The sequence below is a fragment of the Antedon mediterranea genome, chromosome 9 (genome assembly GCF_964355755.1).
Source record: "Antedon mediterranea chromosome 9, ecAntMedi1.1, whole genome shotgun sequence".
In the NCBI taxonomy this organism is placed as follows: domain Eukaryota; kingdom Metazoa; phylum Echinodermata; class Crinoidea; order Comatulida; family Antedonidae; genus Antedon; species Antedon mediterranea.
The window spans coordinates 11,848,416-11,992,594 of NC_092678.1; the positions used below are offsets into that span (position 1 = coordinate 11,848,416).

The following is a 144,179-nucleotide window of genomic DNA, read 5'->3' on the forward strand; positions in this document are numbered from 1 at the left end:
GAGAGGGTAGGTTTAGTAAGACATCTACAAGTTGCTAGGGTAGGTTTAGTAAGACATCTACAAGTTGCTAGTGAGAGAGGGTAGGTTTAGTAAGACATCTACAAGTTGCTAGTGAAAGAGGGTAGGTTTAGTAAGACATCTACAAGTTGCTAGTGAGAGAGGGTAGGTTTAGTAAGACATCTACAAGTTGCTAGTGAGAGAGGGTAGGTTTAATAAGACATCTACAAGTTGCTAGTGAGAGAGGGTAGGATTAGTAAGACATCTACAAGTTTCTAGTGAGAGAGGGTAGGTTTAGTAAGACATCTACAAGTTGCTAGTGAGGGTAGGTTTAGTAAGACATCTACAAGTTGCTAGTGAGAGAGGGTAGGTTGTATAAGACATCTACAAGTTGATAGTGAGAGAGGGTAGGTTTAGTAAGACATCTACAAGTTGCTAGTGAGAGAGGGTAGGTTTAATAAGACATCTACAAGTTGCTAGTGAGAAAGGGTAGGTTGAGTAAGACATCTACAAGTTGCTAGTGAGAGAGAGGGTTGGTTTAGTAGGACATCTAAAAGTTGCTAGACTAGTGAGAGAGGGTAGGTTTAGTAACACATCTACAAGTTGCTAGTGAGAGAGGGTAGGTTTAATAAGACATCTACAAGTTGCTAGTGAGATAGGGCAAGTTTAGTAAGACATCTACAAGTTGCTAGTGAGAGAGGACAGATTTAGTAAGACATCTACAAGTTGCTAGTGAGAGAAGGTAAGTTTAGTAAGACATCTACAAGTTGCTAGTGAGAGAGGGTAGGTTTAGTAAGACATCTACAAGTTGCTAGTGAGAGAGGTTAGATTTACCTGGAACTACTACAACTTGTCCAAAAACTTGTTTGATGCTAGTAGATATTAACTGGTAACCGAATGCCGATTCATCGTATGGTGATTGACGAGAGGGTTCAAATGATTCTCCTAAAATGTTGAACTTGATTCGCTTGTCGTTTACTATCTTTTTATCAAGCTCCAAAATCTAAAATAAGGGAGATTTGAGATAAAAAAATTCAAGACAATCCAAAAATGTACATAATAGAAATTTTAAATGGTCACACATGGGATGATTTATAGGTCTCTGATTCTACTCGTCTACACCGATGAGATGCCTTCATACCATGGGATGATTACTAACCTCTTGTACACTTTGTAAGGGGTGAATCCGATGATTAACAATAGCTTTGGCATTCGGAGCAATCACGTTTGTCTTTAAAAAAAATGTTTTCACATGTGATATTAAATATTTCTCATTTAAAAAAATGTCTTAAAGATGTCAATGTACCGTTAAATTAATATTGATACACAAATTGTAGAAAACTGCAATATACCTTGATGCCACCATTAAACATCGTCACTGCTGTTGTTGTTCGAATCAATGAATCAGTTTCAGGATTCCGAGATATAAACCTTTAAAACAAAGAATTTGCAGAATTTTAGGTGCTATGACATTCCACTGATTTTTAATTAAAATAATTAAAATAAATTTATTTATTTATTTGGTGACAATTTACCTTTAAATTGGTGGCACTGAAAATATGCGGTGCGGTTCGTTAAAAAACAAAACAGAAAATGTTGCAAAAGAAAACATAAATACAATGAACAAAACTATTTACAAATAACAATAAATGCAATGTAATATGGTATGGCACAATATTAGAATAAAAACTATTAGAGATGTTTATGTTGTTTAATTTTTTAAACAGGGGAGTAAGATGTTAACAATTTAATTTAGCTGTCAAAGGGGGAAAAGTGTGTGTGCTCCTGGAATTGGTTCGTTCAAATATTTTTAAGCACTACTGCTTCAATGTGCAATTTCTAATCACTTTCCAAGATATTCTGGTGATAGAAATAATAGTATCTTCAACATTTATACTGCAATTTTATTTATACAGTAGATATTTAAAAACTTATAAAAAATGTTAACAAACAATACATACCAACTCAAAAGAGGGCCAAACAACCATAGATTTGTTACAAAAAAACGGACTGCAACGGGCATCTAAAATAATGAATACAGTATCAATTAAGATTTTCTTTTGTTCACTGTTGAACTTTGTAGATACCTTTTAGGTTATTTTTAGCCACACGCCCCAAATGGGCATTTGAAAAGTGAATAGTAATTGTAAACAAACACCTTGATTAACAACACTACAGCTTGTGTCAGTTTGAACATAGCTTTGTAAAATATTTATAAACAATTATTGATACTTTGACACTTATACTTACTTCAACACTGAGTGTTTGGTACATGGCTTTATCTACATCTGATCCAAACTGTGATGGTAATGGACAGCCCTCTAACCTGAGAATGAGTAAATTAACAGATTTAATTGATTAATTTCATTCTGCATTGCCACAAAAACAAAAAACTTTTCTATAAATAATTTTCAATCTCACTAGATATTGAGATTTTGACACTAGCATAATTGTAAGGTTAAATAATATGCCTGATTTCATTCGACATGAATCAAGTTTGCTTATTCTTTACTCTTTACCTGAAAAAATTCTAGTAGTAGTATGTCTGAGGAAGTCTTACACCGTTAAACTTAACACTTACTGACAGTGAAAATGGAGTGAAATGTTGTGTTAAACGTTGGTATATTGTGTATTCCCACTCCTGATCATGAATGCTGACTTGTTGTACCATCTGATCTCTATCAGTGGTAATTTAATGCTAAACTTACTGTTTGTTTATGATTGTTTTTAATGAATTTGTTCATTCTCTTTACATTCATAAAACAGAAGTAAAATTAATGTACCATGATCTTGGTAAATCTTATGGAATAATCATGGCAAGTTTAATTGTGGCAGATCCGGGAAAACTTGTAAATTGGACCTTTGAAATATTCTTACCTACAAATTGCTCTTGCAAGTGCACCGATATTTGTTTCCTTTGGAGGGATACTTGAATGTCCTGTAGGAGCTGAATCCATTGTCAACTCTACAGTCACTGATCCTTTTTCTGCTATTGAAACCCTAAAATACAATATAGTTTTATTGTTTATTTTGTGTAAATTTATTTCGTTTTGTCGACAGCCACCTTCAGCAACATATATTTTTGTAATTCAAAAGATATGCATTCAAATTAATTAATAAGTAAAGTTTAAATAAACAGCAAGTATTATTAACACATTTTCTATTTACAAGTAAAGTTTAAATAAAATTAAGCAGGTAGATCGAAGAGAAAAAAAAAATGAAAGATTTCAAACACAAATTTTTAAATCCTGTCCCGCAGTAATGGATCAAAATAAAATGATGTTTTGAAATTCTGACCCTAATGTCACACCTTGGGCCCTTTATTTATGGAAACACCCATATATATATATATATATATATATATATATTTTTTATATTTAGTATTTTCAAATGTACTACATTTTATATTTAAACCTGTTAGTGACAGTAATTATTCTAATTTTTAAAAAAACAATAACAAATCTGCCTTAATAAAAATGCTGAAAAGCGTATTTCAAATAGTGATTTTCATTTCAATAATTGTTTAAGTGACAATAAACACTACTACATTCTTCTCTTCATTTAAAGCTTATCATGCATTACATGATGGAAGGCTACAAGGTCTGCATGTGCACATCACAATTGTATTATTACATCAGTGCTGTACATTTGTGACTATTTTTATTCAAAAACTCTACATTGCTGTCAGGTTTTTTTTGGTCATTTTTTAAATTCGATGAAAAAATGATTATTAGAAATAGAAAAAGCTTTTTCAGAATGGCAGAGACTAAGTACTTACATAGCAACTGGCTTGTTAAGAAATGGTACAATACCATGTAATATCATCGTTCCCTCATCTAAAAGAAATTCTACTTCAGTAACTCCTTTTTGCTTCAAGTGTTCAGCTATGTAGTGTGCACCTTTGTTCCCTCCAATCTGTAAAAAGCATAGCAAGCAAAGCAAATTATTAACATTATTTGAGCTAGTATGAAATACCATGCTTGAATATAGATGTAATATAATGTGTTGGATTGAAGGGTATCTCCACACACACCACCCATAAAATAATCAATTTTCACACAAATAATTGTCAATGATAGATCTTCTTCAATCAATCAATCAATCAATCAAATAAACATTTAATTTCTTTCATATTCATATTTGAGTAAAACATTATAATTTCTGATATTTTATATATAAATATTTTTTTTAGACATATAATACAGTAAATCATAATTTAAATGTAAATTTTAATTGTTTATCATTTTACCATGCTCTGTTTATGTTAAATTTCAGGATCTTCCAGCCACATTTTTTTCTGAACAGAATGGTCAATGCTCTTTAATATTTTTGTCATTTCATTTATTTTGTCTCCATAAAAATACAATATAAAAAACGTGGACAAAGAACAAGAAAACATCACACAAAACCAGACAGAGACAGGATTCCTAAAAAGCGAACTTAATCACTATCTAGTAGTCTCCTATTGAACTGATTGTATAAAAAATATATTCAAACATTCATAATTCTTGATATAATTTTCAAAGTATCAGTAATAAAATGACTGTTGATTATGTTGATGCATTACAATTTATTTGCATATATCAGTACCTCCTCATCATGACCAAATGCAATGTAAAGTGAACGCTTAGGAAGATCCTTTTGTTTTAATCTGAACTCTAATGCCTCCAGGATACCCTGCAATAACAAAATTTAATAAAAAATGCAGTAATTCCTATAAAATATATACTTTAAAAACAAATAATAAGTAGGCAATTTTCTTGAAAGCAAGCCAGACACATAATCCACACATCAGGGGCCGATCCAGAGAGTAGAACTTGAGGGCGCACACGCTTTGTTATGACAGAGCCGGGTCATTCTTCAGTAAGTGTCTAAAATCATGTCCCGATACTTTGGTGGGATAGAGACTGAAAATTCATCATTCAAAAATAAAAATTCTTGACTTATATCATAATCAACATTATTGTAAATATAATTAATTACATAAACCAAAGATAATAACATTGATATTGTTAATTTTTATAAGAATATTTCAGGCAACCCCCTAAAACACCATGTCCCGATCGTACATCTTCAATTTTATGATCGCCGTATATATTTCATAACAGGACTTTTGTTATTGAAAATATTGTAAAAAGTTAGTTAATCATGATATCATGCGATTTTATTCTTCAAAATACATCTCTACATACATTAAATCTCAAACTTTTAAGTTTTTGTTTGGAAAAAGCTTGTCCCGCACTTTTGTGTCATATCCGTCACATAATTCAAATGTGCCGTCTACAGTTTAATAAACGGCGGGGAAAAAAATTGATTGTGCGTTATATATATTGAAGATATTGAAATAAAACTAGTCGCACATCATTTTCAATAAAAGAGGGAAAAAGGTAATAAAACAAGGTTTTAGAAAAATTACAGTTGCGTACCTTTATTCAATATCATATCCGAACGGTATAGAACTCATTAAATAATTATAATTTCTGATTTTTTTTCAACTGGAAGTACAATTTATTCACGGTATCTAGAAGTATGTACTCCGTCTCCGCTGTCAGACATGCCTACGGGGTGATCTTGGGCTGCTCTAAGCTAAATACATCATCTCCGTCACGGTCAGCTCCGTCACATTTCTTAATGTTTCGTTGTGACGGAGATGACGGCCAGTGACGGATATGACTTTTTGTTATTGCCAGGGCCTTTTTTTGTTGTACATTTTGTTTTGTTTATCTTTATTATGTTATTACAGTACATTCTTTTTCTATGTGATTCTGGTCAATAAACATATTCAAATCATATCTTAAAGTCATTTCCGTCACATGATTTTTTAGGTTCGTCATATCCGTCACGGTTTCATCTCCGTCAGATGGATATTTTATCCTTTTAAATTCTAAAATATTTCAGTAATGAACGCAATTATGTGGTATAATTGAAATATAAACCATATTCTTCAACTATGTCAATGGTTAGAAATATTAGTTCAACAGAATTTCGTAAAACATCACTGACAGTCATACTATTTTCTGAAATTTATTATTTTTTGGAATAGTAAATGGTTTTGAACGTATAACATCATACTAATAAATGTTAAAACAATCATTTTTTTATTAATCGATAAAAAAATACTGTATGGAAATAATTTTATAATTCCAACCCGTTATTTTTTCTATTTTTGTATATTCCATAAATGTGACGGATATGACAGCAACATGGAACCATGTATTTATAAATGCGAATAAAATACGAAATATATAATAAAGATTGCGCCAAACATACGCTTGCCATGTAATAAATGTTCATTTATCTGAATAAACTTTAAAAATTAAAAAAATTCAAGTTTTAAAAACGATTTTTTTATAAACCTGAAATTAGACACTTACTGAAGAATCACCCAGCCATGTATTTAAAGAATTACAACTTTGAATGGATTAGAAGCCATTTTTATGTCCAAAAGTAGTTGGACACAAAGATGGCTGATAGTGTCCCACGTGACTTTCTAAAACAATGAACAGGAGGTTGCAACTCTCTTATTAAGAAGGATTAATCAATGAGGCTAGCCTGGTAAAAATTATGATGACTGCTAGTCTTGCCTGTGGGTTCAGCTGGAAGGGTTACCCTCTCTAAATAAAGTGGAAATGAAATGACAGAAAATAATTTAGTGTTTCAAACCTACCAGGACACTTTGTTTATCATCCATTGTTCCTCTTCCATAAATAAATCCATCATCTTCAATTCCTTGGAAAGGGGGAACCGACCACATCGATTCTTCCACTGGGACAACGTCCAGATGAGCACATAACAGATATGGTGTTAATTGAGAGGATGACCCCTTCACAGTATATAAAAGACTGTATTCATTGATTACTTCTAGGCTCACAAGGACAGATGAGTGGATCAAAGGATACTCTACAAAATCAAACAATTTACATCTCTTTTGTATGTTTTGCATTCTGTAATGAATATTCAATAATTTTGATGGTTTTTTGTTGTTGCAATAATTCCATTTTAAAAAGAACTTCCTGTTTAAAAGAAAAATCCACTTACTTATTTTTTAAAGAATATCAAGGAAATCCCCTCCTAAAACGCTAATCGTCGTTAGACATTGCGCGTCTTACTTGTGTTCGCCACTCAGTACGTTTTTGAGCTAGCATGTGTATAGGTCCGCGTGTGAAAAGTTCTGTTTCCTTTTTTATGTTTGCCATCCATGTTGTTTTTGGTCTTCCTTTTGGTTTTTTGGTCTTTCTCTGAGCCTCTCCGAGTGCGATCTTAGCTGGTGTGTTTTCATTTAAACGGAGCAGGTGACCATACTATGTCAGCCTTCTTTTCTTTATGTTCTTACTCCACTCATTTTCTCCTGTTCTTTTGTACAAATCTTCATTTTTTATTTTCTCCGGCCACCTTATACCTATTATTCTCTTTAGGAATTTTCTTTGAAAGACATCGATTTCGCTTTTTAGTGATGCTGTCATTGTCCACAGTTCACAATTATACAGAAAGATGCTTGTAATGTATACGTTGAAGACTCTCATTTTCAGGTTTATTGTTATTTTTCTATTTTGGAGTATGTGATTTATCTTGCTGAAAGCTGCTAATGCGAGACGTTTTCTGTTATTAACATCCTCTCTGGTTCCCAATTTACTTCCAAGGAATTTGCAGTTTCGCCAGTCTTCATTTCCTTTCCTTTTTATTTTAAAATCTTCGGTTTTTGACGGGTTAACTTTTAGATTATAGTCTTGTAGATACCGTGGAATGTCTGTATTTATTTCATTTATATATTCTTGTGAGGTAGATACAAAAGATATGTCATCTGCATATTGAATGTTTAATGTAAATTCAGGTGTATATTGTTTTTGTTGACGTTGCTCTTGTTCATATTTTTGTAGGATATGTGCTAGATATGTAATGAAAAGGATGGGACTAAGACAGTCTCCCTGTGGTACTCCTATGTTTGATTTAATTGGGTCGCCTATTTCCTTTCCAATCCTTACTCTAAGATCTACTTGTTCTATGAGAATTTTGATAATATTTAGCTCTTCTGGTTCAAGGATGTGAGATATTATATCAATTAATTTTTTCCTGTCTACAGTATCAAAAGCACTGCTCATGTCTAACATGAGTACATTTATTTCGTAGTCTGATGATGTGATTGCTTTTTCTGCTAGTGTTCGGAGAGTAAACACATGTTCAGTGACACTCCTTCCTTTACAGTATGCTGCCAGTGAGGGTGGTATAATGGTCTCAAGCTTATCATCAATTCTATTTATAAGGCAAATGGCCAAAACTTTTCTAATGATATTTAGGAGGACAACTGGTCTAAGGTTCTTTACGATACCCTTTTGTTTGCCTGGTTTATGTAATGGAACTATGATACCTTCTGTGATATCATGGGGCGCCTTTCCTGTCATAACCATATCATTAAACATAGTTGCAATACTACTGAAAATGTTGTCAGGTGCATATTTTATAAGTTCAGAGTGAACCTCATCTGGCCCTGGGCTCTTCCCATTTTTCAGTTTCTTGGCAGCTAATTTAATTTCTTCTATCTTAAATGGATGTTTCATCCTTATCTTATCAATTCCTAGGTTCTTCTCAACTCCTTTCTTCTCATAGACTTCTCTGAAATAACTTGTTACAATTTTTACTTGTTCTGTTTCATTGGTAATTATGCTATTTCTACAGTCGTATACAAAACTTTTATCCGTTTTTTCTGTTCTTTTTAGATGTCTTATTGCTTGAAACATTTTATTTGGTTCATCTTTTATTTTCTCAAGTTCTTCAATTTGTCTACTTATTGTTTTTTCTTCCTCATATTTTATCCTACTATGAATTTCCTTAAGTACTATATTTCGTTGTTTTTTCATTTTAATCCTATCATCATTTTGTTTGCATGCATTTATTTCTAGCCTAAGTTTCTTTTGTTTCTGAGAAAGTTTCTTAATTTCATCATTTTGTATTTTATTTGCTCTTCGAGTTTCTTTAAATCCTACTACTGTACATTTATTGCTGCATCTTTACAGACGTCTGCAATAAGCCCCCATCGTTTAAAAGTGTCAACGTTAGTTAGCTTATCTGTATCTAAAGACTCTTTCACTTTATTCTGGTATTTTTCTTGATTAGTCCTTTCATTTAATTTTTCTACGTCAATTACTCTACACTTCTTTTTTTGTTTCATCTTAAAATATTGCAACCTAAGTTGTGTTTTTACTATTCTATGATCAGTTTCTACATCAATTCCGCTGTAAGATCTAGAGTTAGTGACAAAATTAAAATTTCTCTTCCTAATCATAATGTAATCTACTTGATTTCTATAGGGATTTCTACGTGGCGTACCGTCCTTGTCATTATGTGGTTTAACCCTGACTGGCATAACCCATGTCATTCTATGTGACATTTTGTGTTCGAACATAGTATTCATGAGTAGGAGTTTATGTCTCATTGCCATCTCCAAAAGTGCTATTCCATTGCTGTTTAGTGTTCCTTTACTATGTTGGCCCATGCATTGTGCAAACCCCTGATGGTACCCAGATCCGGTCTTAGCATTCATGTCCCCCGCAATGATTAGTAGGTTTCTATTGCTAACAGTAACACTGTTTATAATGCTCTCGAGTTCGTCATAATATTGCTCCCTAATTGCTGGATGCTTTTCACTTACACTTAGCGTGTGCGCATATGTTGAAATAAAATTTACATACCTCTGTTTTCTTGAATTTTCTCCCTTTATCCTAAAAATAGCCATACACGTTCTATCAGAGAATCGTTTAAATTTAGCACACAAACCCTTCTGTATACCTACACCGTGATGCGCATTCTTTTCCGATCCCGTATGGAAAAGCTCATATTTATCTTCTCCTATGCCAGGCAGGTCAATAACACCTGTTCCATGCAGGTGAGTCTCTTGCACGCCGAGTACTTGTACATTGTATCGTAGTAGGTCTGAGGCTAGGTCCTTCTTCTTTTTGTGAGGTCTAATTCCTGTAACATTCAGGCTTCCAAAAGCTAGATTTTCACATATACGGCGACTAATACACATATTGCTTGCTTTTCAAAACGCACGGAGGGCGAAAATACTGTGAGATTTAGACGTTTTTGATGTTATTATTCTTAGTGTTTCTAAGCTAGTGCGGCGTCACCCAACACTTCCCCAAGGAAATAATCAAGCAAAATTGTATTCTAACCATAATGAAATAGATATTCAATATGGTGGATTAGAGTTGTTTTGGTGTCATTTATTGTGATAAAACTTGACATTTTATGATAGAAATACTATATATACTGTAAAAATAAAAGATGCCCAAGGTCAGCATTAATGTTGTTTTTGTGCATGATTGATTCTACACACTGATTGGCCAGAAGTTATACCAGCTCTTCATAATATAATGGATAACAAATGCAACAGCTTTATGACACACAAATAAATTTCCTGCTTATGAAAATAAGTAACAGGTCTAAGACATCTAGACTCAACTCTTGGGAAGACGGAGAAACAAAGGTTTACCTACCTTCTTGAGGATCAAAAACAAAGGCTAGGCTAGACCATACATGAGTGAGGTGACCCATAAACTAAATGTATACTGACGACGTAGGCTAGGCCTAGGCCGGATAGGCCTACGTACGAGGCCTGGGAAGAGTGAAACTCTGCCCTCTTAAACTAAGCACTGGATCTTACTACTTTAAACTTGCCTTTTGAAAGGAATTCTCGAAATCTGATGAGCTCTGATTTGTTAGATCTTGAATAATCTGTATATGAAATTGTTTGAAATTGAACAGCATTTTGCAGGCGGCCAATGAGATGGTCGTCAGCTTGAATAAAGTCCGTGTTTATCGATGGCACTTGTTGAACATGCTGGGGTTGCTCTGTACTTAGAATAACCATTCTAAGTAGGCAAATCGTAAATAAACAACCTAATATTACTAGTAATGCCTTTCCAATAATGTGTATGATACTCGCCATTTCAAGGCTTCCTCCGTCCGTTGCGTCTTGTTGTAGGGCTAACAGAGTTGTTGCAACCTATGAACTCATTATCACAAATAAATGAACGTGATCCAGGGACGCAAATAGGCGGCGTTTGTCACAGAAATCGGTATATCAAAGGATTTTTTGTTTATACTGTACTGGTACCTATGAATTTGTTGTGCAATAGTCTAGCTAGTTCACATTACCTTGTATGAAAAACCACAAACACATTTTAATACCACCTGTAATTAATATGCTTGTAATATGATTTTTAATGATATATTGTCCCTCAAAAAAATAATTTGTACATATTTTTTATTTGGGAAATGCCATTTGAATGACATTATTAATAGTTTCACTTTGACAAAAAATTGGATCGAAAATGATTTACCTGTAATTTTAAGCAAAAAAAATAGTATTTAATAGTAGACAATGGTTTTGGTTAAATTTAATCATTTATTTTGTCTTTTTGAAAGCGAGTGAAATCACTGTCACCAAAATGGCCTATTCAAAGTCTGATTTTATTAATCTTAATTTAACTGTTCTAAATCTACAAAAACAATTTATTTTGTTTATATTGTTGTAATATTATCAATACAAGAAATACAGGCCTACCAATTTTTGTCTTAGTCTTAGCGCAAAATATAAACTGAGTGGCATAGCTGGGGCAGAATTGTTATTGCTGAGTAGGTATGTGAATCCAGAAAAATAAAGATTATTTAATACACACACAGTGAATTTGTTTATATTGTATACAAAATTCAAAACACCAGATGCCATAGGGGAAATCTTACAGAATATTCATTACTACTGTACTACTACTACTACTACTACTTAGTCACTAATTATTATTGTCCTCCCAAAACATGAAAAACAAAGATTAATAAAATCAGAATTTGAATAGTCTGTTTAAATCAATCACTTTCGTAGGAAAGAAAAGAGCCAAGGGCAGCCAATTTGACTATTTTAATTTAGGGTAACAATTTTTTGGTGTTAAAAGTGACTAACTATTATGTAACATCTCTGCAAGTTCCTTATGTATGTACATACAACAAAGACAACACATTTGAGATCAAGCTTATTTTATTATGCAAACTCTTCAGTAAATAAGTCAACTTTATGTTTTGCATTTAAACATTTATTTACCTACAATGTCATGGTAACAAAATAAAAGGTGATACATATGTTATTCTTATATATCAGTTGAAAATATATATAAGCAAAAAAGTTATAAGTTACTACTCTTCTAATAAATATAAAAGCTGTATAAAAAATATAAACATCTTTATTAGACATAATTATTAAATGAAAGAATACTAAAGTCTATATTCTGAAAAATATCAAGGTAAGTATTTCAAGATGTAATTTATATTGCAATTTTGTATTGTAATTTTTATTCCTTGAAGTAAAAAATAAATGTATGCTTTCAATAGCATATTTAAAATGTGCGCAATTACACACATCAATCTAATACTACCGCATAAGAAAGTTGACCAGATGTGGTTGGTTATGGTAGAAATACAAGCCTCTTTATTGCAGTGTTTTAAGTCGGTGTAAACCGATTTGAAAAAATACAAAATCGCATAATCTATTCTGAACTATATATAGCTAGATTGCTGGGCTTGCGGAGTTTGCTAATGGCTGGAGGTATTCAGTATATAAAACACAAATTAATGGCAGTTGTATTGTGAAATGATTCAGGTAGCCCATAGGTTTCTTGAGACTATACTGTATATCCCTCCACTAAGCATGTCATGTCATAGTTCAACCTCAAAGGCTTGGGCTAATATTATGACAACCCAGTCAATAATTCCACAAACCACAAGTAACATTGATGTGAAATATATGTTGTGTTTCCATAAAGATAAACCAATGTTTAGCCTTAATATTATATTTACACTCTAGCTTGACAGATACAGTATAATAATAAAAATGAAAATTAAATACTATGCAGTTAGTGTCATGGAATGGAAGACCTTTTTAATACCCTTGATACAATATTGTTATAAACATTAGAATTAAACTATGGAGAAAAATGAGAGCATTGGAAGTGTAGCTTTCTTCTAAAATGTTCAACATATTCTCAGTATGTTACTATGTACGAGTCTTGATTGTCAACCTGCAGGCTGGTTAAATGCAGTCATCATCATTCAACATAATGCATTGTTTCTGTAAGATAAAAAATAATTATATTAATAGTAAGCATTCCTAAAAACCTAGATAGATTACAGTTTGTTATGAGCTTTGGGATTAGTACCATTTAGTAGTGTCTTTGAGATTGATAGACATGGTACCATTTAGTAGTGTCTTTGAGATTGGTAGACATGGTAACATTTAGTAGTGCCTTTGAGATTGGTAGACATGGTACCATTCAGTAGTGTCTTTGAGATTGATAGACATGGTACCATTTAGTAGTGTCTTTGAGATTGATAGACATAGTACCATTTAGTAGTGCCTTTGAGATTGGTAGACATGGTACCATTTAGTAGTGTCTTTGAGATTGGTAGACATGGTACCATTTAGTAGTGTCTTTGAGATTGGTAGACATGGTACCATTTAGTAGTGTCTTTGAGATTGGTAGACATAGTACCATTTAGTAGTGTCTTTGAGATTGGTAGACATGGTACCATTCAGTAGTGTCTTTGAGATTGGTAGACATAGTACCATTCAGTAGTGCCTTTGAGATTGGTAGACATGGTACCATTTAGTAGTGTCTTTGAGATTGATAGACATAGTACCATTTAGTAGTGTCTTTGAGATTGATAGACATGGTACCATTAGTAGTGCCTTTGAGATTGGTAGACATGGTACCATTTAGTAGTGCCTTTGAGATTGGTAGACATGGTACCATTCAGTAGTGTCTTTGAGATTGGTAGACATGGTACCATTCAGTAGTGCCTTTGAGATTGGTAGACATGGTACCATTTAGTAGTGCCTTTGAGATTGGTAGACATGGTACCATTCAGTAGTGTCTTTGAGATTGGTAGACATGGTACCATTTAGTAGTGCCTTTGAGATTGGTAGACATGGTACCATTTAGTAGTGCCTTTGAGATTGGTAGACATGGTACCATTTAGTAGTGTCTTTGAGATTGGTAGACATGGTACCATTTAGCAGTGCCTTTGAGATTGGTAGACATGGTACCATTCAGTAGTGCCTTTGAGATTGGTAGACATGGTACCATTTAGTGTGGTCCTTAAGGCTGTGTGCATGGTCCAGTAGGTAATGAAGCATAGGGATTGATAGACACAGTGTAGTTCCTATAAACTGGGGTCTAATAGATGGGTAGACATAGAAAGTACATTATTGTAATATAATGTGTTGCGTTGTTGAGGTACTAATGAAGACTCTGACTCGCTTGACTGTCGTAACACATTGTTTATTCAGTATAATACTTCAGTACAATATACAACTATAAGTATAGATAAGGAACGGACGATCAATGATGCTGTCAGTGAGGTGTGAGGTGCGTAGGTCTGCTTCTGGAGAAGTGGCTGTAAGGTGTGTGCTCCGTGAGGTGGCTGTAAGGTGTGTCTGGGCCCTTCTGAAACTTGGGAGTATATTGGCTCAGTTCATTTGCATAATGTCACTACGTAATCTGTGAGGGTAACGATTGGTCCTAAGTTGATCCAGGGGTGTTTAAGTGGGAGTGATTAACGGTATAATAAGGTATTTCTGTGATGGATGACACTGTCAAATCTGTACTTAAATAGTGTCGATCACTCCTGGTTTAACGATGGGAAAAGTCACAAAATTAAGCTAAGTGTTTTCTTTAGGGATTCTATTATAAACTAAATGGTCATTAAAACATCTGGACAAACTCTCCTTTGGACTTTCTGGGTCAAGTTTGTGAACCTATTTGAATTCCGATACAAAGGTCAATTTCTTAAATATAAAAGTATATCATTGTATTACATCCCTCTGTTTCCCTTTTTTTCTAATCTATTTAACATATAAAATGGTTATAATAGTGGCATGCAAAATTAAAGTTATATAAAAGAAAAAAAACATTATTATACATATATGCAAAATTGAGTTAGCCAAAACCATTGACTCTGAAGTGTAACCTTATCACTTTCACTCTCTCTCTTCTCTCTCTTTAAAAAAATGAAATTAAAAATGAATTTGGTATAAAATTTGCGTAAATCAAACATAAATCAGTTAAAAATAAAAATACAAAACTTAAAAATAGTATGTTACATTGAACATACACTCATCGCGTTCTAGTGGCCTTCAAACATAAATCATCAAATTAAAACATAAAACTCAAGAAAACTGTGGCTGATTAGCCTAAAATCAAAATATCAAACTTAATCACTTAAAACTTTAAAGAAACAAATGTGTGTGTCCCGTTGACACAAACTTATCCACAATATATCGTTATCGTCACAACTTTATCGATTTAAGCATCTATATTTACAGGTAATTACGATTTCAATCGGTCGACAAATTCGACTTTTGTACTCAATGTCAAAAAAATTACAATTAAAAGTACTAAGAAAATCTCCTGTTATTGTATATCAATTAATTAATGCTTGAGATTAACGACTCAAAGGTTAAACAAAATATTTGTTACAAAATGATTGTCGTTCTTTTTAATATCTCAATATATCGATCATTCAAAATTCAAAATTAATCATTATCAAACTCGTTACAAAATCAATACTTAAACATAATTTTAATTCTCTTTTAACTGAAATCACATCATTACTAAACAAATCTCATCAAATACGTAGACTATGCTATCAATAATTTAGCAAATGTCGTAATTTAAAAAATAATCTTGCAAAAAAAATTAAATCAGTAATTCGTTGCATTATACAAACGTTTTATGAATCGTTTTGGCGATCCACTTATCGGTATCTGTTTATCATTAATGATCTCTTTAATTAATTTATCTGTATCGTTATATCTGTCAATATTCCACCAAAATTTGCGATCATTAGATTCGTGTTTTGTTTTATCGGTGTTGCGTTTAGCTGAAGTCGGTTTTGAATATGAAACTAAAACTTGGAAATGTCCTGCTTTAAATCTACCTCGGTTTAATGTCATATTTGAATCATTAGGTGCTGTCATAATTAGATTAGTTTGTTCCTTGATTTGTTGTTCTTTCATTTGGAATGGGGCTGCTAATCCCATGTTATTCTCTACACAGTCAATGTAAGGTTGCAAGTTAAGGGGTTCTATCTTAGTTGGAGGTATAACTATTGATGGAGAAATGCTTACAGACCTTCGTTTTGCGGATGACGTGGCATTGATTTCAACATCAGTTGCAGATATGAAAAACCAACTCTCAAGTCTGAATAAGGAGAGTAAATCAATCGGACTAACTATGCACAAAGACAAAACAAAATACATGACTAACTTTGACACACAGGAAGACATTGAAATAGAGGGCCGGAAACTAGAAAAAGTGGAAGAATATAAATATCTAGGACAAACACTGAAAATGGAAGACACCACGAAGGAAGAAGTTATGTTAAGAATAAAAGCAGGATGGATGAATTTTGGCAGACACAAACACATGTTGACTGACAAGAGTATACCAATGTCACTGAGAAAGAAATTATTTAACCAATGTGTGCTATCAAGTATGACATATGGTTCAGAGACATGGGCAATAACAAAGGAACTTGAACAGAAACTTACAACTACTCAAAGAGCAATGGAAAGGAAGATGATGAACTTATCGCTTCGAGACAGGGTAAATCATACAATCATAAGAAAAAAGACAGGTGTTACAGATATAATGGAGAAAGTAAGACAATCAAAATGGAGATGGGCTGGGCATGTGGCGAGATTTCAAGATAATAGATGGACATACAGATTAACAGAATGGCAACCAAGGGTAGGAAAGAGGAAAAGAGGAAGACAAAAAAGAAGGTGGAGAGATGATCTAACAACATACATTGGAACGGCTGCATGGACTAGGACAGCAAGAATTAGACAGAAATGGAAATGTTATGAGGAGGGCTTCATTCAACAATGGATGAACTAATTGCCTAGATAGATAGATAGATCTTAGTTGGATGTGTAAGGGTATCTGATTGCAATTGGGCGGGTGTCCTATCATGTTCGTCTACAAATTCAACATTGATTTCGTCATTTACTACATTAATGGTGTTTTGGATTTTATCGTTATTATCATCAGTGGGTTCATTCAACAATTGTTTAAGTTTTTGTAGATGTGTAACATTTTTGCGTTCTTTGGGTGTTCTCATAAAACAGGGTTTCAGTCTGTTATAATTGAATACGTCGCGAAGTATTTATCCTTTAATCGTCGCTAGGATGTAGTGTGTTCTGTCTAGTACTTCATGAATCACTAATGGTCCGACCCATTCTGCGGCGATTTTCTTTTAATTTGCCGTTAGTGATGATGATGTTGGCTTGTATAAATATACGAGTTGTCCTACTGAGTAAATTGGACTTTTTTCTAAGCGTTGGGAAATTTTTGAGTTTTGGACGTTTTGTTGTGTTCGCTGTAATTGTAGCATTGTCTGTGAAATGTTTTGAAATTTCTTCTTGAGGTGTTCAAAGTATTCTTCATAGGAATGAGACAATCCTGAAATAGGGTTAAATGCTAATGAGGTCAAACTTGGAGGTTGGCGGCCAAAAACTAATTCGTAAGGGGAGTGGTTTCCTAAATGTGGGGATGAAAACGAGTTATAAGCATAACATGTTGTTGATACAAATCTAACCCAATCTGTTCCGAATTGGTTAAGGTTGACCTTTAACAGGTCCGATACAGTGCGGATATGACGTTCAACTTGTAAACTACCGTGATTGTGGACGCTGATGATTTTCCTATCAATATTAAGGGTGTTACATAATAGTGTTAATAATTTTCCTGTAAGGGAGGTTGCTGCATCTGAAATAAGACGAGATGGGGGTCCAAAAATACTGATGACCTTTTGAATTAGTGCTTCACAAATTGTTTCGGCATCAATGGATTTCAAAGGTACACAAATCAAAAATCTAGTTATCTCATCACATACTACCATAATATGTTTAAAACCTGAAGGCGATGTTGGCATACTCTTAAAATCTAGGCTGAGTGTATGAAAGGGACGGTAAGTTGCTGGTACTCGATCGTGTAAAGGACGTAATTTATCGGTTTTGGGACGAAATTGTTGACATCTAAGACACGCTTGGGTATAATTGTTGACTTTCTCGAACATAAGAGGCATGTAAAATAATTTCCTAATAGTAAGGTAAGTACGCATCGTACCTTGGTGGCTACTTAACAAATTGTCGTGATACTGAGAAATAACAGTCTCTGCTAAGTTTTCAGGAACAGCTAATTGCAATACAAATTCTCCACCTTTATCTTGGAAAAATAAACGGAATAGTAAACCGTTGCACAATATGTACTGCTCTGACTTATTCTGAACTGCACGAGCTGCTTTCTTATCAGCTGGAAGGATATCATGAACTAAATAATCGTAAACTGGCTTAAAAAATGGTGAAGTTTCTTGTTCAACACGTAATTGTTTAACATCTACTGGGAGGTTATAATCTCTAATTATCTTTCTTTGAATAACATCCATTAATCTATCTAAGTCTTGTTGTTTTGGGATGTGTGCTGACTTAAATTCAGTTATGTTGGGTACTAGTGGTTTGGGCGATGTATACAATTCAACTGGTACATTTCGATGTGTAGTGTCTTTGCTTTGTTTATTTTTGTCTACTAGTCGTTCCTCTGGAGGTTGTCGAATGTTTACATTACGTATTGGGGGTGGTGTTACGATGGGTGGCGTTGTGATGGGCGGTGATCGATGTGCGTTTGTTTGTTGTCTCGTGATTATTTGCGGTGTAGCGGTAGGTTGAGGTGTAGGTCGCGTGTTTGTTGTCACTGGGTTTTGATTAATGACGGGCGTTTGTACTGGTTTGGGTTTATGTAGGTCAGGTATATTTATTCCCATTTTCTTGGCGTATGACCTTGTTACTGGTCTGCAAGTAGATGTGTTTGTAATCGGGTTAAGAGATTCAGTCTCTGTAATATTAAATGCAATGGGTACAACTTGATCAATTTCGGAATCGTCGTCACGAGGGGCTCGGGAGAGAAAATCTGCTAAAACTAATTCAGTTCCTTTCTTATAACCAATTTGGAAAATGTATCCGGACAATCGTAATATTAGTTTCTGTAAACGGGGTGTACATGGCTGATCTTTTGAATTCCAAATTTGTACAATTGCTGAGTGGTCTACGAATGCATCAAATTCGCAACCCTTTAGTAAATGTCGAAATGCTGAAACGTTAATGTAAAGTCCAAATAACTCTAATTCTGTGACGCTATATCGTTGACAGGCTTGTGGTAAGATTTTGGAATAATAACCTATTATGTGTTCTTTACCGTTTACTGTTTGTGTTAAATATGAACCTGTTGCGGTTCTTGAAGTGTCGCTATATAGCGTAAATCTACCTTCTTTTCTAGGCATTTGAAGAGTTGGTGGTTTAACCATTAATTGTTTAATTTCGTCAAATGCTTTCTGGTGGTCAGTAGACCAAACAAATTTTCGGCGTTTACTCGCGAGTGTATGTAACGGACGTAAAATTGATTGTATTTGAGGGAAAAAATGGGATACATAATTTACTGCACCAATAAATCGTTTAGTTTCTTTATGGGTTCGTGGGACTGGCAAATTTCGGATAGCTGCACACCTGTCGCCTAATGGTGTGATACATGCGTGTCCTGAAGAATTAATCAGGATGGTGTGTCCCATATATTGCACTTTTATTCTTGAATAACTTACATTTCTTTGGACAAATTCTAAAACCATTTAATTGTAGGGCTTGTAAAACGGAAACAAGGTGCTGCTTATGAGCAAATTTGTCTTGGCTAAATAAAATAATATCATCATGATGGGCGATACAGAATTCTCTAGAATTTGGGATTTCATTTAAAATTTGGTCAATCTTTGCTTGAAATATACCTGGCGAAACGTTTAATCCTTGTGCTAATCTCTTATAATAATAATGCTTTCCACCATGATATGAAGCTATACCTGTGTATTGTTGGGCATGTTCGGCTAATGGTACACAGTGGAACGCTGATTTCAAATCAATTACGCTAAGAATCTGTGCATTAGCGTTACCTATTGTTTTCAAAGTTTCGGCTAATAATGGGAATGGGTGATTAATACGTTTTATCCTGGAATTTAGATAGCGAAAGTCTGTGACAACTCTTTTGTCTTTTGAATTTTTCTTTGAAACAAGAAGGACAGGGGAAGTATACGATTGGTGTCCTACTGCTAAGATTCCTAGTTTGACTAATTTGTTCAATTCGGCCTCAATAACATTTTTGTCTTTGTCTGTCGCGAAGTATGGTCGAATAAAAAATGGTTCATCGTTAGAGAGGTGTATGTCAGCTTTGAAGTTTTGGCAGCTAGATAGTCCACCATAAAGTGAAAATGCGTTTCTGTTTTGTTGTAAGGTTTTATACAAATCTTCTTTTTCTCTATGTGTTAAAACGCTGTCTGTTAAATCAACTTGTTTTCTAATTATTTCTTCCTCGGTTAAAGTTAGCAATGGGTCTGTACGTTCTAAATGTGGGTACTTGTTTGCGTTGTCATTGGTCAACTTTATTCTATCAATTGGTAGGTCGTTAGTAACTGTTACAAGGTTGGTTAAGTGAAGGCTCGCGATAGGTTGATGTGTATTTAGAGATACGTTTCTGTTTGTGTTGTTAGTGATATCAATGTTGGTTTCTCCTCTATGTAATTTTACTAACATATCTGATGGACAAAGTTTTGAAATATGGGTGGTTGCATGTAGAACAACATCAGAATTGCGTACAAAGGCGGGAACCCTTCCTTTTAATTTAACTGTTCTAGTATCACCGGGTTTAAGAAAAATCTTGTGGACGGGACGAAAGCTAAAAATCTTTGGTCTAATGCGAAAGGTGTTTTCCTTAAAATTTAAAGTACCGTCGAGTTCAGACAATGTTTCGGTTCCAAGTATCAGGTCAATACCTGTCAAATTTTTAACAATTAACGCTGAAATTTTAAATTTGTGTCCTTGGATAAATAATTCAAATTGCACTAAGTGGTTGGCATATAAGAAGTCACCGTTACCTAATCGAAATTTAGTTGTGTTCACTTTAACTGGCTTTAAACGCGATAAATAAAGTGAGGAATTAACGTACGATTGTGAGATTATAGTTCTAGTTGAACCACTGTCAAATAAAGTTAAAACATTTCTACCATCTGGTAAATTTCCTTTAACGTAATTTCTGTCGTTAAGTAACAAATCAATATTATCTGAATTCCCTAAGTATTTTGCCTTAAAATTGTCGTATTTAGTATGGGGGGCCAGATTATAGGCGGCATCTAGTCCCCTTTTTAAAAATCCTGCTGGTGGCTAGGGTAGTAATTGTTTGACTGTTGGTATGGGTATGGCGGGGGATAATTTCCGTAAGAGGGGTTTTGTTGTCGGCAGTGCCTTGCTATGTGGCCTGGTTTCCCGCAGTAATAACAGGTTGGGGGAGGTTGTCTATATCTTGGGGTCGGTGGGGTCTGGAATCGGGGTTTGTATGGGCTTGGGCTTCGGTTTCGTCTTGGGATATAATTTCGGGTGGGGGAACGTGAGCGTCGAGTATCATCATTAAGGGATCGTTTTGTTGTGGCTATATCTAACTTAAGAGAATTTATCTCATGTTGGAGCGATTCGAGACTATTATCTGTTTCCTTATTGATATTGAATGAAACTTCCCGTGTGGAATCATCTACGGAAAGGTCAAGGTAATTTTGTGTGCTATTTACGATATTGTCAATAGTGGCATCGATTGGGGTGGACATGGCTACAGCTGCTCTACATTTTGGTGGAAGGGTCGAAATAAATTTATTCTTTATCTGCTGGTCAGCGTATCCAATTCTGTCTGCGGCTTGTTTGATTTTGGTTAAGTGCTTTTCGGCGTTGTCGCCAGTGGTGTATGTAATTGAATCGTATTCTCTTATGTGCGCATAGATTGATTTGTTTTTACTAAACCTGTTGATGAATTGGGTTTTTAAGGATTCTAGTGAATCGAACTGCTTTCCCTCAATCCAGAGTCTAGCTTGGCCCTGAAGGCTACGTTTGAAAATACTTATTACATTAATTAATTGGGCATTGTTTACAGGGTTTTCTAAAGTGTGGGCTTCAAGGTAGTCGGTAAACGATAAGTAGTGTGCACTACATTGGTCGTGATCGGTTATGGAACCGTCATATCTTTTGGGAAGGAAATCGGTTTGTCTTAGGTGGGGCACGGGATGAGGATTGACGGGCTCATTTAAAATTACTTCGTTATCAACAACGTCGACCATACTTTATAATATTAATTATTAATCAAATATCAAAAACAATTTAGTGTATATATATGTGTAAACTCTCACTTTTTCAATCAAGGTTACAAATCAAAATCAAAATGGTTTTGACTTACCCCAAATGCTTCGGATCCAATTAAAAATGAATTAAAGGAATGCAAAAAGTGTTCAAAGTGTTTAAATGTTCAAACAATGAATTAAAAAAATGTTAAAAGTGTTCATCAATGTTCAAATTTTCAAACAACGAATTCAAAAAAATGCGAAAGGTGTTCATCAATGTTCAAAATGGTAAAAAAAAATAAATGTTAAAAAAAAACGATCGAAAAAAAACGGCGTGAAGTTGAAAGTGTCCAAACGAAACGGTTCTTGTCTGCTTGCTTCTGTTTTGATTCTTCTTGGGTCTTCCTCGATTATCTTCTTTGTCTTCATCCAATGGTTATAATTTGATAAAATTTCTGCTTGTCTCGATCTCATTCAAATATAATTTCAGCTTGTCTCGATCTCATTCAAATATAATTTCAGCTTGTCTCGATCTCATTCAAATATAATTTCTGCTTGTCTCGATCTCATTCAAATATAATTTCAGCTTGTCTTTTGTGTAAAGTAAATTTCTGGTTTTCTCCTTTCAAACAAATATGGTTATTTTTGTCTTCGTCTTCGTCTTCGTGTCTTGTTAAGTGTTTATTTCTTGTTTTCTCACTCCGTTCCTTATGAAATTTGGGTCTTCCACCATGTAATATAATGTGTTGCGTTGTTGAGGTACTAATGAAGACTCTGACTCGCTTGACTGTCGTAACACATTGTTTATTCAGTATAATACTTCAGTACAATATACAACTATAAGTATAGATAAGGAACGGACGATCAATGATGCTGTCAGTGAGGTGTGAGGTGCGTAGGTCTGCTTCTGGAGAAGTGGCTGTAAGGTGTGTGCTCCGTGAGGTGGCTGTAAGGTGTGTCTGGGCCCTTCTGAAACTTGGGAGTATATTGGCTCAGTTCATTTGCATAATGTCACTACGTAATCTGTGAGGGTAACGATTGGTCCTAAGTTGATCCAGGGGTGTTTAAGTGGGAGTGATTAACGGTATAATAAGGTATTTCTGTGATGGATGACACTGTCAAATCTGTACTTAAATAGTGTCGATCACTCCTGGTTTAACGATGGGAAAAGTCACAAAATTAAGCTAAGTGTTTTCTTTAGGGATTCTATTATAAACTAAATGGTCATTAAAACATCTGGACAAACTCTCCTTTGGACTTTCTGGGTCAAGTTTGTGAACCTATTTGAATTCCGATACAAAGGTCAATTTCTTAAATATAAAAGTATATCATTGTATTACATTATGCTGAACTTGTTATTGGTGGACACAGCAGAAAATACCAATCAAGCTTATTTTTTGTCTACAAATCACTATTATTTATACTGACAATGTAATATTAGTTTTCAAGTACTATTAGATTTAAAGCTATCATGGTGTGTGGCAGTACAATATTACAATGTCACTACCACCAACTTACATAACCCAATACCAGATATATTAAAGTTGGTTCCAAATAAAATGTATTATAAAACAAAAACAGTAATTGCACAAAAAGGATTTCCAATTTGTGCAAAAAGGAAAAGATCGCTTAAATTAGAAGGAAAAGAATTCCGTAGTATACATAGATTGAAAGATAATGATACATAAGCAAAAGGTGCAACATACAAAATACCAACAACCAAAAGTCAATGTGAAGTCAATGAATCATAATAAACAAATCAAATATATATATATACATATACATATCAGGCAATGAACATTAATTCTAAACCACCCGGTGATATACTGAAATTTAATTAATTAATTTGAAACGATAAAGATGAGGAAATCTGTGAGAATGAGAAAAAGTCGCCCCAACCGAGACTCGAACTCGGACCGCCTGCTTGATATGCAGATGTCCTAACCATTAGACCACTGGGGCTTTCATGGTATTGTTTAAACTCGATTGGATAACGACTCTTTAACATTCTCGGCGTGGTACGGTGGAACAGCACTAGTCCTCAGTTGTACGCACGCGCACCAGAGATCAAATTGATACGCCCTCATCTTTCAGTATTTTTATTCACAAGGTGGGATCATATAAGTGTATATGTAATATTTAAGAAGTATTAACTTTTTTTTGTATAATACCAGGATTGGAAGTTTTAATTCTTGTAATTTTAAGATTTAACATTTTATGCTTTTGATATATGTATAGCGCTTTGAAAGGGCGCCTTATAAGTATTATTAAAAATTGATAAATAAACATTGTGTGTGCATAAACTTCAGATAAAGGAATTTAACATTTTGAGATAAACTATAGAAAGGTACAGGGTATACACAGTTTTGTTCATACACAGTGAAAGGGTTATAAAAGCTTCACACATTGGTTGGTTGTTTGGTTAGAAACACTCTATCCTACCTAATAGGTAATGACTTTCTTGTGTCTAGGCATCTGACACTGTACCTAAAGACTGATTTTATTGATGAAAAAAAAGAACAATATAATAATAATAATAAAATAAAACATAGCAAGATTTAAATATAAGCATATACAGTATATTGTATTTTTAATTACTTGTGCACATCTATACAGTGATAATCAATTTTGCAATCAATGACCAGTATTTATTGTTTTATATTCTGCAACATTTCCCATTGTTTCCAATATGTAGAAAAAGGAGTGAAAATAAAAGATGATATGCTCACTTTGCCAAAATTTAACGACTCTTCGCCAACTTCTGAGAAGGATGGGTTAACAAAAGCATTGTCCTCAGCACTCCTTGTATTAGAAAAATACACTACACCTCCATCAGCATTATTTTTCTATTGATAAAAAAAACGTTCATTAAGTATAATAAATTCACTTAATATTTGATCTTTTTCTGGTTACTATAGATGGTCATCAGAAAGTCCATGATGCTGACAGTGAATATCAACACAGTGGGCGGTAATGCTGACAGTGAATATCAACACAGTGGGCGGTAATCCTTTCATTCAGTTATATTCTTTATGTGACACAAAAGTAGTTGAATGGTATAGAGCAGCTGATCACATTAAGGTGGCCTGGTTTGTGGTCTTGGCTGAAGTTGCTGATCACATTAAGGTGGGCTGGTTTGCGACCTTGGCTGAAGTTGCTGATCACATTAAGGTGGGCTGGTTTGTGACCTTGGCTGAAGTTGCTGATCACATTAAGGTGGCCTGGTTTGCGACCTTGGCTGAAGTTGCTGATCACATTAAGGTGGGCTGGTTTGTGGTCTTGGCTGAAGTTGCTGATCACATTAAGGTGGCCTGGTTTGCGACCTTGGCTGAAGTTGCTGATCACATTAAGGTGGGCTGGTTTGTGACCTTGGCTGAAGTTGCTGATCACATTAAGGTGGGCTGGTTTGTGACCTTGGCTGAAGTTGCTGATCACATTAAGGTGGGCTGGTTTGTGGTCTTGGCTGAAGTTGCTGATCACATTAAGGTGGCTGGTTTGCGACCTTGGCTGAAGTTGCTGATCACATTAAGGTGGGCTGGTTTGTGACCTTGGCTGAAGTTGCTGATCACATTAAGGTGGGCTGGTTTGTGACCTTGGCTGAAGTTGCTGATCACATTAAGGATATGTTCAGACTCACGGAGTTACGGTGGAGTTATCTACGCAAGGCGTACGGTAATCCGTGGCGTTAAAAGTCAAGATGTTCAGACACAACGATTAGCATTCCAAACGTCTTGCGTTTAAAGCGGAAGTTCCGTCATACCGAAACGGCCGATGGCCAACAGAGCTGAACAACAGAGCTGAGAGTGACACGCGCGAAAGTTTACAACACTAGCTAGGCCTAGCAATATAATACAATGGTACCTTCAAATGTAATGGTTTTTTTGCCGATTTTTTTGCAAATCCTTACAGAAGATAGTAATTTCGAACATAATTATTACACGGACAATGACTTTGCCATTATTTGTATGATTTTAATTAATTTTGTGAAATCATGTCGCCGACGCCAACTTCGTCAGGAAGAATTTTGCAGTTTAGATGCAATTTCTTTAAAAACAGCCATCTTGTTGCCGGCGCTAGCTTTCCAATTTCTATCTTGTCTATAAATTCAGGGCTGCCCCATTATGAAATCAAATCAGCCACTTCTGTACTTTTCCATGTAACACGTTTCATTTTAATTCGAATGTTGCTGTTGATCTACTAGCTCGAGGAACAGGCTATATTGTTTTGCTATTAAAAAAAACCTCGCGAATAGACTGCTGCTAATTGCGGTCGTGTCTTTTCATTGGCTGACGTTGACCGGAGATTGAAATCACTGATGCATCAATGGATTAGCCTTATGAAATCTACCCTCTCCCGCTGGAGTTATTAACGCCACTGGTGCGGAGTAACAGCTCCCTAACGCTAATCCGCGGCATGGTTCAGACACAAAAATATGTACGCCGCGTACATAACTCCACCGTAACTCCGTGAGTCTGAACATACCCTTAGGTGGCCTGGTTTGTGGCCTTGGCTGAAGTTGCTGATCACATTAAGGTGGCCTGGTTTGTGGCCTTGGCTGAAGTTGCTGCATAAGTGTTTGCATAAAATTACATGGAATATGTGCTCCCTGATGGGACAATTCACACCAAATTTAAATTTGGCAAAATGTTTAGTCTTTTATTTTCTTCAATATCCTGATATTCACAAGAAACAATAACAAAATTCAATATTAATATTTTTTTATGATTTATTTAAAAAGTGTGTTTACTAAAAATGTTTGCTCTTTGCCTATTACAAGATGCCTGATAATATAAACAACAAAGCAGAAATATAACAATATAAAATATCATTTATACAAAATATATAGTGTACCAACAGAGCATGCATAAGCATAGTATAGACATTACATAGCAAACAATGCTCTTAAAAGAACTTAGGATTTGAAAAATCCATTTTTGGTATAATAAATGACAATATATATATATTAAATGACACAAACCTTTTTAAATTTACTGACAGTAAAACCGCCATCTACTTTTTTAAGATGGTTGTATCGCATTACAAGCAGAGATGTGATTCCAATCACGCAGATGACGGTAAATGAAATGAGGATGCCAGCAAACAAACGACTACTACTCATGCTGCCGTCAGTCACGCTCTATCAAAAATCCAAATAAATATAACAGTTAATATAAAAAACCAATTGTGAATCAATTGTAGACCTATCTTTTATTGTGATTTAGGCAATCTGATTCAAATGACAGGAATCTATTTAGATGTTATATAAAACAAATAATGAATGTTTTATATTCGTGTAACGGTACAAACAATGGCATTTGGTGATGATGAAAGGTTATATTTCAACACGGCTGTGCTTCGTATAACCTTTTTATTTATAACCTTTCATCATTCTTTGTTGCCATTATTTGTACCATTACACTCATAAACATTCTTTGTATAATAACACACCCACTATTTTTAAACTTTTATTCAGTTAATCCGCTGCCGTCGTTTTTAATCAATGCTCAAATCTAGACCATTTAAAAAGGCACCACTTTGATTTTGGCAGTGGAGTACAATTTAAAATAGATGGTGCAAAATATTTCCAAAAAGCTGCCATGTAATAGAACTATTAGGTAAAACTTTTACTGTGTAATAAAAGTAATATTAAACTAGATTTAATTCGTCACTATGACGAATTATAGGTTATATGCATTGATTTAAATAAAGATAATTGATTTTTAAAAGATATATTGATTGATTGATTTTCTCAGAATCTTTAATTATTTATAATATATGATAGGACCTTGCTAACGCGAACACCATAGCCGGTATCACAATCCGATCAAAGATCCATATGCGTATAATGTCATAAACCACATTTGTTGTTACATAATAATAAAGACATAAGTTAATTTTTATCTAGATTTCATTATAAATCATGTGTATAATCTATACACTAAGAAATAAATTTGAACAAACAATACGGATAATAAAAAAAAAAAATCTTATTTCGTTTCCCAAGGTGAGACTCGATCTCGGTACCTTGAATGCCATAGACACGAGCACAGACCACCGAGCCGTACACAACTGACTAAAAGTTGTAGAAAAATTCCTCCGTGTATTTACTATGCAGTAACCACTTTGATGCAAATAGATTATTACATACCGAAATGAATTATAATTTTTTACTATGATGACATCTTTAAAATGTATACAAATGATGCACTGTCAAACTACATACTTTTAACTTTAATATATGAATTTTTGAAGGAAGAAAGTTAATGTTAAGTTTGTTATTTTGGCCTAAGAAAATGTCATAATTTGTTTGATTGTCGAAATTATGTTTTTTTAATTTAATATGCAATTAATGATGACTTAATCAACTTTTGTTCTCTTAATTTGATAATAAATCATACATATGATACATACACTTCAAGAAAATGAAATAAAAAATAGGTGTTCCCCTGCATTCTGACGATATATATTAATTTTAAAATTTAGCATATTTTCACCATTTTGTTAACTTATACGTGCGTAGCCCGTCACTTTTGACGTGCTCGTATAACGCAATTTCGAGTTGAAACCTGAATCAAATATGATGATATTATTAAAGAAAGGTTATACAACAGTAATCGGACACAAACAGTGTGCATTAACGTTTGATGCGCAGTGCGCGTGCAAAAATCTGCGCACTCATGGCAATTTTTTAAACGCCTAAAATTGCCTGAAACGTACTCTAATTTCATCGAAAATAAATTCTGACAATTTTCAACATTTTAAGCGCGCGTACGCATGCGTTATATGCGCTACGCACGTAATTGTATTGCCATATTATGAAATATGACCTGAAATTTATGAGTACCAAATTTTGTTTAATTGTGATTCATGCTTGTGAAGATATGATTACAAACGTGATTTCGTAAAATCGCGCGTAGACCGCGTAATTTTTGATTACGCATCGTGAAAATATAACCACATCGATTCCTGGCCATAAGGAATATACTCTGAAAACTTGACTTAGCTAGATAAAACTGATGCCAAGATAATGCATGGACAAAATAGTGCTAAGGAAAGAATAAATAAATAAATAAATAAATAAATAAAGATTTTGACAGAATCAAGAGGTTATATGCATATCATGCATATAACCTAATTAACTAAGGAAATTGGAAAGATATACACAGGTGTGTCATACATATACACAGGTGTGTCATACATATACACAGGTGTGTCATACATATACACAGGTGTGTCATACATATACACAGGTGTGTCATACATATACACAGGTGTGTCATGCATATACACAGGTGTGACATGCATATACACAGGTGTGTCATACATATACACAGGTGTGTCATACATATACACAGGTGTGTCATACATATACACAGGTGTGACATACATATACACAGGTGTGACATGCATATACACAGGTGTGTCATACATATACACAGGTGTGTCATACATATACACAGGTGTGTCATACATATACACAGGTGTGTCATACATATACACAGGTGTGTCATACATATACACAGGTGTGTCATACATATACACAGGTGTGTCATACATATACACAGGTGTGTCATACATATACACAGGTGTGTCATACATATCAATAAATAACAAATACAAAAAATAACAAATACAAAAAATCATTTTTTTTGTTTTATAAAACCACTACTTTTATTCAATTTATCCATCATAAATGCTAGGCCAGGAAGCTAGACCATTTAAAAGGCAGATTAGAGCAGTTTATAGACAGCACACATAATAATGTGATGTTCAAACGTGATCAGACAAACATTCTAAACATTTTTACAGAAAGATAAAGTGCATTAGAGCTAGTTATATATCAATTTTCTGTTAGGTTGGTCCAATTCCAAATGACATGTGATGCGTGTGCTGTTTGGAAACCATTACTGTGACTTTTATGATACTTTGAGCTACATACCGTTTCTGGGTAAGCCTGCGTTGTTGTTTTAACAGATGTTGTTAGTGGGAGCATTAACACATGCAAGACACCATTTGTTGCTGGAATATCAACCTCTTTTACAATAACATTGTTCACAGTTTTCTCATCCTAAAAAAAAAATCAATATTTTTTTTTTAAATTTCCTATTCATAAAGATATAAATAAAAATTTTTAACTGTCTTGTTGATTATCAATATATCATAACTACTAATAAGATTCTAATACACACAAAATGAAGCTGTATTGCTAAGTCAATACAACTCAAAAACCTCAAATAACAAATAATTACTGTAAATTTTCATACAAAGCAAAATGGGTAGACCTACTGTTTTAAAGTTGATATTTAATGTTAGGCCAGAGTATGCATTGACAGTCTGTGTGGCAGCTAGAAGGTCAGAGGTCAATAAGATGCCAGACACAACATGATTACCATCGTTCAGCTGCTCCTAAAAATGTATTATATCAGTTTTAGAGATTAATAAATGTGTCTCTACTGAAACAACTTAACAACCATCACAATGATATTTTATTCAAGAATTTATGCAACTTACTGATTAGTCTAGTTACACAAATATTGAATATGCTTAAGAGCTGAATTGAAAAAATGTGTTCTCGAATTGAAAGATTTATTGTTAAATAAAAAAATCAATCTTTTAAAAAATGGATACAAAACCTCCATTGTTTGTTTTATAACACACATGACTTTTGTAAATTTTATTCACTTAATCTACCGTTTAAATCTTGAATTGATTGTCAAATGCTAACTAAGCAAAATGTTGGACCAGAGCAGAGAAGTTATAAACAGCGTAGTTTACATAATGTTCATGTTAAAGCATGGAGCTAAAAAATTAGTAGCTCCATGGTTAAAGCATTGCACAACAATCTCAAAATTGTTACATGAAGCTTGCATCAAGTAATTTGACCAATCACAGCGTAATGAGTCACCCAAACTCTCTCTTGTGATTGGTTAACTCAATTGCATTGCACCAACATCAAGTATGAAAAAAGCTTGACTGTTGAAATGGGAGGAAATAATTATTAGCAGTTTGTGATATAAAATCAATGCCATAGAAATTGAGTATTTTATATGAGCTTATAATTGGTGCATTAAAATCATTTGGATTAGAACGTTAATGTTTGGTACTGAGAACCTCTTATTTCCCTTTCCTTGTTTTTGAAACAAAGTGGTTCATCCCCTCTATCCCAACCAATTTACACTGATACAAAATCAAAGTATTGGTCTTACCGAAGAAAATGAATCAGAGTTGATTGGTACAAAAACAGTGACTTTACTTTGAGGGTTCACCAGTAGTTGTTGCACATGCATGCCATAATCAACAACAGCCTTAAACAAATTTAAAAACACAATACATATGAAGCACTATATGAGCATCGAAGAATGTATATGGACCATTTTAACTATATTTGAACTTTCTGACCCTTAGGTCCAGACTATTAATAATGTCAACAGGTGACATTTAGAATCAGTCTCATCACAGGTGACATTTAGAATCAGTCTCATCACAGGTGACATTTAGAATCAGTCTCATCACAGGTGAAATTTAGAATCAGTCTCATCACAGCTGACATTTAGAATCAGTCTCATCACAGCTGACATTTAGAATCAGTCTCATCACAGATGACATTTAGAATCAGTCTCATCCCAGGGTGACATTTAGAATCAGTCTCATCACAGGTGACATTTAGAATCAGTCTCATCACAGGTGAAATTTAGAATCAGTCTCATCACAGCTGACATTTAGAATCAGTCTCATCACAGCTGACATTTAGAATCAGTCTCATCACAGATGACATTTAGAATCAGTCTCATCCCAGGGTGACATTTAGAATCAGTCTCATCACAGATGACATTTAGAATCAGTCTCATCCCAGGTGACATTTAGAATCAGTCTCATCACAGCTGACATTTAGAATCAGTCTCATCACAGCTGACATTTAGAATCAGTCTCATCACAGCTGACATTTAGAATCAGTCTTATCACAGCTGACATTTAGAATCAGTCTCATCACAGATGACATTTAGAATCAGTCTCATCCCAGGTGACATTTAGAATCAGTCTCATCACAGGTGACATTTAGAATCAGTCTATTCACAGCTGACATTTAGAATCAGTCTCATCACAGCTGACATTTAGAATCAGTCTCATCACAGCTGACATTTAGAATCAGTCTCATCACAGCTGACATTTAGAATCAGTCTCATCACAGATGACATTTAGAATCAGTCTCATCCCAGGTGACATTTAGAATCAGTCTCATCACAGGTGACATTTAGAATCAGTCTATTCACAGCTGACATTTAGAATCAGTCTCATCACAGCTGACATTTAGAATCAGTCTCATCACAGCTGACATTTAGAATCAGTCTCATCACAGCTGACATTTAGAATCAGTCTTATCACAGCTGACATTTAGAATCAGTCTCATCACAGATGACATTTAGAATCAGTCTCATCACAGGTGACATTTAGAATCAGTCTCATCACAGCTGACATTTAGAATCAGTCTCATCACAGGTGACATTTAGAATCAGTCTCATCACAGATGACATTTAGAATCAGTCTCATCACAGATGACATTTAGAATCAGTCTCATCACAGGTGACATTTAGAATCAGTCTCATCACAGGTGACATTTAGAATCAGTCTCATCACAGATGCTTCTACATTTAGAATCAGTCTCATCACAGATGACATTTAGAATCAGTCTCATCACAGCTGACATTTAGAATCAGTCTCATCACAGATGCTTCTACATTTAGAATCAGTCTCATCACAGATGACATTTAGAATCAGTCTCATCACAGGTGACATTTAGAATCAGTCTCATCACAGATGCTTCTACATTTAGAATCAGTCTCATCACAGCTGACATTTAGAATCAGTCTTATCACAGATGCTTCTACATTTAGAATCAGTCTCATCACAGATGACATTTAGAATCAGTCTCATCACAGGTGACATTTAGAATCAGTCTCATCACAGATGCTTCTACATTTAGAATCAGTCTCATCACAGATGACATTTAGAATCAGTCTCATCACAGGTGACATTTAGAATCAGTCTCATCAGAGGTGACATTTAGAATCAGTCTCATCACAGATGCTTCTACATTTAGAATCAGTCATCAGTCTCATCACAGATGCTTCTACATTTAGAATCAGTCTCATCACAGATGACATTTAGAATCAGTCTCATCACAGGTGACATTTAGAATCAGTCTCATCACAGATGCTTCTACATTTAGAATCAGTCTCATCACAGATGCTTCTACATTTAGAATCAGTCTCATCACAGATGACATTTAGAATCAGTCTCATCACAGATGACATTTAGAATCAGTCTCATCACAGATGCTTCTACATTTAGAATCAGTCTCACCACAGATGACATTTAGAATCAGTCTCATCACAGATGCTTCTACATTTAGAATCAGTCTCATCACAGATGACATTTAGAATCAGTCTCATCACAGGTGACATTTAGAATCAGTCTCATCACAGGTGACATTTAGAATCAGTCTCATCACAGATGCTTCTACATTTAGAATCAGTCTCATCACAGATGCTTCTACATTTAGAATCAGTCTCATCACAGGTGACATTTAGAATCAGTCTCATCACAGATGCTTCTACATTTAGAATCAGTCTCATCACAGATGCTTCTACATTTAGAATCAGTCTCATCACAGGTGACATTTAGAATCAGTCTCATCACAGATGCTTCTACATTTAGAATCAGTCTCATCACAGATGCTTCTAAATTTTGTAGACTTACTAACTTACCCGATAGAACTGAGAGAATTCTGGGATAGTTGCTAATGTGTCGTACACGTTTCCATTACAAAGTGTACCATTACCAACATAACCATCTCGACATATACACTGCCTACTGCCATATGGATTGCTTTCTATAAAACATAATATATATTTAACAATAAAAAAAACTATTATGAGAAATAACAGATATATTTGGACCGTCAAAATGAAGATATGAGCATGCTGATATCTGTAAGATAAGTGTTAGGGTCTTTCTATGAACGTGCTACTGTCTTCATTTTATTGGTCACAGTATATCTTGAATTAAACAAATTAATTGGCATGCCAAGCCTTACTCCTAAGTGTAATCATTTACTATAAAAAAAATAACCCGGCTGTATGAGCCAATAAATATATCAAACAAAGCCCAGTTTATTATAAATATAAATACAGTTTGAGGAATCATACATGTCCTCCCTCTAAAAAAAAACCAATCAAACAAAATTCATGACATGTGCAATTGTAACAAACCTGTTGGTGGAATTTCATGGCAATCAGCATTTTCGGAGCATCCTCCATTATCACTAGAACACCGCCCTCTGTTTGACGGTGTACTTGTAGGTATTTCACAAATGAAACCATCACCAAGATACGGTAAGATACAGGAACAAGTTCGCTGATTCTGAAAACCAAATTTGAGTAATAAGAACGCATTTGCACACGACTCTCCTAAAGCTTTAGGATGTAATTAATATTGTGATTGTAAAATGTAATGATACAGTAATTTAATTTTGTTATTTAACAACTTACAGAGATAAGATAAGAGTTGTTCGTACTCCAATAAAAGACACAAAAACTACCAACTACCAACTACTATCTCTAACGCCTTAAGTTGCTGGGTGCTAAAAAAGGTATTTGTCCTGAATGAGTTGTACTACAGGGGGTACAGTAGTTGCCAGATATGTGCTGGACTTGTGACTTACCGGAGCTGTGTGTGTGCATTGAGCCTCTTTGTGGCAGCCACCATTATCAGTTGAACACGAATTGACAGGATTACATGTCCATCCATTGCCTTCATAGTTTGCTACACATGTACAAACAACTTGTCCTTCACTCTGTAAACATGTTGCAAAGGAACTACACCCTCCATTCAAATATGAACATGTATCTTTTTCTGTAAACAATTTAAATATTAAAACAATAAAGATAAACCATGGAGATTACATAATACACTAGAGGGTGTACTAAAGCAAAATTACAACACTCATTCTTTGTTTATGGCCATGTTCAATACAATCATGAAATTTATAATCAACTTTCTACACATTTTATGTCATTTTAAGCATGTAAAAATTCCCATGCGTGTGCAAAATTGTTAGGCACGTGGTGCACACATAGCATTAAAAACATAATTTTTTCGCGTGACCTAACTTGTCCGTCACCTAACTTGTCCGTAGTGACGAGTTCAAATTTAGTTAATTATAATTTAATTTATACTGAATACTGAAATGCATTGTTTTTAAATTGTATACACTTTTCTGCAGCCTGCTCCAATTTTGTTAATAGTAAGTAAGTATAGTTTTGTATGTTTACCTGTACACTCTCTTCCATTACCATCATATTGTGGCAAACAGTCACATTTGTCCTCATAACGACAAACTGCATAGTTATGGCACGGAGGGTTACAGACAGGTGAAGGTTGCAGTTGTTCATTACAAATGGTACCTGTCCATCCTTCCAGACAAAAACAGCTTCCAGAACCAAGTATTCCATCTTCACAAATACCATGAGCTGAACATGCACACACTGCAATTATAAATAAATCATGCTAACTGACATTTTCTTTTCTTCATTTTTTTTTATGAATAACTGTGGAATTATAGATGTTAATTGTTGATATTTCTACAATTGTTCATCTTTTAAAATGTTGGCAAAACTTTTCCAAGAAAATGTTAAAAAAGACAAATAGCAGAAGTAGACACTTGACAAGGCAACAGGTTTTGGGAGGTCGTTACTTCTCAACGTACCTGTGCATTGTGGGCCATAGTGTTCTGGCTGACATGATTGACAGGCATCACCGCGGTAGTTGTCATAGCAATTGCATGTTCCATTGCTTTCAATACCATCATTACATTCTCCATGGTTGTTGCATGGTGTACTGCCACCTGGACAACCTACAGTACAACAAAACAGCATTTATAATGCAAACATGCATGCTTTGAAACAAATATATAATAACTTCGATTGAATAAAGATTAAGCACAACATAAACAGAGATGCACATTAAAAATGCCTACCATGGCATAAACTGTATGACCTAAACCAAGATACATACAATGCATAAACTAGAGGTGCGCAGATATCACGATACTGATCAGATTTCACATGCTTTGAAATTGTGATATTATATATATATATATTGGATTTAGTCCAGAAGCCCAGATTGGTTAAATTAGCATTGTGAGTGGGGAAGAGAAGAGTGGGGTATTTGACTCTTAATTTTTGAATTGAATTCAATATAAGAGATAGAAGAAACATGACTTGTACTATTACATAACACAGTAGATTCTTGTCATTTGTTGGATGATTGTGGGTCACATTTTCTTGTACTATTACATAACACAGTAGATAACACATTTTCACATGATATTAAAAAACTGCTCCATTGAACCCATATGTGATCAATCATACAATTTTGGTATATGTCCATTGAATTTTGTTATATTGTGCATTCATTCTTGCTACAATGAGTATCAACCATGCACAACACAAGGCTGTTGAATGGCAGCATGTGTTGTCAACCTGTAGTTGAAAAAAAAAATGGAGCGCTGTCTTTTTTAATGGTTTTAACTTTGGCCTAGGTTCTTGTATAAAGGTAGAAAAATAATGAATGTTTTGTATTCGTGGAATGGAACAAGTAATTTAATTTGGTGAAAGATGTTCAATATTTGTATACAGTATTATCACCAGGCAGTTTAGCTTTCTCTATGCTTATACAAGTATATATACTGTACATAAATGTAAACGATCTACACAATAGAGTGGAAACAGCACAAATCTTCAGATTTGGTAGAAAAATAATGAATGTTTTGTATTCGTGGAATGGAACAAGTAATTTAATTTGGTGAAAGATGTTCAATATTTGTATACAGTATTATCACCAGGCAGTTTAGCTTTCTCTATGCTTATACAAGTATATATACTGTACATAAATGTAAACGATCTACACAATAGAGTATTATCACCAGGCAGTTTAGCTTTCTCTATGCTTATACAAGTATATATACTGTACATAAATGTAAACGATCTACACAATAGAGTGGAAACAGCACAAATCTTCAGATTAGGTAGAAAAATAATGAATGTTTTGTATTCGTGGAATGGAACAAGTAATTTAATTTGGTGAAAGATGTTCAATATTTGTATACAGTATTATCACCAGGCAGTTTAGCTTTCTCTATGCTTATACAAGTATATATACTGTACATAAATGTAAACGATCTACACAATAGAGTGGAAACAGCACAAATCTTCAGATATCAAACTTCAGATGGTATACCATGGATAGTAGAACTGGCATTGTTATTATATCATGAGAAGTTAGTCTTGTTATTGTTATCTGCTGTAACAAGAAACATTTTAACAAGTAACAAAATCGTAGTGGACTCAATAAATGTATATTTTGGCAGTATGTATGTCAACAAACTAATAAAGAATAAATATCTTCTTATATAGGGGAAACAACTACAGAACTTTACTGACCAACCAAAAATATAAGACATTCAGAAAATAATCATGTATTTTGGGTAGGTAAATTTTCATACTATTTTAGATGAGTATTCTGTATATTTTATCTTTCCAGTCATTGCTGTTAATTCTTATCTCCATGATGCATATCATCACCTTGATTCAAAAAGAAATTATGTACGGTCTATATTTTTCGATTTCTCCAGTGCTTTTAATACTATTTTACCACATGTTTTAATTGATAGATTATTAAGTTTTAATGTCTCACCTCAGCTCGCCAAAGTTATATATAGTTTTTTGATTAATAGACCGCAGATGGTTAAGTGCAATGGTATCCTATCCAACAAAGAATCCACCAGTGTTGGAGCTCCTCAAGGATGTGTTATCTCTCCAATTTTGTTCTCTTTTTATTCTAGTAGTTTTAATATTTTAAGTAAAGATTGCAATATTGTAAAATACGCTGACGATACTGTAATTAGTGGTTTTCTTTGCGATAGTAAGCATAATGTAAATGAATTTGTTAATGAAGTTGGAAGATTTGTTAATTGGTGTGAAGATATGAACTTAATACTTAATATTACTAAAACCAAAGAGATGATAATAGATTTTCGTAAAACCGCAGTTGAACATAATGTAATAACTATTAAAGAAACCGAGGTTGAAAGAGTAACTCAATACAAATACTTAGGTACTATAATTGACAACAAATTAAAATGGGAGTCAAACTCTCTCATGATTTCCAAGAAGGCATCTCAAAGGCTCTACTTTCTCAGAAAACTCAAGCAAATTAGAGTTGATAACACTATTTTAATTCTATTTTATCAAAGTATTATTCAAAGTATTTTATCTTTTAGCATTGGATGTTTTTATGGTAACTTTACTGAAAATGATAAGAAAAATATTGAGAGACCACGTAAAATTGCACAACGTATTATTAAAGCTGATCTAACGCCTTGTTCATTTATCTATGAAAAGAGTATTCTAAAAAAAGTTAACAATATTATGAAAGACCCCACTCATCCGTTACATTACTGTTATAACTTAAATAGATCAGGCATTAGGCTACGACCTCCAAGAGCAAATCATTGTAGAACTAGAAAATCCTTCGTTGTAAATAGCATTCATATTTTTAATTCTAATGTAAGACGTTAATGCAATTTTTAATAGTTTTACATTTTTAACAGTATTTTTAACTTTTTATCTTGTATTTTTAATCTGTTATAATACTGCACGTTTTTAAATTGTTGCAATACTGTTGTTTTAATCTACCAAGCAAAGTGAATTTCCATTTTATGGACAAATAAAATTTCTTGAATCTTGAATCTTGAATTATCCCTGTACTGTGAATACCGAAGTTAATTTCTTTTTATGTAATGGCTTAGTATCTTGGATTATATCTTTATTCCATGTTGGTGGCATGCTGTATTTGCAAATCATTTTCATATTTTGCCTTGCATGTGTAATAAATGATAATACATTTTACATTTACAATGTTATACCTGGTGTGTAATTGCGCAAATCAAGCAGAAGACTAAGATGCATATGTATATATCAACATAACATTCTGATTCAAACATACTGTAATTCAAATTGTAGTCTTCAATCTAGCTTTTAAAAAAAAATTAATTTCTGCAGTAAAGTTTATAGCGATTCAAAATACAAATACAAAAATTGTATAATGGTTTTGAGGAAGAGGGGTGGGGGGGGGGGGGGAGAGAGCAAGCGAGAGAGAGGGTAAAGAAAGAGGTGAGGGTAAAAAAGAGAGGTGAGGGTAAAAAAAGAGAGGTGAGGGTAAATAAAGAGAGGTGAGGGTAAAGAAAGAGAGGTGAGGGTAAAAAAAGAGAGGTGAGGGTAAATAAAGAGAGGTGAGGGTAAATAAAGAGAGGTGAGGGTAAATAAAGAGAGGTGAGGGTAAAGAAAGAGAGGTGAGGGTAAAGAAAGAGAGGTGAGAGTAAAGAGAGGTGAGGGTAAAGAAAGAGAGGTGAGGGTAAAGAAAGAGAGGTGAGGGTAAAGAAAGAGAGGTGAGAGTAAAGCGAGGTGAGGGTAAAGAGAGAGAGAGGTGAGGGTAAAGAACGAGAGGTGAGGGTAAAAAACGAGAGGTGAGGGTAAAGAACGAGAGGTGAGGGTAAAGAGAGAGAGGTGAGGGTAAAGAAAGAGGTGAGAGTAAAGAAAGAGAGGCGAGGGTAAAGAAAGAGAGGTGAGGGTAAAGAAAGAGAGGCGAGGGTAAAAAAAGAGAGGTGAGGGTAAATAAAGAGAGGTGAGGGTAAAGAAAGAGAGGTGAGGGTAAATAAAGAGAGGTGAGAGTAAAAAAAGAGAGGTGAGGGTAAATAAAGAGAGGTGAGGGTAAAGAAAGAGAGGTGAGGATAAAAAAAAAGAGGTGAGGGTAAAGAAAGAGAGGTGAGGGTAAAAAAAGAGAGGTGAGGGTAAATAAAGAGAGGTGAGGGTAAATAAAGAGAGGTGAGGGTAAAGAAAGAGAGGTGAGGGTAAAGAAAGAGAGGTGAGGGTAAATAAAGAGAGGTGAGGGTAAAGAAAGAGAGGTGAGGGTAAAGAAAGAGAGGTGAGGGTAAAGAAAGAGAGGTGAGAGTAAAGAGAGGTGAGGGTAAAGAAAGAGAGGTGAGGGTAAAGAAAGAGAGGTGAGAGTAAAGCGAGGTGAGGGTAAAGAGAGAGAGGTGAGGGTAAAGAACGAGAGGTGAGGGTAAAGAACGAGAGGTGAGGGTAAAGAACGAGAGGTGAGGGTAAAGAACGAGAGGTGAGGGTAAAGAGAGAGAGGCGAGGGTAAAGAAAGAGAGGCGAGGGTAAAGAAAGAGAGGCGAGGGTAAAGAAAGAGAGGCGAGGGTAAAGAAAGAGAGGTGAGGGTAAAGAAAGAGAGGTGAGGGTAAAGAAAGAGAGGTGAGGGTAAAGAAAGAGAGGTGAGGGTAAAGAAAGAGAGGTGAGGGTAAAGAGAGAGAGGTGAGGGTAAAGAACGAGAGGTGAGGGTAAAGAACGAGAGGTGAGGGTAAAGAACAAGAGGTGAGGGTAAAGAGAGAGAGGTGAGGGTAAAGAAAGAGGTGAGAGTAAAGAAATAGAGGCGAGGGTAAAGAAAGAGAGGTGAGGGTAAAGAAAGAGAGGTGAGGGTAAAGAAAGAGAGGTGAGGGTAAAGAAAGAGAGGTGAGGGTAAAGAAAGAGAGGTGAGGGTAAAGAAAGAGAGGTGAGAGTAAAGAAAGAGAGGTGAGGGTAAAGAAAGAGAGGTGAGGGTAAAGAAAGAGAGGTGAGGGTAAAGAAAGAGAGGTGAGGGTAAAGAAAGAGAGGTGAGAGTAAAGAGAGGTGAGGGTAAAGAAAGAGAGGTGAGGGTGTCCTGGGAGTATATGTTATAAGCATCATCAGCCATCACTATTAAATTTGCTTTTGGTTGTTAATGTAATCAAATATGTGAAAGGCTGCACAATGTATATACTATAGCATTAGTTAGCAATGCCTGATTAGTGACAACAATGATTGGATTTCAGATTTAACATACTGTTTATAATTGCCATACAAGTTGTTGTCATCCAAGCAAATTCGGCTCAAACTGCATCTGAGGCATGTAATAGCTGTTGTACAGCTGGGGTTCCTGGTATTCCAGGACAACATGGTAATCCAGGTGTATCAGGACCACAAGGAATAAATGGAGAAAAGGGAATGAAAGGAGACTATGGAGAACAAGAAATAAAAGGAGAACAGGGAATAAAAGGGGAACAAGGAACGGAAGGAGAACAAGGAACGAAAGGAGAACAAGGAATAAAATGAGACAATGGAAGGGTTGGATTAGATGGGGTTCCTGGTAAATTAGGACCAAAGGGACCTCAAGGTCTCATTGGGCTACCAGGTGCAAATGGTGTAAAAGGGCAAAAGGGTGAAAAGGCTAATATTACTACTAGCCAGAATAAATCTGCCTTTACAGCAGTTTTTACATCAAACCCAGGTCGTGCTTCTGGTCCATTAAAGTATGACACAATAATTACAAATGTAGGAAATGACTATAACAAAGAAACAGGCAAATTTGTCTGTGCTATTGCAGGCATTTATGTATTTCAGGTCACATCAAGGGCTTCAACAAGTGGTCAGACTCTTACAAAAATCATGAAAAATGGGGATAAACAAGTATCTGTGTATATGACTTCTTATTCTGCCAGCACAATGGTGATACTTGATCTGGTATTAGGTGATGAAGTATGGACTCAGCCACACCCTGGTTCAACCTATAACTATTACTACAGTGATGGTGATAGATATTTCTCATTCTCAGGTTTTCTGCTTTACGCAACATAAAAAATAACTGTCTAAAGAAGGTTAAATAATCATATATTTAAGTGGCAACTTTCGTTGCTGTTGGTTTTGATGAAATAAAATAAAATATCATCAAAAAGAATATAAAGCAATTAAAATAAGCAAACTTTAGTTATAAATAAGAACATATTACAATGAGTTGAGCATAAAACATTTTAACACACTTTAGCATAATATGCTTTCTATATGTGGATATGTAATTTCTTATTGTTCAGTATATTCTATCTACTGCATGTACAAGTTTTAATAAATTACTTACCTATACCATGAAACACTTGTTTACAAATTAGTTGTTTTTGTGCTAATGTGTAGTCTAACTTGTGCTGATATTTGAGAAGAAGCTTGAAAAATGCCGACAAAATGCCAAGTAGTAAGGTTCATTGTCTACAACCACTTTCTTCCGCCAAAAAATTGTTTTTTTGCATGTCCTTATTTGCATATATTACATAGCCTAATGTAAATACGCGAACGTGATTGGTTGAAATTGCATCACATGACTACCGCTGCGAGGATCATAAATCGTATATCCTCGAGAACGATGATATTGACTGAGTAATTTTCGCGTAATTATCGTGTCCCTGTCACTAATCATATAAATTCTCGAGTACGATGATATTGACTGTGTAATTTTCGTGTGGCAACACTCGCGTTTGCTGATAAATAAACAAAAGTCATCTACTGGGTCTTGAACTCGCGATAAAATTGTCACTCCATCACAAGACAACGCTTCATGCGCTGCGCCACAGAACTTGCTTGACGAAATTAATCATCTAAACTATTTAAACTATGCATACATAGCGTCCTCATATATTTTTAGTCCTCCCTAGATGTGATGAAACACCATTTGTGATTGGTTAATACTCACAGTAGTAAGCGGTACGCGCGCGACGCACTGAACATCTGGTGATTCGGCTCGAAGAAGACGAATTATTATTTATTCGGCCTACCTCATAATATTATTATTAATGTAGGCTTATTGATGGAAATTCTTCTGTTATTATTTAAACGACCTAGGCTAGTGAATATTTTATTGCCAAGGAATCATTAATTAGTAATTATCTGTATATTATTCTTCGAAGGTAAGGTGTCTGAGCAGCTTGTTTACATACAACACAAAAAGGAGGCCTAGCATAGCTTCACCCGACCCAGCAGATATTCTACTTGTTGTTGGCTATGTAATATAACAGATATTGCCTTTTATATCGGTAAAACATAAGATTAGACATCCCCTCGGGAATGATATTAAGTTCTTGGGAATTGTATATTTCCCTCAGCAAATATATATTCCCTCGAACATAATATCATTCCCTCGGGGATGTCAAATCTTATATTTAACCTCTAAGCAGTCAATATCTGTATAATAATATATGATCATAACTTAAATAAGGATAATATACAATTGAACATGCCATAGTGAACCTACACTAAAATGCATGAGGCATTAATTTACAAGCAACATTTACAACGCACACATACCGAAGCAATCACGTCCATAGAAGTTTTCACAGCAGCGATGCAGGACATACCGCTGGACACAATCTACTCGGCATCCAAGTTCAGTCTGGTACCAGCCAGAAGAATAATAGCAGTCTCTGTATACATTGCCCTAATCATTTATAATGGATTACAATTGTAAGGACACAAAAAACAACAGGTTGTTAATTTATCAAAACAAATTATCTATATTATATTTTTGGTTGCTCTTCCTTCTACTTAAATTATTAAATTTTTTGAAGAACAGAAAAATTGTTGTATGTTATATCCATGTTATCAGTTGCTAAAGCATCATTGTACATATATATTTCAACCACTATAATTATAATTATAGAGACTATAATTTGTAAAAATATTACAATTTCCAATTTAATTAAAGCTACAGATAACTACTCACAGTGACTTTATAACCCTCAGGACAAGTAAACTGAACAGCGCAATCTTGACAAGGACTCTATAAAGTAAAATTTAATTAATTCATTCATTCTGTCCAACATTGACATTCACAATATATGCAAGACATGTGATTTAGCTACATTCATCAAAACCCAGCAATGAAATTATGCTGCACATCTGATTAGATCCGATAATGATCGGATGACGAAAAAGTTATTTTTCCAAGATGACAAATGCTCCAAGCGTGGTAGAAATACGAACCCGTTATTCAAACAAGTTCTCGATAATGTTGGAATGGTCAAACAAGCCTTCATTAACAACTCGAAGGCCCGCTTATTTTGAATCGGCATTTATTTATAAATGCCATTTAGAACACTCTGTCAGAGTTACAGATTAAATTTCTATATTACATATTAGGCTTTACTTCTTAATTCTTACGCGAAAGATTATCAGTGAGTTAGGGGATACCTTTAATTATTTTCCATTTCAAGCATGTCCAAACTATAGAGGGTGCTATAAAATTTGGAAAAATACACCAAACCACAGAGAGTGCCAATAAAAAAAAAATATTATCTATGAATAGTGCGTATGCCAGGCTTAATAAACAATGCATGAATTTATTAAAGATCTTACGGACTATTTAGTATGTTTTCTATTTTCTTTCTCTATCTTGAGCCTATTAATATTAGAAATTAAAATTGTTTATACTATATTTATATTTATCAGGATATTTAAAAAAAGAAATGCAGTATACCTTAACAGTATTGTAAGTAACATCATCACAACGACCTCCGATGCTTGGTAGGTCAAGTACAGCATCAATACCAAACACCACACCATCAGCAAACATGATGTTGGACTGCAGAATCATAGCCTCCATGTTTACGTAACCATCGCCCTACAAACAAAAGATAATTTTCCATGTGAAGATTCTATTCAATTTTGAGGTATAAATAATTTTACACAGTGCTTACATGCAATTTCTTGAAACCATAAATATCCCATATTTAGGGCTCATAAACTTCAGGTATATATCATCATATAGGAATAAGAAAAAAGGCGTGGTGCATGTAACACACATGTAAGCAAGCTTGCAATTAAAAAAAATGGATACAATTAATTTTTGACTAAATTAACAGCATGTTTCGGACTATTTTAAGCATTGCATTTAAACAAAGTCAGACACTTTGGACCAGCCCACCCGTGTGGTTTATCTGCTATACAGTTGCTACCTGACAGCATTGCTTGAAGAGAATAGGTAAACCACTACTAAACTCACGATAACTTGTCCACATCCAGCAGAAATTGATGAGCCTTGCAGTGTGGCTAGAGTACTACCATCTCTTAATATCATTTCAGATAGACGAATCTACAAACAATAAAACATAAATGCACATATTCCGTTCAAAATGGAAGAGGTGTGAATTTAACTTAAAGCTCTATCCACACTATCAAATCTGTCCACACTATCTAACACTGGTGACACAATGCAAGGACATAGACGCAACGCAATGAAAACAGTACGAATCATCCATTGTTTGTGATTACTTCCTTTTATTGCGTCTCTAGTGGGCACCAAGCATTAGGTGGCAAGTCAGCAAATGTCATATGAGGAGACAAATAAATAAACTTGTTTCAGAAATTTCATTGGCGATTCTCACCTTCTTATCAGCAAGTACATGGAATCGCAGATATTCACCAAGAATTTCAACATTATTTTCAAGTTGGTGCTTTTTGTCTGCTGGGAGGTTGTTGAAAGCTTGGTTGGTTGGAGCAAATAGAGTGAAGGGTTTGTAGAGGGGGTTTTCTAATGTTTCAAACATCCCAGCAAATTTCATCATTTCAATCAAAGTTGTGTAATTGTTCCACAATAAAGTTTCCCTCAGTGTTGAATTCTGAAATCAGAGCAATCTCTGCCATTATGTACAAAACAAATTAAAGTTCTATATTCCACTAAACATGGAACAAAAATGAAAAAAATGATGACCAAGTAAAGTAAACTGATACAGACAAACAAAGGAGAATATTCATGTAAATTTGGGGACTGTTTACGCGTCAACTGGAATTTTCTCCCAAGAATGACAAAAATACTGAATACTGAATAGCTTTATTTGTCCATCATATAAAGAAATAATAGAAATTCTTCTTAAAGATGAATTAAAAATGAATATAACCAAAGAAAGTAAAAAGAAGGGTTATTCTTACCTGCATGTCAGCATATTCAGGTGTCAGTACAGTGTCTATGATGTGTATTATACCATTAGTTGGTTATTCTTGTGCATGTCAGCATATTCAGGTGTCAGTACAGTGTCTATGATGTGTATTATACCATTAGTTGGTTATTCTTACCTGCATGTCAGCATATTCAGGTGTCAGTACAGTGTCTATGATGTGTATTATACCATTAGTTGGTTATTCTTGTGCATGTCAGCATATTCAGGTGTCAGTACAGTGTCTATGATGTGTATTATACCATTAGTTGGTTATTCTTACCTGCATGTCACCATATTCAGGTGTCAGTACAGTGTCTATGATGTGTATTATACCATTAGTTGGTTATTCTTACCTGCATGTCAGCATATTCAGGTGTCAGTACAGTGTCTATGATGTGTATTATACCATTAGTTGGTTATTCTTACCTGCATGTCACCATATTCAGGTGTCAGTACAGTGTCTATGATGTGTATTATACCATTAGTTGGTTATTCTTACCCGCATGTCAGCATATTCAGGTGTCAGTACAGTGTCTATGATGTGTATTATACCATTAGTTGGTTATTCTTACCTGCATGTCACCATATTCAGGTGTCAGTACAGTGTATATGATGTGTATTATACCATTAGTTGGTTATTCTTACCTGCATGTCACCATATTCAGGTGTCAGTACAGTGTCTATGATGTGTATTATACCATTAGTTGGTTATTCTTACCTGCATGTCAGCATATTCAGGTGGAAGTACAGTGTCTATGATGTGTATTATACCATTAGTTGGTTATTCTTGTGCATGTCAGCATATTCAGGTGTCAGTACAGTGTCTATGATGTGTATTATATCATTAGTTGGTTATTCTTACCTGCATGTCACCATATTCAGGTGTCAGTAAAGTGTCTATGATGTGTATTATACCATTAGTTGGTTATTCTTACCTGCATGTCAGCATATTCAGGTGTCAGTACAGTGTCTATGATGTGTATTATATCATTAGTTGGTTATTCTTACCTGCATGTCACCATATTCAGGTGTCAGTACAGTGTCAATGATGTGTATTATACCATTAGTTGCTTCTATACTTGATATCACTTTTCCAATGTCATTTAAAAGCAAACCTGAATTCTATAAAGTGTAAAAGAATGTATATTGTTAGGCCTAAGATAATCTGTTTTTATCACATTTTATTTTCTAGTATATTTTTTCCGATTTAAACTGTACTCGAATAGAAAATAAATGCTCTGACAGTATACAATTCTCAGAAAATCAGGATTCAGGATGGGAGGAGGGGGGGGGGGGGGGGCGGCAAGCCTGCTGGGGGACCCTTATAACTGAAAGACAGGAGGTTTTTGATTTTCAGTGTGATAGAACTCCTTAGGGTAGATATTGGAATCACTCAGGCTAAGCTTTTCAATGAGCCTCAATAACCAAACAAACAGTAGCCAGAAAGACTGTAGTATAACAATCTTAGCTATTAACTAATATTCTGCATACTAACAATCAATGCCATTTTTAACTTCTGTCCATTAGTTGTTGTGATTTGCATCATCTTCTCTAGTTGGCTAACATTGAGGGCAGCACATCCAATAGTAAGGTAGTCCACAATGTCAGCAATTTGGTCATTTTCTTGCCAGATTTCCACCTGATAATCAAGACAAAAAAGTATAATTTTATATCAAATTTAAATAAATAACAAATTTGATGTAACTGAATGCAACAAGAACATCAGTGAAAAAAACACAAGAAACCTAAATTATTTAATCTAAATTGTTTAGATTGTTTTAGCAATGAACTAATCAATTACCATTTAATATCTGCACAATGTTTAACCAGATTTGCATAGTGTGAAGGCATTTTTGTGAAAATTTTACAGGGAACCACTAGCAAGGTCTATAAAAAACTTTATACAAATTCTATTAAAAACACTATGAACATTCTATACACGGTCTAAAAACTTAACTTCTCCCAAGACTTCAAAGGTTCACTTATACCAAAGAATATATATCACAAGAATGAGTATTCCGCGATTTTTGCATGAGAAATTTGTAACAGAGAGCTCCAGTGAGTGATGCCCGCCCTCATGAGGGCGGATGTATACATACTAAATAAGACTTGATTTAATAGATATTATACATGTCACATTAAATAGAATTATGATAATATATTTCGCAATTGTAAACTATTTTATAATACATATTTATTAACAAACTAGTGTACATTCACTTTTACAGACAATTATTTACTAACATGCTAAATTAGTTCACAAAAAAGGCCTAACACAGCAACACCAAAATCAATCAAATCAGCACGGCCTATTCTTTACCATTGCCGCGTACTACTCTACGCCCGGTAAATTAAGTATTGTTTTTATGATATAAATTAGTATAAAATACATGTTATTAATAGGATAAAATGTTAAATGCATTAACATTTATTTGTTTTACCAGAAACAAGTTAAATATAGGAATATTATTAAACTATCCTTCGTGAAAACGCGTAAACACCAACACGCCCGGTCACGCTATCGTAGCGCCCGGTTGATAAAGCGAACTGTTTAAAATACGGCAGTTTTTACTAAATAAATTGCATAAATCGAACAATTAAATATCCAAATAGCATTTAACATGATGTTGGCATGTAGTTGATAACATTTTTTATCATGAAAATACTACCGGTGGTCCAGCCTTTGATTAGTGAAACCGTCACAAAAAGTTGTATACATCCCAGATACATCCTCACTTATGGCGGCGCCCTACCACATGGACAATATTACTGTTACAGGGAAAATCGCGGATTACTCATTCTTGTGATATATATTCTTTGCTTATACACAGTGTAAAAGGGTATACACAAGAAATAATTTACCATTTTAGCGGGCGTGTGTCATCTTACCCATTTCAGTTTATTCAGAACCGTCTGATGACAAAACAAAAATAAAGTTTGCTTTCTCATTCCATACCAATTAATAGATCTTACCTGATCACTATGCAATTTATCAAATGCAGAGTTATGTGGTGCTAGAATGGTGTATGATCCCTCAACAGATAACCAGAGATGATGCAATGCCTAAAAGGTAAAACAATAAATCAATTTATTAAAGTAAATGTAACGAGATAAGTCTAGGGAAGAAGATGTTAAGGGTAGGTTGAAAAAGTTCTCAGTTATCCCAAGGTTTCTTGTAGTATGTAGTATAGTCTTTGACTTGAACCTTCTCCATCAATCCAGTGCAAATACTCTTACTATTTCAGAAGATATAATAATAAATAACATTATATACATACATACAGTACATACATACAGTACATACATACAGTACATACATACAGTACATACATACAGTACATACATACAGTACATACAGTACATACATACAGTACATACATACAGTACATACATACAGTACATACATACAGTACATACATACAGTACATACATACAGTACATACATACAGTACATACATACAGTACATACATACATACAGTACATACATACAGTACATAAATACAGTACATACATACAGTACATACATACAGTACATACATACAGTACATACATACAGTACATACATACAGTACATACATACAGTACATACATACAGTACATAAATACAGTACATACATACATACAGTACAAGGTCCATGTAATAAATATAAATGCTTACATTTGTTTGTATAATCCTATTAAAAGTACTGAGTTGTGAATTTAATGCCAATTCCTACAAATAAAATATTTTGAATATTAACACACGCAAATTCACAAGAATAAAACACAGTGTAAAACTACATACATACTGTACAAAGCTATCTAAAATAACAACAATAAAATGCATTAAAAGATAATTTATCTAACAAATATTTTTGCTTTGTTTTTTTACTATGAAAAAAATGAACATTAGGCCATATAAGTTTTTATTGTTTTAAATTTTGCATGGAAGGTTGAGTGGAAAAACAATTTTTAATAGTTTCTTACATTTTGGTTTGGGCATGAAAAAGGAATTGTATGCGTTAAAAATATTAATATATTAATGCTGTGGGTATTAGGGCCGGATCCTAAAATAGATAAAAAAAAATAAAAAAAAGCTACAGTCAGAACAAAATTACAGGGGTTTGGGTAAAATATTAATACATTATTGAGCACAGTGGCGGTTACAGTATAACAAAGAAGTCAATATATAAAAAAAGAAATGCCCCTATTAAAATCAATACTATATTATTATTAGCATATCACATATTATATAACACCTAAATAAATTCCTGTCATTTGATTGAACGAATGTGGGTCACATGGCGTGCAATAGTACACACTATTAAACGATCGTTTAATAGTACTTTTTAAAACATTTTGTGTACGAAAAAAAAAACGTTTCGCGGATGAAATAAAATTGTTGTTTGTAAACACCACCGCGAGATATGCAACAGTAGCAGATTTTTGTTAGACTTGCCCCAAGTCTGTATTGTTTTTTTTAAAATTTATTTGTTTTTATTTCGACCGCGATTTTTGTCTGAAAATACAGACTTGTGAAACACGTATAGAAATCGATTTGCAGACCGCAAACATCCGATAAGAATGACGTAGGTTATCATACCGTATTTGGCTATATGGGGCGGGCGGTATGTAAATATGGATTTCGAATCAACCACCAATGATCATTTTGTTTCAAAATGAAAAAGATCGAGTAGGCCAACGTACAGTGCTGAATGTACGATCGAGACTGTTAAAATATGAAATCGTGTTGCCAAGTTGTTTTGTTTATTAATTGTTTAGTCCTTAGCCTAGGCCTCCTTCGTAGGTCCTACTCAACTCGCACGTATGACCTGCCAAATAAAACGCCAATAAGGTAGGCCTACATAATACCACCACCGGCACACAACAGGATTCACACACAACAGGGCTACACCACTACACAGAACAGGACAGGTCTGGGTGGGAATTAAATCAAATTATCTCCGCGTAATATTAAATCAGGGAGATGTAAATTACATCTCCCTGATTAAATGATCCATATAAAATCCTTTCTAGCCTTCAGAAACTTTCATCAATGTACCCAAAGTACACATTGTCTAAACGTAACATAGCGCATGCGTACCATCTTAGTTGTTGAGTCTTTGAAATTCTGAAATATGAATATTAAAACAGTGTACGAGTGAGTAGCCAATCGCATGCAGCTGAAACTAGTCAACCGGATAATCTATGCACCAAGAATTCTTGGTGTCAAACCACGTGACTTTTGCGTGTTTCCCCAGACGGAGTATCCAAACTCAAGTAATACACGTATGAAACGCCATATGTGCAAAAATATTTATATTTTTACTAATATTAAGAAAAAACTCCGTCTGGAGCCCAGACTAGATTTTTGTGTACGATTTGGAGATATATATGTATTAATTTCATTCAAAAAATCATTTAAATTAGCTTTAGGTCGTTTTTAGGATTTTGATTAATTAATGGGGACATCCCTACAAGACGTGGAATTGTTGGAAAAACCATAATTAGCCAAGATAAGTTCTAATTGTCTGTCAAAGTTTTGCCTTTCAGCCAATCTAGTACTACTACTAGACCTAGCTAGGCCTGTTAGTATTAGGCTAGGCCCAGCCTAGGCGTTTTAGCCTTGCTAGGTCTAAGATTGTTTGGTCGTTTGTTGACATAATTAACACTAAAGTAGGTGTGTTTAGAAAATCCATATAAATATAACATTTAATATAATATTAAAAACTAAATGTTACGGTTTTAATCAATCTGAATGAAGGCCTCTTGGCTAGGGCTACCTTATATTTGATTCAAATGACAGGAATCTATTTAGATGTTATATAAAACAAATAATGAATGTTTTATATTCGTGTAATGGTACAAATAATGGCATTTGGTGAATGATGAAAGGTTATATAAACAAGGCAACGCCGAGTTGATATAACCTTTCATCATTCACCTCATGCCATTATTTGTACCATTACACTCATAAACATTCATTATTTGTATAGTAAAGAATTTTACCTCAGCAACATTACCAATACAATTGAAGCCATCACCCACATGCCCTTCAAAGCATGTACATGTCCTAATGTTAGCCCCAGTCAACTGGCACGTTGCACGTATACTACAGTTACCATTGCTGGATGAACACGGATTCTGCCAGCGGCAAGAATTGATGCCATCTCCAGTAAAATTTGTTTTGCAGTTGCAGATATTCTGGAAGAACATATATATATATATACGGCCAATTAGTTTTTTTTTTGTTTACAATAGTTGAGTTTAAAGTTGAGTTGTGTATGTATATAAATACACAGAGAGACTTGACTTAAGTATTTTATATAATATTTACGTTATTGTTCTTATTTTAAATCTTCTTGACTTAAGTCCATCAAGGCACCGCCAACGATTCGACAAGTCTCTCTGGTTATCTTGATCTCTCAAAGCATGTCTAAATTAACATTTTCCCCCTTCACACACTTTATAAAAATATTCTACAATTCATTAAATTGGCACAGTTACTATACTTATCTGGCACTTACAAATAAGTCATGTTAATAAATGATTGTTATTTTGTTGTTATTATAGGCACACATAAACATAGCCATGCTACAGGTAGCCACAGAACATACAGTATTATGGAGAAAAAAGTGAGGTGGTGTGTATGAAAATACAGCGTACGCATGAGATGTAAAAAGAGGACACACTTGGCCAGACTCATGATTAAAAAAAAGTAATATTAGTTGTAATTTTGTTTATTTAGTGTATTGTTTACAGATGTATTTGGATCAGTGTGAATACAATCAGTGGATTGAACTTACTTTATTTGGACCAGTGTGAATACAATCAGTGGATTGAACTACTTTATTTGGACCAGTGTGAATACAATCAGTGGATTGAACTTTCTTTATTTGAACCAGTGTGAATACAATCAGTGGATTGAACTTACTTTATTTGGACCAGTGTGAATACAATCAGTGGATTGAACTTTCTTTATTTGAACCAGTGTGAATACAATCAGTGGATTGAACTTACTTTATTTGGACCAGTGTGAATACAATCAGTAGATTGAACTTACTTTATTTGGACCAGTGTGAATACAATCGGTGGATTGAACTTACTTTATTTGGACCAGTGTGAATACAATCAGTGGATTGAACTTACTTTATTTGGACCAGTGTGAATACAATCAGTGGATTGAACTTACTTTATTTGGACCAGTGTGAATACAATCAATAGATTGAACTTACTTTATTTGGACCAGTGTGATTACAATCAGTGGATTGAACTTACTTTATTTGGACCAGTGTGAATACAATCGGTGGATTGAACTTACTTTATTTGGACCAGTGTGAATACAATCAGTGGATTGAACTTACTTTATTTGGACCAGTGTGAATACAATCAGTGGATTGAACTTACTTTATTTGGACCAGTGTGAATACAATCAGTGGATTGAACTTACTTTATTTGGACCAGTGTGAATACAATCAGTGGATTGAACTTACTTTATTTGGACCAGTGTGAATACAATCAGTGGATTGAACTTACTTTATTTGGACCAGTGTGAATACAATCAGTGGATTGAACTTACTTTATTTGGACCAGTGTGAATACAATCGGCATTTTGATGACAACCCCCATGATCATGCAAACATGGATTAATTTCTAAACGTTATTATGAAATGAAAACAAAAACAATGAATTAGAATGAGTGTAAAATAATCCTATGGCTTTATTAAACTTAAAAAGTGAATATTTTAAGTAAAATATGGATATGGTACACATATCCTCATTTTTTTCCCTGAAATTTAGTTATTGTACCCAATGTATCAGGGGTATCATGCAAATAATTGCGTTTTTAGAGTAACAGCAGCAAACAGAAAGCTCTTTTTTCGAACAGAAATAATAACCTAGGTGAATTTTAATTTTTTGAATTTAAAAAATGTGAAATGATTCACAATACAAAAAAAACCCATATTTTTTAAAATGTATTCATTTTTTTATATTTGATTGGAATATGTGGTAGTTTTTCAATTTATTACACATTTAAAAGCAAAAAAATACAATAAACAAAAAAAAAAAAAATAATGTTTTGTGAAGATACAAGGCAACAACGATAAATGATTATATAAACATAACTGAGCAAGATTGTAAATAAAACACTAATAATATGTCAATGTCAACAAAAACAAAAAATGAATCAAATGGATGCATTTTTAATAAATTTAATAATTTCCGGAATAATATAATAATATGCAAATTAAATTCGTGCAAAATGAACATTTGGTAATAGGTTTGGTTATATACAATACCTTGACAAACTATACCATCGCCATAGTAACCATCAATGCAACTACAGTTACGGCCTCCTTGTGGTAAAGACATACACACTGCATTCTGAGAACAGTCATTATCAACGTCGCATAAACTGACAGCTGACAAAAGACAAAATTGTAAATTCATACAAAATGGTGCTTTTTGTAAGAACACCTTTAATGCTGCAACTATAGTGTGCCTAGTGAATATGAGAGAGCTAAACATTTTTTTTCCATGGCAAAACTAAATGGTTTCTGCTAAGGAAAAAATAAAGGAGGTAGAATGATATTTCTGATTAATACGGTTCACAGTTTCTAGTGGTAGGGATATAGCATGTAATTTATATCAAATGATTAATACGGTTCACAGTTTTAGTGGTAGGGATATAGCATGTAATTTATATCAAATGATTAATACGGTTCACAGTTTCTACTAGTAGGGATATAGCATGTAATTTATATCAAATGATTAATACGGTTCACAGTTTTAGTGGTAGGGATATAGCATGTAATTTATATCAAATGATTAATATGGTTCACAGTTTCTAGTGGTAGGGATATAGCATGTAATTTATATCAAATGATTAATATGGTTCACAGTTTTAGTGGTAGGGATATAGCATGTAATTTATATCAAATGATTAATACAGTTCACAGTTTCTAGTGGTAGGGATATAGCATGTAATTTATATCAAATAAAAGTGGCATACATAATTTACCCATTTTTTCAAACTAAATCTAAATGGGCAAAATTTGACTCTTTGGTAGATGAGTATATGAACATGCAATGTGTAATGTAATGTAAATAAGATAAGGAAAGGTAAATGTTTTCTAACCTTCACAGTAAGTGCCATTGCCAGAAAAACCAAAAGAACAAACACACTGTGAAACATAACAACTGAAAAACAATAAGCCAAAAATATAAATAACACTTCATCACCCCATTAAAATAATAACCAAAATAAAAGACAATGAATAATAAATACTTACTAAGCTGAGGTGTGACAATTTGTACATGTTCCATTAATATCAGCTGAAAGTACAATGAATGCTCAACTTTAATTGTTTAAAAAAATGGATTTGTTCGTCCCGAGATATTATGTTCAATTATCGTAAAAGAAGACACTATACACTATTTATATTAGTAATGAGTATTTGACACAAAAACAATTAAGCTAGAAAACCAAATTCAAGTTTGATAGCTTAGGATTTACCAACTGTGACCACACCCCTATCATTTGCCAAATGTGGGAATGGGTCAAAATGTAAAGTTGGGGAAAAACCAACCCTGATTCGTTATACTCTCCAAGTTGATTTTTACGTTGCTTGTTGTGATTCTATGAATAAAACAACAACATTTTGAAGTGTTTAGTTAAGAAGTGTTGGTTTAATAAATAAAGATTGAGATTTGTGAAAAAGTGCGACATTTAAGGTGTGTGACGTCAGTGTCTGAGGTTGGATCAGATGCTTGAAAAAAATAAATTAAATGAATGAATTTTAAATTTAATAATATCCGCTACAAACATTTTTAGTAGATATAGCTCTATTCTTAGTAGCCTTTAGTAGTTTTTTAGTAGACCTTTTCAGCTCACCTACTAAGGATTTTAACTCAAATGGTATGACTTCTCAGCTATATAAAACAGATAGCTTATTAATAGTTACTGGCTATTATCAGTTTGTTAATACAGTAGTCTATCAGTAGGTTACTGGTAGCCATTTTATAGCTTATTACAAGTAGAAAATAGATAGATACAACTGTGTTACTCATTGATTTAAAATAGTGAAAAACCTATTAGGAATTAAAATAAAATCTACTTATTAGTAGGTTCTTAAAAGGCAAAAGAGCTACAATATATCTATTAGCTTATAAGGCTAATAAATATAGATATCTACTAAGACTGTTTGTCAAAATCGCAATTCATGGATATTTAATAATAACATTTTTAGGCCATTCTGAAGATGTCTTTTTTGGCATATTATTTCAGTAAACCAGTAAATTGTGATGCTCATTATCATATCATAACAACCAATGCAACAATACCATTGTCACAATTTGAACCAGTCCATCCAGCATAGCATATACACTGACCATCCCCTTCACGTCCACTATTGCATTCTCCATGGCTGCAGTTACACACTAAGAAAATGATTAAACAAACCACTTTTAAACTTACATTAAACAATATTTAATATTTATATTATTTATTTATTATAAAATATTTGAGTTTTAATGATTAAGTGGCAGATGCTTTTCTTACAGGCAGCATTTGAAAATGCTAGGCCTTACTCAGCCTGCACCTCGCCACTCAATGAGGACATTTCTCAGTGATCAAGAAGTGTGGCGATGTGGAGAATTGATTGATTGATTGAAATACACTCGACAATAAAGCTTGGTTCCCACTAGAACGTAACGCAACGCAAGCGTTTTAACCAATGACAAGCGATGTTATAGACAGTTAGCAATTGCAAACGAATAAGCCATCGCTTGTGATTGGTCAATTCACTTGCGTTGCGTTACGTCCTTGTGTTCCGTCGCTAGTGGGAACCAGGCTTAAAAATCAAATTGTGAAAGTGAAAGGTAATGAAATAATTGGAAAGGTAAGATAGCCAAAATTTAGGGCCGCGAAAAATGTTTGGCTTTACAATATGTTTTAACATTTAACATCAATGGCAGTAATATAAAGGCACCAATCATCTATCTCTGACAGGGGCAATATGAAACCACTGAAAGCTTAGTGTACATACATACAACATAACAAATTAACTAATGAGCATTAGCAACATTAATTGATCAATTTTACCTTGATTGCAATTTTCACCAAATAAATTGTCTTCACAAAGTTCACATGCAAAACCATGGAAACCAACTTCACAATTACATTCACCTGTACCCATGATGTCTTCGGAACAATTACCATGGTTACTACATGGCATAGCCCATCCACCTGGACATTCTAATTATACAAAGAGAGAGAGATAGTTCAGCAACAACAGAAACCGGCCCAACTCCCATGGTTGCACACATTATCACAATGTCTATACTTTGTTTAATAATATATTTAGTTTTAATTAAATTTTTTAAATATGTATACAGTAGTATTTAATTGTCGTCACTCGTCACACGAACCGGCGAATCGTCATTTTGACGCAAATTTTTTTTTTATATATTTCGAAAGTATTTATTCTAAAGAACAATTGATGCAAATATCAACTGCGTATCTTATTTCATTAATTAATTATTTTATATTGTGATATTATAATCATTCGTCCCACGAAGCGTCGAATATCGATTCGTCACTTCGTGTGAGTAAAACGCGCATCGCGCACACTGTTTACGCACTCCAATAAACGGCGAATATGCAATTCGTCACTAATTGCATGTGATCTGATTGGTTTATTGCATATCTGGAACATTCCATTATTTTATGGCAAATTTTCAGTCCCGCGAAGTTAGATTGAGCATAGATTATAGAATATTGAACAGTATTTTACCCAGTAAAAACTGATTTTTGTGGTTATTGATAAATTATTTAGTAAACTAATTATATAAATACATTTCAGGAAATTTAATGCAACGTTTCAATGTTTGTTCTTTCGTACGTTCACTCGAGCACTAGCAAAACATTAAATTAAATTATGGCACTGACAACACATACACGAAACGGTACGGTAACGATTAGGCCTACATCAATGTTATAGTAATAAGTATTTTATAGAGAATAAATAACCTGATTATTAAAAAGAAACATCAAATTTCACCTCTATTGTTAATGTATAATAGCTACTAAGGATAATAACTTTCATTTCTGTATACACATTTTTATTAAACAATTCATACATTTTGATGTTTAATTGATTTTTAAATTAGATAGTTACAGTATAATTATTATAATCAGTGCGTCACCAAATATCTTTGGGGGCATGGTTATACTAAATACTATCGTATACTATATAGGGTAATCTGCGCATTATCCTGTGATATGCCCTACAATAAGACCCCATTGCTATGGTATCACATTAAATTAGTAAATAATTTAAATAAGCCTTTTAATACGAATATTAGAAAAGGCAGATAACACATTTAATGTTATTTAATAAATACTATATTGGCCATGAATGGCTAAATGATAGGCCTAATATGCTGAAAAAGTCGTATTGTACAATGGACTGTCTAAATTATTTTTTAACTGTTCCCGTAGGGCCTACTAAGGGAATATTGAATTAAAAACGTTTATTCTAACTATCTAACATTGCCTTGCCTTATGTAGAGATCAAATAATGTATAAATTAATAATTAAATCTAATTAAATGAACCATGTTTACGTTTTTGCATTATTTACAATAGCTAAAATGATGTTTGTGCATCAGTTAGGCTACTATAAATTATATTTTGCAACTGATTTGTGATTGTTCTTTTGCATTTTTAACAGAATAATTTGTTTACTTTATATTATTATCGTTAGGGCCCTATCTAAGATGTTTACGTGGGACTGCCTATTCATTACCACGCAATCACGGCGAATACCGCATATTTCATAGTCATTGCGTAAGGTTCTTGTTCACACGAAGTGACGAATATGCGTCGAATATCGCTTAGTTACGTGATACGCGGTAAATAATCTTTACACGAAGTGACGAATGTATTAATTAAGTGATTACTCTTTAATTAATGAGTATATTTTTTTATGGACACTTTAAAATTATTCATTTGATATATTTTTACATAATTACCACAAAAATAATGGACATTCGCTTTTTTCTTGCGAGAAATGACCGTGCAAAAAGTGCCTTTTTTACAATCGTGATTTTCTCGAAATGGACATTTTGCGGATTCGCCGGTTCTTGTGACGAGTGACGATGTAATATGGGCCATCCATTTATAAAAAAAAATGTTTTTAAATACAAGAGTGGACAAAATAAAAACAGAATACCACCATAAAAGACACTCAACATTAATGTTCCTAAATTAAGGGGTGCAACTCAAGCACAAGATACTGGGTGGGTATATGTACAACAGTTCTTACCATTACAACTTTCACCATAGAAACCACTGCAACAGGCTAATGTCTATAGATACAATAAACAATATAATAGTAAATCTGTAATTTATAAACTAAATATTTTGAGGCCAAGGCCAATCTTAAATTGCAGAAAGTAAATCAACTAATACATTACTAAAGTGTAAGTTTTATTGAGTCAATGGCAGAGCAGTTAAGAAAGCTTCTCTGACAAGTTGCATATTATATGCTGTAGAAAAAAAATAAAGGAAATGCTTTGTGATGAGTAGGGAGTACCAGTGTTTATTAAGCTCTGTCCACACATCAAACAAACTAGTTTGACAAAAAAGTATATGGGCACATCACATTTTTTGACACATAAAGTTTGATAGTGTAGACAGAGCTTTAGATGAATGAGTGCCTGTATAATTACTGTGATTTTTATGTGATTTTTATTGAAAATATATTGTTATATTGAGATTCATAAGCATTTACACGAATGGTTAAACATTGTTTTGAGACCATATTACAGTTACCACTAGATCAGTGCTTCTATGAATGGCTGTTCTGTTTAGCACTAGTTAATCATACCCAGTACCATTTTGATTTTACAATCAGTAGGGAATTTATGTCACTTACTTTTACTGCATGGATATGTGATTTTTTTAGGGTGTTGTTAGGTGTATCTTATAGACAATTGGAGCATGGAGGTATAAAATATGATTGGAGCATGTTATGTATGTAAATGTGTGGCAATTTATTTTGTACATAAGTTGGAGACTTCCATGTGAAAGATATTCAAACTACTTCCTGAATATAACTTAACCCTATAAATAGAGACGCTGGTGTAGGTCAAATCCAGAGCTATGCTAAGTGGTGTGAAAGGGGTAATACTGTAGTTTATATGTGCTATATAAATACACATTATTATATCAGTGGTAAAGCGCACTTAAGAATTTTAAATTAATTGTTACATTAAATCAATCAAACTGGTCTTGAAAACAATCAACAAATAAATATATAATATTGTTATTTTTACCTCTTTATGTTATACATTCACTTTCGCATCCTGTTACATAACATAGATTTTCATCTACATATGTGCATTCAGTTATAGTATTGTATTTTACACGAAATGTGTGAATTATATTTCATACTGTAATTAAACTTTAATTCGTAAAATAGCGAAAAAATAATGAATGAAGAAATTGATAATTTATATGTTATTTATGTGATAATTTTACTTTTAGAGACAACAAAAAAAGATTTTACTTTTGTAGTGATGTTTATTAATGTATCACATCTACTTCTGTAGATTGGAATGGCAGCTTCTACACCGTGAAGTACTCCTTTATCAGTCTCAATATCTACTTCAGTTAATGCTATTCTATTTACCAATACCTAAAAAGATAACATAACATAAGATTGTCATTTATACAGTGCCTTTTACAATGATTAAAGTACTTTGAATTGTGTATCATTTAGTGAAGTTATTCCACATAGACCAAGCTTTGAAAATGAATGTTCACTAGTGAACATGAGGAATGTAAAGTTTAGTAACATCGCGTTCAGACGTGAGACCAGTACGTTTACAATTGTACTACTAATTTTGAACTGCAATTCCGTCAAAAGTGGTATTAATACAGTATGAGTAATAATGATATTAAACTTGTCTATATATAACACTGATAAAACAAATAATCATTTCTCATAGCGCTTTACATTATGCTGGGTACAGCAGAGACAAAACATTCATTTTAATAAAAAAATTAATTAATTAAATAAATAGGTTTTTGAAAAAAATGTTTAACGAGCGACACTGTGCTTATATCACTTGGAAGTGGTAACCCATGGTACACCGAATACCAATCTTCTTAATTGTTTATTAATTAAATTGCAAAAGTACTGTTATTTGAATACATAAACAGTAGTAGTTCAAACTGAATTGCATGTATTTGCATTTCTTTTTTTACATTTTCATATTATTTCTTTTTGAATCTAGATGGATTGACTCATAAGTGACTTGCTCTCATTTCACACATAAAGAAGGAAGTGCGAAAGGAGTCTTATGTAGGCAAAATGAGGCGCTCCAGCTCAAAAGCGGCGCTGTGTCGCAATAGACCAACCTATGTAATAACTATCACAAAGTTCAATTTCAGCGAATGTGAAAAAATTTTCAATTTTATTTTTTTTACATAATATGAATTATTGATATGTGTTTTACCTACCCACGAAGTCTTATTATGAACCAATAATTATAAATGTGTTAAATTCCGTAATCTTTGATGTGTGTTTCTTTTTAAATATCTGAAAACAAAAATGTACAGTGCCCGAACGACAATAAAATACTCCATTTTTCGCTAGAAGTATCATCGGCTTTCTCCTTCGCAAACTCCGCCATGTTTGGTATCGGCAGAAAGCTTAGATTTTATTCTATCTAACCCTGCCCTTGATTCGTTGGATAAATATTATTCTAACCAATTAAACATCGTCTTATTGCCGTCTTGTTGTTGCTACCCTGCCCAAACAAATCTGTAAAAACTACGTTGCTGATTGGTCAATTTTCATTACATCATTACTGAGCATGCGCATTTGCTATGTTTACGCTTCGATCTGGCTACCGCGCCTGCGCGAAGTAGATCGAATAACACATGTTCCAGGGAAATTCTTACGAAAACATTCTTTCTTCATTCATCTAGCGATAACTATTATTTATATTACTGATTTTTCGCAATACGTTCGTAATGTCTCGGAAGGACCCGCCTAAGCAAATTCTAGATGCGTTAAATGGTGCCAATGATTTTGGTTTTAATAATGAGGATGCTGAAGTAATCTCAACCAACTCATGATGACCAAAACTAGGCCTAGGGCTAGGCCTTTAGTAGAGGGGTAGGCCCTAGCCTAGGCCTTTTTTTTGACGAAGTGGAGAATGGCCATCCTAGGCCCGTTATCCATAGGGTAGATGTCCTTAGATGTAATGAAATGCTTCTGTAAGTACATTTTATTTTTTCTTGTATTTAAACTAAAATCCGTCTTGTCACATTAAATGTTAAATATCACTATGAAGAAATGATATAACTTTATATTATTAATATTACTAGCCTAGGCTAGGCCTACTATGGTCTACTAATTCAATAAATTAGTTGAGGTAAAATAAAGTCAATTTAGGCCTAGGCTAATTAAAAATGTCAGTAAGCAAATTTGATTTTTACAAACACATTCATGCTTGTTTGTTAAATTAAACTGTCTGTATTTGTTTTTCTTTAGTTGTGACAAAACTGCAGATTGGTGTTCATTCAAAATGATGAAGAACTGCAGAAAATCCGATCATTCAAACGCTGCAGATGTGGTAACGGACCCGACAAAAACGTTTGCCTAAAACAATTTGAGGAAGAATTTATGTATGGTGTATACAATGAGTACATTAATACGCCAGAACAAAGCCTGCAGTTGCCAGAACCCATTCCATACCCTGGTTTATCATTTAAAGGGCAATCATACTTCTATGACTCGGTACGAGAGTTTTGTAAATTTGAGGCAAGGGATATTGTGTGTCCCGCTCCAAGCGAGTAGAGGTCCTGTCGCAATATTGTTGTAAAGTTAAAAATCTTAATTTATTTATTTGCAATAAAATTAATATAGATTTTAAGTGACAGTTGCGGCAATTTTAACTGGTGAAATATTTTTATTTTTATTTGTTTTGTATTTATATTTTAATGTGCAATCTATTCACTTTTCTATTAAATGAAATTTGTTGACGATCATACTGGTTTAACTTTTTTAACAGGGCAATAACTTTAATGGCAATTTATTAATATACTTTTATTTATACTTTCATTTTATACTTTCATTTTATACAGTAATTCAAAAATGTGTATATAAATTTTCTCAGTGTCATGCTTTGTCGACTTTCATTTTGTTGGCATTCAGTTGAGAAAATACTGTTTTTGAAAATGATAATGTTGAAATAAATTAATGATTTTAACAACTAATGTTCTTTATTGTATTGTTATTGTGTGTGCAAAATTTCTTTAGAATCAGACAATGGGAACTTTACTGTTGCTATGGTGTTTTGACTGTCCTTTTCCAAAAACCAGCACAGTTTACGCTCTGTTGATTTCAAAGTCATGTTCCTCTAAAACCTGGATTTCCTTTTAGTGAAAGTGCTGTTTAGTTTTTGGCTTATAACTTTGGATAGGTTCAACTAAATTTAATGTATGATATATCATTGTAAAGCTTAATATGTAAAGAATATGAATTTATAAAAAGATAGGAATGAAAAAAATTGATCTGGATGCTGATTTTGAGCTGGAGCGCCTCAAATATTAAAACTCTTGATTTTCCAAAATGAATGAAATTCTTGCACTTACCATGCTACTGTTAATGACACTAATAACAATGTCATCATAATTGTGTCCAAGCAATGTTTCCAATTGTAAACCATCCACAAGTTGTACAAAATGTAATTTACGACCAATGGTTGAGTATTTCAGATCAGCCTCCGTCTACACGATAAAAGCATTGAACTAATAATCGGGGACAACAAATTTGTACACAGCTGGTAATGGCTCATCTATCTTATAATACAAATCAGGGAAGAACTGGTATTTGTGGTTGAGTTGACGGTTCTTTCATATTATTCGCAATCAACTATTGCAATAAAAGTGGGTGCATAGAGGCAAAACAAGAATATCAATGCAGGAATGATACCACAAAAATTATTATAAGTTACTTATTTTTCACAGTGTATGACCTTAAATTAGATAAAAAAAATTGTAGGGATAGGTTATTTAACATTTTTAAAAAACTGAAACTAAACTTATACCAAATTAATATCCATGAGGGCACTATTGCTTGGGATAAACATTGTGTAGGAATCCAATTCTTGTAAACTTTCAGAGATTCCAGTCTCCTAAAAAATAAATTATAATAGTCAATGAAACATTGATTTCTTGAGTTGCAGAAAATAAAAAAACACAAAAACAATTTCTGAAAGAAATATTTTTGTCAATATATAATAGGGATAAATTAATAAAATGGATTCCTTAATTACATACACATGCATAGATTCCCATAATGCAAAGTTCTTACAACTGAAGAAAATAATGACCAAGCACAAGGAGGCTTTAGAAGTGTAAAAACAAGGAAGGAAATGTGATTCAACATTTAAATAAAATTGATAAATAATTCTTAAGAACACGTTTGTTCTTGCTGCTACAACCGTGTTCTTTAGAAGTATGTCGAGAAATTCTTTTTGGAAACACACGGTGTACTGCAAACCTATCTTTACTTGATAAATATTGTTATGTATTATTGTATAGTAGAGTATGTGTAACTACTTACATTTAGCATCTGTCTAATTCTTGAGTACTTTGGATAACGTGAAAGCACATGCAAGATGTTGCCTGGTCCGGTTTGTGTAACAGGTGTTGGCTCAAAAATAGTTGAACTTATAAAAACCTAAACAATTTCAAATGATAATATTTATTGACAATACAATTCAAAAAACTGTAATCACCAGCATTTGTTTACCAAATCTAGTATCTATAAAATATGTTATTAGGTGGGAATCTTTAAAAATATTTGTTTGTATTTTATTTGTAATGTTAAAGGCCACTGAGACTTCTAGATTGTTCTTAATTATAACTCTGTATTATTTATATATGGCATTTGATGAAATAAATTTTTGTTAAATGTGATTTTTATTTTGAATTTTAAGATTTGGTCCATACTCCTGCCACACACTTTGGATGGTTTTATAAAAAGAAAAAACTAAATATATAGATTGACAAATTTTAAACTTTAAATTTTCGAATAATTGATATAGGTTTTATCAAAATTATTAGCTTTTATATTATAAAATATTTCTTTAAAATGTATTGTCCCCTAAAATATGAAAAATACATATGAATAAAATAGGCCATGTTATAGTTATTCATTCATTCTGCTATAGAACAGATTAATAACTTGTTATAATAATGGTTAAGCCTCTTCTAGATATATGATTTCCAGTTGACATTTCCCCTTATTATTACGGTTTGTTGGATAAATAATTCAATTTTTTGTGAAAGTGAATAATTATGTGACAAAGAACATTCCTTATCCAATGAAGGTTCTGTAACTTCATACAATGTTTAGAATTAAACAAACCTGGTTAATTATATGAATGATTCCATTAACTGCAGGCTCATTGTTGATTACTATCTTTGCTTCATTCACATACACACTCTAGCAAGAAATAGAGAAAGAGTAAATAATACAAGAGATGTTATCTATATATAAATTTACGTAAGGGCAAAATTCGGTAAATCGCGCCTTACTTCTAGAATTTTCACTCGATGGTATGTAAAGTTGGTTCGTACTTTCGGTACTTATTTTAACCGCCTGATGTAACCCTGTTTACTAATTAAATTGAGTTAGATAATTAGTTATTGACGATTAAAACGAATTTAGGTTCAAAGATTTGCCCCAAATAGGGGTGTTTTCCGATCGTGGTATACACTGTCTAATGGATGTCCATCTTGAAAAATACCCGCCAAAAAAATGCGAGGAGGCTTCGCATTTTTCTATCTCCTCCTACGATAATTGTTTTTAATAGCTGAAAACCGGTTGAACAGCTAGAGTACACCATCATAATGTTGAAGACAGGCCGATTTTCTTTAAAAAATACTATTTTGATAGATTTAATATACGATTATACAAATGTATTGATTTGCGATGAATGGAACATCCCAATCTCTCAGTCTGCCAGAGTTGGTTTAACACAAGTACTGTGAGGTAAATTTATGAGCCCTTGGTTTAACACATACGGTAGGTAAATATATGGGCCCTTTGAGAATAAACTTGCAATACTTTGACAATACTGTAAATACCTATTAACTATTTTTCATTTGAATCGAACATTTCTTACTGTGAATGTTCGTACTGTTAGATGTAATATAAAAATATATACAAATAAACTTTATTACTGAGACTGTGGATAGGCTCTACTGTTAGATATACAAATAAACTTTATACTGACAGTTCCTTCTCAACGTTTGTATTAATTAATAATTACCAAAAATATAAACGTCGTAGTGGTGTATCGTGACATGTACTTTAATATTTCAATCGATTATGACAGTGACAATTTTAACAAAGTATTAAATCGCAAATGTTTTAGGCCTACTGTATTTAGAGGTATATTATTTATAGGCCTATAAAACATGAACAAAATATTTCGTTACTCAGTGGATAAAGAATATATTTAAAAATTGTTCCTCTTTGTACCTATCCGCTTTCCCATCCCTCAACCCTAATGTTACATAGCGAGGAGGCTTCGCATTTTCCTATCTCCTCCTACGATAATTGTTTTTAATAGCTGAAAACCGGTTGAACAGCTAGAGTACACCATCATAATGTTGAAGACAGGCCGATTTTCTTTAAAAAAATACTATTTTGATAGATTGCTAGAGTACACCATCATAATGTTGAAGACAGGCCGATTTTCTTTAAAAAATACTATTTTGATAGATTTAATATACGATTATACAAATGTATTGATTTGCGATGAATGGAACATCCAGTTTGGTTTAACACAAGTACTGTAGGTAAATTTATGAGCCCTTGGTTTAACACATACGGTAGGTAAATATATGGGCCCTTTGAGAATAAACTTGCAATAGGTTCGGAAAATGTTAAAAACCAATTTCTATTATTTGAATCGGTAAACAGTTTCCATTTATTATACATTGATAATGAAACATGAAATATTCCTATTTATGTCCCTCGAGGTTCATTACAATTTATATTTAGTAGTCCCACGGACTTCATCTTAGCCACTCCCCCGAGTGCTAAGGCCAAATTTATGATACCCTACTTTCTATGTAGTTACAGTTAGTTCTTGACGATAATAATAATACAACGAATTTAGGTTACACCCTTCGGCCGCGAAAACGTTTCTGTACAAATATGATACCGATTGGCTTTATTTCATTCAACAGCGACCATAATCTCGGCAATTACAGGATAGATAAACTATTTTATTATTGATGTGCTTATAAATTAAGACTCATGTAAACAGCTTGATTACATCATTTTACAGACAAACGAAACTTTTTTAAACCTACTGTTTCAATAACTGAGTATAATACTGTATACGTTTTCATAAGTAAGTGCATATACATTTTCGTGTTTTCATTGACGAGATTGTAATAGTAACTTCAGTAACTATTACAGTACTTATTTACGTAAGGGCAAAATTCGGTAAATCGCGCCTTACTTCTAGAATTTTCACTCGATGGTATGTAAAGTTGGTTCGTACTTTCGGTACTTATTTTAACCGCCTGATGTAACCCTGTTTACTAATTAAATTGAGTTAGATAATTAGTTATTGACGATTAAAACGAATTTAGGTTCAAAGATTTGCCCCAAATAGGGGTGTTTTCCGATCGTGGTATACACTGTCTAATGGATGTCCATCTTGAAAAATACCCGCCAAAAAAATGCGAGGAGGCTTCGCATTTTTCTATCTCCTCCTACGATAATTGTTTTTAATAGCTGAAAACCGGTTGAACAGCTAGAGTACACCATCATAATGTTGAAGACAGGCCGATTTTCTTTAAAAAATACTATTTTGATAGATTTAATATACGATTATACAAATGTATTGATTTGCGATGAATGGAACATCCCAATCTCTCAGTCTGCCAGAGTTGGTTTAACACAAGTACTGTGAGGTAAATTTATGAGCCCTTGGTTTAACACATACGGTAGGTAAATATATGGGCCCTTTGAGAATAAACTTGCAATACTTTGACAATACTGTAAATACCTATTAACTATTTTTCATTTGAATCGAACATTTCTTACTGTGAATGTTCGTACTGTTAGATGTAATATAAAAATATATACAAATAAACTTTATTACTGAGACTGTGGATAGGCTCTACTGTTAGATATACAAATAAACTTTATACTGACAGTTCCTTCTCAACGTTTGTATTAATTAATAATTACCAAAAATATAAACGTCGTAGTGGTGTATCGTGACATGTACTTTAATATTTCAATCGATTATGACAGTGACAATTTTAACAAAGTATTAAATCGCAAATGTTTTAGGCCTACTGTATTTAGAGGTATATTATTTATAGGCCTATAAAACATGAACAAAATATTTCGTTACTCAGTGGATAAAGAATATATTTAAAAATTGTTCCTCTTTGTACCTATCCGCTTTCCCATCCCTCAACCCTAATGTTACATAGTGAGGAGGCTTCGCATTTTCCTATCTCCTCCTACGATAATTGTTTTTAATAGCTGAAAACCGGTTGAACAGCTAGAGTACACCATCATAATGTTGAAGACAGGCCGATTTTCTTTAAAAAAATACTATTTTGATAGATTGCTAGAGTACACCATCATAATGTTGAAGACAGGCCGATTTTCTTTAAAAAATACTATTTTGATAGATTTAATATACGATTATACAAATGTATTGATTTGCGATGAATGGAACATCCAGTTTGGTTTAACACAAGTACTGTAGGTAAATTTATGAGCCCTTGGTTTAACACATACGGTAGGTAAATATATGGGCCCTTTGAGAATAAACTTGCAATAGGTTCGGAAAATGTTAAAAACCAATTTCTATTATTTGAATCGGTAAACAGTTTCCATTTATTATACATTGATAATGAAACATGAAATATTCCTATTTATGTCCCTCGAGGTTCATTACAATTTATATTTAGTAGTCCCACGGACTTCATCTTAGCCACTCCCCCGAGTGCTAAGGCCAAATTTATGATACCCTACTTTCTATGTAGTTACAGTTAGTTCTTGACGATAATAATAATACAACGAATTTAGGTTACACCCTTCGGCCGCGAAAACGTTTCTGTACAAATATGATACCGATTGGCTTTATTTCATTCAACAGCGACCATAATCTCGGCAATTACAGGATAGATAAACTATTTTATTATTGATGTGCTTATAAATTAAGACTCATGTAAACAGCTTGATTACATCATTTTACAGACAAACGAAACTTTTTTAAACCTACTGTTTCAATAACTGAGTATAATACTGTATACGTTTTCATAAGTAAGTGCATATACATTTTCGTGTTTTCATTGACGAGATTGTAATAGTAACTTCAGTAACTATTACAGTACTTATTTATTATACGACACAAGACAATTGTATCTGACAGGTACGTACATTATTCTAAAAAATAAGTCTAGATAGATCCCTTAGGCGTCATAAATCACAGGCCAACAAATCAGTACTCATGACAGAAATTCGACCCAGTTTGGTTCACACAAATGTTTACAGGAAGTTCAACACCACAACCGATGATTTGCCCTAAATATTTAGGTAGACTACAGTTTAATTTTTCACTGAATAGGAGCTTGAATTTCCGATTTCCATTTCGCAGAATGTCTAGGTCTATTTATTTAGTTTGGTTCTTATAATATATAAATACAATCAACTTTATTACTGCGGTTCCATCACCACCACCACGTGCTGCCGCCCAATTCCCGTACATACATTTCCATTTCTCCCTAATTTCTTTAATCCACATAAATTAATTGTCCTTTATGGAATCCAGTATTGGTTTTGTTGTCTCTATTTCTGAATACCCCAATTAGGGGGACACTTCCGTTTTTGTTTAGTGTCCCAAAAAAGTCCCCGTCCGTGGATTCTACTGTATTCGAGAACCATCTGTGAGCACCCACCCCTAGATGGTACGCGAGCGAAGCGAGCGTGCCATCTAGTCCAACTAATTTATGTACTGATTAGGAATTAAGTTTTATCCTTGTCTGGCCAAATTAATTACATTTAATTGAAAAATACAGAACTTCATTTGATATAAATGTCCTACCCCATGTACATATTTACTGTTATCCAAAGTGTATCCTGTCATTTGATGGTTAATTTTGTACCATGTGTCATGGCTTTTTAGTAACCCATTGGAAATTGTTGTGCAACACAATAGGCTTGAATATTACGCGATGAGAATAGACAAGCATTCTACAGGTGGGTAGAGTACGCCATCTATAACAGCTCTGCTCAACAGATGGAAGGGTTGAAGTTTACTTTTGAAAAGTAGGTCTTGTATACACAAATAGTAAAAGTGGAGAATGTCATTCATTTAAACCGTAATGTATTCCAATGAAACTGTGATGAGGTACGCCCTCCACAAGATGTGTTTTTCATCTTTCTGGGCTTGTACCTTCTTCTTTCGAAATTTTGTTTAAATATATATTGTTCATTGAAATCAACTTTGTATATGGAAGGAGAAAATAAATGTTGCTTTGTTGCTTTGAGCAAAACAGGGCTGTGGAAGCCAAACAACAAGATTGGAATCTTTATGGTACAGGGGCATTTCAATTCTCTAGTTTGCTCAGCACATCATAATAAAATTGACCCCAACAATTTTTGTACATACTTGAATTTTACTCTATGGACATCTTCATTTTCATTCATCACACATTTTTTTATCATGAGAAACATGACAATTTAAATAGCATGGTCCTTTCCATAAGATTCCAAAAGTGCATGTTGAATACAATTCAGTTCACAGTCAGAACTTACCATATTACTGTATCTTAAACTGATGTTTCTATTATTTAGAGAAACAAGAGATTGTTCTTGAATTGCAAGACCTTTGACATCAGAATAATGGTAAACACCACGCACAACATGGTTACTATAAATAACATACAAAAAAAAAATTACGAATTAATAGATGCTTTTACTATATAACTTTAACCATTTTCCAAGATCAAGTGATTGAATTATACAAAAATTGGTTAATTACATCAATTAATTAGTATTTCCTGTCACCCATTGGTGTTTGTTGTTGTTTTTGTATAATTCGATCACTTGATCTTGAAAATGGTTCCATGATGGTTCCGAAACGTTGATCTTCTTGTTTTTTGTCATTAAATTTTATTGTAATATAAAAAAAAAATTACTATACATAAAATACAGCACAAAAAAAAACATATTCAAATTAACTTTGTTATGATAAAATAAGCAACCGTTAGGTTGAAGTTATTTTAACATATTATATATGTCTAGGTTTGCCATGTTAATCAGGCCTCCATTAAAATCAGAGAGATATGTATTTATATATGCATGACAAAGTTATGAGCAAAAACATTTTTTTTAATAGATCTAAAACAAAACTTTTAACATGTGGGAGATTATTGTAACATGAAAATTTAAAAAATTTCATTTTTTATATGCCATACTATGAAAAAAAAAATTGCACGTAATTCTCAGACTTAAACCCACAATGTTCAGATGACTATCCTGCCATTCATACCTCTAGACCACTGGCTAGGGTTATTAAGCGCAAGGAAGCAGTGACTACTGAGCTGTGCTGATGGCTAGGGTTATTAAGCGCAAGGAAGCAGCGACCACTGAGCTGTGCTGATGGCTAGGGTTATTAAGCGCAAGGAAGCAGTGACCACTGAGCTGTGCTGATGGCTAGGGTTATTAAGCGCAAGGAAGCAGTGACTACTGAGCTGTGCTGATGGCTAGGGTTATTAAGCGCAAGGAAGCAGTGACTACTGAGCTGTGCTGATGGCTAGGGTTATTAAGCGCAAGGAAGCAGTGACCACTGAGCTGTGCTGATGGCTAGGGTTATTAAGCGCAAGGAAGCAGTGACCACTGAGCTGTGCTGATGGCTAGGGTTATTAAGCACAAGGAAGCAGTGACTACTGAGCTGTGCTGATGGCTAGGGTTATTAAGCGCAAGGAAGCAGTGACTACTGAGCTGTGCTGATGGCTAGGGTTATTAAGCGCAAGGAAGCAGTGACCACTGAGCTGTGCTGATGGCTAGGGTTATTAAGCGCAAGGAAGCAGCGACTACTGAGCTGTGCTGATGGCTAGGGTTATTAAGCGCAAGGAAGCAGTGACCACTGAGCTGTGCTGATGGCTAGGGTTATTAAGCGCAAGGAAGCAGTGACTACTGAGCTGTGCTGATGGCTAGGGTTATTAAGCGCAAGGAAGCAGTGACCACTGAGCTGTGCTGATGGCTAGGGTTATTAAGCGCAAGGAAGCAGTGACCACTGAGCTGTGCTGATGGCTAGGGTTATTAAGCGCAAGGAAGCAGTGACCACTGAGCTGTGCTGATGGCTAGGGTTATTAAGCGCAAGGAAGCAGTGACCACTGAGCTGTGCTGATGGCTAGGGTTATTAAGCGCAAGGAAGCAGTGACTACTGAGCTGTGCTGATGGCTAGGGTTATTAAGCGCAAGGAAGCAGTGACCACTGAGCTGTGCTGATGGCTAGGGTTATTAAGCGCAAGGAAGCAGTGACCACTGAGCTGTGCTGATGGCTAGGGTTATTAAGCGCAAGGAAGCAGTGACCACTGAGCTGTGCTGATGGCTAGGGTTATTAAGCGCAAGGAAGCAGTGACCACTGAGCTGTGCTGATGGCTAGGGTTATTAAGCGCAAGGAAGCAGCGACTACTGAGCTGTGCTGATGGCTAGGGTTATTAAGCGCAAGGAAGCAGTGACCACTGAGCTGTGCTGATGGCTAGGGTTATTAAGCGCAAGGAAGCAGTGACCACTGAGCTGTGCTGATGGCTAGGGTTATTAAGCGCAAGGAAGCAGTGACTACTGAGAATCACATATAATGAATATAACATAAAACAGACTACAATTTACCTGATGATGGCAGACTGAGGCCATAAATCTTGGAATGCATCGTCTTCAGCTGCAAACACAGTGTAGTTAACAATGCCAGCCAATTCATGTTGAACACTCGATTTCTATTACAAAAGATAAATAGAGAGAAATGCTCTACAATCAAGAACTGTTCATAGGTCAACAAGGAACTGTAACAAGGAGACAAACTAAAAATGCGCTAAAAGATACCAAACATGACTTCTACTCATTGAGGACAGTGAAGGTAATAACTGAAATATTTATATATGAAAAAAACAGCCTGATCATTTAAAAATGTATTATTAGGGAACTTTCAATTTGCGACAACCAACGACCAAAATATGTTGTGTTAATCCACTTTGCGCAGGCAGGGATATTGGGAAGCGTTTCTGGTCCAGGTAGGTAGGCAACAGTTGTAGCAAATAAAACTATTAGGCCCAAGTTGTGAACAAATGCATTTACCCAATTTTAATAGTGTTCTCTGTATTTTTCAATTTATAGTGCATATGGCCATGCTTTTACAATTCCCCTTTGTGGAATGAAAAAGAGCATGTGTATGTGGTCGTACAAAATAAAACATTAATTGTTTTTTACTTACTGTTAACAGCTCATTGAAATTATTAAGCAGAGGATTTCCAGCAATTTCCTTTAAAAAAAATGAAAAGGTATATTAAAAATCAGCACCAGATGAAGTGGACGCCTTGCTGTTGGTATACATTTTAAAGCTGGATTACCAGTAGAACGACCTGAAGACACAACAGACCGGCATACTGTAACTAAGGAAGGTGTACAGGCAGCCAAGGAAGTTGTACAGGAAAGTTGAGCAACAGAAACACCAGAAGATGCATCAAATTGGCATGCTACAGCCAAGGATGGTGTACAGAAACGTTGAGCAACAGAAACACTAGAAGACACAGCAAATCGGCATGCTGCAGCCAAGGAAGTTGTACAGGAAAGTTGAGCAACAGAAACACCAGAAGATGCAGCAAATTGGCATGCTACAGCCAAGGATGGTGTACAGAAACGTTGAGCAACAGAAACACTAGAAGACACAGCAAATCGGCATGCTGCAGCCAAGGATTGTGTACAGAAACGTTGAGCAACAGAAACACCAGAAGATGCAGCAAACTGGCATGCTGCAGCCAAGGATGGTGTACAGAAAAGTTGAGCAACAGAAACACTAGAAGACACAGCAAATCGGCATGCTACAGACAAGGAAAGTGTACAGAAACGTTGAGCAACAGAAACACTAGAAGACACAGCAAATCAGCATGCTGCAGCCAAGGAAGGTGTACAGAAACGTTGAGCAACAGAAACACTAGAAGACACAGCAAATCAGCATGCTGCAGACAAGGAAAGTGTACAGAAAGACAGGTGTTATAGCTCTAACAACTGCTGCTACAGACTTCAGTCAACTAATACTGCTTTGACTCACAATTATTCAGTCAAGCCAAGATGCACTGTATAAACCTACGAGAAAAGTTGGATATGCAGAACATGTCACACCACCATGAAACATGGACAGACTTGGACAAACCGACTAGCTCTGAGTTACATACCTCCAGAACTTGAAGAACGGAGACCACTGGATCTTAGTTAATTAGTCAACGCATACTATTCTGAAGCTGGTTGGATTACCCAAAGGAGGTCAAAATGCAATCCATGACACTGTGGAGGCTTTGCCATTACAGCTGGAGAGAATAACGATCACTACACAAGCACAAATATGTATGACCAGTTAGGGTAATGGACTCCCTGCATTGGCTTCAAGTTAGCAATTCTCTGTATGCAGACATTACAATATTCAAGGAGTTGGAATTCCACTGGGAAAAAGATGATGTTTTTTATGGGAAGCAATTACAAAAATGTGTGTTGGAGACATGGAGAACAAAGAAAGCCTTTTTATGGAGGCTGACCAAGTAACAGCACATCATCATCCACAACTGAAAATACGCAGCTCGAGCAATTCAAAGCCTATATCCATCAGATACAGTGTGGAGAATGGGCCGACAACCTTGCAGTTCAGGATGTTGCTGATATGCCTAATATCTATTTTCGGTCCATCAACACAATAACACCTGACTGGATTCATGACATAGAACCAAGGCTGTGGAGAAGTGAGTGAGTGGCCGAGCGATTAAAACGTAATTACGTCGGCAGGGGTTTGAGGCTCACTCACCCCATGGTTCTGGTGGTAAAAAATGGCCATGGAGTGATAAAAAAACACTGTATCATCAGGTAAGAAAGATATTTATAATTAACTAATAAATAATAAATAATTCAATAAATATTTCAAGCCAAATTCAACTAATAACCCCTCCAACACACCTCTCTATTCATTGCAAGTTTCACAAGGAGAAAAACGAGAGTGAGAAAAAGTATCAAAGCCTTCTCATGCTTTATTACCTATGGTGAGACAAGGACCACGATCTTCAGGGATTTTGAATTTTATGAGGATCACTTTCTGCATGTTCAAGAAGTTGTTAGAGTAAATGAACGAAGATTCACGCAAAACACTGATGCTGTGGACCAAGCACTGGATGATCTGCAGCAAATGGGGTCTCCGGAGCATGTCTGGGGTGTCATGGCACCTGGTGCCGCAACATAGTCGAGCAGACCAGGTTGTAGAAGGCATAATCTAAGAACACCCATGCATATAGAAGACAACAACTTCAACATGGACCACACCTCATCCACCGCGCGATTAAAGCTTCATGCAAGATTTTCAGCAGAACTAGATAAAGAGCTCATGATTCAACCACAGTAAAGAGCAATGATGCGAGCTCTTAATACTGAGCAACAAGTGATTATAATGCATTGTGAGTGGTGCAAAGACTCAATCATTGCTTTAAAAAAAATAACCTGCCTACTCTAGAGTACAGAATTTGTCTCAGCAGACCAGAAGGTGTAGGAAAAAGCCACATGATTAAACCGATACATTATGTGACCATGACATTTTGAGCCAGATGACAGCCTTTACCAGAACAGAGGCATTCGGCATTGATGGCATAAAACTGCACTTAGCTTTCAGTGTGGGGGCCAAGAAGGAGTGCCGTAAATCTTCTAATTGTAACCCTGGTTTATTATTCTTTGATTGTTTTTTAGGATGGGTTACTATTAGAAGGGGCTTACTATTAGAGTAGTGGGTTACTATTATTAATCTTAATTTAGGCACCTGAAAGAAGTAACCCACCCCAACTTTTCGGGTCAGCAAAATAATAAAACAGTATGATTAAACAAATAAACTCAAAAACACTCAAACCTCCCTCACTCCCGAGATCAACATGCATTAATTATCTCCTAATTTTTAAAATACGGCAGCATCATAAGTCTTCGTCATTTGTCAATAGTTTCCTTACTATAAAAGTAACCCCACGGGTTACTATATGTGTCACTACAATGTCAACATCTTGGTATATGATGTGCAAAATAATCACTATGTCCAAATAATAGATCACTTCTATTAGTGTAATACTTTCTTCTTGAATTCATTGCTGTTATGCCAGGCTATGGCAAGAAAACTTTGAAATGATGCAGCTCACACAGAGCATGAGGCAAAAAAGAGATCAAGATTTTTCATTGATGATGTGAGTCAGGACAAGTAACTGTACCAAAGACGACATTATCATTTTGAAATCACAACAAATCTTCCAAGTCCAGCCCACTTTACCCAAAGGATGCGCTTAGTGGACGAGCTTAACCAAAGTCACTTACAGAAACTGGCATTCCAAGTGTTACACATTCAATCCATTGAAAAATATAATTATACTGTACTCTCGGAGTGCAGTCTATACCTACCAAATCAATTTGCTGATAATATTGATCTACATATTTGTTGAAACTTACAATAGCAATGTTGCTGTAGCAGACAATTCCATCACCATGGTAACCATTATGACACACACAATGTGGCACACCCTCTACATCTTCACATAGTGCCTGTAATAAATTAAAAATTAATTAGCTAAATTTTTGCATGATGTTTGCATTGAGGACGACCTACCTTCCTTACCTCAAGGATTTTGTAGAACCTAAAGATGACTTTTAATACTTGCAAGGGCAAGTGGTGTAGTGTGTTGGACATTGAACTACTGATCGTGAGATTGTGGGTTCGAATCAAATGCTTGTCGCATTGCATATATCTTTGGGCAAGACACTTTACTTATGTTTGCCTCTCTCCACTCAGGTGTATAAATAGACTACCTGCAAGTACTAGAGATTAAATACTTTTAAGCTCATTAAAATTAGTGTATATTAATTTAACCATTACCTGAGGATGGCAGGCATCTGTGCAGGTTGTTGATGGCGAGCAATCATAACCATTCCCAATGTAACCTTCTGCACATTCACAAATATTCTGAAAATATATCACCATAATATATTTCAAATACTATAATTGTAAACTGTAAGTGAGTATTGCAAGTTCCAGATCTATCATGGCATATTTTTGCAGGTGCAGGGCCCTCCTAAGGACAGAAACCGAATGTCTATATTAGAATACTTTTCTTTGGAAAAACAGAAGACCTCCCAAGGACTATACAGTATATAAAAAAAGAGCGAAAGCCGTAAACTTGCCTAGGTCATTTTAAGCCATTTTTTTGTAGTTAAACAATGAACTTTTGGCTCTGACAAGCAAGGAAAGTGGTGTACATATAGCACTGCAAGTGGTGTACATATAGCACTGCAAGTGGTGTACATATAGCTCTGCAAGTGGTGTACATATAGCACTGCAAGTGGTGTACATATAGCACTGCAAGTGGTGTACATTTAGCACTGCAAGTGGTGTACATATAGCACTGCAAGTGGTGTGCATATAGCACTGCAAGTGGTGTACATATAGCACTGCAAGTGGTGTACATATAGCACTGCAAGTGGTGTACATATAGCACTGCAAGTGGTGTACATATAGCACTGCAAGTGGTGTGCATATAGCACTGCAAGTGGTGTGCATATAGCACTGCAAGTGGTGTGCATATAGCCCTGCAAGTGGTGTACATATAGCACTGCAAGTGGTGTACATATAGCACTGCAAGTGGTGTGCATATAGCTCTGCAAGTGGTGTACATATAGCACTGCAAGTGGTGTACATATAGCACTGCAAGTGGTGTGCATACTGCAAGTGGTGTACATATAGCACTGCAAGTGGTGTGCATATAGCACTGCAAGTGGTGTGCATATAGCACTGCTTACCATCTAAGTTGCACATTAAAATATAATATGCATGGTTATCTTCATCCTAATTATTAAGTTAAATCTCATTTGAATAGACTTGATAATGAATGGATATTAAAATCATAAAAAAGGATATAAATATATATTATATTACCTGTCCAGGGGCAGTGTATACACATACTGAATGTTGGTGGCAGTTACCCCTAGATTGTAGAGTGCAAGGGTCAATAGGTGAACACTGAAAGCCATCACCAGCATAATCTGCTTCACATTCACAATGGTATATACCAGGACCATCATACACACACTTGGCCTAATATAATTCACAAAAATGTTTATTTTATTCTCACATTGTATCATTCGTATTATAGTTTCTTTGCATCATTTTCAATTTTCTTTTTGTTATTTTAGGATTTCATGGACTTTTTATTCTTTTTTTTGTGTGAAGTGCTAAAGACAATCATTATTTATTTATTATTATTTGTTTTTATTTAAATGAATCATAACTTTATGTAGGAAATGACAATCAGAGGTAATGACATGAATTGGAAAGCTGATAACAAGGATAAATGATATCATCACCAAGGTCATACTACATGACAATGAATGATGATGACATCGGGATGCTGAAGAGGAGAATGGTACTATTGATATAGTTGATTTAGACAGTGATAATGACATTTTGATGCTGAAGAGGAGAATGGTACTATTGATATAGTAGATTTAGACAGTGATAATGACATCGTGATGCTGAAGAGGAGAATGGTACTATTGATATAGTAGATTTAGACAGTGATAATGACATCGTGATGCTGAAGAGGAGAATGGTACTATTGATAGTAGATTTAGACAGTCATAATGACATCGTGATGCTGAAGAGGAGAATGGTACTATTGATATAGTAGATTTAGACAGTGATAATGACATTGTGATGCTGAAGAGGAGAATGGTACTATTGATATAGTAGATTTAGACAGTGATAATGACATCGTGATGCTGAAGAGGAGAATGGTACTATTGATATAGTAGATTTAGACAGTGATAATGACATTTTGATGCTGAAGAGGAGAATGGTACTATTGATATAGTAGATTTAGACAGTGATAATGACATCGTGATGCTGAAGAGGAGAATGGTACTATTGATATAGTAGATTTAGACAGTGATAATGACATCGTGATGCTGAAGAGGAGAATGGTACTATTGATAGTAGATTTAGACAGTGATAATGACATAGTGATGATGATATAACAATCTATCAATGTTTTAAGATATTCCCTAATATTTGTTATTGTTATATCATCATTCTATATACATTAATAATCTACCTGAGGACTGCAACTGTGTTGTGTAGGTTTGCTACAGTAATTAATAGCAATGCAATCAGGTCCTACTTCTTCATAACCATAAAGGCAAACACATCTGAAAGGAAATATTAAAATTGTCAATTCAAATTAGGAATTCATATTATCTCATTCTATGAATAGATATATTTGTACCCAATTTATTTTGTTTTCGGTCATTATTCGTAATTAGACTGACCGCCCAATGGCATATATGCACCGAATTACCCATTAGCCCTTTTCTCACTAAACTGTGTGCAGGGAATATTCTATCATTGTTGGATTGGGTTAAGCTGACACAATGCCGGCATCAACCAGACCTGCTCAACACTTAGTAATATTGCTAGGAATATTCCCCGCAATGCAAAACCCTGTCTGTTGCGACGTCTTGTGCATTCAAGTGTATCCAATGTTTTTTCGCTTCGTGAATTGTTTTCACAGAATGCATAAAGGAGGCTCTTGAAGTGTGTATGCAGTGCACACCATTCATACACAAGCAGAGCTATACATCTTCACCGAGCCTCAAAACATTTCAATTAATCTACCACCTATTTTAAAGTCCCTGTCTTGACAATCCAAACTCTGTTCGCACCTGATAACACCACCATCAAGGTCCTGTTCACACTCAGCATGTGCATGGCAGTACTCATTACCACATGTCTGAACCTGATATTGACAATCTTGTCCTTGGTAACCTGCCAAACAGTGTCCTTTGCAATGTCCATTTCCATGGATACCATTGTCACATACACCATGTAAACAAGTGCATTCTAAAAACAAAAATACAAATAACTGATGGTATAAGGAAATGCTCTATCTATCACACTATTATATAATGTATAATATATAAAATCTAACATTCATATTGCACCAATCAAAAGCGCAAGATAAAGGAGTTTAACAAATTTAAATAAATCAAAAGTGGTTGAATGTTTGACAGAAGGTGGGAATTTATTCCAAAGAGACGGTGCAACAAAAGAAAATGTGCATCCACAAAGTTTTTGCAATTACTTTATGGCTATTTGCTTCAATACAAGATATTCAAAATTAAAGTGAAAAATGACATTTTCATTTTTCCTCCGATATAGTATATCTATACTGTATAAACAAAGTCTATATTCAAACACTGGTGGATTTAAGTAGTTGTTAATGGAAATACTTGTAATACACACCTTGCTTGCAGTAGGCACCGTATGTATTGTTATTGGCACAAAGTTCACAAGATGTTCCAGTAAACTCTGCTTTACATGTACAACAGCCATTACCAGATATACCATCAGAGCACTAAAGAAAGTAAATTCATGCAATTTAATAGTTTTAATGCATAGTAAACTAATTTATATTCAGCCGTGTTTCGTTTATGTATTTGACCAAATATCAATACAATACCCATTAATGTTAAAGATGTATTGTCCCCCAAAAAACATGAAAAATAAAGATTAATTAAATCAGACTTTGAATATGTTATCTTGTAGTTTTAATAAAGTTAATCACTTCCATAGAAAAATAACGAAAAAAATAATGTATTTCACTTGTAAAATAACAAAATAAATGGTTAAATTCAACCTAAAATCCATTGGCTGGCAGCCAATTTGACTATTTTATGCTTTAAATTACAGTTTTTTCAGGTAAATACATTTTTTTCGATCCAATTTTTGATCAAAGTGGATAACTATTATGTTACATTAAAATGGAATATTCAATAACAATTTTTTTAAAGAATTATGTTTTCAGTGGGACAATACATCTTTAAATACTTTTAGCAAAACACTGTAGCTCCCATGAACCAGATACACATTAGATAAAAACTTATTTCTTAAGACTTAATTAGGTCATTACTGTATTCTATTTTAATCAATTACCAATATTTTTAGAACAATTTATGAAGAGTAATTATAGAGAAATGTACACTTACCTGGCCATTATTGAGACAAGGTTGGAGAAATCCTCCAGGGCATGGTAGACAATTTGCACCATAAAAACCTTCACAGCAAGCTGGAGTCTGATTCCAATAAGATATTGCAATTCAATTATTAATTATACTATTACTACATATCATCATCACTTGTAATCGTCATTTAAATAAAGATAAAGGCAAGTAGACATTCATGTCAACCATCACCCTTTCATCATCACCTTAAAAACAAAGTCACCATATCCAATGACCATTTCTCCTTCCCTTTTATAAAAACATGTTTTATTGTTCAAAAACTCATAACCTATCTGAATGTCATTCACAATTTATATTTGTCAATTTTCTTAACCAATTGTTTATTGAAGTGCTTTTAAATGGGATAGTTAACACTATGGACTTGACATCTTATTACAAATAACCAAATCTGCTTCACAACTAGTATTCAGATATATGGGGTATGGTTCCTCCAGCTATGTTCTAATATGTATTTTATTAGTATTAAAAAAATATGTAAACCTTCCTTGCACTAGTGACGTCCATTAAAATGTATTGCGCCACTGTTTACAAAGATTGATATTTGTCTTTAACAAGTAGTATAACTTACAACAACAGTTTGACTGCACAGAAGGGAGCATCCTTCCTGCTGTACATCAATATCTCCATACTTGTAATTGAACAGACAACCTCTGAATGTTTCCTACAAATACAAGACAAACATTACATACTTTCGGTTGTGTAATAAACAAATATCAAGACAAATGATAGTAAGGAACAAGATCAAAGCAAAATAGAGATTTGTGAGGCATGGGACCACTTCACTTAATGCTACTATTTATGATATCAATTGTTGAAATACTTATTATATTATTTACTGTATTTGTGATGTTTTAATTACTCACATTGGTGGTTCTGACCGTTCCAACTGGACACACTATTCTTTCTGGTTCAATACAACTTCCACAGTTTCCCTAAAGTCAACATTTAAAATCTATTAAAAGTTATTTTTTCCCAAAAATCTTCCTTTTCGACCTCACATTCATCCTAACTAAAAAGGTCGATTTCAATTAAATATTATAAACTAGCAAGTAGGAATGCATCGTATATTACCTGAATGGTTTGATATATGATGGTGCTTATTTATACCATGTAGTAAGAGTGTGGGTATTTATAGATTGTTTAAAGGGGGGTTCCGGGTTTAAAATGAATAGTAAAAAATGTAAAATATATTTGTTTGTCTCTTGAACGGTAAAAGTTTCAATTTATATAAGCGCCCAGTGAAGCAGTACGAAGGCTGTGAAATGAGGCCAGATTACAAGTGCAGCTACGGCAAAATCACACTGTGGTTACAGAATAGGAAATTCGTGAAATGGTCAATCTTCCGACGACTCGTTATCATTAACCATATCAATTACTTTTGTAAAATTATACTTATTTGATGTAATTTTAGTCGGTCTTCCCATTTATAAAGTCAATTTTCTATGAAAATCCATCAAAACAGTGAAAAATTAGATAAGTTTGCACTTTACGTTTGCCGATTTTCGCACTGACTTAGGGAAAGCCTTCAAAATCAATGAAGCGTAACGTATACATTCCTGCTGAGCGAGGAGAGCGAGACGACGATACACATGCTCTCTCTGCCCATGCCTGGCATCGTCACGTGATAAGCAGATACAGTATACAATACCAAACTGGTCGGGTCGAGTATAACCCGTCTATAATCACAACATGAACGATGTACAGTATTTGATTGAAGGTCGACTCAACCTACCGGAATGGTATAGATAATATAGCTCGAATGAGAGAGTTGGAATATTTGTAAACATAACTACAGTATTGCTAATTTTAACAAGTGTAGCCTATAGTAAAAGGCCTGGTAGTATCAATTCGCATAGGGTCTACTACACTAGCTAGCTCAATTTTTAACTGGGCCGGATCGGCTAGGCCTCCTTCCTACTACCGGTCTACTTGCTTGATGCAGTATCCGCTTTTTTGGAAAGTAACTGGGCCTACTTATTAGACGATCGGGACACCATACGTGCGGACGGCGATCGGACCTTGTTTTGCCTCAATATTTACAGCCGATTTTTATAGAACGTTTTAGATTTAGATTGTTTAGGAGTTTGGTTGATAGGATGGGTTTGGAATCCACTGAGTTTTGTTATTTATGGGCCAATCGTTTAGTAATAGGCTAGCTAGGCCCATGAATGATGGCCCCAATCAATGTTTTAACGTAGCCATCGTGGCATGGAATCCCTAGTCAGAAATGGCTCTCACCCTGGCATGAATAAAATGATTTAGGCTAGGCCTAGCCTAGTACGTGAAGCCGATATACGATCTGTACTATTAATTCGAGGTATGACTCCGTAATCTGTACTAAATTTTGTATTTCATTAAATGTCAAATAAATATATGCTACTACTGTTATTATTACACTTTAGGCCTAGCTTAGCAAATCTACAAAAAATGTATTTCACAATGATCGGGTGGTCGTCGTTTGACAGAGGAGAGAGAACACTACGTACTGTACAAGCTTGACGTCGCGAGTTTGGAATCCACTGATGACGTGATTCTGTGAATATCTCATGAATATTAATGAGCTTCCCTAAGCTGCTGAAAAACAGACTTTCCATGAATTTACCCTAAAATGTATATGAAATTTAATTTTTATTATTTCTCGTTATTACTTCTTCATTCTGACATGTCTATATTGTTATAATATTTTTTATTTAATAAATAAACGATATTTAAAAGCAATTTTAAACCCAGAATCCCCCTTTAATATAAGGTGGTGTTGAATTGAGCTGGCTACAATGTTGTATACAAAGAATGCAATATCTGTATAATTTAAATTGTATGATTATACAGATATTGCCTGCTGTAATATACATTTGATATACTCCAAGGGAACTACATTTTCCCTAAGATAATCATGAGAGAAGAAAAATATCATTCCAAAGGGGATATCATTATATTTATGTTTAATAAATGTAAATATCCTGAATACAAAATGTTACTGTAGTACATTATCATTGCTCGCCTCAGCAAAGGATGAACCCAATATGGATACATTCACAACAAATTGTTTACACATTAGTGAGATATAAACCAAATTTTAAAGTATTTACTGTATGACTATAGCCTTCACAATTTTGTCATTAGGTCAATCTAGTTGGCATAGCATGCATGTACGGTCATCCCATTTTAAAATTTGGATAGATGAAGCAGTAGTAAACATTTTGACCAATCACGTTGATAGATGAAGCAGTAGTAGACATTTCGACCAATCACGTTCTCTTATTTACATAGGTTATGTAATGTTAGGTGGTATTGAATTGAGATACAAAATCTTGAAATGATTTTATTTGGATCATAATATTATAGAAGAGACTTATTAAAGAATAATATATTAATATTATTATAAGTGCATGGATATACCATGTAATAAGTGCAAGGATATACCATGTAATAAGTCCATGAATATACCATGTAATAAGTGTATGCAAGTATATATTACCTGAATGATTTCATAAGTTGTTGTGTTGCACCATACATGTACAAGTGGCTGTAAATCATCAGGTATTATTAGGTTAGACACTTCATACACAATACCATTTCTTGCAAGTACATCAGTATGTGTAATAACTGATTGAGATGAAATCTCAAACTCTCCCTGAAATAGAATAGAGTATCAAATCATTGAATGCTACTTTCTCTCAACAACAACAATAATTGAGAATGGTCAAAAGATTTAGAACAATGTAACCAAAATTAGTCATTTTAAAACTGGCCGTTATTACTTAAATTGTTGTCATAATCATTCAGGCATGTAAAATTGTAAAACACACACTGTGGCCTATTCGCCAGCTCAGTATAACGCCTGTTGTCAAAAATTTCTTTTGCCTATATTCTTGTTATTTTTAGTGGGACTGGGAGCGTGCAGTTTCATTTAATATTTCAGCCATATTGAAGATACAGTTTTATTTAAATTTTAATAAAATTTTGTGACACCAATGTATAGATCTTCCTGAAAATCAATAATATTGTCAGGATGGAAGTCATGAAGATAAGTTGAAATTGTGGACGTTATTAAACAATACAAAGTAATATACTGCTTTGTTAAAAACATTTGTTGAATTAAGAGTACTTACTCTACTGGATACAAAAAGATCCAAGTTTGTACCATATAAGGAAGTTAAACGACGTTGAGTAAGATATGTATCAATTGGTACCTAAGATAACAAATAATAATAATACTAGTACTAGTAATAATAATAGTCATTATATTATTTACTTATATATTTACATTTGTCATAATGATGGTATTTTCTTTCATTTATTTTTACAAATAATGCTACAGAATAGCAATGCAAAGTCTGAAAACAGAAATAAATGGAGAGCTATGGTGGTCAACTTTGATACAAAGATGCCATGTGATGATGATGATGGTGATGATGATACAATCAAACAAACACTGTAAAAACACAAGGATTTGTCATCAATGTGGATGCAGTTGTATTTTATAATAATACAATTATTCAAGATTAAAATTTATAAAATGTACTAATACCCATTTCACACTGTACACTTTTTTATTACAAGTTCATGCATGTCCCGATAAAAAGGGAGGCAGTCCTATCTACAGTGCTACGTCTATTCTATGAAATTGGTTCTTTCTAGAAGAAAAGAGGACTGTAGACTTTAGTGAGCCTAATTTAATATACTAAACAGGAAACTTAAGATAAAAAATTAATATAAATTAGGTCCTCAACTGTTGAATTTTTCATTTTAACCGTTGTAAAGAGTTGTTACAAAAGGTATGAACACAGAAGAAATAACTGATATTATCCATTATCGTGACAACAAACTTTTTACATTTGTTTTACAGTACGTGTGAAATGGGTATAGTAGCCGAGTGTCTGCAGTTGTTTGTTGTTCAATAACATAAAAAAATACCTGTGCATTTGGTACAATGTGATTTTCAAGTATTCCTTTTAATTTGTTACGTCCCTGGAAAATATTGTTAAAGAATATATACATCATAATCCTAATCTTTTATTCAAATGATATTTGTTAAACATTGACTAACAACATGTTGTATTGTATACAGAGTTCATAAAAATACTTTAGTATTTAAATTCACTTAAAGGTAAAATGTTAAATATTAATATTCTTACCTGGTCTGAAAGAAGAAAATCATGTTCTTCATTAGTGAGGTTTTCAAATGCACGATTGACCGGTACAAAAACAGTGTATGGACCGACAGACTCATCCAAGAATTTAAAATACTCAAAACGCTGAAAATACAAAGAAATAGAAACATTTTATAAATTATAGAAGTGAAAATAGCGTTACCAACCAACTATGTTACACGCTGTATTTATTAAATTAATATTTTTTAGTATTGTCACGAACTCCCTTGACGTATGTTTCCGAGCGGTTGAAAATACTTCAGGAACTCCCTTGTGACATAAAAGTATACACACAAAATCCACAAAGATGTAAAATAACTCAAAAACCAAGCTTTAATTTCAATCAACTTCAACAATCCAGTAAGCACTTTAAACAACAGCTTCACAATAACTTTTACAATCGAATATCCAACCTCTAATCCAACAACCTTACAATTAGTTTTACATCCCTTTCTTTATACTTCTTATTCTATTGGATTACAGTTTCTATTAATAGCACTTCTGGAATGTTTCTGATTGTTCTTATATTATACATGGTTTCTTAAATCTAAACTTATTCTAGAATGTTCATGTAGACACTATGATACTGTCATGATTAAGGAATGGTAATTTATTACAGTATTATAATCAATATACGAATAAAAAAAATAAACAATACATTCATATTTCTTTATTATTTTTCGTGTACATAAAACACAACAAAATATGGTTTGAAATTGTTCAAGTTAAAATACAGATATAGTACAATTCTAAGAATTGATTAAATATTAAAAAGTAAATTAAACTCACATCCAAACACTTCTTAAATATCTGGTAATTATCTTCTTCACTTATTTTTTTATATAATGAAATCTAAAAAAAAACCATTTGAACAGTAATAATATGTAGAATAGAATGAAAAACATAATTGTTTAAATACACTTCAAAAACATATTTGAAAACATTATTATTATTTAATGAAGAATTACTGTATTAACATCAATATTTTTAATGATGTTTGTTAATAATAGTGACGCAGCCAGTGATTGGGGGGGGGGGGGGAAAGGTCACGATGGTCATGAACTCCTAATTATTTAGAAAAAAAAAAAAAATACATCGTCTCCTTCACCACAAATCGCAATTTTATGAACTTCTTATCAAAATAGAAACAGACGACGTATCAATGCAAATCGGCGTATTGCGTAATCACAAGTGGGAAAAGAAGACGCAACACTGCTACAAACATCGCTACGGGCAGTTTGCTTTAAGGCAAAACTGCAAGAACAGAGAATAATGCGCGGATGAACCAGGTCAAAGTCTACGGCAACTAACATTGACGCCGAACACACCGGGCAGGTTTGATTTCACCTATATTGGTTCTCACTGGGGAAGCAAGCGAACACAAGCGAGTTGACACAGTTCGAATAATTAATCGCTTGTGAATTGTCAAGTTGTTTACGTTGCATTTAGATCGTTGCATAACGTTGATGTTGCGTCGATAGTGGGTAACCACACTTACAGCGGGCCGGGAATTTACAAACAAAAGGCAAGAATACTGGAGCAACATAGTACATCGTGGGTCAAAGAAACTGATTTTGATACCCCCGAAAAAAATTAAATAAATGCGTTTGCACATTTGGCAGGAATATAAAAAGTTCTGTAATAAAAATGAGAGTATTAGTGTCATATTTGTGCATGCGTAAACTGATTTAAATGATCTTGATTGCCCTTGATCGCCTTCATTTCATTACTGGCTGTGGCCTTGCTTAATATGTCGAGTACCCATATGGGAAAATACCCTTTGAGCTTTAAGGGTTATCCTCTTGCTCCTGCTTATTTATGTACACCTTATTAGACGTTATTCAAATTAGAATTGCATTGCACTGTTTTAAGGGGTGATCTTGATGTTTTGAGACAACGGCAAATATGTAGTTGATTGCTCCTGGAGATTGGGCATGCAGGCTAAAAATAGGCAGGACATTGTAAATTGCAATCATCAAGCACTTCTCATCCTGGTCACGCATAAAGTCCTCTATATATCTGTATCAGAACTGCTACTGTATCCTCTTTAATAAATACTTCATTCTTTTTGTTTATGGTCTGCATCCTTGTTGAGTGTTTTTGACTTTGTAAATCGAGGCAGTTGCCAGGCATAATAGCACACTATCACATATATTCCCCAATGCTATGTGTATCATTGTTCATAAATGTTATGATTGTCTGTCTACAACCATTCAAATCATGGAGAGAATTATCAATATTGTATAAAAATAATTGTAAAATAAATCTTACCGATGTATTGCTGTTAACATGTACAGTAGTAAATACCGCTTCATCCAAAACATGTATATATCCATTTGAAGCAATCAAATCTATATTTACCAGCTGGCCTATGTTTGACTCAAGATTATATTGTAACACATTGTCCTATAAAATAAAAGATTTATCATTGTTGTTTGCTAAAGAGAGAAACATTTTATGTTATTTGAATCAATGTTTTAACGTTACATATTTGCATTCGTTGATAGCTTTCATGTTGTATACAGGTAGCGAGTACTAAATATCACCTATCTAGATGCACGATACAATAACATGCGCATGGATGTACATCCTACAATGTGAACATCCATATTTTTTTAGGATTTTATATGTATATTTTGTATGGCTTTTTTTTTATCGTATTTTATATTTTATGTACTGTATCCATTTTATATTTGTATGTACTGTACTTTTGAAAAGGCCAACAGAGTTTCCCCATGGGGATAATAAAGTTTTAATTGAATTGAATTGAATTGAATTGATATGCCGTATCTAACTATACCAGCAGCTTGATGCAATGCGTAGCAAGGCATACATCAATAACCTGCAAGGCATACATCAATAACCTGCAAGGCATACATCAATAACCTGCAAGGCATACATCAATAACCTGCAAGGCATACATCAATAACCTGCAAGGCATACATCAATAACCTGCAAGGCATACATCAATAACCTGCAAGGCATACATCAATAACCTGCAAGGCATACATCAATAACCTGCAAGGCATACATCAATAACCTGCAAGGCATACATCAATAACCTGCAAGGCATACATCAATAACCTGCAAGGCATACATCAATAACCTGCAAGGCATACATCAATAACCTGCAAGGCATACATCAATAACCTGCATCTGTGGTAGTTGCTGCAACGCATGCCAGTGCAAATATATAGACTAAGCTTTACGGAATAAATATTGATGCATAAAAAGTTTAAACACCAAAGTTGCCATATAAAATATTCTATAAAAGTCGTAACATCCATGTACAGACCTCCTAATTTGGAAAAATGGAGATTTTATGAAACTATAAAGGGTGCTATAGTAATATTATCAAACCATAACTATGAAAAAACCTAAAGATATTGGCATCATTTTGGCAGGAGAGCGAAAGATAACTTGAAATATCGAGAGACTCTCGCCATTATCGGAGAGTTGGAAGTCTGTATGTGAAAAATTTAGTTTACTATCCTTCATTAAAATCAATAATATACTGTAACAAGCAACTAATGTTTTCCATTATTGGGCAACAGGCTCAATTTGTAAGAAACATTATATTACCTGATCTTGCTTAACCTCTGCCTGATAGCCCATCAAGTTATAAACATGATTAGCAATAATCAGATTATGTTGGTCTAGATGAATTGGAATTATTAACAGTTTCATCAAGTAGCCTGCAAACTCATGATCATTTCTGGCCATCTCTAAAATCTGAAAAACAAATTTTACAATGTTTCTCATTCATAATTTTATCTCTTATCAATTCAATGCTCACATGTTTGCCTTTTAAATAAAAGAAATAACAATGAAATGTCATATCATCACTTTTTAGTAAAACAATCTTACTATTTTGTGGCTTAAGAAATGCTGTTTTTATATTTGTTATATTTATTTATATTCTTTAAAAGATTACTTTTGCTTAATTATACAAAAGACAGCACAAATTCGAACCAAGATATATACAATGATTAACCTAGGGAATCAGACCTACAGTACTGTAGTATACTGAGTTTTTGTTTCTGCAATTGAATGTACTACTATGACTGAACTGTAACAAATCTGCTTCCTGAGTGAGATATACAATATATATGAGAGAGGTAAACATTCATTTTTGCAACATAATTTGTATGCCATACCGGACAACCTTGGGCTGGACCAAAATATCTAGTTTTCTGGAAATTCTGGTACTCAAAATGTGTTTTTAATGGAAACAAGGCCATATTATGCTCAAATTTGAGTTAGTGTTTACCGACTGACTAACCGCCATATTGAGCACGACTAAAAAATTATTTGGGACATTTTGGAGAAAAGTCTGGTTATTAAAGGGTTTCCGGTTTCTAGGAAGTCTATCATTGGGAGTGTTGACTATACTGTATTTGTTTTTAATACACCAAAATATGACTATGATTGTAAAAAACGATGGAAATAAAACACATTTTATTTTTGATTTCCATTCTAAATGATGAAAACAGGCAAATGAATACCTGTTGATCCATTCTGTTAAACGCATCCTCATTTGGAATAAGCAGCGTAAAGTATAAATCCAAGCTGCTCAACGTCACCCCAAGATCAGCAATCTCTAGCAATTCCATGCCGGTGGTTAACTGGCCATAAAGGGTGCCCTCTGTGTTGATGTTTAATTCACGTAAGCGCTAAAGAGAATGCTAAGTAGGTTATAATATGTTTTCATATTAAACTTATTAAATTAATACTACGTCTATATCAAACCTATCCTGCATCAAAACAATAATAATAATTTATTTGGAAAATTCTTTTTGAACAGCGGCACACATAATAATGTGCATCCTTAAAACAATCTAAAAAACAAATCATTAATATAAAAGGTACAATCCAGTTTTCTTCCGAAGCAGGTTTAGCATAAATAATAATAAATGAGCTTAAACACTTGTCTAGTTTAGTGGTAGGCTAGGCCTAAAGCCATTAAAAACAATCAACAATACCAATCTGGATTAAGGTAAGTAAAAGAATCTGGATTAAGGTAAGTGAGTAAAATAGACAGATAGAGTACATTTGGGATTTGGTATCTAGGTTTGTGTGAAATTGATTTACAGTAGGAGAATACATGTGAATACAAAAATAACCTACCATCTGCATGAACACATTATAAACAAAGTATGGTTTTACCTGCATAATATTACCATAACAGGTGTGGGTACCAACATAGCCTGGTTTGCACCTGCATCCCATTTGGCCAGGTGTCACCATATAACATTCAGTATTTGCAGGACAGCTGCTTGCATTGGTTGACAGACAAAGGTCTTCCAATTCACAGATATTGTTGTCGTTCAATTTATAGTGTACAATGCATTCACACTTGCTCTGTGAAAAATAGTGAGTTGTATGAAAATTGCACGCAGTCTTGGTGAAGAATCATAATGTATTTCAATAGCAACAAAGCCTCATATCATAAGTGCCTTACAGTGGCCTAAACTAAATAACTAAAAACAAAATTAAACTTGTTTTCCAGTGACAGTACAGTATACTGTACTAAAATTAAAAATGTTTCAAAATTGCAATGCTTGCAAACCACGTTAAGTCATGGGAAGAAAGGATCTGGCTAAATAACATTTACATATTGACAATCTATAAGGATTCTTCAGCATTTTAAATGAGTTCGGCTATAATTTTTTGTTTGTTGAAATTTTAATATACACAATGATTGATCAGAAAAAAAAAATTACCAATCTATCATCCACAATGTAATCGTGTATTAAAAACTATTCATTTTTTTCAGTTTGGAAGGGAATGGGATAAAAAAAGGGAAAGTGGCATAAAATAGTATACTGTAAGTATTTAGTGTTTCGTTTACAATTGTAAATTTCTAGAAATATTTTACTGTACCTTCCCAGCAGAAAGGTAATGACAAACAGACATTTCCAATGGGCATCCACCATTATTGTTGGAGCATGGATTGTCTGGATGACAGAGGGTACCATCACCATTGTAATTGTCTTTGCAAGTGCAGTTGTACTGCAGCCTTCCAGTGTGATAACAATTTGCATTGATGCTGCAGTTATGGTTCACACAAGGATCAATCTCTATAAGAAATAACATAAACAGAGTAGTTAGGGCCTCTGTATGTGTGTTCACTTTGTATAGCTTCAGCGCCTAGAAAACCGTGACGCTCAATTGTGACTGTGAGTACGTCGGAGGACCATTACACTTTATATGCATGCATTATTGTCAGCAATCTAACTAAACAACACACTATGCACTTTTCTGACGGTGTTTCTTTGTACGAATCGTTCAACATTGGGCCCAGCTCATTGCATGATATGATATCATGATCCATCCAGGGACCAAATTGTGTACTGTAGTTACTTTCTAGGCTGACGCATTACGTCATGTACGCTACAGCAAGATGTTCACGTTCGCCTCTGGGCCTGATATTTTCAGTAAAATTGTAATTTTGAAGACCTGCAGCTCTAGTTTTCAAAATTTTCTTAGCTCAGCCTCAACCATAAAGCTAGTTCTGGAGACTTACATATTTTGTTTCATGTTCAGAAGTATAATAAGTTCAATTTCAGGGACCTAGCAATTCTATTTTATATAATGTTCTCACAGTAGCTCCACCCCAACCATGCTCGGCTGGTCCTGTACACCTAGAATTTCGTTTTAATATTTTAATGTATTTTCCAGGGACCTAATACTTAATAGCTCTATTTTTCACAAATTCTTTAGCTGGTCCTGGAAAGTTATATATTTCATTTCATATATCAATGTATAATTGCAATTTCCGGAGACCTACAGGGTAGCAGCTCTATTTTTCAAAATTTTCTTACAGAGCAGCCTCGCACATTTACAATTTCGCACTCCCAGACAGCAACCACCCTCTGCAATTAACGATATACCTTTTGGCCTGTGGGTACATTAACGATACCTTTTGGCCTGTGGGTACATTAACGATATACCTTTTGGCCTGTGGGTACATTAACGATATACCTTTTGGCCTGTGGGTACATTAACGATATACCTTTTGGCCTGTGGGTACATTAACGATATACCTTTTGGCCTGTGGGTACATTAACGATATACCTTTTGGCCTGTGGGTACATTAACGATATACCTTTTGGCCTGTGGGTACATTAACGATATACCTTTTGGCCTGTGGGTACATTAACGATATACCTTTTGGCCTGTGGGTACATTAACGATATACCTTTTGGCCTGTGGGTACATTAACGATATACCTTTTGGCCTGTGGGTACATTAACGATATACCTTTTGGCCTGTGGGTACATTAACGATATACCTTTTGGCCTGTGGGTACATTAACGATATACCTTTTGGCCTGTGGGTACATTAACGATATACATTTTGGCCTGTGGGTACATTAACGATATACCTTTTGGCCTGTGGGTACATTAACGATATACCTTTTGGCCTGTGGGTACATTATATGTTTGCATATATTTTCTATCCTACAATTTACTTGATAAATATAGAATATTGTGATACAATTAAGGACCTGTATTATTTAAGACCTCTGTATGTGAACAGTGAAGCTCTCAGTATGTAACTTTAACTGTTTTAAAATGTGAGAAAATAAACAAATGGTACAGGATCAACAAATATAGTGAGGTGAGAATATACATACCTTGACAATTATAGCCGTCTCCAATGTAACCATGGTTACATGTGCAGTTTATTTCAATGCTCCCTTGTATTGGTCTACAACTTGCATTGGCATGGCAACCAGCAGCAATGCAAGTTTCAGTTCCTTAAAGAATACAGAATACAGAAATTTATTGGTCCAAAAGGAAATTTGTTTCATTGACAAGCTCTCGAACAATTAATTATAAATATAAAAAGTCATGAATACAAAAATACAAGATCTTATCAAAATACGAATAAACATCAAACATAGACAGAAAAATAAAAATACTATATCGTAACATATAAAAATATATATATTAGGGACGTATTATTATTATTAAATTTTCAATCTATCTTTAAATAGTTGTGTTATATAAATGGCAAGAATTTAGAACAAAAGACGATCATGATCTCCTCTTAGTGGACGTAGCCTGATACTCGATCTGTTTAAAACATAGTACTTATTTAGTGGGTGTGTGTGGTCATTCATAATCATGATAACTTTATGTAATACTCTTTTTTCATGTTTGTTGAATAGTTGGTAGGTCAGAGCCAATCATTTTGCCTGTACACCTCCTAACTCATGTTTGTTGAATAGTTAGTAGGTCAGAGCCAATCATTTTGCCTGTACACCTCCTAACTCATGTTTGTTGAATAGTTAGTAGGTCAGAGCCAATCATTTTGCCTGTACACCTCCTAACTCATGTTTGTTGAATAGTTAGTAGGTCAGAGCCAATCATTTTGCCTGTACACCTCCTAACTCATGTTTGTTGAATAGTTAGTAGGTCAGAGCCAATCATTTTGCCTGTACACCTCCTAACTCATGTTTGTTGAATAGTTAGTAGGTCAGAGCCAATCATTTTGCCTGTACACCTCCTAACTCATGTTTGTTGAATAGTTAGTAGGTCAGAGCCAATCATTTTGCCTGTACACCTCCTAACTCATGTTTGTTGAATAGTTAGTAGGTCAGAGCCAATCATTTTGCCTGTACACCTCCTAACTCGTTCTAATTTTTCTTTTTCTTTGTTCTCATTTGTAAGACCAAAAAACAACTATAAACTAAATGGTTAAAACACTTTGCACTATACTGTAGCCCTATAGAACATCGTTAATATAGTATTATCAATTTTATATAGTTTTAGTTTTCTTAAGAAATATAGCCTTTGATTTGCTTTTTTAAACACGGTATTTGAGACCTTTGTCAATAGTGGTTCCTAAGTATTTTTGTTTGTGATAAAAGATATGAGAAAAAGATATGATTATAATTCATATTGAATCACTATGATCACAATACAGTATCACTTTAAATGAATTTTGTTTTTTTCCTTCCAATATCACCATACATTTCTTCCCAAAAATGTACAACCTCTTCAATGGCCATTGAAACTTAACAATGTAAGTACATACTCTATCTTGGTTTGTCTTCTGTAACATGGAAACCAACTTTCTTATGTTTGGCATTTCTTATACAGTATTTTAATTGACAGAATACATTTTAAAAATAATTACAGTAATTATAACTTTAAATATGTGTATTATAAAAGGAGCCTATATACATACTCTCAGAACAGTTTATCCCTTGATAGTGTGGAAAACAAGAGCAGACACCAGTCCCATCAATACCTGCATCACATACTCCCTGAACACAACTACATTCTAAAAACAAATATCATTTTTTAAATGGAAAAAAACAAAGACAAAAGCTGAGTTTTGTACTGTAGGCAGTACATCTGAGGATTATAGTTGTTTTTTTGATGAATAAAAAAAACATACTGGGACACAGAATAGTAAGGACCACAGTATCTCAAAGAGAGGTTCACAAAAGAGAACACAATGGAGACCCACATATATCTCTTTTTAAGGCCTCTGTTTTCATAAAATCCAAACTTGTTATTTTTTATGTGAAAGGGTCTACCTCCAGAACATGTATTGCCATAGTAACCATCATCACACAATTCACATGCAAGTCCAGCGAAGTTTCCATGGCAATGACAGAAACCAGTTGATACATTGCAAATACCATTGTTATTGCATGGTGAACTATAACCTCCAGGACATTCTGAAAAAAAAATATATTTAAACTATTTACTTTCTTACAACTTCTTTTCTCTACTTGAGTTTAATTGCAGAGAGTTACATTGTGGTTTAATATGTTTGGCATTCAAACGTACAAAATACATCATCTATTTTATTTTATTTGTATTTTATATACATGTACTCCTGATCACTTCTGAAATCTACAGTATCTGTGAGTTTACTGTAAGTTACTTTGGAGGTATATCAGACAGGGCCATAGCCACCAGTACAGTTGGTAAGGTATCAACCTGACCCGTTTGACAACCATGTGGCCTATAGTAGCCAATTGACACCAGAGTTCAATATATTGTACAAAGATTTTGTTAGTATTATTGATCCTGGATTGAATTTAGCATAGTTCTCTACAGTGCACTCGCCTACACACTTACAATATATAAAATACATGCATTTCAATGTTCTAAGCATAGCATTCTATTATACAGTATGATAGCCTTAAAGTAATTTAGCTTCTGCTTTATAATCTAAGATATTAGGTATTTTTCTAATCTTCCTCTACAGCATTTAATTTGTTGTATGTCTAAAGATTACAGTACCGTACTGTAGCTTCTGGCCCTGCTGAAGTCATTGGTACCCATCGTTACCTTTATAAACTCACAATTACTTGCTTGCATTATTGCTTAGAGTGATGGATTATTTTTTACAGTGTAGGTTTCAAGGGCAAGAGGCTTGAATAAGAAGGCTGATTCTCTTACTGTACCTTTTGGCAGCCAGAAGCAATTACCTATGGTAAGTATCGTATGTCACAGTGATTATTTTCTAGTTTGGAATGGAAGATACTAACCATAGCAGGTATTTCCATTGAGATAAAATCCATCGCAACAGTTGATTAAAATAATAGGATTTTCACAGACAAAACGACATCCTTCCAGTCTGCCATACCCCTCTACTTGGAAATCACATAATGATGTACTATTCTCAGCTATGTCACCATTTACACAGGGCTCAACAACTGATGTATCACATGGCTGACATTCAGATATTAACTTTTGTATACCACTACGGTCACATCTTGAATAAACCGTTCTCTTCTGTCTGTCAAATATGTCTGAAATATGTCCAGCATATCTCTTTGGCACTTTTGCTAACCTGTTTGTATTTGTGTTTTCAGATTTCAGAGTATTAAAATGTTTTTCTATAACTGTACTTGAATCTGCAGTATTTAAGTTTGCCAGCAGGTATATGATAAAAAAACAATAAAATGTAGGGAAATGTTCGGGTAATAAGAATAATTTTACCGATTTACAACATGGTCCGTTTCCAAATTTCAGTCTAGGCCTAGGCCACTCACCACCACCTCCAATGGAGTTCAGGTGCGAGGCATACTTATCGGCAACGATCATTGTCCGAGTCTGGTCCTCATTGGTCCTGACCCCACAAAACAAACTACTCTACAGTAAGTTATTACGTGTAATTATTTATAATGAAAAACCTTTTTTAACAGTCAATTTAGAATGCCATCTGCCATTTGTCACCAATATTAATTCGCAAATATTTTAAGATCCTGGCTACTCTACTGCGGCGGCGATTATTAAGGTAGTACTACTGTAGCTAGCTGGCTAGTGTTTGAAAGGTGGTGACTTAATTGTTGTTGTCACGTGTTAACAGAAATTCCTTTCCTATGACAATACAGTACTGTAGTGTAGTATATTGTTTACATTGTTCAGAAGGCCCTTTTGTATGGAACGCCGTTTACGCAACATTTCGATGATATGAATTTTATGACGCGATATGTGAATGAAATGCATCGATATGAATTGAATGGCGTGATATATGAATGAAATGTTTTGAATTGAATGCTTTGAATTGAATGTTTTGAATGAAATGTTTTGAATTGAATGTTTTGAATAAAATGTTTTGAATGAACAGTAAAATTCAGCAACATTGAATTGAATGTCTTCAAAACGTTAGAGAACGTTACTTGAAGGCAGGGGTGGCGCCAGGATCTTCCCGACGCGGGGGCTACATTCCCCGACGAGGGGGCTATGCGAGCGAAGCGAGCATCACTAGGCTGGGGGCCAGGGGGCCGCCAAGGGCCCCCGGTGGGGGTCCAGGGGGGCGAAGCCCCCGGAAGCAACGCGTTCTAGCGTCATTTGAGGTCATTTTAATCAGATTTAGGGTAGCCATTTTTTATAATGCATAAATAAAATACTGCGTGCAAAAAAACGATGCGCGATGACTGTTTCAATCCATATTTTTCAATTTAAAAAATAAAAGTTCAAAGAAAATTTAGAAAAATAGAGTTGGAGGTCCCGGAAATTGGACTTATTATACTTCAAAACATGAAACAAAATATATAAGTCCCTATCAAGGTTGTGACTGAGCTAAGAAATGTTTGAAAAATAGAGATGTTAGGTCCCAGAAAATGCACTTCTTGTACTTCGAAATATGACCAGCTTTATTGTTGGGGCTGAGCTAAGAAACTGTTTAAAACTAGAGCTGCAGGTCTTCAAAAAATTGCATTTTATACTTCGGAAACATCAGGCATAGATGCTTAAAAAACGCAAGCGTAGACCTTTTTCAGTCGGGGAAATAAGTTTATTCCTCCCAAGTGTATGCGTGCGTACCATCTGGACTTCCGAGTGGTGAGAAATTCATGACATACAGGACATTGAAAATGTAATAACTTAGCTATAATAAGATGTTGGCTAAGCGAAAATGGCATGTTTTTTTGCTTAGTAATGGATGAAAAATTTATTTTAGGTGCCCCACGGTACAGAATGTTACTTGTAAATTAAAAAAATTGGTGAACATACGAACAATTAACATATTTCGTTTTTGCTGTAGTGTAGCGTACGTCGACGCAGTACACGACGTAACCGTCAGTAAACTTCGCCTGGAAAATAACTACAGTACACATTTTGGTCCCTGGATGGAACATGATATCACGCGTCTCGACCCAACGTTGAACGATTCGTACAAAGGGATACCGCCAGACAAGTGCGAACCTAGCTATTGTTTAGTAGTAAGTTAGATCGCTGGCAATAATGAGTGCATATAAAGTGCATAATATCACTCTGACGTACTCTCTCACGGTCAATGAAACGTCGCGGTTTTCTAGGCGCTGAAGCTAGCTACGAAGTGATCGCGAACGCTTTTTACTGTATATTATATTCCCCGACAAAAAAGTACCCGTGTTTCCTTCGGTAACCGTCGGTAAACTTCGCCTGGAAAATAACTACATTACACATTTTGGTCCCTGGATGGAACTTGATATCACGCGTCTCGACCCAACGTTGAACGATTCGTACAAAGGGATACCGCCAGACAAGTGCGTACCTAGCTAATGTTTAGTAGTAAGTTAGATCGCTGGCAATATAATGAATGCATAAAAGTGCATAATAGCCCTCTGACGTACTCTCACGGTCAATGGAACGTCATGGTTTTCTAGGCGCTGAAGCTATATAAAGTGAACGCGAACGTTTTTTACTGTAGGGCCTATATTATATTCCCCGACAAAAAGTACCCGTGTTCCCCGACGGGGGGGGGGGGGGGGGGGGGGGGGGGGCTAGGCTCCCCGACGAGGGGGCTAGAGCCCCCGTAGCCCCCCGCTGGCGCCACCACTGCTTGAAGGTTAAAGTTTAACGGACGTCAAAAATGATTCACACATTCACGTTGTTTGAATGTTATTTCCAACCAAACGTAATGGTAATATTGAAACCATTGAAATACCAGCAGAGTGTCAGTGTATTGCTACTGCGTACGCGCAACGAACCAGAGAAACAAAAGGGGAATGGATAGTGGAACCGAAGGGTTGTTCTAGTCTAGATGAGAATGGCCTCGTCGTAGATCGAACAGTACAGTAGTAGACCCAAATGCTCATTCATTCCAGCTACCTATAAAATGCTGATCCTGCAAAGAAAGTGATTTTGGCTGGTACGAAAGTTGGTGTCCTTACTCCAGTCACGATAGATGTAAGATTTAGTTTAATCTTAATTGGCGCCGCCAACGGATTTGAGGCAGATGAGCGTCGAAAACGCTACTGTGAGTGTGTTGCAGTTAATTACTAAGAAACATTAGTTAAAAGCAAGTAGAAATAAATGTTTGGTCATTGTTTAAAGACGCTATGAGAGAAGTCATTGTGGTTACTGTTGCAAACCAGCTTGTATTGGCTTTTCTGAGTGTCTGTATCTGGCAAAGTAGTAAGTTTCGATAAGAATAGACAAGTTTAACATGTTAACGAAATGTAGCGATGACATGATTTAATGTTCTGTTTATTTGATCAGTTATGTATGTTATATTTTAGTATTGAATGAGACTGTTGGAATAAAACAACTTCATCTCAAACCCTAATACATGTGCTCATTTTAGTCTCCGTACAGTCGTCTTGAGCAAATTTCCTACAATAGACCTTTCCAGTTACTACCAGAACAGTAAATAACGAGACACCGTCTATTAGCGGGTTGCCTGTGTATTGGGCGGAGTTGTATGAACGTAGCACAAACGGTGTAAAACATCAGCACCATGGTCAGATCCAGAAGTTGTTAGGCGATTATCAAGACGTGTTTGCTGCCAGTGACGCCGATCTTGGACGAACTGGACTATTGAAGCACGACAAAAAAATCAAGTGTGCTGCCCCGGTACGAGAGCCCCCACGGCGACAACCTATGGCAAACCAGGAGGAAATAGAGAAACAGGTACGAGACTTGTTAGAACGATAAGTGATCGAACCAGCAGAAAGCCCTTGGGCTTCGAATGTTGTGTTTGTGTCAAAGAAAGATGGGACGAAACGATTCTGTGTGGATTATAGGCGGCTGAATCACCTTACTGTCAAAGAAGCGTATCCGTTGCCGAGAATCGATGTTCTCTTGATGCATTATCGGGGGCAAAATGGTTCTCTACCTTAGATTTGGCCTCCGGTTATTTGCAAGTAGAGTTGGACGAGGACGCTAAACAGAAGGCGGCATTCGTAGTACGAGGTGTCCATTTTATGTGGACTGTAATGCATTTTGGACTGTGTAACGCGCCGTCTACGTTTGAACGACTCATAGAACGGATATTGAACAGGATGCAGTGGAAAGAGTTAGTGATCTACTTAGACGATGTGATTGTGTATGCCAAGTCTATAGAGGACGAGATAAGCAGGTTGGGATCAGCGATTCTGAGACGCAGGGCTAATTGAACCCTAAGAAGTGTAGACTCTTTCAGACAGGACGAGACGCAACTGCAGCTAGCTGCTGTACGTGTGCGAGAGGCATTGAAAAAGAGCGCCCGGAGGCAGAAGCGGTTATATGACCAATTGGCAGATGGACCTTCCTTGAACAAAGGAAGTTTTGTACTCATGTACGACAAAACCAAGAGAAAAGGAATCTCTCCAAAACTGGAGAGTTGTTAGCATTGTCCTAACCTGATCTGCAAAAAGATGTCGGAAGTAACTTAACGGATCCGGCTAAGTCCCAAAGAGAAGTACCGGGTAGATTGAAAACATAAAGGTATGCAAAGAGTGCAAGTCCGAGTTTTCTACTGTGACGGCGCTACATGGGCACCGAGAAACAAAACACCCTAGGGATTTTGTTTGCAAATTTTGCGGTGGAAGATTTAAGGAAAGTCTGCTCTGGACCGGCACGGAACTAGAAACCACCTGTATACTCATTCCGGTGGATTGCGGTGGCGACCAGGCCCGGCGAAAGAGGACAAGTTACGTGCCGCATTGCCGGAAATTGAACTGTCGCCAGGTACGCAGTCCTTGTTGGACGAGATGATGAAGGGAGAAGACCCGGTGCCGAAGAAAGTCCATCGAGTCTCAAAGAGAAAGTCCACTTTTCTCTCCGATGAGACCCGAGAGGCCCTGGCATCGGATGGTACCGGTTTTTTAGAACGAAGGGTTGCAGACCGGGTTGCTAAAGTAATCAAGAAGAAGAAACTCACACATTACCGAGACGGAAGTGTCAGCCTACACTGTAAAAAATATGGGTAAACTATACTGGGTAAATTTAATATCCTCTTTTGTTGACAGAAGAATACTTGTTGGATTAGCTAGTTATTTTATTTCTCTTAATCCCGTAAAGAATGCGGCAGAGGCATAGTAGACCCTCTGTCTAAGTTTTGTTTGATTTGTTTTTTCTTTAAAAAAATTGTTATTGATGATTTAGGGGACGAATCGTTCTGGGAGGGGGGGGGGGGGGAATTTTTGATAATGCGTGATGACATCGGTGTTGGTCAAATTGATCTTCATTCTACCCTGCCTAAACCTTCCAGCCTCGCAAGACGAGCCAACCTACGAAGAAAGTTGTCCAGACCAAGGCATCCGTCCAACTTGCAAATCGAACTCCAAAACCAACACATAGCACCAGGCTTTCTTTGAGACGATGTGGTCTTTGATGGTGGGCGGCATGCATGTTTTATTTGCAACCGATGCTATGATGGACATCCTGGGAAGAGCAAGAGTATGGTAATACTTTTTCCCTGTACACTTTTTTTTTCATTTTTTGAAATTACAATGTACATACTTATTGTTTCGTTAACATTCTTATAACATTTTTAAAACTACCTTTACAGATGGTGGTCATCAACGCAGAGCCCATTTTTAGAGAGGATGAAATCCAAAGACAGTCTCGACATGCAATAATTGCAACACAACGGTTAAACGGATACTGGGACGAGTACGGATACTGGGACGAGTACGGATACTGGGACGAGTACGGATACTGGGACGAGTACGGATACTGGGATACTTCAAATGCCCACCACGATATCAATACATCAACTCTTGCAAACGATTCGTTTGATGACCCCGATACATTGTTATCTAAATCTGGCTGAACACGTGAGTAAATCACCGCACGAAAAGAACTTGCGCTTAAACGATTCCTATGTCTTGGAATTTAAAGCAAAAGGCGGTGTCAGAATACATGATTTGCCATCCTTACTAAAAGATCATACGTCATACGATATAGTTTATATTCAGATAGGAGAAAATGACATAGGAACGCATAGTATATCGAACATCATGAGACACTATCGGTCCTTCATAGACTTCCTATTGCTGGGGGCAGACGTCAAATTAGTGATCGTAGGTGAACTCATCCGTAGACTACCAAAGAACGCTATACGTATGTTTAATACTACCATTAAGATGTTGAATAATAACTTGGCAACATGTTTTTTGGAGACACTGTGGTCTCAAAGCGGATTTCACTCACGTGGGAAGGGATGGCGTACATTTGAGCATAGTCGAACGATTCATTAGAAGTATGCGGAACGCCCTCATATATGGAGCAAAACTTGTAAATTTCAGATATTGCATGTCATTTTCTTTCGAGATATTTTTCCGACAAATTTTGAGCTCATTCTAAGGAGAACTTGGGGTTTTCTTTTATGCATTTTTTTTTTATTAATGTACGAATTTTGTTTTAATGCTATATACCGTTCGGTTCCTCGTTGGTATACCACGGTGTCGGCATTAGTGTAGCAAACTTTTTCATAAAGTTTCGGTAGTATGTTTATGGTTTGTTTGTTTTATCTTTATACTGGGTGACCTCTTCAGTCAAAGACTGATCTCCCAGAGGGCCCAGTTGGTGATCAGTGGCTGTGATGTACTAATACACCGGGGTAACCCCCTACTCATCTCGAAAGATGTATTAGGTTCTTTAAAGTGCACACGGGCAAGTTGTGTACACTGGACCTACAGTTTATAGTCCTTATCCGAGAAGACTCGTTCTACCACCAGAACCATGGAGTGAGTGAGCCTTGAACCCCTGCCGATGTTATGGCTACGTGATTACGGCTCCACTGTCTTAACCGCTCGGCCACTCACTCACTATTTGGTGACATGTCAAATGAAGTTTACTTAAACCATTTCATTTAATATAAAATGTCTTTCTTTTTATGTCGGACTATAGAAGTCCAGTAGCCATCCAAAACCAGTATGCCAAAAACGCCATCAAACAAATTCAAAACAGGAAAAAACGCTCAAAAGAAGAAACAATCACTCTCGGAGGCGATAGACTACGGAAACCTGGCACGGGAACTGCACGCTCTACAACAAGCAGAGAAACAAAACGAGCCGTCGGACAGCCAAACAGATACAATTCTCGATGAGGTTTCTCCGGTAAACGACCCAACACACCAACTTTCAGGTGAGGAGGTTTTGGCTCAACCCGACATTACCATGTCAGAATCTATACCCCTCGGGGCAGGGGTCAGTGCCGCCATACGGTAAAAAAATATGGAACGATACGTTCATTGAACTACGTTCGCTTCTTCCCAGTTACAAGGAACAATCCACGGTAACAGGCATGTCAGTGGGTAATGGTGGTAACATACATCTTCACCATGAGTCAACCCCACAAGAACCACTGGATTTCCTGGATTGGTTAAAAGCTATGCACATTTATATAGCGATATATATTGAGAAGAATAAGGAGGCAAGTAAGCCAATGCTCAAATATATCGCCAACATTTTAGATTTATATACGTCAGGTCCAGTAGAGGCTTGGAGACGATATGACATAAATTTTAGGAAAGCTCGACAATCCCGCACACTCGAAACTTTTTCCAACCAAATTTCAGAGTCCGTTTTGGAATGCCCGACAACGAGGCACATGTTGGAACTGGAACGACGGAAAAGATCGCAGGAAGAAACCATGCACTCTCAAAAACATGCATGCGAACTCTGTAAGGGGAACCACCCAAAATCCCGTTGTCAAAAATTAACAAAGCTAGGCAATCACCATCCTTTATGTCTACCAACCCCAATTAAACTCACTAATCTAGGGTCATACCTAACAGGTTCCCCACAAGATATGTTTACATCCATTTTAGCGGGTTTTAAGAAGGGTTGGGGTCTATAACTCCACCTAAGCCGATGAAAGCCAACAACCAAGGAGCTGCTTTACATACGTAAAGGCTGTAAAGGGGTTTATAGAAAAGGGAGTATACTCTTAGGGAGGATCGCAGGTCCGTTCTCATCTCCACCGATACCTACCGATGAAAAATTAGTACAATATGACAACATCGACACAATTATAAAACAAGTAATATCGTTTGGGGTAGGCAGTCTTATGGCTAAAACGGATATCGAAGAGGCCTTTCGCATTATTCCGATCACACCTAAAGATTACTGGCTTTTAGGTGTGGGAAGAAAAATTTTATTATGACAAATGTTTACCAATGGGAGCATCCAGTTCATGCAATCGTTTTGGTTTGTTTAGCGACGGATTAACATCGATAATGCGAAATAAGTTCCATACCATATCCCATTTGTTAGATGATTTTTGGTTTATTAGGGAAGCCAATTCCGACACATGATTAAATTCTCTGACCAACTTTATGTTTTTATGTTCTTAAGTGGGGGTTCCGATCAAATACAGCAAAACGGTTACACCACGGACATGCTTGACCATATACGCCATAGAAGTAGATACTTTAGCAATGGAATGTAGACTTCCTATGGAAAAGGTCATAACAATTCGGGACTGTCTTATTTTCTTTCGAGAAAGAAAGTGACCTTAAAAGAATTACAATCTGTTAGGTCTCCTAAATTTTGCTTGTTGTGTGGTCGTTCCCGGCCGTCCATTTTTACGCCGATTAATAAACCTAACAGCGGGTAACACTATGAAACATTCAATTCAAGAAGACCACTGGCTAAGGATTTTCGGACTTTAACTACAGAGACCAAAGAGGATTTTAACACTTGGTTAGAATTCGCGAACAACTTTAATGGGAAAGCTATGATACTAGAAGAAATTTGGTTATCTTCGTCAACCCTTCAATTATTTACTGATGCGGCGGGCTCAATTGGATGCGCAGGAGTCCTTGATTCAAAATGGTTCGCGTTTCGTTGGCCAATTCATTTGCAACATCACTCGATCGCCGCGAAAGAAGTGTTCCCAATCGTTTTAGCACTTGAATTGTGACACCTTCTATCAAATAAATACATTTTATTTCAGTCCGATAATATAGCAGTGGTGTACATAATAAATAAGAAAACAGCTAAAGATAGTATTCTCCTCCGTTTACTCAGGCGATTAATTCTCTGCTGTCTCAACTATAACATTAATTTCAGAGCGCAACATATTCAAGGGGTAAAAAATGTCATGGCAGATTGGCTATCACGTTTTAAAATCGATAAGGCCTTGATGACTTTTAAACATTTAGAAAAATGTTTAACTATTGTACCCTCCACGTTTATTTATATTTAGTTAGTTTAGCGTTTTACAGATGTTTTTCACCTCTTTTCCATTTATAGGACCTTTAACATTGGAGGACGATATTATTTTGGCCATCACGCGCGGACGACCTGTCACAGACAGCTCGTAAGTTAATCAAATCGTCCTTGTCAACTTCATCTCGTAAAGCATACGCTCGAAGTTGGGAATTGCTCAATAGGTGGTCAATAGGAAAAAATAATCTACCGCTTCTCCCTCCCACCTTTGTAATTTCATCGCATTCTTATTTGAAAAAGGGTATGCACCAAGCACGATAAATTAACATGTTTCGGGTATTTGTTTTATCCACAAAATTCAGTTTCCCAGAGACCCATCAGATTCTTTTCTTGTCAGGAAAACACTTCGTGGTATACATGCTTCTTCACAATCTAGGGACACGCGCTTGCCGATTACAATTGACATTCTCAGAAAATTAATCAGAGCCCTAGACTCCACAGTTCTGTCTTTAAAAATTAGAAATCTTTTGTCAGCTTTTTCTTGACCGCGTTCCAGAGTTTCATGCGAGTTGGCGAGTTAGCCGCCCGAACAGGCATGGAAGCTAAGGTACTACAGCGCGAAGACGTTCATTTTTCCTCCAAGGGGATGAATTTAACTTTGCGCCATTCCAAAACATCGACGGGAAAACCACCTATTACTATCCATATTATTACTTCGCAAAACGATCAGGCTTTTTGCCCGGTGCACCATCTCCGTACGTACTCAGCCATACCAACGGCCCTCTGTTCCAACACATAGATGGTAAACCGGTAACTCCACAATTCATATCAACATGTCTTAAGACAGCAATTTCATTTATTAGATCCCACTCTATATAAAGGTCACAGTTTCAGAATAGGGGCAGCTACACATGCCGCGGGTCTTGGGCTGTCAGAACATATAATTCAAAAAATGGGTCGTTGGTCCTCTGATGCATTTAAAAGCTACGTACGTATGCATTCGTTTAATATTTAAAAAGTACAAAATACATTGATTGGAAAACTTCTTGGTTACGGAAAGTATGTAAAATGAAAGATAAGAAACTAGCACAATTCAATTATAAGATGTTACATAGAATACTGCCTACCAACAAACGGCTGTATCAGTGGAAAGTTAAGGAAACACAAACGTGTGACAAATGTGGAGAAATTGAAAATGAAAATCATTTGTTTTTTAGTTGTAGATTTATTCAGAAATATTGGAGGAAAATGCTTAGTATCTTTGTAAGTTTAAATCACAATAATATATCATTTAAACAATTAATACTAGGAACGGGAGATAAGCTAATAGATTATATTTACACTTTTGCAGCATTTACTATTTATAGAATAAAAATGTTATCTGCACTAAATAAGCCAGTGGGTAAATCTTTATGGAATTCATTTAAAAGCAATATGTTATATAACATTGAATGTGAAACATATAACAATAAAGAAACAAGTATAGAAAAATGGATAGCTTTAAGAAATAAGATTATGATAATATAATTTCTAATTTGATACGATTAACCGAAAAAGAATTACAGTGATACGGGTTACTGGTGGTACTGAGCTATTATTGTTTTTTTTTTATCATATAAATATATTGTATAATCCGGGTTGTAAAATGAAAACAAACAAATGAAAATGTGTGAACTATTTTAAAACGGGACAGATGATAATGATGATCCAAAATATAAGAAAATTAATGAAAAAAGGAGTAATACAGAATTCATATATGTAAAAATGTTACTTATGAACTGTAACGACATTTACAATGATAATATGAATGTGAATAAAAGTGGTGTTTGCGCCACAAAAGAGAAAAAAAAAGTACAAAATATATTATGGCGGTTGGTCGTAATACAGGGCGTTTGGCTCAAAAGATAATAAACCATTGAGCGGGTGGCTCAGGTTACATTATAGGTAGGCCTATATATTAATTTTGTTTAGATTTACTATGCTATGCAATGGATTGCATTCCATATTTAAGTAAACGTTTTCTTTCCTCTGCTCCTTGGCTGGTGTTTGGGTGCTCTCATTTACAATGGGTTCTGGCCTTTTTTGGCACCCACTATCAAGCATTTATCATTATATCAAACTTTATATGATGGATGTTAACTAATTAACTAATTTTACTCTCATATGTTTAGATGTATACTGTTACCTAAACCCAAACCTATTCTAATTGGAACCTGTTACCGACCTGAAAAGCAGCGATCGTTTTTTACCTCACTTGAGACAACCTGTGGAGATAGTCTAAGAAGTTATTATTTTAGGTTACTTTAATGTAGATGTATCTATCAATTTAAGTAAAAATAAATGGGTGTCCCAATTTTGTAATATGTTTAATCTCTCCCAACTTATTAAGGACTCAACACGCATTGCTTGCACTACCTCTACAATCATAGATCTTATTATTTTCTCAACCGATCCTCTTAATATTTTCCAATATGGTGTTATCCCTTTCGGCGTCAGTGATCATGTTATAACTTACTGCACCAGAAAGATAGTTAACATCCCGATTAAGAGGCATAAAACGATTAAAATACGATCTATAAAATCATACTCATCAGAACTACTTACTTCTAAATTAAATGAATTAGATTGATCCGATATCATAAATTGCACCAATTTCTGCACTGCTCCTTTAAAAGAAATAAGAATTAAACAACGTTCCAAACCCTGGTTCACATCAGAAATTAGAGATCTGATCCTTAAACGTGATAAATGCTTAGCTAAATTCAAGAGAACTCGAAATTAGCACATATTTACTGTCTTTAAAAAGTTAAGAAATTCTGCAAAATATAAAATAAAAAGAACCAAGTCATTTTATTTTTCGGACAAACTTAATGAGAATAAAAATAACCCTAAAAAAAGATGTAATGTTTTAACAAGTTTAGGTACCGGAACAGAAAATAAATCTGAAAAAATTGCTCTAAAATGTGAGGATAAAATAATTTACGACAAAAGCTCGATTACTGACCATTTAAACTCCTTTTTCATTAATACTCCTGATAATTTAGTCAACAAACTTCCTCCTTCATCTAATACTTACAATGAAAACCACGTTAAAAATTACTATGCCGATAAAAGAGGTGTATTTGCTTTTAAAGAAGTAAATGAACAAACCGTACTAATGATAATAAACAACTTAAATAGTAAGAAAGGTGCGGGTTTAGATTTCTTACCTGCCAGATTTTTCAAAGATGGGGCTCTGGCTATCTTACATCCACTGAGCCATATTATAAATATATCCATTTCAACTGGATATATCCCTTTTGTTTGGAAATCTGCTAAGGTAGTGCCTATTTACAAAAAGAAACTACAGACCCGTTTCTGTTCTATCGGCAGTGTCTAAAATTGTAGAACGTATTATGTATAATCAATTAATGAGTTACTTAAACGATCAATCACTTCCTTATACCTATCAATCAGGTTTTAGACCTTTATTTTCTACAGAAACATGTCTACTACATCTATCGGATTCTGTGAGAAATGGATGGGATAAAGGGAAAATGACTGGTATGGTTATACTTGACCTTCAAAAGGCCATGGGTTTTACTAGTCTATCTTTGTCATGGATGCACCCCAGGGATCTATTCTGGGGGGTCCTTTAATATTTTTGCTGTATGTCAACGACATGCAATCGGCTGTTGGTTGTTGCTATATGCAGACGATGCAGCTCTTTTAGTCACGAATAAAGACCTTGATTATATTGAAAACAGACTAAGTAATATGAATTGCAAGCGTTGAATATTTGGCTTACTGACAATAGATTATCCCTTCATTTAGGTAAGACGGAGTCAATTTTATTTGGTACAAAAACCATGTGTAGAAAACAGACAGAAATGAAAAAGTTTCAAATACCTTTACCATTCAAGGTTGAAAATCCTATATTGCCTGACAACAAGTTCGATCCAAGCAAGGAGAAGACTGGAACAATTGAAAGGGAAAATGATGAAGAATCCCAAATATGCCGAACAATAAAAGTTGTTCATAAATGTTATAGTCTGAAATAAAGATATATAAATAGCGCCCCCTAAAAAAATTGTACTTTTAAGGAATACCCCTCGTAGCGATGGTACCGTCCAAACTATGAGAAGACGGTAACATCAGGAGTGCCTCAAGGCACGGTACTTGGTCCGTTAATGTTTCTATTATACATCAATGACATCGGAGAAGATATTAGCACCGGTAAAACCATAAAATGATGACTGTTTACTCTTTCGACCTGTAAATAAAATAGCAGACCAAGAACAACTACAACATGACCTTGATCAAGTAGTCCAATGGTCTAAAAAATGGCAGATGTCTTTTAATCCATCAAAATGCTATACAATGAACATGACGAGGAGTAAAAATCCACTTACACTTGACTACAAGATGAAAGAAGAGATTCTAACCACTGTCAAGAGCAGCAAATACCTTGGAGTCTTAATAACAAATGATCTATCATGGGAACCACACATAAACCAAGTTATAAACGATTCCAATAAGATTCTAGGCTTCCTAATGAGAACTTCTCTCGATGCGACTCTCGTATTAAAGCAACTGCCTATCAATCACTAGTTCGTCCAAAACTTGAATATGCAGCTACAGTATGGGATCCCCATCAATCACAACTTATAAACAAGCTTGAAATGGTACAACGAAGAGCTGCAAGATTTGCAACATCCGATTACAGCAGAAGAACATGAAGTGTCACATCCATGCTACATGCACTACGGTACACTGGCCAACTCTTCAACAACGTAGGAAAAAGAAAAGATTAATGTTACTTCTGTCGTACACAATGCTACAAATACAGTTTTCTGCCCAGGACATTGAATGACTGGAACAGCCTCCCGACCGAAACCGCGCTGTCTCAAAAAGCCGCATTTGAGCAAGCCCTTGATAAATTCATAAAAAGTTCATAGATAAATAAATAAAACTGAGCACACGTGGCGTACCGTAAGCTGCAAACACACTAGATTATAGTGCTGAAATCAGCGATGTCCAGTCATCATTCTGAAGATTCTGAAGACGATAACACGAGTGATGCGGCCATTGTGGTTCGACATCTAATACTGTACATCGTGTATTATTATTGTCTTGTAGGTATGTAAAGATAACTGGGTTATTTCATAAAGTAAATTGTCAGGAAGTAGAACGGAGATGAGTCTACTTATTTAGAAATTATGTAGGAACGAACGATGAAGCATGAATCTATAAAAACAGTATTTTAAGGGATAAATCAACCTGTAACTGTATGTTGGCTGCCAAAGAATCCGCGTACTTCCGGGATCGAATTTCTCCATAGTTGTCTGCGGAATTACTGAAAGGGCTTCCCTTGAAATGCTTGTTTCTTATTGGTCAAAGAGGTAAATCCTAATGTTTATTGTTGATGACGTAGAGGAAATTTTTAATTTCCGACGAGTGTATCGATTTTTACAATGCACCGAAACATTTTGCCTAACTTCAGACGCTAAATTATCATACTTCTACATTACGGACCTTAAGATGTTTTTGTTATTGTCCCTACTAGTACTAGCTTTAAAAAACTTAGTTTCTTCTTGTAATGCTCATAACACACTGCTGAAAATGACACTCCTCTATATCCTATTACATTTGTAATCATTAATTTCCATGGTAACTAGTCTGAAGGCCAGAAGAAACTACATGTAAGCAGAAAACTGCCTGATGTAAGCAAATACTGTACTAAAAGGGTAAAGAATAGGACTATAACAAATTAATGTTAGAATAATAGTAGTCAACTTGGGTTATATATTATTTATTAATTATAAAATAATATCAATTGCTATTATATTTATAATTACTACAGAATGACGATGTGCTATGTTTTTTATGCTCCATATTTCAACAATAAACAGCATTAAAACACATTATTTCATAATAATAATAATAATAATAATATTTATTCGGCAAAAGTTCATAAAGTACATTTTACAATTCATCTTGCCAGGAGCAAGTAATAGGCATGAGCCCAAACAGAAAACTGCTCTTACTCCATCATTACTTATAAAATACAAAAATAACAAAACTAAGTAGCACAAATTAAGTCAAAATAAAACAAAACAAAGTTATAATGAGATACACCAATTAAAAATAAGCTGCATTGAATAAACAATATAAACAATTACAGTACAACTTAATATTTTGAGATCAAATGTTTGATGAGTTGGGCTTTAATATTTACACATTAAAAGCTATAGGTTATAGTTATGCATGACAGCAATTTTGGTGAACAAAAAATGGTATTTCATTTGATGATATACTGTATGTTATCTTTATTTTTCTCTAGAAAATCTACAAAATTAAGCAAAGTTTTACTCCAGTATAAAACCACAAGCTACATTGTCCAGTTATCTTCTGGTAAGTATCTGGAAGAACCATAAAACGTATATAGACCTCTTTTATTGTTAGTCTATTCATCATTCTCCAATCATTGGTTATGGTTTTGCATGACACTACTATTATGGAATTACTGTACATATTTTCAAAAGCAATTTGGCTTTACTATAGTTAGCACCCTTGTTGGAAATCAGTCTAATAACCATTGCTACACAAGCCACAACTTAAACATCTCAAATTCTGTTATTTACAACATCTGAAATTTTAATCTAAACTTTACAATGCCATATAATAATAATAATGTTCTATACTGGCCTCTGCAATTAGAAACCTAATATTTAATTTTTATTTTTTTTTGTATTTGATGAAAAAAATGTATTTGATTGATTTGATATGTGGGCCTCCCCCTCCCCCCCTTTTTTTTTATATAGAAAATCGATTGTTAACAATGCAAACAAAAACCTGATGATTCAAATTGTTAGGTTTTATATGCATTATCATGCATATAATTATAACCTTATTGATTTTGTCAGAATCTTTATTTATTTATTTATTTATTCTTTCATTATCACTATTTTGTCCGTCAATTATCTTGAGATTATTTTCATCTAGCTACGTAAATTTTTAATAAATATATAAATGACTGTATTATATTTGGTGAACAAATCATCTTCTATTCTATCACACCTTATTTATTGTGAATGTAAATTTTATATTTCTTCTCTTAGCAGATTGTAAAAGTGATTCTGGATAAAAAGATATTCTGGATAAAAGTCTGTTTGTTGGCAACTCAACGAAAATATCCTCTAACTGTAGCACTAGTAGCGAGTCATAGCGGAGTTGTGACAGCAGCAGGGTTGAAAGAGTCTGTTTGTTGACAACTCAACGACAATATCCTCTAGCTGTAGCACCAGTTGGTGAGTCAAAGCGGAGTTGTGACGGCAGCAGGGTTGAAAAAGTCTGTTTATTGGCAACTCAGACAATAGCCTTTAGCATTTTATACGAGCAATAAACATTGACAGAACACATTTTGTACATAATTAAACAGAACTGCAATGGTTTTATCATAACTCATACTTTAAATTGAGAAACAGAATATTCGAGCAATAAACATTGAGAGAACAGAAAAGAAAATGAACATCACAAATGAGAAGACAACTGTAGTTACAGATGAAAACACTGATAATCAAATCTGCAAATCAATATACAAACGGTCAAAAATCTAATACAACTAATAATGGTATTTCAAAAAATGAATTGTGTGAGTTTGGAATAGAAATGGAAATAAATGATGGTATAATAGCACGAGGCAGTTATCATCAAGGTGATTTCAGATTTAGAGAACTTGCAGGTAAACAATGTGTATCTAATGCTCTTTTAGCTATACTTTACTGCAAAATAAAAAATGGAAATGAATTCCAAACTTGTGATCTCGATGAAATGTTATTACTTGGCAGTGAATTGTATAATTACTTTATACAAAAAGATTCATTAATGAATGAAGAATTGTTAATGGTGTCAGAACTACCAAAAGAACTTCATATTCTAAATAACTCATTTGAAATGATTTACAGTGACGGACTTTATGGCACATTAGAAGGAAGATGCATTGTTGTATGGAGCAAAGTCATTACGACAAACCTTAGAATATGATTTATACAAATATGATGCATGTTTTATGACTTTTTATGGTTGTACTTTTGCTACAATTAAACGTCCTACTGGGTACTCAGTTTGAATTAACAGGAATTATTGTATCTACAAACAGCAACAAAGATGAAAATAATGAAAATGATGTACATGCGTCACAAGCAACAAACAACTCTCAACAAAACACAGGTGTTGATAATTTATTTGATGATATTGTCATTGAAATTGAAAGCCATATTGACAAAAATGAATCATGTGAGGCTAACAAAGATTCAAATGCACATACATTAGATGAGAGTAAAATTATATGTGATGATATTAGTGATATTGAAAGCCATATTGATGAAAGTGAATCATATGAATCTAACAACGGTTCAAATGCTCCTACATTTGATGAAAGTGAAATTATATGTGATGATATTAGTGATATTGAAAGCCATATTGATGAAAGTGAATTATTTGAAGCTAACAACGGTTCAAATGCTCCTACATTAGATGAGAATGAAATTATATACGTTTCAACTGAAGTAATAACAGAGAAAACTGATAAGTATTTTAAATACCTACCATTACAAGTAAATTCTAAAGAATTGTTGTGTCATAAATTAGGTATTGATTATAAAGGTTCAAATTATAATACACCATTTGAATATAACAATGAATATAAAAATATTATAAAACCTACTACTACTAAGAAAATAACTGGTGATGGAAATTGTTTCTACATGACAATTGCATATTTAGTTAGTGGGACTGAAAGAAATCATTCCATGTTCAGAAAAGCAAATGTAAAACACATGTTGGAAAATGATGATCGATTCAAATGTACATTGGACACAGAGAGATATAAAAGTGTAAAACAGTATGTAGTTACGAATAAAATAATGAATTCTGGTACATGGGCTTGTGACACTGATATAGTTTCAATGGCAAACATGTTGGACCTTGACATATATGCATACAATGACCAAACAAAACAATGGCAAATATTTTCTGCAAGAAAGCCAGGCTACTATAACAAAATTACTACGGAAAGAGGTATATATATACTGTATACTGAAGGTAATCATTTTGAGGCAATAAATGCATGCCTGGTACAATACGAACGCAGTTGAGATGAAGAAGTTCCTTGCTCTAATGATTCAACTTGGTCCAAATAATAAACCAACATTGGAGCACTACTGGAGCTCTAATGTCTTGTACAAGAACACATTATTCGGCGGTGTTATGTCCCGTAACCGTTTTCAACTAATGTTACGATTCTGGCACTTCGTTGATAATGAAGCACATCATGATGATAGATTATACAAGCTACGACCTCTTGTGGATCATTTCAATGACACGATGAAGAACATTTATTATCCAACAAAGAAATTGTGCATTGACGAATCAATGGTACTTTGGCGTGGCAGGCTACTATTTCGACAGTACATAAAGAATAAACGCCACAAGTATGGGGTGAAATTTTATGAACTATGTGAATCGCGAGGTATGATCATAAAAATCGCTATATACACTGGAGCTGGGTTTATTGAAGATAATGAAGGCCTAGGACTGACTGCAGCTATAGTTTTAGAACTTATGAAAGATTACCTGGACAAAGGCCATGTTTTGTATACGGACAATTATTATAATTCTGTAGGGCTGACAAAACACCTAACCCAGCATTCTACGTGCCTTTTTAGCAGAGATATACCTGACAAGTGAAAATTTGAGGTCCGCCATTTTGAAATCCAAAATGGCGGCTTTCCCCTGACCAAATTTTGTGCAACCCTTCCATTTCATATTTTTGACACCCTAATGAATAACTGTGCAAAGTTTCAAAATGTTATCACAATTTGAAGGATTTGCCTAAAATATGCTCCTTAACATGCCTACTAATAATAAATTGTGTCACGTTGACAACAGATTTGCTAAAAATACAGAGTACATTTTTTTTGCACAATGCCTTTATGAAATTCAACAAGTATTGTCAAGTGTTTCTATTGCACTCAGAAAAAGTTCAGGTAAGAAAGATGATTTCTCTTCAGTAAAAGCATCAGATTTCAAAAGAGCATCTAAAGTTCAAGAAATTTTAAAATGTGATAGGGGTTATAAATTTCTAAAACAAATCAGAGGAACATGTCCATACTGGCAATCTACACAAAAAGATGTACTAGCAATGGTTAGACAGCTTGGTAAACCAACATGGTTCGCATCATTTTAATCAGCAGATATGAGATGGCCAGAAGTAATGAAAACATTGTTGCTTGAAACAGGTGACAAAAGAAATATCAATGAATTAGAATGGGCAGACAAATGCAATCTTTTGAAATCAAATCCTGTTACAGTTGCACGAATGTCATCGATTATTTTTACCGTGTTGAATATCAAGCCAGAGGCTCACCACATATTCATATGATTTTATGGGTTGAAAATGCACCTCAATTAGGAATTGCCGAAAATGAAGGAAATAAATCACTGGAAATGAAATGAAATGTTTATGATACGTAAGTTGAGAGAAGCAGGTTTTAATAGTAATGAACTTATTTCTGTTTATATAGGTTATCTGAGACCGGTGCTTGAGTATGCAGCCCCTTTGTGGCATGCAGGTCTTAAGCAGGGACAGGTGAATAAGATTCAGAAGCGTGTCTGCAAGATTGTGTTGGGCAATGAGTATACAACATACTCGGATTCTCTTGCCATTTTAAATCTTCAACCACTCCACACAAGAACTTTTTTATTTTTTTTTTTGCTTGTATTATTTGAGGTAACTGCAGCCTAATTTATTCTTTTTTATATATGTATGTATTGTTGATAGTGATTATAGTTTAAATAGTTTTTATAATGTAATACATATGCAATTCAGCCATGTGCTGCCATGTATGTAATTTGTATGTGAATTTTGAATAAAATATACCGATATATGAAAAGGTAACAGAGTTCATTGACCAATACGTTTCTTGTAGAATTCCATCATTAGATGAAGATAAGGAACTTCATGAAATTGTTTCTGGTGTTCAAACACATTGTAAACGACATTCAAAGTCATGTAAGAAAAAAGGTACAACATGTAGATTTAATTTTCCCAAACCACCATCTGAACGAACATTTGTTATACAACGTAAAATCCCTGATGATGATAACAATGATACTGATATAAATGATACCGATGGAAATTAAAATGCTGAGAATGATGCTATAAAATCAGCCAAAGATTTATTAAACAGTGTAAAAAGTGCACTTATTGGAGAGACAAGCTATGATGACACGAAACAATTATTTGAATATTTGAATATCACACATATAACAAAGATGTTTTTGCATGGAATAAACAAATGTTGCACAAACAATGCACAGATATAATATGTATTGAAGCAGAAGATACAGCAATGAATTCAAGAAAGAAAAACACAATTCGTGACAAACCAATAAAGAAGTCTAATCAATGTTCACTTCCAAGTTACTTATGGGTTGCACCTAATGCCAGAGTAATGTTAATTAAAAATGTTGATGTAAGTAAGGGAATGACAAATGGATGTATGGGAAATGTTACAGAAATAACTCAACCTGATGAACATTCTAAACCAACATCAATCAAAATTAAATTTGATAACTGTAGTGTCGTACAGTTTATAAATGGGTTATTTAGTAAACACATCCTGGCAACGCCAAACTCGTGTAGAATACGCATGCGTGCAGGACACGCAGTAGTACCAAACAGGATATAATAAAAAGATAGAACTGCATTTATAGTGTCTACCGAATCGTCATTAAAGTCATCGTAAACAATATTACACTGGCGACGAGTAGGATCAAGTAAAAATGGAATCCACACTGGCAAACTTCCCGAACTTCAAAATACGAAATTCCGGCGACGATGCGCAAGAATTCGAAAAATACGCAGGCCGACTCGAAAATTTTTTCACGGCTATAAACATCTGGGACGACAAGAGGAAGAGAGCGCTGTTGCTTCACTATGCAGGTGAGAAGGTATACGATATTTTTGGAGCTTTGCAAAATACAGGCAATACTTATGATGAGGCCAAACTAGCAATGAAAAACTACTTTGAGCCCAAGAAGAATATTCCATTCGCCATCTACACCTTCCGTCAGTTAAGCCAAAATGCCAGCGAGTCGATTGACGACTACGTCACACGCTTACGTCAGGCTGCTAGGACATGCTCGTTTGCAGAAGTTGATGTTGAAATAAAAATGCAAATAATATCTCACTGTTGCTCGCCAAAGCTTAGACGTGCGGCTCTACGAGATCCTACGCTAACGCTAGACAAGATCTTGGAGTACGTATCCCATCTAGAAGTTCTGTGGAGATGATGGCCAGAGAACTTGGTGCGATAGCAGAGCTACAGGCAGCAGAAGTTATCCTTAGCAACAAAGACACCACTGTGGGATTCGATGCCACAACTCAAAAGAGGGCACACACATCAATGAAATTCATTTTACCACCACAAGTCAATGTGTATCAGCTGGTATAGAGGAACTTGCCGGTGGTACTGCAGAAGACTATGCATATCAAATTTGTCAAACTGCAGTTGATAATATGGCCGAGACTTACTGCTATTTTAGTGAAGGCTCAAGTTATCAGGAGACGAGGGCTGCTATTATTGATAACATAACAAATTCCATGAGTGTGCGGCTAATCATGCAGCAAGTGGGGTAAAACACTTAACGAACTAAATTGTCACCTCCACCCATTGGACTATATAGTTTCAGCGACAAGGAGTGCCCTCAAAGAATTAGAACAATCAAAAGGACATCTGTTTGGGAATGATTGTACAGCTGTCAATATCATTGTTCAGATGAGCAAACATTCACCACTTTCTTGGACAGAAACAATGTTGCTAGAAACATCCTCCCAAGATATAGAGGCAATCGCCTACACATACTTTTTCATAATGCTGGTATTCTCATCCAGCTTCATAAACTATTCACAGAAATGTTGAGAACCGGTTCATCTCTAGGTGGACTACGAGCTTCACTATTGAAAGATTTTGAGAGCACTACAGCAATTGCTGAGCTTCAAGTGTTGGGCCTTGTTGGAAAACAACTGACGGGGCCGTGGATGAGGAAGTTTTATACTTCAGCGGAAGATGAAATAAATCATGTTGATGGAATCAATGTCGTCAAACAAGTAATAACTTCTTTAAAGGACATGGTTAAAGATCCCTCTGCGATGTTGCAATCCCCAAAAGACTTTTTTGGAGATAATCTTGTAGTTGACACTTTAATACAATTGAGAGCGGTCACAACAAATTCGGAACTTTTTATTCCAATGATGAAAACTTGTTTAGAAATTACAATACAAGTTTTAGAGCGACAATATTCAAAGTACTTTGAGCTTGATATTACAGAGAAGTTGAGGGAAGAAGTAGCATCAGCCCGTTCACATAATATTGACTCGGAGGAGATTATGGGGATGTTTAGCGCAGCCCAAAAGAAAGCACCTAATGCCACACTATGCTATCAGAGTTGCAAGATGCGTTCGTCAAAGAATAAGACTGTCGAATATATTGATGCGCTTGATGAACAACGAAGAGAGGCCACATTAAAAACTGCTGTTAAGTTGGGGCGAAAACAAAAGCAGATGTTAGTGTCTCCTGTTACCTCCGACTGCTGATTCAGTATTGTCTGACGCATTTCACTTATCTGTTTATTCAGAAGAGATTCATCTGTTGTCTTGGAGGATATGCTGTCGCTCTCTGCAGACTCTTTCATTTCATCTTTCTCCTGCTTTAAATGTTCCTTCAAGGATGCAATTAAGGTATTCAAACTTTGAATCGTTTCATCCCGCTCCTTTACTTTACATTCTTCAGCATGTAAGAGTAGACTAGACACCAATTCATCATCATCTTCCGTTTCCACTCGTGCTCGTTTGCGATTCTTCTTCACAGACTGTGTGTAGAATATCTGGGCTTGATGTAGTTTACGAACAATGAGGGCACCAACACAACGACGCAAACTATGTAAAATTCAGTACCTTTATTCTCTGACTCTGAAAATAGTCTGGTGACTAGAAAATACAAATAATAATCACTTAATATCGTTTAACAAGTCTCAAATAAACCGAACAATTTGAATAAATGGTCAACTATTTTCTCTTAATAGCACTTTAACACAGGAATACAACTCTCCTAGTTATAATAGGACACATGGTCAACTACTTTCTCTTAATAGCACTTTAACACAGGAATACAACTCTCCTAGTTACAATAGGACAAATGGTAAACTATTTTCTCTTAAAAGCACTTTAACACAGGAATACAACTCTCCTAATTTCAATAGGACAAATGGTCAACTATTTTCTCTTAATAGCACATATATTCATTACACTTGTTTATATTGGAAAATAAAAACTGAAACTGAAAAAAAAAACTGAAACTGAAACTGTGCTTATAGATTCCTTGAGCTTTTGAATATCGGTTTTTAAATTTTCAATTTCTGAATCTCGTTCTTGAAGACATTAGTGATTTTCAAAGTTTCCTTCAACTCTTGCATCTCTTGTTGCATGCCTTTAATTGTACCAACACGCTCTTGCAGCTTTTCATTTGTTGTTTCCAACATTGCTTTACAGTCCTTAACTTGCTCGAAATCCTTTATGGCTTGGTTCTGACCATCCATTGTATTAAAATCCTCTGCAATCTTAGCCTTCAATTTCTCAATCTCCTGCGTCTTTGCATGGAACTCTTCTGCTGCATCAATGAAGCAGAAAGATCTTTGAGAAGAATTAGTGTTGAAAGACAAAAACAGAAGGAGCAGAAAAAGGATAAGGTTGATAGAAGGAAATTAGAGCGAGTACTTAAAAAATCAGGAGTGGAAGGTGCAAGGAAGGAATTTCCATCATTAAATTTTTCGTACATTCAAATTGAAACGCTTACTGCTATCTTGCAAGGCAGGGTGATCGGAAAGACAATTTGTCATGTGTGGGAAGAAGATGATGGTCAGGTTATGTACAATGGAATGATTAAAAAGTTCTATTCTAATAAAAAATATAAAGTCGCTTATTGGAATCAGGCAGAAGAACTTGACAATGCTACTGATTACAATGTTTCAATGTTTGAATTGGCCTCTGATCTGTTGCGAAATTATCTGGTTTTTGCCGATTAGTGGCAAATACTGTATAATAATCCTCTCACTGTGTAAATAATTGTAATAAAATCTGTAATTGTATATACAGTAGTGTAATTAATATAATAAATATGGGTATGAAGCGTCTCACATACACACAGAGCCAAGACATTTGTCTTGGACTTGCACCGTGTGTGGGCCCTAACCTTACGGTTTTCATTATAATTATCATTTCATGCTGTCATTCTACTATCTTATTATCAAGTCCTTCCCTGGGTTTATAGCCTCTCTACCCATCATGCATACAACCAATAATATCAATATGTACAGCATTTTTCCTGTACATGCCGTACAAATCTTTCTTTTTAACGACAGTGTTATCTTTGAAATTAGTATTTTAGTGTAAATAAAACAGAAACTCTGATTATATTTATCTAGTTTAGATGTTATAGAATTGGTTGTTTTTTCTCAGTTCAGCCTTTTTCCTGAAATAAATAATAAAACTATATTATATTTACAGTATATTGTCTACTGTCTTTATTTTTGCATTTAATTTAATGTAGTGGTTTTTTAACGTTTCCCGGGGGTGGGGGAGTCCCAGGGGTGGGGAGTCCCGGGGGTGGGGGAGTCCCGGGGGTGGGGAGTCCCGGGGGTGGGGAGTCCCAGGGGTGGGGGTAATGGGGAAAATTATTTAGTAAATTTGTATTGTTTTAATTAGATATTTTATTTATTAGGTGGTTCTTCTAGTGGAATTTCCTACCTATTATTTTCATGATTTATTTTTTTTTGTGGGGTAATTATGCATAGGCTTAATTATTCCTGTTATTGTTATTATTTTTAGAATGTCTCGATTTAGTGCATGCTATTTATTTAGCATAGATTTCTTGTAAATTTTTTAGGGTACAGGCTAGGCCGGTACCTATATTTATTTTATTAATATTTATTGATTTTTGGTTAGAATATTATTTTTTATACGCCCCAGTTCTAGTCCGGAAAAGGGATGGAAATGTCAGATTTTGCATAGACTATAGGGCTTTAAATAACATCACGGTAAAGGATGTATATCCATTACCAATTTTAGAGGATTGCCTCGACACATTGTCGGGTAATCAATGGTTCTCTAAATTGGACGCCATTTCTGGTTATTGGCAAATAAACCTCAATGCCGACGATCGCAAAAAGACTGCTTTCGTCACCAAATATGGCCTGTTCGAGGTAAAAATGCCCTTTGGCCTATGTAATAGTCCGGCAACCTTCTCTAGGGTCATCAATATGGTTTTGCATGGTCTAAATTGGCAGACTGCTCTGGCTTTCCTCGATGACGTGGTAATCCTGGGCAAATCATTTGAAGACCACAGCAATAATCTAATCTAATCCGACAATATAATCTGAAACTAAAACCAAAGAAATGTCTATTTTACCAGAGGAAAGTGGAATTTCTGGGCCGTATGGTCTCCCGCAACACTCTCGAGATGTCCGATGCCGATATCGCTGCAGTGTGTGGGTGGCCTGATCTTAAGAACTACAAGGAGGCTCAACGCTTCCTTGGCCTAGCAAATTACCATAGGGCATTCATTCCCCATTTTGCCGAATTAACAAGACCTCTTTATGCAGTTGCAAAAAAGGGGGAGTTCCGATGGGAAAAACCTCGAATAGATGCATTTCACTCAATTAAATCTAAATTGACACAACCACCAGTTCTGTCACTTCCGAATCCTGATGACATCAGATCAGGCAATCGGGGGTGAATTGTCCCAATTACAGGGGGGGGTCAGGAGCGTGTGATTTCTTATGCTAGTTTAGCCCTAACATCAGAGCAGCAACGTTACTGTACCACCCGTAAAGAACTGTTGGCGATTGTGAAATTCACACGTCAATTTAGACACTACTTGCTGGGTAAACCATACCGTACCGTACCGACCACAGTAGCCTGACTTGGCTTCTGAGGTTCAAGGAACCCCAAGGGCAACTGGCCCGTTGGATAGAAGAACTTAGCCAGTATGTAATGATAGTAGAACACCGCCCTGGTAACAAACATGTCAATGCCGATGCATTGTCACAGGCACCTGAAATGGCTAATCATTACAAAAATGGGGTGAAATTATCTGATTTACCTTGCAAGGGGTGTAAGTACTGTTTACGTGCGCACCAGCAATGGGGGGGGGGGGGGGCGCGTTCATTGACCAGGTCGATGACGTCATTCCGCTGACGGGTGTGCATGCACATCAAAATCAACCTATCTCGCAGCCCGTCCTGCCCGCGATTTTTTTTTTCGTACATAAGTTGGGGACCCCCTCATGAAACGTCACAAAATAAACATGAATAATTCATCAGTTAAATTTGTTGTTCCGTGTGCACCCAAGCGTATAGCAACAAGAAGTTATCTGATTACACAACAACCGCGATACGATTCTTTCTACAATAGGCCTAGGATTCTAGGTCAATTCACGTGATTGCCTTCGCGCACCTCTTCTTCACACACACGTCCACTATGCAAAATGTGTCGAGGCTAATCGACAGCTAGGCAAGACATTAAACTAAGTAGTAATTGGACATAGCCCAAAGAAAGCTTAGACCCACAAGAATAAAGAATGTGTATAATTTGTGTACTGTAATTTTTTAATTCTGCTATTTTATTATCAAACAATATGCATGTACTCAAAGGAACTTTAAAAATGCGCGTATATGAACACATGAGATGGGAAGATTAGACCCACGAGAATAAAAAATGTATTTTTGTGTAATGTTTATTGTTTAATTTTGCTGACTTATTACTCGGACTGTGTCATACCTAACTAACACACACGTCACACACACCAACACAGCTACTACTAGAATAGACATGGGTTTAGAGACTAGTAATTAGGCCTAATAGTATCATTAGAAACTATAATTTTAACACGTAATTCTTTAGTAATAAATTATATTAAAAACACCATAAACTAAAGGCTGATTATTTCGACAATCCACACAAAACGCCGCTATTCTATTATGAAATAATCGCACGCGGCAACCACAGCGGAGATAGGCCTAGAATCGTACCGCACTTGTGTAAACTGTAATCACTTCGCTATACGCTTGGGTGCACACGGAACAAGAAAATTTAACTGATGAATTATTCATGTTTATTTTGTGACGTTTCATGAGGGGGTCCCCAACTTATGTACGAAAAAAAAAATCGCGTCCTGCCCTCCCAACATGTTCATCAACTAACCGCGGATAGGGCGGAGCGATCTCATTGGGGATTCTCTACCCAGGAAATCCAGGAGGCTAAGGGGAAAGACCAGGAGCTGGGGCCCGTGTTGCTCTGGTTTAAGGGTGATGCGCTGCCTTCGGCAAATGAGCTTTTTGCTACTAGCCCGGCAACAAAACATTATTGGTTGAGTAAGGATGTGCTTGCGAGACGGGGTTTTATTCATTCAAGATAAACAGGGGGAGGAGGGCCTTCTTGTTCTTCCGAAGTCATTAATTAAAACAACCATGCAAGCTTATCATGATCTCCCATCGGCCGCCCACCAAGGTATTAAACGGACTAAGCTCCGTCTTAAACAACGATACTACTGGTTTGGGATGGCCGGGGATATTGAAAGATATGTCATAGGCTGCCCCATATGTAACAGCCATAAGAGGGGCAACAAGAAAGGCGCCACTCAGAACAGATTAATTACCACTCGGGGGCCCCAATGGAAAGGGTTCACATAGACTTTGCAGGACCATTTCCTCAGTTCAGTAGTGGAAATCTGTATGTATTGATGGTAGTGGATCATTACAAAATGGGTAGAGGCCTACCCGGTACCCCGACAGACTGCACAATTGACTGCCGAGGTACTGGTAAGGGAATTCTTCTCCAGATTTGGTATGCCGCTGCAATTGCACTCGGACCAGGGTCCGAATTCTGAGAGTGATCTCTTTGGGGAGCTCTGCAAGATTCTCGTCATTAATAAGACCCACACCACGTCGTACCACCCGCCCGTGGCCGAACTCCTCTTGGCCCCCGGGGCAGAGGACAACAACCGAGAAGAGCCACCAGCACGAAGAAGAACGCCAGCGACGTCTCCTCTACTTCTAGAAGGAGGGAGGTGCCAGCCAGCGGGGAGTGGTTCCACCTCACCAGAGAGGCCAGCATCGCCGCTCCTGCTGCGGCCAAATACTGAACCGCGGGTCAGTGTTGGGCAGCAGGTGTGCCTGAAGAGGACTAGCCGAATATCCACGAGGGGCTCGTTCGATGCCATTGTGAGGCTTCAGAATGGCACCGAGTTCGAAGCCAACATCGACATTGTGGGGTTGCCGCCCCGCCAGCCACTCGACTGCACCGCTCGCCTCCTGGCTCAAGATCTGACCAGGGGCGTCGTGGCATGTCGTGTGACCCAAACTAGTGGACCAGATAGAATAACTTGCCGGCTGGAGGGCCCGGACCTCGGCACCCTGTCTGTCGGGGACATGGTCGGGAAGAGGATGGCCCGAGCAGAGGACCCGATTTTTGGGGCAACGGACGTAAGATATAAGAAGCCCACCGATCATCTGAAGGAAGCGGCACCTCGAGAATCGAGGCAACCAAGCAAACGCGCCTTCCGGTCAGATAACAGTTGGGGAAGTCATCCACGGGACGCACACAGGGTGGTCATGCCTCTGGGGCTCAAGTGGGACGCCAAGCGGCGCCCACGGGAGCCACAGAAGCAACCCACACGACCGCCGAAAGGAGCCAGACCAGAGGTCGGGGTCATAGTCCATCACCACCAAAGCTGCAACGACTGCTGTTGCGGACGAGCTACCCCTGCCCCATCAAAGCATGTACCGTGAATCAGGGCACGTCAAAAGATCACCTGTTGGTACACGTCCCTAAATTTATAGGAAGCGCAAACGTCAGGGATGACGCTAGGACCCACCGCCGTCGCTGGGAGTTTGTCAGAGGAGTGGTCTCCCTGTTACCCAGGCAGGCCTCGATTTTGGAGGGAGCAGTGACGCTGTGCCGCCAGAAACTGCCATCGAATGGCTCCCACGACCTGTCCAACAAGTGCATGACAATCCTGCGGTCGACCGCTCGGGCAGTGGGATGCGAGGAGCCAGCATCGTGGGTAGCTGCTATACCCACATTGTTTATTAATGCTCCTGGCCGAGGCTTGGGAGGCGAACCCGGAGGGGGGGGGGGGGGATGGTTGATCTCTTGGATCGATTCACTCCTCACCGTGGGGCGTCTCGCATAGCCAACCCGCCACCAAATATTAACAGGAGAGAGGATGCATCCAGATCGATGCCAGCCCAGCCCAGAGAAGGGACATCACCAGCAGTTTTTGATAAGGCAGCCGTCTCCACCAAACCACCACCAGTGTCGGCAGAGGCTGGTCAGAGTAAACCACCACCAGTGTCGGCAGAGGCTGGTCGCAGTGAAGCCCTTGGGACGCACCTCGAACCGACGTCCGAAGACAGACAAGGCAAACCAACGGCTGGCCGATTGTCTCCGACGCTCAACCCACAAAAGGATAAGGGAAGCGGCGGTCCGGATGCTGCAAGTATTCCTGGACGGGCTGATCTTGGAACAAGAATGGGGCAGCTAAGGAAATGACGACAAGCAGAGCGATCACGCCACTGGAGCCGTTGGTTTTGGTTTTTAAAAATAAAAAAAAAAATAAATAAATAAAGAAAAAAAAAGAGTAAAAGAACTCAAGAAAGAATTCTTTAACAGGACTCAATTCTTCAAAACGATTGTTATTTCACTACCAACACACCGTTCTAATCACTTAAATACAGTACACCTTCTTGGTGTACTTGCGTATAACATTTTTGTAACCCCAGGACATTTGTCTGTCCTTAGTTCACCGCACGCCCAAAAATTGGCGAAGAGCAAATCCTCTACCTATTTAGCTGGGACCGTGAGTCCCTTGTTTCAATTACGATTGTCAGTGCGGTTTCTTTTTGACGATTTCCCTCATAATTAGAATATTTTGTATACACACAAACAGTCAGCCCCATATACTGGAATTCCAGAACAAAATTTTACTGTTGTGTGCTAAATTTTTGCCAATCCCCATAGGCTTGTGCCTTCTTTTCTCAAATCTGTTTTAATTCTGTAACCCTAGAACGGTGTTCCTAAGGTTTTTTCTCTTCCGGGGGACCGGCGGTTGCCAGTGATCTCTGGTCACGCGGTGCCCGTCTGCAACCCGGTGGACACCCTATGCCACTTGGCTTGTAGGGATTTGATTTTCTTGTTTCCTTATTTCTTTCTTCATTTGTTCGTATGTATTGCCCATTGTTTGATTGTTATGGCAACATTTTTATTCGGGACTCTTTAGTCCCCTGTTGGCTTTCATATGTTCAAATTGTTGGGGTAATTCCCCCACCTTCACGTTCTGGTGTTCCGTTTTTTCAAATCCTGTTCTTGTTGGGGCTGTGCCCCCCATTGTGTCACATGTTAAAAAAAAAAAAAAAAAAAAAATTCATGAAAGAAAGAAGAGGAAGGAGTGGAGGACCCACCATGGAGAAATGAACTCAAAATCAAAATGCACTTTAAAAGGAACTTGAAATCAAAATGCACTTTAAAAGGAACTTGAAATAAATGCACTTTAAAAGGAACTTGAAATCAAAATTCACTTTAAAAGGAACTTGAAATATATGCACTTTAAAAGGAACTTGAAATCAAACACTGACAGTGAACTAAAATGTAACTGCCTCCCTTGGGAAGACCAGTCCGAGAATAGTCAGGGGGGCATAAAACAAAGAAAATAAAACGAGGAGGATTGTAGTGCCTGGCGATTGGCTAGTGGTTACGTCATCTATACCCCCCGAATCCGGCCCTGGGACTGGCCAGTGGCGAGATACGTCACGACCAGCCCCAGGCGTTGAATGTGCGAGAGACAAGAGTCAATCTCTTGTAAAGCAGACACAACCAAAGGAAGACATAAAACTATACATACCCATCGTAGGACAGTACCAAGACCTGTTTAGGTGAGTACGAACTTAATTGTCCTCCTAGGTTAATAAGTAATATATATAGATAGTCTCTTTACCTAGCCTACGCCTAGAGGAGGAGGCGGCCTAAACTAGCCTAGGCTAGTTTAGGCGGTGTAGGTGCCAGGGCCTCCGATCCTACTTACTAATACTACTAGGCCTAGGCTAGTCACTAATGGCTTGTATAATTTATTAACAGCTAGGGCCTAACTTATAACTAGGCCTAGGCCTACTTAGCTGTAAAAATATTATATTCTCCACCAAAATATTTACAATTTTATTTAACAGGAGCTGTTAAATAAAGAGCTTGGACTGGGTCAGAAAGAAAATAGGTAAGTCGTCATTTAAAATGATCAATTATTCGATCGATTATCGATTATTTTCGTTAATATTAATAATGAATGTTAAAAACACTGAATGGTCTATTAGTATTATGAAAATGAAAATAGTTGAAATCATATCATAACTTTTATTTCTTTATAGCAAAAAAACCATAAGGTATTGCGCAGCAACGGACATAATGCTGCTGAAGGAGGTCCTGTCACTAAACCCTTATGAAAATGGAGAAAAATGGAACGATGTGGCTTCAAATTTCAATGTTGCCCTCAAGGTGTTGTCCATCCACCTTGCAGGTAAACACAAGATCAGTTAAAGAGAGGGTTGAAAAGCTCTTAAGGATATTTAAGTCGCAGCAGTTAGAATCACTAAGAAAGTAAGTGTATTTATGAATTCTTAGTTAACATAACTATTTGGAAACAAAAAGTAAAAATGAGGTATGTAAGCTTTTCTAATGTCTACAAAATAAGGACATCTGCATAAAAAAAGGTAATAATACTTTTCACCCACTGTGCTAAATAAATAATATGTATGTATAAAGTTTTCATTAACCTGCTTTTAAATTACCAGAAACTAGATGGTACGCTCGCTTCGCTCGCGTACCATCTAGGTCGTGTCCACAGATGGATGTTGAGGGCGTGAAACAACGGTTGGTTTTTAAAATTTTCTAATACTGCTGCTCTAAAAACATCGAAAAATCTCAGTTCTTAACCAACGGATTTTTAATATAGATAGCACTGAAGACATACGAAAACTGCTGAACTTAAATAAACCTGCATCGGAGTTGAAATCTGTGTTGAAACTTGGTTTTTCAAATTGATCATCAGGTAGGCTCCAGTCAGTGTATTGTAACGCTAAGCCGTTACGTTGGTCCCCCACGAAAACCGATCGTATAGTAGGTTACTCAAATAAATTGAATCGACCATTCTATAATTTCCGTCTACTTTAATATTTGACATTAAACTTTTTTGTAAAGAATCAACTTATCAACGATCGTGAAGATCTCGACCATAGTTACAAGAAATATCAAAGTTTAATATCTCTGTTAGCTGTTTTTACAAATTTAAACTGATTTTACTGAGAAGATTGACACGTATTTTTAGCGCCTTTTGTCAGATCAAAGGAATCGCCGCCCAGTGCAAGCTATTACGCAACACTGAAAGGACTGTCAAGATCTTTTGTTTTCTTTTGTTTTTGGTCTTCACGCTTGATCGACTCTCGGTTTACAATAGCTTTTTGATACGACTAGGCGATGGCTGATAAGAAACAGAAAAAGAAAAACGAAAAAAAGAAGATATACAAATGCCAAGCTAATACAAATGGTATACATATGGAAAAAGAAATGGAGAGGATCGACATATCTGATTCTCCCCCGACACTAACAAAAATGGATTCTAAGCCAAACCCACAAACTGCTTGTTCTCCGCCAACCTTATTGAGAATCTGTGATGAATTCCCTCCAATGAATGAGCAACATCCTGGAACCTTTGATAAAAGGTTTAACGATATTATTGTCAACTATATGGAAGAAAACTATGAGCTTAAGCTACAAATTGTAAGAACAGAAAATGAAAATCTCAGAACAGAAAACAAATCACTAAAATCTGAGGTTGAGTCTCTGAAACAAAGGCATCTAAAAATACACTGCCCCAAAAAAAATGATGACATTTCTAAAATTAGAGCTGAGATCGACAAATCTAATAAAAGAATGAAAAAATTGGAGAAGGAAAACAAAAATCTGAAACTTGACTTTGAGTCTTGGAAGTTATGGGAAAAACGGACAATGAACAAAGAAGAACAAATAAAGACATTACGTCAACAAGTTACAGAAACGGAGCGTAGCTTATCCATAGCTAAAGACGAAATATATGAACTAAAAAGAACGCAAATTGCCATCGACACCTCAGATTTTGAACTACAACGTAGGACGAGAAAACAAATAATGGAAAGTCACACAAGTTCTACGACAACGCAAACAAGGAAAGTTTCTTCTAACACAAACGATTCTATTACACAAACTGAACAATTGATTGATAATCTGTTTGAGGAGCTTACCAACAGGCAGCCATCTTCTACTCCTTCAAAACTGACCAAATCAAAATCATCTGCGTCTGCTGCATACCAGGATCAACTAAGCCAATATAGAAACAAACACAAACAGATACACTCTGATACAGCTTTAGATAAAAAAATCTTGATTATTGGAGATTCGATGATAAAACAGTTTAAACCAAAACGACTTAGCAGGTCAACAAATCTGAACGTAATCTGTCAGACAATGAGAGGCGCGAAAATTGATGACATTGCACACAAGGCAGCAGTACTGTCAACAGAACATAATGTGGATAGAATTATTCTACACGCGGGAACTAATAACTCCTCAGATGACCCAGCCACTATTGCAGTAAAAATATCATCTCTCGGAGAATCTTTACAACCGAGAAGAGTAACAATCTCCTCGATAATTCATCGAAAACATGAATCTCTTACAGAATCTAAGCGTATAAACGATGCCAATGACAAGATACGAGCAGTTGCTAGACAGCGAAATTGGGGCTTTATTGACAATAGTTGTATCATGTCAAAACACCTGTCTTCGGATGGAACTCACCTAAACCAAATTGGAGTTGGGTCATTTGCCAAAAATGTTATAAACCACATAAATGGAAATTCGTGCGACGAATCTTTGTCTGTACCTGTGCCTGACATACACAAGCCACAGTCGTCGATTTTTCATCGTGCGAATATGTATCAACGACAAACGGAAGCAAATCGTCCATTGGAGAATCATCAATTTCTACAAATAAAACCCCACAGAGACCAAATACACCAAGAGTGGAGCCAGTACCTGGACACAGTCCGCCGACTGCAAAAGGACACAGCGCCATAAGTACTCATTTTTCTAAATTAAAATTATGTGTACTTAATGCTCGATCCACGCAACGCAAAGCCTCAAGAAAAGGAGTGGAGCAAGTATCTGGAAATGGTGAGATGAGTACTAAATCCACAGAAAAGTATAGGTCTAAAGAAAAAGCACATCTTAATTTTGGCGTTCTAAATACACGTTCACTGCGTAACAAGTGTGATGAATTTGTGGACTTAGTTGTTAGCTATAATCTAGATGTAGTGGCGGTGTCTGAAACCTGGTTAAGACCAGACGATGATCTTGTGATTGGAGATTTAACTCCACTAGGATATCGCTTTGTGCATGTCCCTAGGGTGGACAAAACTGGGGGTGGTGTTGGAATTCTGTCTAAGTCAAGCTTAGTTGTTAACTTGAAAACGGATGTACATACATATGCATCATTTGAGGCTATACATGTGCATATTACGTCTAACTCGAAATCTCTTCGTTTAGTTAACATATATCGACCACCAACCTTGTCTGTTACAGAGTTCCTAAATGATTTTGAAAAAATGTTGTTTGACTTTATTCTCTTTTCGTCTGAAATTGTTTTCTGCGGAGACTTTAATATCCATATGGATAATAAAAAAAATGTGGCAGCGGATAGATTTAAAACACTGCTTAGATCGTTTGGTCTCCAGCAGCATATAAATAAACCCACACACTGTAGTGGGCACTGCCTCGACCTTATCATCACTAGAGATGATCTACTGCTCTCGGATGTAAAGATACACCCTGGCCTGTCAGATCATTTTGCCATATTTTGCAAGTTTGATCTTAAACGGCCCACAACACACAAAACTGTAAGAAAAAGTCGCAACCTAAAACAAATTGATATTGAGAAATTCACAAATGACATTAAAGCCTGTGTGTCTAATATAACCGATGTAAGTGTAATTCTTGAAGACAGTGTAGAAAGCTATTCTGATCTCAGAGCTGTACTTGATTTACATGCGCCAGTTCAGAACAAAACAATTAGGCAAAAGGAAGCTAAACCGTGGTATACCGATGAAATTCGATCTGAAAGGAAAGTACGTCGTCAACTTGAACGTAAATGGATGAAATCAAAGCTTCTTAAGGATAGACAGGAATACTGTGTTCAAAGATGCGTTGTAAATGGACTGATTGAAAAGGCCAAGACGCGGTATTACTCTAGTCTGGTTAGTGACTGCACAGGTGATCAAAAGAAACTTTTCAATATAGTAAATAAACTTTTACATCACTCCAAGTCATCGGTCCTTCCTTCGTCTGTCTCCGATGAAGCTCTTGCTGAAAGATTTTCTGTGTTTTTTGTAAATAAAATTAAATCAATTCGTGATTCACTAGAAAATGAAAATACTGCCGAAGTTATAACTGCTTCTGATAAATATAATATATCTTATGGTTTAACTAGGTCTATACGGTTTTCTCAGTTCGAACCTGCAAGTGATGAGGAAATTTTAAAAATTGTCAAAAATTCTCCCTCTAAATCGTGTGCACTTGACCCGGTACCAACTTCACTGATTAAGAAATGTACTTCTGCATTTATTCCATTAATCACACATATTGTTAATAAGTCTCTTGAAAGTGGTTCTTTCCCAGAGTCTCTAAAAGTCACCCATGTTCGACCCACATTGAAAAAAACAGGTCTAGATCCCGAGATTCTGAAAAACTACAGACCTATCTCGAATCTTAGTTTTTTAGGAAAAATAATTGAGAAGGTTGTTTCTAAACGGATTTTGTCACATGTACAAAAACATGGCCTACTTGATCCGTATCAATCTGCCTACAAAGCGCATCACAGTACTGAAACGGCATTACTTCGTGTAAATAATGACATCCTACGTGGGATGGATGATGGAAAGCTAACTGCTCTAGTATTATTAGACTTAAGTGCAGCATTTGATACGGTTGATCATTCTGTGTTGCTAAATAGACTCAGTACGTATGGAAGGAAATGCACTTGATTGGTGTCGGTCATATTTGGAAAAACGACCTCAACATGTATGTATTGGTGATGCTATTTCAAAAGCTTCTTTTCTAAATTTTTCGGTACCACAAGGATCTGTTCTTGGGCCGCAATGGTTTACTATTTATTTACACCCGATACGGGATATCATAAGTAAATATGATCTGTGCTATCATGTTTATGCTGATGATACTCAGATTTATATTTCTTTTAAACCTACTATGAAACACAGTGACATTTCTTTGGAATTGCTCCAACATTGTATCTATGAATTGCGTGTCTGGATGAAAAACAACTTTCTTAAATTAAATGATGAAAAAACAGAATTTGTTCTCTTTGGATCAAAACAGCAGTTGGAAAAACTGCCACCAAGCTTTATTCACATTGGTGAAACCCAAATTGACCCGGCTAGGCAGGTTAGAAATCTTGGGGTTGAAATGGATGTGGGTATGACTATGATTTCTCATATCTCAAAAACTATTTCTGCGTCGTCTTTTCACTTGCGAAACATTCGAAGGATTCGCAAGTTTATAAATGAGACAGCAGCTAAACAACTTGTTCATGCTTTTGTCACTTCACGACTAGATATGGGAAACTCTTTGCTATACGGGCTACCACAAAAACAACTCCACAGGCTCCAACTGATTCAAAATACAGCGGCACGAGTTGTTAAAAAATTACCAAGATATGGACACATATCAAATACTTTGGAAATATTGCATTGGCTCCCTGTTAGGTACCGCATTGTTTTTAAAATATTACTCTTTGTTTTTAAGTCTATAAATGGCATGGCTCCTGAGTATATTTCTGACATGCTTAGGCTGTATGTTCCCGGACGTAATCTGCGTTCTAGTGACTCGCTGCTTCTACATCAGCCTAAGTCTCACCACTCATGGGGTGACAGAGCATTCTCCGTTACTGCTCCTCGTCTGTGGAATGCTCTACCGAGCTCTATAAGATTTTGCAAAACTGTTGATACTTTTAAAAAATTATTAAAAACACATTTATTCATTAAGGCATATGGAAATCATGAGGTTTCTTAAAGTTTTTTAGACTTAGAATTGTTTTGTATACCTTTTCCTGGCCAGCATTATCTTTGGGGTGCCTCTGTCTTGGTTGTTGTCTCTGAGCACCCGGTCGTCTGTGGCAAGGCAAATGTGTATCCTGCTCCTTTGTTTGGTCACCTAGGTAGGGGTCCGGGACCGCGACAGAACGACAACGGATGGGGACCCTCCAAAGAAATTGCATTTTTTTTTTTCAGGAATTTGTATGATTTATTTCTTTTTTATTTTTAAATGCGCCTTGAGCACTCTGGAGTGGTATGTGCGCTATAAAAATCTTATTATTATTATTATTATTATGGTTCTCGAATACACAGTAATTTCAGCGTAACAAAACTGGCGATTTCAAATTAGCACCCTGGGAATTACTTCCGAAGGAGAAACTTATCACAAAATGAGTCCAAATTTTTGATTTGGACTCATTTAAAGAAACCCAATTTGTGTTTTGTATGTAACATTAGGGTTGAGGGATGGGAAAGCGGATAGGTACAAAGAGGAACAATTTTTAAATATATTCTTTATCCACTCAGTAACGAAATATTTTTTTCATGTTTTATAGGCCTATAAATAATATACCTCTAAATACAGTAAAACATTTGCGATTTAATACTTTGTTAAAACTGTCACTGTCATAATCGATTGAAATATTAAAGTACATGTCACGATACACCACTACGACGTATATTATTGGTAATTATTAATTAATACAAACGTTGAGAAGGAACTGTCAGTATAAAGTTTATTTGTATATAATAATGTGTTTATATATTTAACAGTAGAGCCTAACCAAAATCTCAGTAATAAAGTTTATTTGTATTTATTTTTATATTACATCTAACAGTACGAACATTCACAGTAAGAAATGTTCGATTCAAATGAGGACCAAAAATAGTTAATAGGTATTTACAGTATATTGTCAAAGTATTGCTTTATTCTCAAAGGGCCCATATATTTACCTACCATATGTGTTAAACCAAGGGCTCATAAATTTACCTACTTGTGTTAAACCAAACTCTGGCAGACTGAGGGTATGTTCAGACTCACGGAGTTACGGTGGAGTTATGTACGCGGCGTACATATTTTTGTGTCTGAACCATGCCGCGGATTAGCGTTAGTGAGCTGTTACTCCGCGCCAGTGGCGTTAATAACTCCAGCGGGAGAGGGTAGATTTCATAAGGCTAATCCATTGATGCATCAGTGGTTTCAACCTCCGGACAACGTCAGCCAATGAAAAGACACGACCGCAATTAGCAGCAGTCTATTCGCACGGTTTTTTTTAATAGCAAAACAATATAGCCTATTTCTCGAGCTAGCCTAGATCAACAGCAACATTCGAATTAAAATGAAACGCATTACATGGAAAAGTACAGAAGTGGCTGATTTGATTTCATTATGGGGCCCTGAATTTATAGACAAGATAGAAATTAGAAATTGGAAAGCTAGCGCCGGCAACAAGATGGCTGTTTTTAAAGAAATTGCATCTAAACTGCAAAATCTTGGTCACAGCCAAAAAGAGGGACACCACGTCCAGATCAAAATAAAAGGCCTCAGAGCTGCATTCAAGGCAGCTAAGGACAAAACAAACAAGTCCGGTGCTGAGACTGAAGAGATAGAATTCGAACATTACGATGCATTGAATGCTATACTGGGAGGCGTCCCAGTATAAACCCAGCCCCACTTTCTATTGGGGACTCGTTTGCCCCGAATGAGGTAAATTGTCGCTCTAATTAATTAAAATCATACAAATAATGGCAAAGTCATTGTCCGTGTAATAATTATGTTCGAAATTACTATCTTCTGTAAGGATTTGCAAAAAAATCGGCAAAAAAAACATTGCATTTGAAGGTAACATTGTATTATAATGCTAGGCCTAGCTAGTGTTGTAATGTTCCATTCATCGCAAATCAATACATTTGTATAATCGTATATTAAATCTATCAAAATAGTATTTTTTAAAGAAAATCGGCCTGTCTTCAACATTATGATGCTGTACTCTAGCTGTTCAACCAGTTTTCAGCTATTAAAAACAATTATCGTAGGAGGAGATAGGAAAATGCGAAGCCTCCTCGCATTTTTGTGGCGGGTATTTTTCAAGATGGACATCCATTAGACAGTGTATAGCACAATCGGAAAACACCCCTATTTGGGGCAAATCGTTGAACCTAAATTCGTTTTAATCGTCAATAACTAATTATCTAGCTTAATTTAATTAGTAAACAGGGTTACATCAGGTGGTTAAAATCAGTACCGAAAGTACGAACCAACTTTGTATACCATCGAGTAAAAATTCTAGAAGTAAGGTGTGATTTACCGAATTTTGCCCTTACGTAAATTTATATATAGATTCAATGTAATTTTGCAGATCGGTATGTGCTGAAGAATATTCGGAGAGAGAACAGCTGTTAACAGAACTAACTACCCTGAAGGAAGAGAGCCAGAAGCCACAAATCAAGCAAAATACTAAATCAGGTGTTGTTTGAATCAGGTTTAGAAATTAGAAAAAGAGCCAGTAAATAGAGGTTAGTTACTCTATATATATAAAGTTAAAGTAATTATAAACTTTAACTCTTTGAAAACAAGCATGAACATTTTACCCTGGGTGGTGGTTGATTGGTCCCATATTTTATATTCTAAAATATATCATGACAAATTATGTCATAAAACTGAAAACCCAGACTTTTTTCCAAAACATCTTCAGAAAGGGTTAATTAAGTTAATATTGTTGGAGGTTAGAAGGCAAGAGCTGCAGTTGCAGAGGGAGGAGGCGGTTTTCAGAAGAGAGTAAGAAAAAGAAGAGAGGGACGCACTAATATAGTGTTTGAAGGCATTTGCCAATAAATAATTTATTTATTCTCACTATCTATATATAGATTTACGTAAGGGCAAAATTCGGTATATCGCGCGTTATTTCTAGAATGTTTACTCGATGGTATATAAAGTTGGTTAGAATCTCGGTACTGATTTTAACCACCTGATGTAACCCTGTTTACTAATTAAATTTAGTTAGATAATTAGTTATTGACGATTTGCCCCAAATAGGGGTGTTTTCCGATCTTGGTATACACTGTCTAATGGATGTTCTCATGAAAAAATACCTGCACACAATAAACGAGGATACTTCGCATTTTCCTATCTCCTCTTACGATAATTGTTTTTAATAGCTGAAAACCGGTAGAACAGCTCGAGTACAGTATCATAATGTTGAAGACAGTATCTATCAAAATAGTACTTTTTTAAAGAAAATCGGCCTATTTTGATAGATTTAATATACGTTTATACAAATGTATTGATTTGCGATGAATGGAACATTCCAATCTATCAGACTCCCAGTTTGTAGATAAATTTATGAGCCCATGGTTTAACACAAGTAGGTAAATTTATGGGCCCTTGGAGAATAAAAAATATTGCAATACTTTGACAATATTGTAAATACTGTACATATTAACCATTTTGTTTGCCATTTGAATCAAAATTGTCTTACTGTGAATGTGGTTACTGTTAGATATACTGTATAAAAAAAATATCCGAGATAGCAAAAGCTCTCTATTGTCAACTATTCGGCCACGTGTACTATTGAGGAAGCTGATGACAATGAATGTAAATCCTTATTTATGTTCATGGATAAGCAATTTTGTTACAGGTAGAAGTCAACGAGTTAAGGTTAACAATTTTAATTCGAATTATATTGACTCTAATACTGGAACACCGCAAGGATGTGTGTTATCCCCACATTTATTTTCAATATATGTTAGTGATTTAAGATGTAATGTTAATTGATGTAACATTATCAAGTTTGCGGATGACATGTGTTTGACTGGTCTTATGATAGAAGGAGATGAATTTGCATATAGAGAAGAAGTATCAAGGGTTTTAGATTGGTGTAATACTAATTATTTGTCTAAAAAACCAAAGAGCTTATATTTGACTTCATAAAAAATGTTAATCACATTCCGCTTGTTATTGACGGAAATTATGTTGAAAATCCAGAGTCTCATAAATATTTAGGGGTTTGGATAGATACGAATCTAAGTTGGGATACACATACGTGCAAAGTGTATGCTAAAGGTGTTCAACGACTGTATTCCTTAAGGAAGTTGAAACAATATAATATAGGCCGTGATTCTTATAAACAACAATTGCAGTTAAAAAAAATAGACATAAATTTTCATTCTTACCTAGCGCTATTAGACTATACAACAATGAGTTGTCATTCTTACCTAGCGCTATTAGACTATACAACAATGAGTTGTCATTCTTACCTAGCGCTATTAGACTATACAACAATGAGTTTCAAAGATAAGTCATTAGGTCTGTTGTATTTTATATTGCTGATCAGTTGTTTTTGTTAGTTCCAAGTTGATCACGAATGTAAATATTATGTGTGTATTGTTTTGCTTGTGTTTTTCTGCCAAGAAAACAATTATCATTATACTATGTATGAATGACTTAATAAATCTAATCTGATGGGCAGGTGTTTCCAACCTTGGCAGTTTTCCATTGCTTTCAAAAATGGCAAAGGCACTAATGACATGTTTTCATGGACCGTCAGTTGAGGGATCTTTCAACATAATGGGGGAAATCCTGGATGGAAGTCTGCAAGGACTAAAATTGATACTTACTCAGCCGTGCGGACTGTAAAATACACACTACGAGCCAGTGAGCAGACTGCGTTACAGATAATTAAAAGACAAGATATTCGCCACAATCCAGTCAATGCAAAGATGTGTCAAAATATCAGATCTGCTCACAATCATTACAATGAAGATTTTGCTAAAAATAGGAAGGTGTTGAATGCAAAACGAGCGAAATTAGCGGCTCCACAAGCTGTAGAGAGCAAGGTTATAGTTACGCATGTCCCCGGCGCAATTGACTGCTGCAAACCCACAAAAGGTGTCAGAAGTTAAGATTAGAGGAGGAGGAGGTTGCAAAAGAACAGAAACGTTTAATTGGGGTAGAGTGGCAAGAGTAAGCACATAATGGTTGGCAATGGCATGTTTTGTAAACATAATGTACTTTGTAAAATACTGTAAACTATTAAAAATGTTTGGAAATTAAAAGTTAATCTTAAGAAATCTTAAGTTGATGACGTCTTTCTGATATTCAATGATGATGTTCACAAAATAAAGCATTTGTGCCCTCTACAATTGTAAAAACTCCAGGTGCTGTTCTCATCTGTCATTATAAAGTAAAAACAAGTTAACGAAGAACATTTCCTCTTTAATAAAGAGGGTATATATAAATTCTCAATGGACATTTTCTTGCTTCATAACCTCCATGATCTGCATGTTCATATAATCAATTAATTGTGTCTGTAAAACCTTAAAAACCTCCTAGGCGGCCCCTGGCCCCCAGCCTAATTGTATTTTCCTCCTTCTCATCCCTGTTTCAGGGCTCGATTTATCTTTTTCATGTTGCTAGCCCACTGGGCTAGTTCACTGTAAATTTCACTAGCCCATACATTATTTTACTAGCCCACTCTTATTATCGCACCGTGATAGCAGGGCCGCCATATAAATGAATTCAGGCATTTTGTACAATAGAGGGCGCACTAATCTAAACGCTCGAGAATTGCTACACATTTACGTACATACATACTGTATTAAACTATTATTGCATGAAAAATTACACAAAATTGTATTTCTTTATTGTTCACATAAAAATTAACTTTGCGTCGCGACGCATAGTCTATTTCATGCTCACCATATTCACAGAATCGATTTTTTGAGGTCTTTTTGTTGTTGGGCTTCAACCTCTACCCTTCCTTTCCCTCTCCCCCTACCCTCCCTTTCCCTCTCTCCCTACCCTCCCTTTCCCTGCACAGAATTGATTATAAAAGCCAGTTGGGAAATACCAATTTACCTGGTTGCAAAATCTGTTTTGGACCAGTTAAGAAAACAACCAGCCTATACTGAGTTGTGCTTGAAAAACCAGTTGACCTGATGGGGAAAAAACCAGTTGGGGAGACCAGTTGGGAAAACCAGTTGACGTTATGGAAAAAAAACAGTTGGAAAAACCAGTTGGAAAAACCAATTGGAATAACAAACCAGGACCAATTGAAAACCAGTTGGAAAACCAGCTGACCAGTTGAGAAAACCAGTTGGAAAAACCAACCAGTTGGACCAATTGAAAACCAGTTGGAAAAAATAGCTGACCAGTTCAGAAAACCAGTTGAACCAATTGGTATCAGTTGGACCAGTTGAATACCAGTTGTACCAATCGGAATTTCCAACTGGTCTCAACTGGAATTTTCACCTGGGCTAGCCAAGAAAACTAATTAGATTCTGTCTACCAGCTAGGCTAGGCCTAGCCTAGAGCTAGCCTATTATTATAGTAGGGTAGCTAGGATAGACCTACCTACCCTAGATCGCATTGGAGCACCTGGCCTACTGTTTTACCAAAATGGTAGTATCTAGCTAGGCCTAGATGGCGATGCCAAACGATGGCTTTTGATTTTATCTAGGCCTACGCATATTATAAAATATGGCCTCCATGGCCTACCTACAGGGATAGAGCCAGCCACCCGGCCCTACAAAATATCCCTAGCTTTGATCTGTGACAACCAGGCCTGACAAGACTAGACAAGTTATTTTTAACATTGACAAAATTCTACTACATTTGGCCAATCACAGTTCGTTATTAATTTTATGGTCATATTTTTGTGACATATTTGACCTGATAATGAAGCTCCGCCTACTTCACAATAACCTGGATGACAAAAACATAAATGGCCAATCATAATTCGGGAAATTTTCTTGATTATGAGAGGCTCCGCCTACATCGTCACTTGTTATGGCCACAGCAGCGCGCGAGTGGTTTTTTTTGCGGATGTTGCCAAGACATGTCTTTTATGCTGGAGTTATTTTCATGAGGTCATTTCGTCCCAATTTCGAGTTCCCACAACCTACTAGCCATCCGGGCTTAAAGGAAGATACTTTAGGTAGCCCGGAGCTGTTTTTACTAGCCATTGTACGCCGGGCTAGCACTAAATCGAGCCCTGCTGTTTTTAAAAACTTAAATAGAATCTGTCGAAAAATCCAATGGAGTGAGAGGTGAAAACGCTAATGAAGGAGTATTGTAGTTGAACTAATGGTAGAGAACACAGACGAACTAAGGATAGAACGAGCCGGAGATGAAATAGTAATCGAAGGTGAAAGAGTAATTGGAGATAAGCAGCAATCCGGGATGAAAGAGTAATTGAAGGGGAAAGAGTAGTTGGAGAGGATAAACAAATAGAGGAGGCAAAAGAGTTACAAGAGCCTCAACCTCAAGGCAAGTGTAAATAACTATTCAATCTTAAACTAGTACACACATTTATTTTCACAACACCAAAAAAGAAGCAGAAAAAAAAAACATTCCAGGAGACAATGGAAGCAGTAACATGGTCGCTGAAAGAGGTAATCAATACGCAAAATGCTCAGTTCAAAGAAGCCGAAGAACGGTTCATAGAAAGGAACGCCCTGATGCAGAAATGATCAAGAAACACAATGCTAGTATCCAAAACATGATGACTGCATTTCAAAACACACAGATGCAAACAATGAATATGCTGACGCGTCTTCTTCAGACAAGAAATGCCCCACCACCAGATCAATATTACAACCCCACCCCCATACCACTCTCCTGCCTCATACAGCTCCCCACACAACTCGAGTATTGATATGTAAATTGAAAATTTTTGTTTTAAATTGATGCTACCTGTTTGAAAAGCTAATGATGTTAGCGAACCAATGTTAAGCATTAAAATAAATACTAATAATTTAGGTGAAACAGATTTATCCGAAATATCAGTGCGAATCATCCTGCCATTCAAAGACCAGAAATCTGCGAACTCCGTCAAGCGACAACTATGCCAACTAAGTCACAAGATAAACAAAAACATTGTCCCTGTATTCATAAGTAAAAAAGTTAAAGATAACATTAGGAAAGTCGAAAAGAAACCTACTATTATAAGTCAACAATGTGTTGTGTATAAATTTAAATGTTACTTGTGCGATGCAAGTTATGTTGGATATACATGCCGACACCTCTACCAACGCATTGTTGAACATAGTAGATGCTTAATAGGACAGCATTTGAAGGATCATAACGTGATTGTTAATCCAAGTAAAATTAATTCATGTTTTAGTATACTTAGGAAATGCAAAAACAAATTTGACTGTCTTATCTATGAAATGTTGTATATCAGACAATTAAAACCTACAGTAGTCTGAATAAACAAAGTGACTCTGTAAAAGCTAAGCTTTTCATTTGACAGGATGTTAGACAATAGGTCTTTTGTTATTTAAACTTTGACCCTTGGCTTGTGCTACTTAATTAGTTGTTGTTTTATATTTTATTCATTGGACTTGATAATGACCCCATGATGGAGTCGAAACGTCGTTCTCTTTTAAGCGTTATTTTTATATTATGTACTAATAATTTATTTCTGGTAATTAGGCCTATTTCTTTTAATATGCATACTTACTATATGTGAATTTTTTTTTCCAATGCCTTTTTTTTTTGGGAATAATACATCTTAATATTATACTTTTACACGATCAATTGTAATGTAATGTTTTACTATTTATTTCATTAAACGGCATGCTGTGACAATGACTTCACTAGTGAAACCCACAGTCACGTCGTTTCTCTTCATGAGCCGTCGCACAGTGGGCCAGAATCAATTCAAAGTGTGCCAAAAGTCCAAATTGGTAAACGTGGCAATCCAAATTTTTTAATATCGGGTTAGGAAGAAGAGATCTTAAATTATATAAATCCACTAATAATAGTGTCTTGTAACCATAGAAACTGGAAGAAACCATGACATTTCACTTAAAATGAGCAAAAAGAACAGTTTTGATAAATTTGCTGTCTAAAAAAAAGCAATGGATTTGATACTGCATGGAATTGTTGTCTGTTATTAATCATATTAGGAAGTAAAAATAAAATTTCCATTATTGCTTTATTTTTATACCGAAAAATCGTATTTTTAAAGTAAAACCAGTAAATTAGTTTGGATTCGCATCGATTCGCGCGCTAATTTTGACATTAATATTTCGAGCGAAGCTTGAGCTTTACGTTAATACCAAATTTGGCTAAAATTTGCGACATTGCATATAGGAAGCGATTTAAATTTCCCTATCCATGCCGTTTTAAAATAAATGTATAATGCATATACACATTGATGTACCGCAATCGCACAAACTTGACAAAGAGAAAAGCTTTCCACGACGCATCTGTATTGGAAAAGAGAATGCTACCAGTGTGCGAATAAGCAAGTGTAGGTACAGGTAACATGGCCTCCATATCAAAATACAACTTTTGAAGTTGTCCATTCGGCTGGTTTAATTACCAACCCTGAACTAGCCTGCGATGTATGT

At 35.4% G+C, this 144,179-nt stretch overlaps 2 protein-coding genes and 1 pseudogene across 2 annotated transcripts; 2 read left to right on the forward strand and 1 right to left on the reverse strand.

Annotated features, from left to right (window-relative positions):
* Positions 1-12,111: 12,111 nt before the first annotated feature.
* Positions 12,112-97,978, reverse strand: LOC140058164 (stabilin-2-like). Its single transcript, XM_072103724.1, has 60 exons — positions 97,218-97,978; positions 96,255-96,398; positions 95,900-95,995; positions 94,341-94,463; positions 92,585-92,781; positions 91,868-92,062; positions 91,207-91,374; positions 90,284-90,433; positions 88,973-89,107; positions 87,491-87,553; positions 86,687-86,806; positions 86,466-86,519; positions 85,661-85,741; positions 85,027-85,182; positions 82,412-82,480; positions 82,117-82,209; positions 81,513-81,599; positions 80,770-80,881; positions 80,190-80,367; positions 79,583-79,676; positions 78,409-78,567; positions 77,353-77,439; positions 76,929-77,021; positions 73,681-73,728; positions 73,083-73,186; positions 71,002-71,116; positions 65,569-65,646; positions 64,762-64,878; positions 64,244-64,330; positions 63,789-63,923; positions 60,691-60,819; positions 59,446-59,488; positions 57,223-57,375; positions 56,463-56,558; positions 55,412-55,454; positions 55,258-55,319; positions 54,419-54,541; positions 53,698-53,771; positions 52,128-52,322; positions 49,798-49,851; positions 49,112-49,201; positions 47,634-47,777; positions 47,147-47,260; positions 45,587-45,820; positions 45,205-45,294; positions 44,680-44,823; positions 43,927-43,983; positions 43,512-43,641; positions 36,011-36,157; positions 35,577-35,789; positions 34,967-35,157; positions 34,515-34,665; positions 34,011-34,135; positions 31,452-31,550; positions 30,532-30,651; positions 30,185-30,313; positions 27,224-27,382; positions 24,975-25,091; positions 24,688-24,739; positions 12,112-13,114 (listed from the first exon to the last, which is right to left on the reverse strand). Exons 1-59 carry the CDS (start codon positions 97,774-97,776, stop codon positions 24,713-24,715), a joined length of 7,350 nt encoding a protein of 2,449 aa, XP_071959825.1. The 5' UTR covers positions 97,777-97,978; the 3' UTR covers positions 12,112-13,114; positions 24,688-24,712.
* On the forward strand, positions 37,709-41,645 carry LOC140058573 (uncharacterized). Its single transcript, XM_072104252.1, has 2 exons — positions 37,709-37,789; positions 41,216-41,645. The coding sequence occupies exons 1-2, from the start codon at positions 37,779-37,781 to the stop codon at positions 41,493-41,495; spliced, it is 291 nt and encodes a 96-aa protein (XP_071960353.1). The 5' UTR covers positions 37,709-37,778; the 3' UTR covers positions 41,496-41,645.
* A 20,386-nt stretch (positions 97,979-118,364) lies between the features above and the next one.
* Positions 118,365-121,973, forward strand: LOC140058165 (uncharacterized; annotated as a pseudogene).
* Positions 121,974-144,179: the final 22,206 nt, after the last annotated feature.

Coding starts and splice junctions, on each gene's coding strand:
- LOC140058164 (XM_072103724.1), bottom strand. CDS start 97,776: ATGATCGTTGCCGATAAGTATGCCTCGCACCTGAACTCCATTGGAGGT. Junction 86,520..86,686: donor ATTTTCTTCTTTCAGACCAG/GTAAGAATATTA, acceptor AATATTTTCCAG/GGACGTAACAAATTAAAAGG. Junction 82,481..85,026: donor CAACTTATGAAATCATTCAG/GTAATATATACT, acceptor TGTTGACTTTAG/GGAAACTGTGGAAGTTGTAT.